This window comes from Vipera berus (assembly GCF_964194415.1).
Source record: "Vipera berus genome assembly, chromosome: W".
NCBI classification, from domain to species: domain Eukaryota; kingdom Metazoa; phylum Chordata; class Lepidosauria; order Squamata; family Viperidae; genus Vipera; species Vipera berus.
This window is the reverse complement of record NC_138210.1, coordinates 72507785-72649243: the sequence shown is the minus strand read 5'-3', so window position 1 is coordinate 72649243 and position 141459 is coordinate 72507785. Positions and strand designations below refer to the sequence as shown.

Here is a 141459-nt window from a genome sequence, read left to right as displayed (position 1 = left end):
GATAGATAGATAGATAGATATTGTCCATTCAATAGTAGGTTAAAACTAACCCAGCACTTTCAAATGTGGAATCAATTCTTGCAAACTTCATGGGACTCTCATCCCCATGTGTCCCAGCTCACCTGGCCCAAAGACTGTGGATACTGGGAACTAGAGTCCACTAATCCAGGGAGAGCCACTTTCAGGCCTTGCCACACCAAACCAGGGTTCAGATAACCTCTTAGCCACAAACCTTGGCTGGTTGATCTTAGAATTGGTCTTTCCAGGCCTGGCCTACTTGTCAGGTCTTCCTCCCACCCCCCAGCCCAAGATATAATAAATAATAATAATAATAATAATAATAATAATAATAATAATAATAATAATAATAATAATAATAATAATAATAATATGATGATGATGATGATGATGACGATGATGATGATGATGGTGGTGGTGGTGGAATGGTGGGAAAAATTGATGGCTGGCTATCAGATTCACAGGCCAGGCTACCCCACAGGCTCCAACTTCAAAGCAAGCCCATAAAGCAAATTTTTTCAACCTTGTCAGCTTGAAGAGGTCTGGACTTCAACTCCCAGAATTCCCCAGCCAACACAGCGGAATTCTGGGACCTGGAGTCCAGACCTCTTCGAACTGTTGAGAAAGTTTGAGAGATAACAGCCATAAAAATCAATCAATCAATCAAGATATAATTATTTTTGGCTTGCTAGCCATGCATCCTAGCAAAGTCCAGCATATTTAGGAATAGCCAACAGGGGTGTCTTTCGGGAATTAAAATCCCTGGATTTTCACCCCGTTCTTTTCATTAGCCCCCTCCCCAATTCCTTTGCTCCCCTCCCTCTTGCTCTGTCGAATCCCCCGGTGGAATTTGACATACAGGGGGAAAGAAAAGGAAAAAAAAGATGGAAAGGGGAAACAGAGGCAGGGGCAGAGAAATTACATGCAGAAAAAAAATGGCAGGCAGGTGGAAAAATGGAGAGGAGGAATAAAAAAGGAGGATGGGGAGGAAAAGAGGGGAGAGGGCTGGTTAGGGGCTGCAGCGAGGGAGACACGTCGCGGCGCTGAATGGCGGCGCCAAATTAATTTGAGGAGTGGGAGGCTGCGTGGTCGGAATGAAAATGAGGAGGGGGAGAGCGGAGGAATCGGGGTGCAGGGAGCCCCCTGCAGGCCGAGATGGATAAACGCACAAAAGATGGTGGCTGGAAGTAATTCGACCCCCCCACCCCAAAAAAATGCAGATGGACTCAGGAGGGCGGGTGGGAGGTCAATCTTAAGACCCCTCCCCTTTCTCCAGGTGAGTCTGCCCTTCAGACTCCCATCAAAATAGGATCCTTGTCCTGACACCTGGGCTCTGGCACCACCAACCCCATCATCCCCTCCCGTTTCTCCTTAGGAGCGAATTCCGCCGCTTGGGCACGTTTCGAGGAGCTTTTGTCTGCTTTTGCAGCCAGTGGAAGGATTCTACAAGCGGTTATCGCCCGGGAGCCGAGTTCAGATCCTGCTTCGGCCACAGCAACCGACAGGACGACTGGTTTTTTTTTTGTTGCTGTTGATTTTTATCCAACTTTTGTTCCCCCCCCCCACAAGTCAAGGCAGGTTGTCTGTGAGGTGGGTTGGGCTGAGAGGGAGGGGTTGGCCCAAAATCATCCAGCTGGCTTTCATGCTTAAGGCAGGACTAGAACTCACTACCTGCTGGTGATTCGCCCAAAGTTACCCAGCCAGCTTTCATGCCTAAGGCGGCACTAGAACTCACCGTCTCCTGGTGATTGGCTCAGTCACCCAGCCGGCTTTCATGTCTTAAGGCAGGACTAGAACTCACTGTCTCCTGGTGATTGGCCCAAAGCCACCCACTTGGTGTTCATGCCTAACGCGGGACTAGAACTCACCGTCTCCTGGTGATTGGGCCAAAGTCACCCAGCTGGCTTTCCTCATTAAGGAAATTATGAGTTCTAGTTCCACTTTAGGCCCAAAAGCTGGCTGGATGAATTTGGAATAATCACTAGGTGATGGTGAGTTCTAGTCCCACCTTAGGCCTGAAAGCCGGCTAGGTGACTTTGGGCCAATGACCGGGAGACTGGAAATTCTAGTCCCACCTTAGGCACAAAAGCTGGCAGGGTGTTTTGGGGCCACGCCCTCTCCCTCAGACCCACCCACCTCACAGGGTTGTTGTTCTCGAGAAAACGCAGAGGAGGAAGGTGCGTTGGATATGTTCACCGCCTTTATTTATAAAAATAATTAAACACGGGACCCAAATAAATAACATTAAACTAAACCATCTGGCCGGGGGGGTGGGTGGGTAGGAAGAGTGGAGAAGCCCTGTTGGGGGCACTTTTTCACCCCATCCAGACAACGCCCCCCAAAATTAAAAAAAACAAAAAACCCCAACAACTCCCTGCAATCTGGTGCTCTTTCTCCATTTCTATCTTCGTGGTTTTGTTTTTTTCCCCTTTTGCCCGCTGCTCCCCCCCTTCCCCGATTCCTCGAGCGTGTTAAGCCATCGATTCCCTCCTCGTGTTTATCGGATTCCACTTAGCCCGATCAGAGTTTAAAACAGGCGAGGATTCCCTTCCGAGCTCCGTCGCGGCCTCCCCTCAGCCTGAGCTTGGATCAATGCCATTGATTTTGCCAGTCACTTTAAAGGCAGACGAGGGGGGTGGGGGGGCGGGAGAGAGAAAGAGACGGAAACGTAGGGATTCCCACATTAAGGAGGTCAATCGCAAAAAAAAGGAAGGAAGGAAGGAAGGAAGGAAGGAAGGAGCGAGGGAAAGAAGGAAGGGAATAGGAAAGGAAGGAAGGAAGGAAGGAAGGAAGGAAGGAAGGAAGGAAGGAAGGAAGGAAGGAAGGAAAAGGAGGGAGGGGGAAGGAAAAGAAGGAAAGGGAGAGAAGGAAGGGGGGAAGAAGGAAGGAATAGGATAGAAGGAAGAAAAGGAAGAAAGGAAGGAAGGAGAGGGAAGGAAGGAGGGAAGGAAAAGGAAAGAAAGAAAAGGAGGGAGGGAGGGAGGGAGGGAGGGAAGGAAGGAAGGGAGGGAAAAAAGGAAGGGAATAGGAAAGGAAGGAAGGAAGGAAGGAAGGAAGAGAGGGAAAAAAGGAAGGAAGGAAGGAAGGAAGAGAGGGAAAAAAGGAAGGGAATAGGAAAGGAAGGAAGGAAGGAAGGGAGGGAGGGAGGGAGGGAAAAAAGGAAGGAAGGAAGGAGCGAGGGAAAGAAGGAAGGGAATAGGAAAGGAACGAAGGAAGGAAGAGAGGGAAGGAAGGAAGGAAGGAAGGAAGGGAATAGGAAGGGAAAGAAGGGAATAGGAAGGGAAGGAAGGAAGGAAGGAAGGAGCGAGGGAAAGAAGGAAGGGAGGGAAGGAAGGAAGGAGCGAGGGAAAGAAGGAAGGGAATAGGAAAGGAAGGAAGGAAGGAAGGAAGGAAGGAAGGAAGGAAGGGAGGGAAAAAAGGAAGGGAATAGGAAAGGAGGGAAGGAAAGAAGGGAATAGGAAAGGAAGGAAGGAAGGAAGGAAGGAAGGAAGGAAGGGAGGGAAAAAAGGAAGGGAATAGGAAAGGAAGGAAGGAAGGAAGGAAGAGAGGGAAAAAAGGAAGGAAGGAAGGAAGGAAGAGAGGGAAAAAAGGAAGGGAATAGGAAAGGAAGGAAGGAAGGAAGGGAGGGAGGGAGGGAGGGAAAAAAGGAAGGAAGGAAGGAGCGAGGGAAAGAAGGAAGGGAATAGGAAAGGAACGAAGGAAGGAAGAGAGGGAAGGAAGGAAGGAAGGAAGGAAGGGAATAGGAAGGGAAGGAAGGAAGGAAGGAAGGAGCGAGGGAAAGAAGGAAGGGAGGGAAGGAAGGAAGGAAGGAAGGAAGGAAGGAAGGAGCGAGGGAAAGAAGGAAGGGAATAGGAAAGGAAGGAAGGAAGGAAGGAAGGAAGGAAGGAAGGAGCGAGGGAAAGAAGGAAGGGAATAGGAAAGGAAGGAAGGAAGGAAGGAAGGAAGGAAGGGAGGGAGGGAAAAAAGGAAGGAAGGAGCGAGGGAAAGAAGGAAGGGAATAGGAAAGGAAGGAAGGAAAGAAGGGAATAGGAAAGGAAGGAAGGAAGGAAGGAAGGAAGGAAGGAAGAGAGGGAAAAAAGGAAGGGAATAGGAAAGGAAGGAAGGAAGGAAGAGAGGGAAAAAAGGAAGGAAGGAAGGAAGGAAGAGAGGGAAAAAAGGAAGGGAATAGGAAAGGAAGGAAGGAAGGAAGGGAGGGAGGGAGGGAGGGAAAAAAGGAAGGAAGGAAGGAGCGAGGGAAAGGAAGGGAATAGGAAAGGAACGAAGGAAGGAAGAGAGGGAAGGAAGGAAGGAAGGAAGGAAGGGAATAGGAAGGGAAAGAAGGGAATAGGAAGGGAAGGAAGGAAGGAGCGAGGGAAAGAAGGGAGGGAAGGAAGGAAGGAAGGAAGGAGCGAGGGAAAGAAGGGAATAGGAAAGGAAGGAAGGAAGGAAGGAAGGAGCGAGGGAAAGAAGGAAGGGAATAGGAAAGGAAGGAAGGAAGGAAGGAAGGAAGGAAGGAAGGAGAGAAGGAAGGGAATAGGAAGGGAAGGAAGGAAGGAAGGAGCGAGGGAAAGAAGGAAGAGAGGAAAGGAAGGAAGGTAAAAGGAAGGGAATGGGGAGGAAGCAAGGAAGGAAGGAAAGAGGGAGGGATGGAGAAAGAGAGGGAGGCAGGGAGGAAGAAGAAAGGAAAAAAGGGAAGAAACGAAGGAGGAAAAGAAGGAAAGGAATAGGGAGAAGGGGAAGGGAGGAAGGAAAGAAGAAAGGAAGGAAAAAGGAAGAAAGGAAAGGGAATAGAGAGGAAGGAAGGAGGGAAAGAAGGGAATAGGGAGAAAAGGAAGGTAAAAAGAAAAGGAAGGGAATGGGGGAAGGAAGCAAGGAAGGAAGGGAGGAAAGAGGGAAGAGAAAGAAAGAAGAAAGAAAGAAAGAAAGAAAGAAAGAAAGAAAGAAAGAAAGAAAGAAAGAAAGAAAGAAAGAAAAACAGCTCGAAGCACATGTTTTGCGTTTCCCCCGCAAAGGGTAAGTCCTCAAGTCACGACCGTAAGGGAGCCTACCCATCATGGCCATCAGTCAGGACGGTGGCAAAGCAAGTTGGTTCTGTGACTGACCCATTTGAACACCCAATTTGGGGAAGGGGGGGCAGTCATCAAGCGAAGGTCAGGGTTGTTAAGCAAAACAAGGGTTTTGCCGAAATCGGAAGCGAAAGCCGTTTTTCCCCCCCAGAAAAACGGTCTTAAAATGAGGTCACGTCACTGTGGGAATGAGGTAAACAAGTGATAAATGTAGCCGGATTTTTGAGTGCCCAAAGTTTGGTCAAGTGACCGTTGGGCGGGATGGCATTGGACATTCAAATCCAGGGTGTACGTACAGGTCGTCCTCGACTTAACGACCACAACGGAGCCCACCTTTTTTGTGGCCAAACGAGACGTTAAGTGAATTTTGCCCCACTTTACGACCTTTCTCGCCACAGTTGTTAAGTGAATCATGGCAGCTGTTAACTTAGTAACACGGTTGTTGAGTGAATCTGGCTTCCCCGTTGACTTTTACTTGTCAGAAGGTCGCAAAAAGGGGATCACAGGGAAACTGCAACCGTCATAAATATGAGTCAGTTGCCAGGCGTCTGAATTTTGATCACGTGACCGTGGGGAACGCTGCAACGGTCGTTAAGTGTGAAAAATGGTCATAAGCCACTTTGGTCAGTGCCGTTATAAGCTTGAACGGTCACTAAATGAACTGTGGTAACCCGAGGACTGTCTGTACTTGAAAGATAGATTGGTCAGAACTTTGAACAGTCGCTAAGCAACAGGCCATTAAGTCGAGGATTACCTGTATGCCCAAAACATGCTATCCCAGGGGTCTTCAAACTTGGCCCTTTGATGACTTGTGGACTTCAACTCCCAGAATTCCTCAGCCAGCGTGCCTAGCTGAGGAATTCTGGCAGTTGAGGCCTACAAGCAGGGGCCTTCAAACTTGGGCCTTTGATGACTTGTGGACTTCAACTCCCAGAATTCCTCAGCCAGCATGCCTAGCTGAGGAATTCTGGCAGTTGAGGCCTACAAGCAGGGGCCTTCAAACTTGGGCCTTTTATGACTTGTGGACTTCAACTCCCAGAATTCCTCAGCCAGCGTGCCTAGCTGAGGAATTCTGGCAGTTGAGGCCTACAAGCAGGGGCCTTCAAACTTGGGCCTTTTATGACTTGTGGACTTCAACTCCCAGAATTCCTCAGCCAGCGTGCCTGGCTGAGGAATTCTGGCAGTTGAAGTCTACAAGCAGGGGCCTTCAATCTTGGGCCTTTGATGACTTGTGGACTTCAACTCCCAGAATTCCTCAGCCAGCGTGCCTAGCTGAGGAATTCTGGCAGTTGAGGCCTACAAGCAGGGGTCTTCAAACTTGGCCCTTTGATGACTTGTGGACTTCAACTCCCAGAATTCCTCAGCCAGCGTGCCTAGCTGAGGAATTCTGGCAGTTGAGGCCTACAAGCAGGGGCCTTCAAACTTGGGCCTTTGATGACTTGTGGACTTCAACTCCCAGAATTCCTCAGCCAGCGTGCCTAGCTGACGAATTCTGGCAGTTGAGGCCTACAAGCAGGGGCCTTCAAACTTGGGCCTTTTATGACTTGTGGACTTCAACTCCCAGAATTCCTCAGCCAGCGTGCCTAGCTGACGAATTCTGGCAGTTGAGGCCTACAAGCAGGGGCCTTCAATGACTTGTGGACTTCAACTCCCAGAATTCCTCAGCCAGGCAAGCAGGCTGAGGAATTCTGGGAGTTGACGTCCACAAGCCATCAAAGGCCCAAGTTTCAAGACCCCTGTGCTATGCTTTCAGAAAGCAACCTGAGATGGGGGGGTGAATTGCAGAAACGGTGAAGAAAAATTGAGAAAGGGACAAACCCTGATCGCCCGTCGGGAACCGGTTTAATTAACTATGTTAAACTTTGAATGCTTTGATATTTTTTTTCTCACCCCCCCTCCAGCTGACGTCACAGGAAAGTTAAAAAAAAAAAAGCAAACCAGAGTTTAAAGAGGAAAAGATGGCCCTTCAGCTTTATTATTAATAATGAATAACTGTTAATTGTTACAGGATAAATCGAGGTGTCGTTCCCAGCTATTGGGGATCTGCAGACCTCGATCCCAATTAGGGAGGTTTATCGTCTCTTGCGGAAACCTGGAGGGTGAGGGAGGGAAAAGAAAGGAAGAAAGAAAGGAAGGAAGGGAATGAATTTAGTGCAGAAAAAAAATGTAGCTTCGGGTAGGAAGAGGTTGGCTTTCTATCAAGAGGCTAGACCTCAGTAAGGACCACAATGGAGCCGAAAATTTCTGTCGCTAAGCGAGACTTTAGCTAAGAGAGATCTGCCCCATTTGACCACCTTTCTTGTCACAAGGTGTTAAATAAATAACTACAGTAGTTAACCCGGTTGGTTAAGGGAATCTGGCTTCTCCCCATTGCCTTGGTCACACACCCCGGGACCGTCATATGTGACCATCATAAATTTGAACCAGTCGCCAAGTGTCTGAATTTTGATCACGTGACCACGGAGATGCTGCAACGCTTGTGTGAAAAATGATCCTAAATCCCTTTTTTTTCCCAGTTCCGTTGTAACTTCAAACGATCACTAAACAAATTGCCGTAAGTCGAGGACTTTACCTGTGCTTTACAGCAAATTTAGAGGGGGAAAAAAATAGCCTAGTAACTATTTGGGACTTTCGATTTTTGGGGCTTCCTTGCTTTGCACAAGTCCAGATTTTAATCTTTTCACAAGGGAAGAATTTGAACTGAGGTTTTGCCCTTCGCTTCCTAAACCGCCACCGGAGTCAGCCGGAATTTGGGGTGGCAGGCAGGAAGTTTGCTAAACTTCCTAATTTTCTGATTTGAAGGGGTAGGAGGAGGAGGGGGGGGGTAGAAAGAGATCGCCCACTTTGAATTCAGCACTTACCTTTTTTCTTGCCCCGTTTCGTGCTGATCTTCTTCCTTCTCTTTTTGGGCGGATTCAAGTCCTGTAAAGGAGGAAGCGAGAGAAGAAAAAATGGAGATCAGAGGAAAGAGAAGATCAGAACGCAGAGGGGAATCTAAGGATGGAGAAGGGAATTCCGCACTTCAGGAGATAGTCCTCAATTAAGGACGGCAACAGAGCCTGGAATTTTGGTCGTAAATCATTGCAATTGTTCAGCAGATCACCACGGGACCCGATTCCATTTTACAACCGTTTAGTGAGTCACTCCCACAATTCCCCAGCCAATACGGCTGTTAGGAGCCTTAGTAAATTGAAGATGGGTGGACTTCAACTCCCAGAATACCCCAGCCAATATGGCTGTTAGCAACCTTAATAAATTGATGATAGGTGGACTTCCAACTCCCAGAATTCCCCAGCCAGCATGGGAGTTAGCAACCATTGTAATTTTTAAAATGGGTGGACTTCAACTCCCAGAATTCCATAACCAGCATGGGAGTTAACAACCATTACAATTTTTAAGATGGGTGGACTTCAACTCCCAGAATACCCCAGCCAATATGGCTCTTAGCAACCTTACTAATTTTAAGATGGTGGACTTCAACTCCCAGAATTCCTCAGCTAACATTGCTCATCTTAAAGTTGCTGAGGTTGAAAAACACCACCCCAGAAGCCACAGACAAGAAAAGTTCTGATGATCCCCTCCATGGCTAAGGGGATCCACTCCCAGTTTGCAAACCATGGTAAGTAGGAAGATCAGCTACTCCAAGGACCTAAGGATAGAAAGCAGGAGATTACAAGTTCAAGTCCTGCCTTAGCATGAAAGGTGGCTAGGTGACTTTGGGCCAATCACCAGGAGACAGTGAGGTCTAGTCCCATCTTGGGCACCAAAGCCAACTGGGTGACTTTAGGCCAATCACCAGGAGACGGTGAGTTCTAGTCCCACCTTACACATGAAAGCCAGCTGGGTGACTTTAGGCCAATCACCAGGAGACGGTGAGTTCTAGTCCCACCTTACATATGAAAACCAGCTGGGTGACTTTGGGCAAATCACCAGGAGACGGTGAGTTCTAGTCCCACCTTACACATGAAAGCCAGCTGGGTGACTTTGGGCAAATCACCAGGAGACAGTGAGTTCTAGTCCCGCTTTAGGCATAAAAGCTAGTTGAGTGACTCTGGGCCCATTAACCTGGAGACAGCGAGTTCTAGTTCCATCTTAGGCACCAAAGCCAGCTAACTGACTGTGAGCCAGTCACCAGGAGACAGGGAGTTATAGTCCCGCCTTAAAAATGAAAGCCGGCTGGGTGACTTTGAGCCAATCATCAGAAGATGGTGAGTTCTAGCCCCACCTTAGCCCAAAAGCCAGCTGGGTGATTTTGGCCCAATCACCAGGAGACAGTGAGTTCTAGTCCTGACTCAGGCAATAAAGCTAACTAAGTGACTTTGAGCCAGTCACCAGGAGTTCTAGACCCGCCTTAGGAATGAAAGCCAGCTGGACGACTCTAGCCCAATCACCAGGAGACAGGGAACTCTAGTCCTGTCTGAGTCCAAAAGCCAGCTGGGTGGTTTTGGCCCAATCACCAGGAGACGGTGAGTTCTAGTCCCTCCTTAGGCATGAAAGCCAGCTGCGTGACTTTGGGCCAGCCCCTTCCTGTCAGCCCAACCCACCTCGCAGGGTTGTGGGGGAAAGAGGAGGAGAAAGGTTTGCCGGATACGTCCACCCCCTTGAGCGAGTATAATTTTAAAAAAACTAAATTTCTCCAATAACCAAGAGGAGACCAGGCCCCCAAGGAGCCTCCGGTGCACAGGATTTATGCATCCCATAATGTTTCACAAAAATGGGCCCCCTTCCCCTCATCCCTGCAAGACGTGGCTCACTCGCGTCGAGCTACCTTTCCTATTTCCTGCCGGTCGCCAGCCCCCGCCAACCCCTTCCCGTCTCAACGATAAGGCAGACCCTGTAAACTCACTTCTCCCAGAGCTGGGGTGGCCCCCGTCAGGGCGCTGATGTCCCGGAAGTGGGTGAGGGAGCTGAGTTGGGAGCCGAGGACCCCCCCTCGTCTACGACGGGCTTTCTCCTTCCGGCTCACGTTGAGACGGACCATCATGCTCTCCTCGTAGTTGGTCCTGCCACAAGAAGATGGGGAGACGTTTGGAAAGCAGAGGTGAAAGGCGGCAGCCTGGCGGATGGTGTGCCAAGGTAGGTTGTGTCTGCCTCTGGAGGCTCCACCCTGTACAACTGAGGCTCCTGCTTCAAGGTCTGGTGAGGCCTCTCCTTTGGGTCCTTCCACCGTGCTCTCCCTTATCAGAGCCTGGGCCCCCACCCCATACACCTTCTAATTGGGGGGGGAGAGGGGTTGGAGTAGATGACCTACCAGATCCCTTCCAACTGCTATTCTATTCTATTCTATTCTATTCTATTCTATTCTATTCTATTCTATTCTATTCTATTCTATTCTATTCTATTCCTTATTCTATTCTATTCTATTCCTTATTCTATTCTATTCTATTCTATTCCTTATTCTATTCTATTCTATTCCTTATTCTATTCTATTCCTTATTCTATTCTATTCCTTATTCTATTATTCTATTCTATTCTATTCTATTCTATTCTATTCTATTCTATTCTATTCTATTCTATTCTATTCTATTCTATTCTATTCTATTCTATTCTATTCTATTCTACTCTAGTCTACTCTATTCTTTATTTCTATTCTATTCTATTTTATTTTTCCAATCTTGCCAGAAAAATTGAGATCCCCCCATTCCTTCTCTCAAGTCCAAATATATTTTGGAAACTTTAACACTGGATGTTTTCATTGCACGCCTGGAGATGCACTGTAGAGTATTTTAAGTTAAGGAAGTTTGGCGCACCAACCCTCCTGGAAGCCAGTTGGGTCTAGTGGTGAAGGCACGGGGCTAGAAAGCAGGAGACGGTGAGTTCTAATCCAGCCTTAGCCATGAAAGTCGGCTGAATGACTTTAAGCCAATCACCAGGAGACAAAAGAATTCTAGTTCCATCTTGGGCATTAAAGCTGGCTGGTAACCTTGGGTAAATCACCAGGAGGCGGCGAGTTCTAGTCCGGCCTTAGGCATGAAAGCCAGCTGGGTGACTTTGAGCCAATCACCAGGAGACGGTGAGTTCTAGTCCGGCCTTAGGCATGAAAGCCAGCTGGGTGACTTTGAGCCAATCACCAGGAGGCGGCGAGTTCTAGTCCGGCCTTAGGCATGAAAGCCAGCTGGGTGACTTTGAGCCAATCACCAGGAGACGGTGAGTTCTAGTCCCACCTTAGCACAAAAGCCAGCTGGGTGATTTTGGCCCAATCACCAGGAGACGGTGAGTTCTAGTCCCGCTTGCGGCATGGAAAGCTGACTGGGTCAATTGCTCTCTCTCTCTTCAATCCAGCCCACCTCACAGGGTTGTTATTGTGAGGAAGCTGGGAGGATGAAAGTGTATTTTTGTCTGGAATTATTTGTAAAAAAAAAATGACACAGGCCGGATCCAATAAATAAATGAATACGTAAAGTAAATAAAAATAAATAAAAAAGGAAAGAAAGAAAGAGAACGAAGGAAAGAAGAAAGGAAGGAAGGAAAAAAAGAAAGAAGGAAGGGAGAGAAAGAAAGAAAGAGAAAGGAAGGAAGGAGAAAGAAGGAAGGAAAGAAACAAAAAAAGAAGGAAGGAAGGAAAGAGGAAGGAAGGAAGGAAGGAAGGAAGGAAGGAAGGAAGGAAGGAAGGAAGGGAAAGAGAAAGGAAGGAAAAAGAAGGAAGAGGAAGAGAAAGGAAGGAAGGAAGGAAGGAAGGAAGGGAAAGAGAAAGGAAGGAAGGAAAAAGAAGGAAGAGGAAGAGAAAGGAAGAAAGGAAGGAAGGAAGGAAGGAAGGAAGGAAGGAAGGTCTGACCCTTCCCTCCTTCCTCACTAACCGGTGCTCATCCTCCCGGTTCTGCCGGGCCGTGTGGGCGTGATGCCCTTCCCGGATCTCTTCCGGAGCGTCGGAATACTGCTCCTTCAGCTCCCGGATGATGGAGCTACTAAGCGCTCGCTTTTTGGCTTGTTCGGCCATCTTCTTCTCTCTCTCCATCTCGGTTTCATCTGCGAGAGACAGACAGAGACGTTTGTGCCGGATATGGCAACCCGGTTTGTTCTTCCTTACGCCGCGACGCCAAACTCTGCCCTTCCCTTTGCTCAAACCAGGTTGCCTTCTTACTGTAATGCACGGGGACCAGGCGAGGTGGGACGTATTTCCGGATGCCTCCTTTGGAGACATCTTTCCCAGGAGTCTTGGCGGCACCCCCGACATCCTCTTCCTCTTCTCCGTCTTCCGAGTCACTGAGCTGGGAACGGGACAAGAAAATCGGGCGGGGGGGGGGGGGTTGGACTAGATGACCTACAAGGTCCCTTCCAACTCTGTTAATTCTAATTGCAAGGGATTGGTTGAATTTAGGAGTAGAGCAATGTTTCTTAAGTCTGGGTAATTTCATGAGGTGGGGACCTCAATTCCCAGAATTCCCCAGCCAGTGGGTAGATCGCAGCCAGCATTTGTGGATTTCAACTCCCTCACTTTGGGCCAATCACCAGGAGACAGTGAGTTCTAGTCCCGCCTTAAGCATGAAAGCCAGCTAGGTGACTTTGGGCCAATCGCCAGGAGACGGTGAGTTCTAGTCCCGCCTTAAGCATGAAAGCCAGCTAGGTGACTTTCAGTCAATCACTAGGAGACGGTGAGTTCTAGTCCCACCTTAGGCATGAAAACCATCTGGGTGACTTTCAGCCAATCACTAGGAGACAGTGAGTTCTAGTCCCACCTTAAACATGAAAGCCAGCTAGGTGACTTTGGGCCAATCACCAGTAGATGGTGAGTTCTAGTCCCACCTTAGGCATGAAAACCACCTGGGTGACTTTCAGCCAATCACTAGGAGGTAGTGAGTTCTAGTCCCGCCTTAGGCACAAAAACCGGCTGGATGACGTTGGGCCAATAGCCAGGAGACGGTGAGTTCTAGTCCAGCCTTAGTCACGACAGCTGGCCTGGTGATTCCGGGACATTCATGAGAAGATAAATAAAGATAAAAGGAAGATAAAAAACATTTTTGGAAGGACAGAAAACTTTCTCCTAAGCACCACCATGACTTTTTCTCAAGTCACAAGGGCCGAACTGCCATTATTAGGCCAACATCTCCTTTTCTCCTAGCAATGATCAAACCATCTTCCAAGCTGGCTTAAAACTGGTTTCAGCTCAACCTCAATCAAAAGGTAAGATGATTAATATTAAGCCCCTGGTTATTTTCCAGAGCAGGGGTAGGCAACCTTGGCTCTTTTAGGACTCGTGGACTTCAACTCCCAGAATTCCTCAGCTAGCCATGCTGGCTGAGGAATTCTGGGAGTTGAAGTCCACGAGTCCTAAAAGAGCCAAGGTTGCCTACCCATTCCAGAGTATCTCTTTCCAAACAGCAGTTCTACCTCATCAAAGAAAGACAGAAGAAGGGACCTATTCGCACATTCCCAGATGTATGCAAAATATCCCCGTCTATTTTAAATCTTCCGGAAATGTTCCTTTTTCTCAAAACGTGCCGGTTTTTTTTTTTTAGAGTCGGACGTTTCCATAAATGAACCGTCTGCAGCCTTCCTACCGAATTCGAAGACCGAAAAAGCGGAGACAAGAAACAAAAGATCGAGAAAAACTCCGGAAGTCACAACAAGCGCAAAAATACATTTTGCAAATTTGATTTGAAAATAAAAATTAACTTTCTCCAATCTTAGACATCACCCACATCCACTGCTCTGGGGGCTGTCACACAGTCTGCGGACGTTTGACCCCAATTCATTTTTGCTCTGGAGCCCCAGCCAGGCTATAAGGAGCCCTCAGTTTACGACCGTTTGTTGAGTGACTGTTGGAAGTCACATTGGCGCGCTGAAAAAGGGACTTTATGACCGGTCCTCACACTTATGACTGTCAAAGCGTCCCCACTCTCACGTGAATAAAATTTGGGCGCTTGGTAAAATTTGTCGCAGCCAGCTTCAGACAAGCCAAGTCAGTGGGGAAAGCCAGATTCCCTTAATGACCGTCTGATTCGTTTAACAACTGCAGGGATTTGCTTCCCAACCGTGTCAAAAAAAAAAAAAGGTCGTAAAATAAGCACAGCTCATTTAATAAACCGCCATGCTTCACAATGGCAATATTGGGGCCAAATGCGGTCGTAGGTCCAGGACCCCTCTCCCACAACTCATTTTTGCTCGACTTACAGCCGCAATTGGACCCAAAATGGCCGTTCGAGCTAGTCCTCGACTTACGACCCCAATCGAGCCCCCAAAGTTTTGTCGTTAAAGTGAGACGTTTCTAAAAGGGGTGCTGTCCCACTTTACGACCTTTCCCGCCACAGTTGTTAAGCGAGTCACTGCCGTTAACTGAGCAACACGGTCATGAGGTACATCGGGCTTCCCCGTCGACTTTGCCTGTCAGAAGGTTGCAAAAGGTGGTCCCGTGACCCCAGGGTCCCGCAACGGACGTAAATATGAGTCACTTGCCAAGCGTCTTGTTTTTGCTGATATGATCGTGGGCAGGGGTAGACAACCTTGGCTCTTTCAGGACTCGTGGACTTCAACTCCCAGAATTCCTGAGCCAGCATGGCTGGCTCAAGAATTCTGGGAGTTGAAGTCCACGAGTCCTGAAAGAGCCAAGGTTGCCTACCCCTGATCATGGGGATGCCACCACAGTCCTAAGTGTGACAAATGCTCCTAAGTCACATTTTTCAAATGGTCACTAAACAAACTGCTGTAAATTGAGGACTACCTGTGTTCCAGTCTTTCTCTTTTCCTACCTTACTGATCAAGTTATCCGGATTCGGTTTGAATTTCAAGGGATCGTTTTCATCTGAAAGGAAAGAAGCCGGTTTAAGATGGCTCTACTTAAAAGGGTCCAATTTGCACCATTTTTCCCCCCAACACACCCTTCCAAACCCCTCGTGACTTACCCAGTCCCCCAGTAACAGCTGCCTTCACAAGTTTGTCTACCTGGTATTTCAATTTCTGCTCAATCGGACGCATCTTCTCCAGCACCTATGCCCCCCACCCCCAAAAAATATTTATTTAATTTAAATATATCAGTCTTTCTCAACCGTAGCAGCTTTAAGATGGGAGGACTTCGACTCCCAGAATTTCAAAGCCAGCAATGTTAGGTAGGGAATTCTGGGAGTTGACGTCCATCCATCTTAAAATTACCGAGGTTGCTAACAGACTTGCTGGCTGTGGAATTCTGGGAGATGAAGTCCACCCCTCTTCAATTTATTAAGGTTTCTAATAGCCATATTGGCTGGGGAATTCTGGGAATTGAAGTCCACCCATCTTAAAGCAGCCACGCTTGAGAAACTGATTCATGTCATCATGAGATTCTGAGTGACTTATCAATATAAAACATCTCCAATTTTAGCTTTAGCCTTAAATCACACCTAACAGCTCAGAATGTTATTATTTTGATGATTTATTAGATTGTTATTCAGGAATTCAAGGCAGCCTACACAGCTTCACCTCCCCGCTCCCATTTTCCACCACAATGATCACCCTGCAAGGTAGGCAGGTCCAAATAAGGGTGATTGGCTCACAATGTTTGGGAAAAAACAGGAAGGGAGCAATAAAAATTATTTTGGAAGCTGCTTAAGATCTGATTGTGGTCGTAAGTTGAGGACTACCTGTAGTCTCTTAGCCATCCTACCTTGCAGGGCTGTGGTGAGGCTGGAAAGGCTTGGTTTGCTATATAAAATGGAGGATTAACCTCTAGCAAATATATAAGCACATATAAATATTTTTTTAAAAAATAACAAACATGCATTCAAGATTTTTATTTTTGAAAAATATCTTATTCCTTGAGAAGAGCTGTGCCAGCCAATTGCAATCACACAACTTTCCAATATCTGGACTTCAACTGCCAGAATTCCCTAGCCAGCAGGAAATTCCCAGAATCCTCCTCCTGAACTGGCTGGGGAATTCTGGGAATTGAAGTCCACCTATCTAATGGACCAGATCTCCCTGCAAGAAGTCCAGGATGGCTCATACCGTCCTCGTTTCCACCAGCCGCAGTAAGGCAGGGTGATTGGCCACAGACCGTCCCGAGGTCTTCTCCAACATCAAGTGTGAGAGATCTTGAAGGTAGAGGAGAAGGAGATGGTCCTTGACTTCCAGGAAACTGAGGCCCTGATAAGAAGAGAAAAGGAGGTTGGTGAACCACGGGGAAGATTTGGGACTTTGAGGGGAGACTCTGGGAACAGAAGTCAGGTATGAAATGCCACCACAGAAGGAGGCACTGGAATGGACCCAGTGTGGGGAGAGAATGGAATGGAATGGAATGGAAATAAGGAATAGAATAGAAATAAGGAATGGAATAGAATAGAATATATGGAATGGAATGGAATGGAATGGAATGTAGAATAGAATAGAATGGAATGGAATAGAAAAAAAAGAAACAAGGAAATAGAATAGAATAGAAAAGAAAAGAAAATATGGAATGGAATGGAATAGAATGGAATAGAAATAAGGAATAGAATAGAATAGAATAGAATAGAATAGAATAGAATAGAATAGAATAGAATAGAATAGAATAGAATAGAATAGAATAGAATAGAATAGAATAGAATAGAATCAAAAATATGGAATGCAGTAGAGTAGAATCGAATCGAAAATATGGAATGGAATAGAAATAAGGAATAGAATAGAGTAGAGTAGAGTAGAATAGAAAATATGGAATGGAATGGAATAGAATAGAATAGAATAAGGAATAGAATAGAATAGAATAGAATAGAATAGAATAGAATAGAATAGAATAGAATAGAATAGAATAGAATAGAATAGAATAGAATAGAATAGAATAGAATAGAATAGAATAGAATAGAATAGAATAGAATAGAATAGAATAGAATAGAATAGAATAGAAAATATGGAATGGAATAGAATAGTATAGAAATAAGGAATAGAATAGAAAATGGAATGGAATAGAATAGAACAGAACAGAATTAAGAATAGAATAGAAATAAGAATAGAATAGAAATAAGAACAGAACAGAATATAGGAAATATGGAATAGAATAGAATATCTTTACTGTCATTGTATAACTCACAACAAAATTGCCGCCCACAGTGCACACTACACACAAGTAAAAACCACAAATAAGAACACACATTATATACACACATATCCTTCACTGCTTTATAAAACCCTAGCGAGGCCACACCTGGAATACTGCAGCCAATTTTGGTCACCATCTCACAAAAAAGATATGGAGAGTTTGGGAAAAGTTCAGAGTAGAGCAAGTAAGAGGATCCAAGGCCTGGGGAAAACATACGAAGAATGGCTGCAGGACTTGGGTTTGGCCAGTCTATAGAAAAAAAAGAAATAGGGGAGACATGATAGCAGCATTCCAGTATCTGAGGGGCTGCCACAAGGCAGAAGGGACCAGGTTGTTCACCAAAACACAAGAGGGAAGGACAAGAAACAACGGATGGAAGAGAGAAACAACCTGGAATTAAGGAGAAACTTCCTGACAGTGAGGACAGTTAACCAGTGGAACAGCTTGCCACTAGAAGTTGTGGGCGCTCCATCGCTGAAGAAGAGACTAGACATTCATCTGTCTGTTGACGGTATAGGTTCTCCTGCTTGAGCGGGGGGGCTGGACTAGAAGACCTCCAAGGTCCCTTCCAACTCTATTCTATTCTATTCCTCCTACATTCTACTATAAGCTCTGGTCTTAGTCATGTCAATTGGCTGCGGAGACCTTGCAGATAATTAAAAGTTCACAGTAGAAGCACTACAGATAGTCCTCGACTGACAACAGTACGTTTAGTGACTGTTTAAAGTTACGACAACACTGGAAAAAAGTGACTTACGACCTTTTTTTAACACAACCGTTGCAGCATCTACATAGTCACGTGATCAAAATTCAGACCCTGGGCAACTGACTCACATTTATGACGGCTGCAGTGTCCCGGGGTCATGTGGATCCCCCTTTTGCAACCTTCTGACTAGCAAAGTTCACGGGGAAGCCAATTTCGCTGAACCAGCAACCGTGTCACTCAACAGCCACGGAAAGAAAAGTAGTAAAATGGGGCTATAGCTCACTTAACAACTGTCTCGCTTAGCAACGGAAATTTTGAGCTCAATTGTGGCTGTAAGCCAAGGATTACCTGTAGCTTCCATATTTACCTGTAGTTTCCATATTCCTTCCAGAAGCTTACCTTCTCGGTGGGGTACTCTCCTGCTCGTACCTTCTGCACTAAACGTTGTACATGATGGGTAACTGCAACCACCTACATCCCCACCAAGGAAGGAAGGCAGAAGAAAAATCAAATTTTAGGAAGGCAAAGAAGAAACACTGCCAGCTGCAAAAAAAAAAAAAGCTAGGAAACGGGGCAGAACAACAATTCAGGTAACAGTAAAAATTAAAAGCTTTATCTCACCTGTTCTTGGAGAGATTTGAAGAGGGTTAGGGCTGCAGGTAAGTCAGCTTCCACAATATCCTAAAACCGGGAAGAAAATAAGGGGTGGGGGGGAATCAATTTCTGTGTTCCAGAATTGTTCCATCTTATTACCACCTTCCATATTACTCCAGGTGAATGGACTCCAGGTAATCTACAATTTCTGCCTGCAGTGATAGAGGTCTTTTTCCCCCTCTCTGTTTAATCATGTCAATCAGTAACGCAATAAATTTCCTTCGTCAATTTACCTGAAATGGTATAAGGCAGGGGTAGGCAACCTCGGCTCTTTTATGACTCATGGACTTCAACTCCCAGAATTCCTGAGCCAGCCAAGCTAGCTCAGGAATTCTGGGAGTTTATTGAGATTTAAGATTTATTGAGATTTTTATACCGCCCTTCTCCCAAAGGGACTCAGGGCGGTTCACAGGGCATAAATATAAACAACAGTACAGACATTAAAAGATAATTAAATTAATGCCCAAGTTAAAACCAGAATAATAAAACAAACCTATAAAAAACCCAAGTACCCCCATCAGGCCAGACCCGCTAGTTCGAATAAATGGGTCTTCAACCCGCGACGGAAGGATCGGAGGTCTGATGCCATCCGGAGCTCAACCGGCAGTTGGTTCCATAACGCCGGAGCACCCACAGAGAAGGCCCTCCCCCTGGGGGCCACCAGTCGGCATTCCCTGACAGGAGGCACCCTGAGGAGGCCCTCTCTGTGGGCGCGCACAGGGCGGAGGGGAGTCGACGCCGGCAGCAGGTGGTCCTCGAGGTATCGCGGACCCATGCCATGTAGGGACTTAAAGATCATAACCAAAACCTTGAACCTTACCCGGAAGACAACTGGTAACCAATGCAGCTCACGGAGCAAAGGTGTAACATGGGAGTACCGGGAAACTCCCAAGACAACTCTCGCGGCCGCATTCTGTACCAGTTGGAGCCTCCGAGTAGTCTTCAAGGGAAGTCCCATGTAGAGAGCGTTACAGTAGTCTAGGCGAGAGGTCACGCCTAGTGAAGTTGAAGTCCATGAGTCATAAAAGAGCCGAGGTTGCCTACCCCTGGTATAAGGGATTGGACTATATGACCAATAGGGTCCCTTCCAACATTTATTACTATATTATTATTACTATTATTACTACTACTACTACTACTATTATTATTATTATTATTATTATTATTATTATTATTATTATTACTATTATTATTATTCTTAGAGGAAATAAGAGTGGAAGAACACACACACATAACACATACACACAGCTCATAGACACGCACCTACGCATACATACAAAAACACAAATACATTACAATGCACAAATACATTAATATATTTAATTGCATTAAATATATTAAATTAAATAAACTCAGTTCTGCCCTGATCACACACTCAGGACAAAGAGGATCTGTTCAGACAAAAGGCATTGTCGACCCGTGTTCAACACGTGTGCGTGCGCCTCTCCTCCCTCCCAGGCCCCTTGCTCACACGCGAGTCCATCAATTCACACGGCGGAGGCAGCCGCTCCGCCATCGCTCCGATTCCCACGTGTGGAAAAGCCGCGTTAGTTCCTGCTGGGAGAAATCCCGCCTTCTTCAATCGAGTTGTCCAATCCGAGGTGACGCCCGCCTCAGTGGCACAGACCTCTAGCCAATGGTTGAGCGACGCGGAAGCCTCTCAGCCAATCACGCCGAAGTCTAACGAGGTTTTTTTTTTAAAGGAGCACACGGAAGTTTTAAAAGCGGACCTCTCCGCTTCTTTGACGAAGGTAAATAGCCAATAGCACTTAAGAGCCCACCTCCTGCGGAATAGATGTGGCCAATGAGAGGAGGAGGCGGGGCCTCCCCTTTGGAACGTTGACCAATCCAAAACTTTAAAAGGGTTATAAACAGGTTCTTGCTGAAGCCCCGCCTCGTCGGATCCAACAGCCTTTCAGAATTTGAACCTGAACCATCCGCGAAACTTTTGGTCCAATCAATGAGCTCCTCTTAACAATTTTCATTCATAAAATTTTTCACTACACCGTCCTTTATAATTGATTATATTATAGAGAGCCTGGGTTTTTTCCCCATTTCTAATTAGTAGATATCATACAGACCATCCAAAGGCTTCTTTTGTATCTCCTATTATCACCAGCCAGGATGATAGGCATTGTAATCCAACGATCTGGAGACTTTAGGTTGAAAAGGGTTTTTGAAAAAAAATATACTCTAAACCGGTTTTGTTTCAACTTTGGCAACTTTAGCATGACTGGGGAATTCTGGGAGTTGAAGTCCACAAATGGTGCCTGGGGAATTCTGGGAGTGGAAATTCAGGCATTTTAAAAGTGGCTAAGATTGAGAAACACTGCTGTGGGGATTGCAGCAGAATGCCTAAATATATGCCAGTGGCCAAGCCCCCAAATTTTGATCATATGACCATGGGGAACGCTGCAGCGGTCATAAGAGCAAGGACTGGTCGTAAGTCACTTTTTCAGTGCTGATTTAACTTCGAACATTCGTTAAAGAAGGGTATGCTGGAACGGACTCAAGATGGCTGTTCTTGCCTTACTCTACATCAGGGTCTTGAAACTTGGCCCTTTTATGACTTGTGGACTTCAACTCCCAGAATTCCTCAGCCAGGATGCCTTCCATTTCTTCCCCATTTATTTGCCAGGAATTGAGAGGGCCGGATGCCATGATTTTGGTTTTCTTAATGTTAAGTTTCAACCCAAGTTTTGCACTCTCCTTCTTCACCCGCAACAAGAGGCTCTTTAGTTCCTCTTCACTTTCTGCCATTAGAGTGGTATCATCTGCAATAAAAATTTAGACGCAGGTAAATATAGGAGTCCAGCTGAGAATGTGTTGGACAGCAGGGATTCCCTGTGTGTGTCAGGAAGGATTCCCGCAATTTGGCTGGGCTTCCACCTGCCTTTGGAATCTGGCTCTCTATTGTTCCAAACATTAGCTTTGAGTAAAAGAATTTTACTCTATTGTTGCTCTTCCTGACTGCTGCCTCAGCTCTCCTCCTGCAGCTCATTTCTGGCTGACTCAGCATCATAGAACAGGTAGTCCTTGATGGACGACCGACTTCGAAGTTACAACAGCACGGTTTCCCCACTTAGCACGCTTGCAAGCATTCCCATGGATATGGGCTTTACATTCGGAGGCTTGGCAACTGACTCACACGGTGTTGCCGTTGTCACCAGGGTCACAGGATCCCCTTTTGCCAGCTTTTCTGCTCAGCAAAGTCAATGGGGGAGCCAGATTCACTTAACAATAATGTCACAAACTTAACCACTACAGTGATTCGTTTAACGAGCATGGCAAAAAAAGTCACACAATCGTGTATGGTCACAGAATGCCTGCCTTGATTATTATGATTATCCTTGTTCTATGATGATGGTGGTGATGATGATGATGATTTCTTTGTTGTTTTGCAACTACAATGAGAGCTTATGAACCAGATTCCTTGTGTATTTAATGAGAGTCCCTGTCATAAGGTTTTTTGTATGTTTTTTTGATCCCATTTATATCCCGCCCTTCTCTGAAGACTCAGGGCGGCTTACAATTTAAAGCACAAATCAATGTGCTTAGCAATAGCCTTCATTCTATGTATATGCCTGCTTATTAGGGCTTTCACACACCCCCAAGCGGCATTATTACAAAGTCAGCTTAATTGCCCCCAACAATCTGGCTCCTCATTTTACCTACCTCGGAAGGATGGAAGGCTGAGTCAACCTTGAGCCTGGTGGGATGCGAACCTGCACTAATTGCAGGCAGCTGGTGTTACTTAAGCAGGCATTAGCCCACTGCTCCACCAAGGTAGTTGAGCACTACCTGTACTTCATTTGTGCTATTAATATTTGGACTGTTACTCGTAAAGCATCAGCTTTGTGATGACCACGCTGAACGGTCAACAGCCTGGAGCATTGTGTTTGCAGAGAAATGTCGCCTCTACCTCCAGGAAACACGTAACAATAAATCAGGGGCCGTTTTGAAACTCGGCTGTTCTCCAACAATGCGCAGCTCGGCTACTCGGAGTCGGCAACAATAGCTGGAGCACGCCAGGGAAGGCAGCCAAAAAGCGGGTGGCATCCCTTTGTCTTATTCAAAGTTTCCTCTTTCTAATCCAGGGATGCCATTTTCACCTGCCTATTGTTACTAAAAACCCAGGGCGGATAATGGCCGGCACATTCCTCCTCTTTAAAGTTGGACTCCTTCAGCACTTTCTCTTTCTCTCTCTCTCTCTCTCTCTCTTGTTTCCTGCCTCTTCCTTTTTTAATTGTGCCAATTACATGCCCAGCCGGACTTCGAAGGCACCAATCCTACCACAGGTGCTCCTCGACTTAATAACCACTCGTTTAGTGACCGTTCAAAGTGACAACGGCGCTGAAAAAAGTGACTTACGAGTGTTTTCCACACTTTAGAAACCGATGTCGCATCTCCAAGGTGACGGGATGAGAATGTGGACGCTGGGCAAATGACTTGTATTGATGACCAGTTGCACTATTCCAGGGTCACGTGATTTTTTTTTTAAAAAAATAATTTATTATTATTTTTGCTTCCTGTTCCTTTTTTATTTTTATGTTGTGTGTTTGAGTATATATGTTTGAATATATTCAACACAATGTACATAGTGACATTGATAAGGATACTACATTTGCAACATTCTACATAATAATTCTTTATCAAAATGACATACGTACTAAAAGAGTACTTAGAAAGAGTACAAAGAAGAGCAACAAAGATGATTAGGGGACTGGAGGCCAAAACATATAAGGAACGGTTGCTGGAATTGGGGATGTCTCTAGTTTAATGAAGAGAAGGACGAGGGGTGACATGATAGCAGTCTTCCAGTATCTCAGGGGCTGCCCCAAAGAAGAAGGAGTCAAGCTCTTCTCCAAAGCGCCTGAAGGCAGGAGAAGAAGCAATGGATGGAAACTCATCAAGGAGAGAAGCAACCTAGAACGAAGGAGGAACTTCCTGGCAGTGAGAACAATTAACCAATGGAACAGCCTGCCTCCAGAAGCGGTGAATGCTCCAACACTGGAAGTTTTTAAGAAGAGACTGGACAGCCATTTGTCTGAAATGGTATAGGGTTTCCTGCCTGAGCAGGGGTTTGGACTAGATGACCTCCAAGGTCCCTTGCAACATTATGATGATGATGATGATGTATGACAGAAAGGAATGGCAAATACAGTCTTTTCCTTAAGTACTCTATATTATAATTTCTTCTTTAATTATATAAGATGCAGAGCTATATTGTGACTGTTGTGTCACACTTAACGGCCGTCGTAGCATCCCCATAGTCATGTGACCAAAATTCGAGCACTTGGCACCTGCATGCATTTACGACAGTTGTGCTGTCCCCGGGGGTCATGTGATCCCTATTTGCGGCCTTCCCACCTGGCTTCTGACAAGCAACGGGGGAAGCTGGGTTCACTTAACAACCGCATGGCTCCTTTAACAACCGCAGGGATTCGCTTAACAACTGTGGCAAAGAAAGGTTGTAAAGTGGGACAAATGGAAATGTGGGAGCTCCATTGTGGACTACCTGTGTTAGCCTTGCTCAGGGCTAGGCCACCTTGGCTCTTTTATGACTCGTGGACTTCAACTCCCAGAATTCCTGAGCCAGCCACGCTGAGGGGAAAGGGAGAGGTTTCCAAGCTGAGCCATGCTGGCTGAGGAATTCTGGGAGTTGAAGTCCACGAGTCATAAAAGAGCCCACGTGGCCTACCCCTGGCCTAGCTGGAATGTGGTTGTCATGGAAACGCCTGCTGTGCCCACCAGGCAGAGGAATAAAGAGCTGGTTAGGGCTAGCTAGGAGAGAGCAGAGGGAGTTATGGGTGGTGGAAATGAAGTGCCAAATTGAGGGAACCATGAGGACTAGTGGCTTGACTGGAATTGGCTGGGGAATTCTGGGAGTCGCAGTCCACCCATCTTCAAGTGGCTGAGGTCGAGAAATACTGTCCCAAAGGTGCTTTTTTTCAGGAGGCAGCTGGACTTTTCTTGTTTTTCTTCGGAGGCGTTTCGCTTCTTATACAAAGAAGCTTCTTCACCTCTGACTGGATGGTCAGTAGCTCCTTGGAGGAGGAGAAGCGTAACGTCTTCAAAAAATAAAAATAAAAATGAGAAGGTCCAGTTGCCTTCTGAAAAAGTAACTTTGGGACAACCAGGGCCTTTTTTGTCATTGAACACTCAGAACGGAGTTCCGGCACCTTTTTTGGATGGAACCTTGTAGGGTAGGCAAGGCGGGTTGTATGAAATGTGAGAGTTCCGGCACCTTTTTCTTTTACAAAAAAAGCACTGGGGACAACCATGACCAGGATGACTGAGCATAGACATTGAGAAATACTGAGATTTGGGGAAGGAATGGGGCTGAACGGGTGGAACGAAAGGGGGAGAAACGATATGGGGGGCCGTGTTTGAGATGCAATCTAGTGAGGAAAGGATTGGATCAAGGATCACGGTGTAGGCAGGAGGGTTACGGAGATCCAAATTCAAAATAAGGAGGATTTTCCTGTCTCAAGAGAGCTACGGCATTGGAGAACAGCTTCCCCCAAGAATCATGAGGTTCTGTCACGGGAGATTTTGAAGCAAAGAGGTTGTTTGGGATCATCTGAGGATCCCTGCCTTGGGAAGCGGGAGGATCTCTAGAGCCCCTCCCAACTGTAAGGTTCCAGGAATGTGAGCAGTGGGCGCTTCTTGCCTTGGGAAGAGGGTTGGACTAGAGGACCTCTAAGGCCCCTTCCAACTCTATGGTTCCAAGAATATGAACAGTGGGCACTTCCTTTCTTGGGAAGAGGGCTGGGCTAGAGGACCTCTAAGGTCCCTTCCAACTCTATGGTTCCAAGAATATGAACAGTGGGCACTTCCTGCCTTGGGAAGAGGGCTGGGCTAGAGGACCTCTAAGGTTCCTTCCAACTCTATGGTTCCAAGAATATGAACAGTGGGCACTTCCTGCCTTGGGAAGAGAGTTGGGCTAGAGGACCTCTAAGGCGCCTTCCAACTCTATGGTTCCAAGAATATGAACAGTGGGCACTTCCTGCCTTGGGAAGAGGGCTGGACTAGAGGACCTCTAAGGTCCCTTCCAACTCTATGGTTCCAAGAATATGAACAGTGGGCACTTCCTGCCTTGGGAAGAGGGTTGGGCTAGAGGACCTCTAAGGTCCCTTCCAACTCTATGGTTCCAAGAATATGAACAGTGGTCACTTCCTGCCTTGGGAAGAGGGTTGGCAACCCACTCACATTTATGACGGTCGCAGCGTCCCGAGGTCACGTGATCCCCCTTTTGCGACCTTCTGACAAGCAGAGTCAACAGGGACGTCCACTTAGCAACCGCACCACTAACTTAACAACTGCAGTGATTCCCTTAACAATTGTGGCAAGGAAAGTTCGTAAAGCGGGACAAAGCTCGCTTAACTGCCCTGTTAGGCTCATATTTACGATGGTGACAGTGTCCCGGGGGTGTGTGTGTCATGCGATTCCCCCCAAGTCAATGCGGAAGCCAGATTCACTTAACAACCGGGTTAGTAACTTATCCACTGCAGTGACTCACTTAAAACAGCCGAGGCCAGAAAGGTCACAGAATGGGACAAAACTCACTCAACACATTTTCTGCTTAGCAACATCGGTTCCGCTGTGGTCGTAAGTGGAAGATTAGTTGTATTCCCGCACCTTTCTCCTCCTGTTCTTTTTTTCTTCTTCATCCCTTCCTTTGGCGCCTGGCCTTTCCTCGCCCATCATGACAACGGCCCTTGTCCCTGGTGGCATTTCCCACCCCAAATGTCAGCTTCTCCCCTCAAAACCCCCCCCTCGAAAGAAAAAAAAACCCTAGCCATCCGCCTGGGCAGTGTCACCCGATCCGGCCTTTGACGTGTTTGTCACTCGGGCCCGAACAAAAGGCCAAAAAAAAAAAAAATTGCAGAAGGAGAACGGGGCGACCTTGCTGGCCGACTCCGGTCCTTATATAGCAACGCTGCCTCTACACAAAGACGTCTTATTTTAGCCACAATGGGCTGACCGGCCCTTGCAAAAGCGCCTGGAATAGACCCCAGGCATCTCGGGCGCCCGGTTGACACTGTGGCACACCCGGTCAAACAGCAAGATCAGCTTGCAAAGAGGAAAAACAAAAAAACAGATTTTCTGGGGTTGAATTTTGAGCATTCGGAAAGGAGAAAAAAAACGGGATGGGGGTGGGTGGGCTTTCTCTTTTGGGGGTACCCACTGGGAGGTGTTTTGGGGGTTGAGGGTTTGCCCGGATAAACATGGTTTTAGGTTTAATATCCTCCTGCACGCTCACCCTGGGGACAAAATTAGGGAGGATCAAACAGGATCCGTAGGAGATTTTCTCGGAATTAAAGCCTCATCCAGAACACGCAAAGGGCCAATGTAGAAATGGGATTTTTCCTCCTGCTCGACAATTGAGACCAAAATTTCCGTTGTTAAGCCAGATAGTTGTTAAGTGAGTTTTGCTCCATTTTGCGACCTTTCTTAATAGAAATAGAATAGAATTAGAAATTAGAATAGAATAGAATAGAATAGAATTAGAAATTAGAATAGAATAGAATAGAATTAGAAATTAGAATAGAATAGAATAGAATAGAATTAGAAATTAGAATAGAATAGAATAGAATAGAATTAGAAATTAGAATAGAATAGAATTAGAAATAAGAATAGAATAGAATTAGAAATTAGAATAGAATAGAATAGAATTAAAAATTAGAATACAGTAGAATTAGAAATAAGAATAGAATAGAATAGAATTAGAAATTAGAATAGAATAGAAATAGAAATAAGAATAGAATAGAATAGAAATAGAAATAAGAATAGAATAGAATAGAATAGAATAGAATAGAATAGAATAGAATAGAATAGAATAGAATAATAGAGTTGGAAGGGACCTTGGAGGTCATCTAGTCCAACCCCCTGCTTGCCACAGTTATTAAAGGAATCCCTGCAGTTGTTAAGTTAGTAGCACAGGTTATCAAATGAACCCGGCTTCCCCATTGAGTCTGCTTGTCAGAAGGTCACAAAAGGGGATTGTGTGACACCACCACCACCACCCCGGGACACTGCGACCGTCACAAACATGAGTCAGTTGCCCACTGTCAGAATTTTGATCACGTGACTGTGAGGATGTTGCAGCGGTTGTTAAGTGTGAAAAACCGGTCATAAGTCACTCTTCCCGGTGCCGTTGTAACTTCAAGTGGTCGCTAAACGAACGGTTGTAAATCAAGGATCGCCTGAACTCATTCCAAGCTGAAAGAAGGCCATTTTGCCCTAGCTTTCCCATTTTTGAAAAAAAAAACAATTAGAAGAGAGAATATAAAAGTCACTTCGGGTTGTTCCCTTCTACTAATGGCTCACTTATGCAACATCAAGTCTTTTTTTTATCTCCCAACTCACCTCGTACCTCTCGGATCTCCTCATGGTCTCCCATCCAAAACTAAATCTCAGCTTGCTTAGCCCGGAAGCCCAGCCTGGAAGAATACGACAGGGTAATTGTTCCACTTACAAACACTGCCGAGGCCTCCATTTCTGCACCGCGGCAAATCGAACGGAATGAGTTGGACCAGATTTTACAGCTTGCTTTTTTTTTTTTAAACCGGTGAAGCCCTATCGCTGAAGTTGTTAAAGGAATCACAGCGTTGTTAAGAGGATCCGGCTTTCCTCACTGACACGGTTTGCCAGGAACCAGCTGGGAAAGTCACGATCATGTTAACCCTGGGAGGCTGCAACCGTGGGAAATACATGCCCATTGCCAAGCACCCAAATTTTGGTCACCTGGCTGTGGGGATAACAAGAAGAATAGAGCTGGAAGGGACCTTGGAGGTCATCTAGTCCAACCCCCTGCTCAGGCAGGAAACCCTACACCATTCCAGACAAGTGGCTTTCCAGTCTCTTCTTAAAAACCCCCAGTGATGGAACACCTACAACCTCTGCAGGATGCTGCGACGGTCGTAAGTGTGAGGACTGGTCGCAAACCACTTTTTTATCCCGTGCTGACGTAACTTTGACCGCTAAGTGGGTGTTTGTAGGTCGAGGATTCCCAGCATATATCATCCCAGCTCGTTTCTGCCAGAGTCAGCAAGTTTCCCCCCTTTTGAAATCAAGACAATCGCTTGCTAAAGAAGTGGGGGGGGGGAAAGCCTTACCAGATAAGCTTTGCTTTTCATTATCGGCGAAACGACAATACTCATTACAGATACGGTGTGTTGTTTTGCAAGCTTTGGCACCGCACAAAACTAGTCCTTCCCCCCCCCCCCGCTACTAACTCCAAAATGCCAGAGGGGGTTTTGCGGTGCATGTAACACCAAGAATATATTTTTGCCCCGTTTCAGAGGCTATCCCGCTTGTGTCTAACTTCTTCTGAATTTCGCAAAAGATTTATGGAGTAAAATCGGACGGAGAAAGATGCATTAAAAAAAAAGATTGCATTTTCAGAAAGAAAGAAAAAACCCAAGCAAGTTTATTAGTCCAGATTATCGTTTTATTTTCACGGACTCTAGCAAACCATTTCTCAGCTTTAACTTCCCAGTTTGCAGGGACCACAACTGAGTCCAAAGTTTAGGTCGCTAAGCGAGACAGCCAGTTTTGCCCCATTTTGCTAACTATCTTGCCGGGGTCGTTAAGCGAATCACTGCACTAGTTAAGTCAGCCAGGCGGTTCTTAAGTGAATCCGGCCTTCCCCATTGACTTTGGCTCGTCAGGAAGGCCGCCGAAGGGGATTCCCCTGACACCCCCGAGGGACGCTACGACCGTCGTAAATACGAGTCAGCTGCCGAGCATCTGAATTTGGAGCGCCTGGCCTGGGGAGACGCTGCAAAAGTCGTAAGTGTGTGTGTGTGTGTGTGTGTGTGTGGGAAAAACGGTCATAACTCGCTTTTTTTTTCCGGGCCGTTGCAATTTCGGTCACTTAAAAGGTCGGTTGTAAGTTGAGGCGTAGCTGTAACAAGAACAACACCTAGTACTGCTTGCTCTAAATCCGAGGGAGGTCATTTGGATCACAGATGCGGGATCACAAGAGATATTGTTAAACTGTCATCACATACCACTTCCTATTTTAGAAGCCCTTCCAGGTTGCTATTATTGGTTCCTGGGGGTGGGGGGGTGGGGAAGGTATTTCTATCAGACCAGGCCCCCCCTCCCCCCCACACATACCCTTCGTGGGGATTTAAGCTGGGGAATGCCAAGTGGAAATCTGAAACAATTAAGATTTGTAACTCTGCCGGAATTGGGACTCCCTTGCAGTTTAGATCTAAGAAAGTTGCAAATAACTCTTAATTAACGGTGTAAAAAAACCCGGGAACAATAGGATAATATGAGATACAGACCCATAGCAAACGTAGAGAGATTGAAAACGAAGAAATAACGATCTGTTAGGTGGTAGTCCTTGATTTACGACCGCAATTGACCCCAAATTTTCTGTTGCTAACCAAAACACTCGTTAAGTGAGTTTTGTCCCATTGTACGACCTTCTCTTGCCACCGTTGTTAAGTGAATCACTGCAGTTGCTCAGTTAGTAACACGGTTGTTAAGCGGCTTCCCCTTGCTTGTCAGAAGGTCGCCGAAGGGGATCACGTGACCCTGGGACACGGCAACCGTCATAGGTACGTGCCAGTTGCCGAGCATCTGAATTTTGATCATGTGACCGCAGGGAGGCTGCAACGGTCGCTAAGTGTGAAAAAACAGGCATGTCACTTTTTAAAAAGGTCACAAAGCAAATCGTTGTCAGTCGAGGATTACCTGCATTGCAGGTCAAGTCCAACAAGAATAGGATATTTAAAATGAAAGCACCAATTCTGGAGCATTGGAACCCCATCGGCGTTGACAAATTCAGAATCTGTCAGTTGCAGAAGGCAGCTCTGTTTGGAACGGCTGACATCCTGGGATGTTATTTGTAACACCATCAGTCAACCACATCTGCCTCTTCTCAATAGGTGTACCAAAATGCCAATTTCGGTCCAAACATCTGGCTGACGGTGCAACGAAAAATAATATAATACGACGGTTAAACGGGATGATGCTCTTCAATATTTTTTCCTCTTCTTTTCCCGTTGTTTTACTCTGAAGAAGAATGGGAGGGTTAGTTTCAGCTTAAAGCTCTTCACAACATCCAGTTCTCTCATTTGGAAAGCAACCCTTAAAAATGATAGTATTAATTTCTACGCCCAAGTGACATCAGGGGTCCAAATTTATATAACTGGAATAACATAAATACAGAGAGGATGATGTATAACTAGGCCGCAATGCTCCCCGTGTCCAGAAGGGGGCAGTATGAAACAGATGTCTGCTGCCATCTAATGGGCATCTGGAGCAATGATGTTGGATTTTAAATTCCAGAACTGGGAGAGTATCTGTAATAATCAAGTTGTGTTTTTTTTAGCTCGGGTGAACAAACAAAACATCGGGACTCAACTTCAGTTTCCATCAAGAATGTTGTAGGTGTTTCAAAGACCTTTTAATTCACTATACAAATAGGGATAATATGACTGTGAAAATTTATGATGCTCTTGAGGTGTTTTCCCCCCTATTTTCTTAGTTTTTTACACCCAAGAAACACCGGAGGTTAGTTTCAACTTGATGGGAATGGAACTCTCCACATTATCTGAAACTCTTCACATTATCCAGTTCTGTCATTTAAAAGCACTCCCTAAAAAATGCTACTATTCATTTCTATGTTCAAGTGGCATCAGTGCTCCGAATTTATAACGAGAATAATATAAAGATAGAGAGAATGATGTACAGCTAGGCTGCAATGTTCCTCATGACCATGAGAGGGCAGTATAAAGCACTATCTGCAGCCCTCTAGTGGCCAACTGGAGCTTTGCAACCCAGATTTGATACCTTCAATGTAACTAATTCTTTTCGCTTTAGATAACTTGCAAAAAGGGACACAGTGGCTCAGTGGGTTAGGACGCTGAGCTTGTTGATCGGAAGATCGGCAGTTTGCCGGGTCGAATCCTGAGTGCCGCGTAGCAGAGTGAGCGCCTGTTACTCGTCCCAGCTTCTGCCAACCTAGCAGTTAGAAAGCACGTAAAAATGCAAGTAGAAAAATAGGGACCACTCCGGTGGGAAGGTAACAGCGTTCCGTGCGCCTTTGGCGTCTAGTCATGCTGGCCACATGACCACGGAGACGTCCTCGGACAAGCGCTGGCTCTTCGGCTTTCAAACGGAGACGAGCACCGGCCCCTAGAGTCGGAAACGACTAGCACGCATGTGCGGGGGAACCTTTACCTTTACCTAACTTGCAACTACAAGGGTTGCATGCAAGGAGAGGATTCTGTAGCAAAGCCAACAAATTTATATAACTGGAATAATATAAATATAGAGAGGAAAATGTATAATTAGGCTGCCATACTTTTCATGTCCACGAGAGGTCAGTACAAAGCATCGTCTGCAGCTCCTCTGATGGGCCTCTGGAGCTTTGCAGTTTTGGTACCCGCAATGTAACTTAACTCTTTTCGTTTTGTATCAATCGCAACGGCAATCTTGGCGCGAGGTGACAACGTAAAGGGAAGATTCTGTAGGTCAAGCCAACGAGCCATCGGAGCTGCAGATTGATATAACTGGAATCATATAAATATAGAGAGAGGAAGGTGTAGAACTTGTTCTGAGTCCTGATGTCAAATATGTGTCCACTAATTCTCATGTTCCTAGTTTGTCCCATTTGTCCTACACAGAACCCAGAGGGTCATTGCTGAAGATGATGGCATACATCACATTAGACGAAGAGCACGTGAAAGCATGTCTGATCTTTTCTATGTACTTATTGGGGCCTGTTATGATACTGTTGATGTGGATGTGGGAGCAAGACATCTAGGTTGCTGCAGGTCTGGCTCCCACCAGGCTCAAGGTTGACTCAGCCTTCCATCCTCCCGAGGTAGGTAAAATGAGGACCCAGATTGTTGGGGGCAATAAGCTGACTTTGTAATAATGCCACTTGGGTGTGTGTGTGAAAGCCCTAACAAGCAGGCATATACATAGAATGAAGGCTACTGCTAAGCTTGTAAGCTGCCCTGAGTCTTTGGAGAAGGGCGGGATATAAATGTAATAAAATAAATAAATAAATAAATAAATAAACAAACTAGGCTGTCCTACTCCAGGCGTCCAGGAGAGGGCGGTTACTTTAAAGCATCATCTGCGGCCCTCTAGTGGCTATCTGGAGCTTTGCAGTTCCGGTACCTGCAATGTAAGCTGCTGATAAATCTGCAACTGCAGTCTCGGTGTGAGCTTGCATTCTCTTACGAAGCCAATGAGCCGTTGGGGGTAGCCATTGCACGAATTCTCTCCCCATGTCTCGCCCTCCCGGGACCCCCCTGCTCTCCTTCTCCCCCTCCCTCTGGAATCTCAGCCCTGTTGTTCCAAGATATTTGGATGTCTCTCTTGCCCCCCCTCCCCTGAACCTGTTCCTATTCTTCATACCACGACAATGACGAGAGATTCCAATTGTTCGGGGCCAGGCTGGAGATGTGTGGGGAGAGGGGGTGGGGTGGGGGGTGGTGGATGGGTCTGCCTGTCCATATGAGGCTGGCCAGGAGGAGGGGGCGGGGGGGGATCGGGGATTTATAACCAGGGTCCTGAGCCAGGCACTCTGCTTAGAACCCCACCCCTTCTGTGCTGGTCTCAGGTAAGACACACACGCACACACACACACCGGTTGCAGCCCTCCAGCCCCCCAAAGTGTGGGGTGAGAAATATCCCAATGCACGCTTCAGGCAAAGGGCGATGCTTTGGGCGTAAGGAGTTATAAACGCGGGTCTGACTGGGGGTTGTGGGAATGGGAAGCGTTTCTTGAAGACCAGGTTGCACAGGGGTGGGGTGGGTGGCCGATGCGAGGTCTACGTGCATCGCCCCCCCCCCTGAATTTTAGGGAGGAGGGAGGAAGTGGCTCTCAGGGGTAATTTGGTAATAGCCGCCTCCGCTGGGGGGGGGGGTCTCTGGCACCTGCTGGGGTTAGGGATGTTGCCACCTGTAAGGCAGCCGGTATCCTTCGTTTCTCCAGCCGAAGCTTTCCCCCAGCTGGGGAGAATGGGAGATGTAGTCCAGTTCAGCTGGAGGAGCCAGGCAGGGGAAGGATGATTTAGCAGCACGCTTTTTGCAAAGAGGAGAATTCTCCTCTTGAAAACACTCACTTTTTGCCAGGAATATTCTACATTTTCACACCCTAGCCTAGCTTTTAATTCAGAAATATCTTTCTTTTCCTTTCCTTTCCTTTCCTTTCCTTTCCTTTCCTTTCCTTTCCTTTCCTTTCCTTTCCTTTCCTTCTTTTCATTGCAATCTCCTTTCCTCTTTCCTTCCTTCCTTCCACCCTCCTTCCTTCCCCTCCCTCCCTCCTTCCTTCCTTCCTTCCTTCCTTCCTTCCTTCCTTTCTTTCTTTCTTTCTTTCTTTCTTTCTTTCTTTCTTTCTTTCTTTCTTTCTTTCTTTCTTCCTTCCTTCCTTCCTTCCTTCCCTCCCTCCCTCCCTCCCTCCCTCCCTCCCTCCCTCCCTCCCTCCCTCCCTCCTTTCTTTCTTTCTTTCTTTCTTTCTTTCTTTCTTTCTTTCTTTCTTTCTTTCTTTCTTTCTTTCTTCCTTCTTTCTTCTTTCTTTCTTTCTTTTCTTTCTTTCTTTCTCTTTTTTTCCTTCCTTCCTTCCTTCCTCCCTCCCTCCCTCCCTCCCTCATCCCTTTAATAAAATTGTCAGAAAAGGCACTCCGAGACCTCTTCTTTTGCTCCCAGATAGTTGGGAGTAAAACTCCCATCTCTTTGAGATACTGTCTGAAGAACATGGTCTTCGTAATCCTTGGGAACAAATGGCGGTCATGCTTGACATGTCTGACTGGGGGGAAAAAACCACTTTTGCGAGGATTTAGCTCTTTCCTTAGGGAAAGCGTACATTGAGGAAATATACCTTAGAGGCTGATCTTTCATAACATATTTGAAAATCTATATATTGCAGCTTCTCTCCTCCCGATAGTTTTTTCCCCTCCTTAAAATAAAATATAGCGGATTCATCCTGGCAGGAACCATACCTGGGGAAAGGATTGGGGTGTATTTTATACTAACACGGCCCTTTTCCATGACAGGAGTCCGACCTGAGGTGTCCCAGTTCTTCTCCTCAGCAATCCTCTAAAAACAAAGGTAACTATCATAAGTATCTATTTCTGACTAAGAGAACAATCTATATCTAGTAGTATATCTATTTACACTTCAGCTGCAGCTGTTCTGGGTGCATCCTTGCCTAAAGCTGGTTTCTAAAGGGTGCACTTCTGATAACACCCAGCGGGGGGCAGCATATATGCACTGGAAGGAGAGGGATTAAATAAGGTGCCATTCCAGTGTTGTACACCAGGGGGAGGGGGGAAGCAGCACTATTCAAACCTTGGCCTAGCTCAGGGCCCCCTCTGGTGGATCCCTTCTGAACGACACGATGCAGATTCCCTCGCTTTAGCACACTCATAGTAGCCCTGATGACGTTGCCTAGTTGGGCTGTGAAACGTCTGCAAGAAAAGCACCGAGCTCAGAGAGCACCCTCGTTAAAACTTTCCCCAAGGCTGCGGGTGTGAATCATGCCCACCGGGAGAGCATCACAGCCTGTAGAGATGACATTGGACCTGGTTTCGTTGCAGCTCCCACCATGGAAGCCGAGGTATCTGATTTCGGGGCCGCCGCCCCTTTCTTGCGCATGTCGGAAAAGAGCCGCATCGAAGCTCAGACGCGGCCGTTCGACTTGAAGAAGGATGTTTTTGTCCCGGATGACAAGGAGGAATTTGTGAGAGCCAAGATCATTTCCAAAGAAGGTGGCAAAGTCACCGCGGAAACGGAAAGCGGCAAGGTAGGCATCATTCGAAGTCAGATCTTCAGACTGCAAAAATACAGAATAACAGAGCTGGAAGGGACCCTGGAGGTCTTCTAGTCCAACCCCCTGCTCAAGCAGGAGACGCTATACCAGCGGTCTTCAAACCTGGCCCTTTTATGACTTGTGGACTTCAGCTCCCAGAATTCCTCAGCCAGGCACGCTGGCTGTGGAATTCTGGGAGTTGCAGTCCACAAGTCATAAAAGGGGCACTTTAGAAGACCCCTGCTTGTGGACTTCAGCTCCCAGAATTCCTCAGCCAGGCACGCTGGCTGTGGAATTCTGGGAGTTGAAGTCCACAAGTCATAAAAGGGCCAAGTTTGAAGACACCCCCCCCCCCGGCCCTATACCTTTCCAGACAAATGGCTGCAACCATTCCTCCAGATCTGAAAGATCTAAATTCTTGGCATCGTCCCTCCAGGTGTGCTGTAAAGCGGGTCTTCGTAGTGCTGGCTGAGGATGATGGGGCTTAAAGTCCAAACTGTCTGAACTATACCAATCAGAGAAGGGTAGAGAAGCCGAGAAGAAATAATAGTAGAGGGCACAGAGCAACTTTACTCAACTGTGGCCATTTTAAGAGGTGCGGACTTCAACTCCCAGAATTCCCCAGCCAGCTATGCTGGCTGGGGAATTCTGGGAGTTGAAGTCCGCACCTCTTAAAATGGCTGTGGTTGACAAACACTGGACAACAGGAACAGCTGCTACCAAAACAATGGTTAGATAAGGGGGGGGGGGGATTTGAGCCCTGGCCAAGAAAATGAGGACATATTTCAGACAAGCCCCTCCCCAATTCGCATAAAGGGAAAGGAGGGGAAGGGGACATCTTCAGGCTGTTAGGGCCATTACTATAGCTATTACAATATTACATTTATATGGTAATATTGTAATGCTGACCTAAACATGGTATGGGCCTTCTTAATCCGGTCTAGCCTGTTGGGAGGACAGTGATAAATCTTCCAGGGGGTCAAGCACCGTTGTTCTCTTTAGAGTGTGTGTGTGTGTGTGTGTGTGTGTGTGTGTATGTTAATGTGTGTGGATTCCTGGCAGCTGCCTGGACAAGTCCCTGGAGTTTTCCTGCAAACATTTCGGAAGTGGTGTGCCATTGCTTGCTTCCTAGGGCTGGGAGAGAGGGACTGGCCCAAAGTCACCCAGCCGGCTTTCATGCCAAAGGCGGGACTTGAACACTCCGTCTCCTGGTGATTGGACCAAAGTCAGCCAGCCGGCTTTCATGAGGCGGGACTAGAACTCTCCGTCACTCAAAGTCACCTAGCTGGCTTTTGTGCCTGAGGCAGGACTACAACTCTCTGTCTCCCGGTGATTGGCCCAAAGTCACCCAGCCGGCTTTCATGCCTGAGGCGGGACTAGAACTCTCCATCTCCTGGTGATTGGCCCAAAGTCAACCAGCCAACTTTCATGAGGCGGGACTAGATCTCTCCGTCGCCCAAAGTCACCCAGCCGGCTTTCGTGCCTGAGGCAGGACTAGAACTCTCCGTCTCCTGGTGATTGGCCCAAAGTCAACCAGCCGGCTTTCATGAGGCGGGACTAGATCTCTCCGTCACCCAAAGTCACCTAGCTGGCTTTTGTGCCTGAGGCAGGACTACAACTCTCTGTCTCCCGGTGATTGGCCCAAAGTCACCCAGCTGGCTTTCATGCCTGAGGCGGGACTAGAACTCTCCGTCTCCTGGTGATTGGCCCAAAGTCACCCAGCCGGCTTTCATGCCTGAGGCGGGACTAGAACTCTCCGTCTCCTGGTGATTGGCCCAAAGTCACCCAGCCGGCTTTCATGCCTGAGGCGGGACTAGATCTCTCCGTCGCCCAAAGTCACCCAGCCGGCTTTCGTGCCTGAGGCAGGACTAGAACTCTCCGTCTCCTGGTGATTGGCCCAAAGTCACCCAGCCGGCTTTCATGCCTGAGGCGGGACTAGAACTCTCCGTCTCCTGGTGATTGGCCCAAAGTCAACCAGCCGGCTTTCATGCCTGAGGCGGGACTAGAACTCTCCGTCTCCCGGTGATTGGCCCAAAGTCACCCAGCCGGCTTTCATGCCTGAGGCGGGACTAGAACTCTCCGTCTCCCGGTGATTGGCCCAAAGTCACCCAGCCGGCTTTCATGCCTGAGGCGGGACTAGAACTCTCCGTCTCCTGGTGATTGGCCCAAAGTCAACCAGCCGGCTTTCATGAGGCGGGACTAGATCTCTCCGTCGCCCAAAGTCACCCAGCCGGCTTTCGTGCCTGAGGCAGGACTAGAACTCTCCGTCTCCTGGTGATTGGCCCAATGTCAACCAGCCGGCTTTCATGAGGCGGGACTAGATCTCTCCGTCACCCAAAGTCACCTAGCTGGCTTTTGTGCCTGAGGCAGGACTACAACTCTCTGTCTCCCGGTGATTGGCCCAAATTCACCCAGCTGGCTTTCATGCCTGAGGCGGGACTAGAACTCTCCGTCTCCTGGTGATTGGCCCAAAGTCACCCAGCCGGCTTTCATGCCTGAGGCGGGACTAGAACTCTCCGTCTCCTGGTGATTGGCCCAAAGTCACCCAGCTGGCTTTCATGCCTGAGGCGGGACTAGAACTCTCCGTCTCCTGGTGATTGGCCCAAAGTCAACCAGCCGGCTTTCATGCCTGAGGCGGGACTAGAACTCTCCGTCTCCCGGTGATTGGCCCAAAGTCAACCAGCCGGCTTTCATGAGGCGGGACTAGATCTCTCCGTCGCCCAAAGTCACCCAGCCGGCTTTCGTGCCTGAGGCAGGACTAGAACTCTCCGTCTCCCGGTGATTGGCCCAAAGTCACCCAGCCGGCTTTCATGCCTGTGGCGGGACTCAAAGCATCATGGGCCAGGGATGGGTTCAGCAAAGGGAGCCCCATTCTTGTGGTGAGGCCTACCAGACCTCAAGATCCGATTCCATCTCGTTGGCAGACGGTGACGGTCAAAGAAGATCAAATCATGCAGCAGAATCCGCCCAAGTTCGACAAGATTGAGGATATGGCCATGCTGACTTTCCTGCATGAACCGGCCGTGCTCTACAACCTGAAGGACCGCTATGCCGCCTGGATGATCTACGTAAGCCCAAAGGAATGGGGAGAGAAGACTTTGCACGGAGGACCTGATTCTTACCCCGCAGATATCTGGGGGTGATGAGCAAAACAGAATCAGAATCTGAATAGAAGCTGGAAGGGACCTTGGAGGTCTTCTAGTCCAGCCCCCTGCTCAAGCAGGAGACCCTAGGCCAGGGGTAGGCAACCTCGGCTCTTTTATGACTCGTGGACTTCAACTCCCAGAATTCTGAGCCAGCCATGCTGGCTGAGGAATTCTGGGAGTTGAAGTCCACGAGTCATAAAAGAGCCAAGGTTGCCTACCCCTGGCCTAGACCATTCTAGACAAGTGGCTGTATAGTAGTCTCTTCTTAAAAATCTCCAGCGATGGAGCACCTGTGTCTTCTGGTGGCAAGCCGTTCCACTGTTTAATTGTCCTCACTGTTAGGAAATTCCTCCTTAATTCCAGGTTGCTTCTCTCCTTGATTAGTTTCATCCGTTGCTTCTTGTAGTAGTAGTAGTAGTAGTAGTAGTAGTAGTAGTAGTAGTAGTAGTAATAATAATAATAATAATAATAATAATAATAATAATAATAATAATAATAGTAATAATAATAATAAAGTTGGAAGGGACCTTGGAGGTCATCTAGTCCAACCCTCTGCTCAGGCAGGAAACCCATTTCAGGCAAATGGCTGTCCAGTCTCTTCTTAAAAAACTTCCAGTGTTGGAGCATTCACAGCTTCTGGAGCAGGTTGTTCCACTGGTTCATTGTTAATCTCCTTAGTTCCAGGTTGCTTCTCTCCTTGATTAGTTTCATCTGTTGCTTGTAGTAGTAGTAGCAGCAGCAGTAGTAGTAGTAGTAGTAGTAATAATAATAATAATAATAATAATAATAATAATAATAATAATAATAATAATAATAAAAAGTTGGAAGGGACCTTGGAGGTCATCTAGTCCAACCCCCTGCTCAGGGAGGAAACCCTATACCATTTCAGGCAAATGGCTGTCCAGTCTCTTCTTAAAAACTTCCCGTGTTGGAGCATTCACCACCTCTGGAGGCAGGTTGTTCCACTGGTTAGTTGTTCTAACTGTCAGGAAGTTTCTCCTTAGTTCTAGGTTGCTTCTCTCCTTGACTAGTTTCCATCCGTTGCTTCTTGTCCTGCCTTCGGGCGCTTTGGAGAATAGCTTGACTGCCTCTTCTTTGGGGCAGCCCCTGAGATACTGGATCACTGCTATCATGTCTCCCCTCGTCCTTCTCTTTATTAAACTGGACATCCCCAATTCCAGCAACCGTGCCTTGCATGTTTTGGCCTCCAGTCTCCTGATCATCTCTGTTGCTCTTCTCTGCACTCTTTCTAGAGTCTCAACATCTTTTTGACATCGTGGTGACCAAAACTGCCTTCGGGTGCTTTGGAAAAGAAAGGTTGACCCCCCCCTTCTTTGTGGCAGCCCCTCAAATACCAGAATGCCGCTATCATGTCCCCCCCTAAGTCCTTCTTTTCTCCAGACTAGCCAAACCCAAGTCCTGCAACCGTTCTTCCTATGTTTTAGTCTCCAGGCCTTTTAATCATATTAGTTGCTCTTCTCTGCACTTTTTCCCCAAAAGTCTCCACATCTTTTTTGTGTGTGTGTGTGTGAGACCAAAACTGGACGCAGTATTCCAGGTGTGGCCTTAAAACACAAGGTGTGTGTGGGGGGAGGTTGTGTGTTCAGAAGTCATCTCCAGGGCTTTTTTTCCTCATAGAACGCTCAGAACGGAGTTCCGGCACCTTTTTTGGATGGAACCTTGTAGGGTAGGCAAGGCGGGTTGTATGACGTGTGTGAGTTCCGGCACCTTTTTCTTTTACAAAAAAATGCACTGGTCATCCCAGTTACGGGAAGCATCACAGGTGGTCCTCAACTGACAAGCATCTCCCAGCGTCGTTGGCCCCGGGGGAATTCTGGGAGTTGAAGTCCAGGGTCTTCAAATTCCCAAGGTTGAGAAAAGACTTCTCCAGAAGAGGAGGTGGGCGTTCCTGTGGTGAAGAAGTCAACTGTCCTCTTTCTAGGGCTTTGAGGTTCCTCCACGGACCAGGATGGACCTTCGGAAGTTCACTTCTCCTCCCTCTCTTCTTCTCTAGACCTACTCAGGGCTGTTCTGTGTGACGGTCAACCCCTACAAGTGGTTGCCGGTCTACAACGCTGAAGTGGTGGGCGCTTACCGAGGGAAGAAGCGGAGTGAAGCCCCTCCTCATATCTTCTCCATCTCCGACAACGCCTATCAGTACATGTTGACAGGTAAAAGGACCTTGCAGGTCAAGGAAGACGTGGGGATCCAGAAGAGGGGGGATCCTGGTAGCCATGAGAGAAGAAGAGATGTTGAAGGCTTCAGGAACCCCACTGGGGCTTCTCCTTTTACCCTTCTTCCTCTTCCTCTTTGTCGTCTTCTTCTTGTCTTCCTCCTTGTCTATCATCTCCTCCTCGTCCTCCTCCTCCTTGTCTATCTTCTTCTCTTCTTCCTCTTCCTCGTCTATCTTCCTCTTTTCCTCCTTGTGTATTTTCTCCTTCTTGTCTTTCGCCTCTTCTTCGTTGTCAATCTTCTTCTTCTTCTTCTTCTTCTTCTTCTTCTTCTTCTTCCTCCTCCTCCTCCTCCTCCTTGTCCATCTTCTCCTCCTCCTTCTCTTCTTCCTCCTTGTCCATCATCCCCTTTTCCTCCTCTTCCTCCTTGACTATCTTCTCCTTTTTCTCCTCATCTATTTTCTGCTTCTCCTTCTTCTCTTCCTCCTTGTCTATCTTCTACATCTTCTTCCTCTTCCTCCTTGCCTATCTTCTCCTTCTTTTCCTCCCCTTCCTCCTTGTCTATCTTCTTCCTCCCTCCCTCCCCTTCATCCTTGTCTATCTTCTCCATCTTCTTCCTCTTCCTCCTTGTCTATCTTCTCCAACTTCTTCCTTTTCCTCCTTGTCTATCTTCTCCATCTTCTTCCTCTTCCTCCTTGTCTATCTTCTCCTTCTTTTCCTCCCCTTCCTCCTTGTCTATCTTCTTCCTCCCTCCCTCCCCTTCCTCCTTGTCTATCTTCTCCATCTTCTTCCTCTTCCTCCTTGTCTATCTTCTCCATCTTCTTCCTCTTCCTCCTTGTCTATCTTCTTCTTCCCTTCCTTCTTGTCCATTTTCTCCTTCTCTTCCTCCTTCTCTTATTTCCTCCTCCTTTCTCATCTTTCTCCTTCTCCTCTTCCCTTCTCTTCCTCCTTGTCTATCTTCTTCCTCCCTTCCTCCCCTCCCTTCTTGTCCATTTTCTCCTCCTCCTCCTCCTCCTCCTTGTCTTATCTACTCCTCCTCCTTTTCTTTCTCGTCCATACTCTCCTTCTCACGTCCCCTTCTTTCTCTTTCTCCTTCTCTACCTCCTTCTCCTTCCGCTCTTCCTCCCTTGCTTTCATGTCTCTCCCTTTCTTTTCAAATCTTCTTTTTTCCCCCTTCTCTTTTCTAGATCGGGAGAACCAGTCCATTCTCATCACGTAAGTTCCAACTCTTGCCTTGACCTTTCAAACTACTATTTTGTTATCAAAATACTCTTTAGTTATCTTACCAACCCCCCTGGAACTTCTGTTCCATTTTGATTGGGGGATTGTCTCCTTCTCATAGTGAAACTAAAGTGGTTTTTCTTCAGTCTTTGACCTAGCAGGAAGCTATAGGGACACAACATGGGATAGGATAGGATAGGATAGGATGGGATGGGACGGGACGGGACGGAACGGAACAGAACAGAACAGAACAGAACAGAATAGGAATTGGAATGGAATGGAATGGAAGAGAAGAGAAGAGAAGAGAAGAGAAGAGAAGAGAAGAGAAGAGAAGAGAAGAGAAGAGAAGAGAAGAGAAGAGGAATTGGAATAGAATAGAATAGAATAGAACGGAACGGAAAGGAACAGAATAGAATAAAATAATATTACAATGGAACAGAACAGAACAGAACAGAACAGAACAGAACAGGAATAGAATAGAATGGAATGGAATGGAATGGAATGGAATAGAATAGAATAGAATAGAATAGAATAGAATAGAATAGAATAGAATAGAATAGAATAGAATAGAATAGAATAGAATAGAATAGAATAGAATAGAATAGAATAGAATAGAATAGAATAGAATAATATTAGAATGGAACAGAAGAGAACAGAAGAATAGAACAGAACAGAACAGAACAGAACAGGAATAGAATAGAATAGAATAGAATAGAATAGAATAGAATAGAATAGAATAGAATAGAATAGAATAGAATAGAATAGAATAGAATAGAATAGAATAGAATAGAATAGAATAGAATAGAATCTGGAAGGGACCTTGGAGGTCTTCTAGTCCAGCCCCCTGTCCAGCAGGAGAACCTACACCATCTCAGACAAGTGACTGCCCAGGTTAAGCCCACATAAAAGAGAAGAATTGGTAGGATCAACTTAAGACCACAGTTGACCCTCCAACCTTCTGTTATTAAGTGAATTTTGCCTCAAGTATTAAGTGAATCGCTGCGGTTGTTAAGTGGGTCACACTGTCGTTAAGTGAATCCGGCTGCCCCCACCCTGCCCAGATCAAGTTTGCTTGTCAGGAAGCTGCCTAGGCAGGTCGCCACTGGTGATCTGATTTACGTCCATGCAAAAGCTGTCCCATAAATCAGGCATTAATTAAGATTGTGTTGGTTTTTTTCCCCTCCCTGTAGCGGAGAATCCGGTGCTGGGAAGACTGTGAATACCAAGCGGGTCATTCAATATTTTGCAGTCATCGCTGCGATTGGTGATCGTAGCAAGAAAGAACAAGCGGCCGCAACGGGGAAGGTGAGCATCCAATTGGGCGGCGTTATGTTAACCTTGAGAAGTTTAAGACAGACGGCTGGACTTCAGCTCCCAGAATTCCCCATCCAGCATGGCGGGATGCCCAGGTTGGACACCCCTAGTTCAATAATTCAGACGATTGGATCCTAAACCTGGGCAACTTGAAGAGTTAAGTCTTGTGGACTTCAACTCCCAGAATTCCCCAGCCAGCCATGCTGGCTGGGGAATTCTGGGAGTTGAAGTCCACCTGAAAAACACTGCTATACAGTTACATATTTAAAGCTGGGCTACATGTTACACCACTTGTAATCAACCAGATGCTACTTCTATTAATCCTAAGCAGATAGCCCAGTAGTAAGGGCTATTAATTAATAATTAATTAATTAATTGGTATTAATCAGAGCAATTAATTGGTATTAATCAGAGCAATCACTTAATCAGTATTAATCAGAGCAATTAATTGATATTAATCAGAGCAATCACTTAATTGGTATTAATTAGAACAATTAATTAGTATTAATTTGAACAATTAATTAGTATTAATTAGAACAATTAATTAGTATTAATTAGAACAATTAATTAGTATTAATTAGAACAATTAATTAGTATTAATTAGAACAGTGGTGGCCTCTGGTTATCTTGCACTAAGACTTCCAACCCTCCTTAGAATATATAGAACAGGGGGTCTTCCAACTTGGCCCTTTTATGACTTGTGGACCAACTCCCAGAATTCTTGAGGCAGGGCACGCTGGCTGAGGAATTCTGGGAGTTGTATTCCAAAAGTCATAAAAGGGCCAAGTTTGAAGACCCCCTGATACAAAATAGCAAAGTTGGAAGGGACCTTGGAGGTCTTCTAGTCCAACCTGCTATACCATTCCAGACAAATGGTTGTCCAATCTCTTCTTCAAAACTTCCAGTGTTGGAGCACCCACAACTTCTGGAGGCAGGTTGTTCCACTGGTTAATTGTTCTCACACTCAGGAAGTTCCTCCTTAGTTCTAGGTTGCTTCTCTCCTTGACTAGTTTCCATCCGTTGCTTCTTGTCCTGCCCTCAGGCGCTTTGGAGAATAGCTTGACTGCCTCTTCTTTGGGGAAGCCCCTGAGATACTGGAACACTGCTATCCTGTCCCACCTCGTCCTTCTCTTCATTAAACTGGACACACCCAATTCCAGCAACGGTTCTTCATATGTTTTAGCCTCCAGTCCCCTGATCCTCTTCGTTGCTCTTCTCTGCACCCTTTCCAGAGTCTCAACACCTTTTTTTTAATCTTTATCTTGTTCTAATGCAGGGGTCTTCAGTCTTGGCCCTTTTTATATTGACTTGTGGACTTCAACTCCCAGAATTCCTGAGGCAGGCACGCTGGCTGAGGAATTCTGGGAGTTGAAGTCCACAAGTCACAAAAGGGCCAAGACTTGAAGACCCCTGGTCTAATCCTTCCACCCCACCCATCCACAGGGCACCTTGGAAGATCAAGTCATCCAAGCCAACCCAGCTCTGGAGGCCTTCGGCAACGCCAAGACTCTAAGGAACGACAACTCCTCTCGCTTTGTAAGTATGGATGCAAGGAGAAGGTGTGTCCTTCTTGGGATACCACCACGTCTAACCTTTGCAAACCTTCTACCTGCTCTCAGTCCATTTCTCCTTTCTTCTTCAGGGTAAATTCATCCGCATCCATTTTGGGGCGACAGGCAAGCTGGCGTCCGCCGACATTGAAACCTGTGAGTGTCGAGTTTCCAGAATTCTCAAATCTTTGATGGATTCTTTGCAAGTTCTTGGATTGTTCTTCTGGACTTTTCCCGCTTGTTCACCCTCTCGGCATCTTTGTCGTTCTCCGCTTTTCCATCTTCTTTTCAGATCTCCTGGAAAAGTCCAGGGTCATCTGCCAGCTGAAGTCGGAGAGGAATTATCACATCTATTACCAGATCTTGTCCAACAAGAAGCCGGAGCTACTGGGTGAGTTTTGCTCCATGAATTATCCCACCAAAGCTTCCTTCGGACCAGTCCCAAATTTTGGTGCATTGTTTTCGAGGTTCAGATGAACCTGTCCCAAAACGGGTTCAGATAAACTACATCTCTCCCACCTTGACCTTGTACAGGTCTGAAGGGTTCATATATTTGAAGTCAGGAAGGCTTCGTTGAGCCCAGGTTGGCGAATAATAATAATAATAATAATAATAATAATAATAATAATAATAATAATAATAATAATAATAATAATAATAATAATAATAATAATAATAATAGAAGAAGAAGAAGAAGAAGAAGAAGAAGAAGAAGAAGAAGAAGAAGAAGAAGAAGAAGAAGAAGAAGAAGAAGTAGTAGTTGGAAGGGACCTTGGAGGTCATCTAGTCCAATCCCCTGCTAAGGCAGGAAACCCTCTACCATTTCAGACAAATGCCTGTCCAGTCTCTTCTTAAAAACTTCCAGTGTTGGAGCATTCACCGCTTCTGGAGGCAGGTTGTTCCACTGGTTAGTTGTTCTAACTGTCAGGAAGTTTCTCCTTAGTTCTAGGTTGCTTCTCTCCTTGACTAGTTTCCATCCGTTGCTTCTTGTCCTGCCTTCAGGGGCTTTGGAGAATAGCTTGACTGCCTCTTCTTTGGGGCAGCCCCTGAGATATTGGTACACTGCTATCATGTCCCCCCTCACCCTTCTCTTCGTTAAAGTAGACATACCCAATTCCAGCAACCGTTCCTTATATTTCTTTTAGCCTCCAGTCCCCCAATCATCTTTGTTGCTCTTCTCTGTGCTCTTTCTAGAGTCTTGGTCTCGTTGAGTTGGCCCTTCTTCTTCTAGTTACTATTAATCAGATTTTCTTGAGCTGAATTGTGTCGCTCTTCACTAGTTCCACTTGATTGTGCTGGGACTTTCCCATCCTTATTAAGACCAAAGAAGACTTGATCGGACTACTGCTTGATGCCTTGATCCACTTAGTCTGAAGTTCATCTTTGTCTCCAACGTCGAAGACCCGGTTGATAACGGGAGATTCTCCTTTACATCCAAAGAATTGAGAATACCGTACCTGATCTTGTGGGCTCCTGGATGCTCTCTGAGTGTGGTTGTAAGAGAGCAAAAACAACAACAACAACAACAACCCCTCCCTTCTAGCAGTGATGAGGATACCTGGTGGGATCATGAGATGTCTGCCAGAAAACAGCCAAGCTCAGAGGAGACTCCACAGTCCTCCTCCTCCCCCCTTCGCGTCCTTCTCCTCTTCCTCCTCCCCCCTCCTCCCCCTTCTCTCCTCCACTCCACAAACCCCACTCCTTTCTAGCACTGATGATGTTACCCAGCTGGGTCATGAAACATCTGCAAGGAAACAAGCAAGCTCAGAGGATTCCACAGTCCTCCTCCTCCTCCTCCTCCCCTTCTCCTCCTCCTCCTCCCCTTCTCCTTCTTATCCTTCTCTTCTTCCCACTCCTCTCTTTTTCTCCTCCACTCCACAAACCCCTCCTCCCTTCCAACACTGATGAAGTTACCTAGTTGGGTCATGAAACATCTGCAAGGAAACAGGCAAGCTCAGAGGATTCCACAGTCGTCGTCGTCGTCCTCCTCCTCCTCCTCCTCCTCCTCCTCGTCCTCCTCCTCCTCCTCCTCCTCCTCGTCCTCGTCCTCCTCCTCCTTCTCCTTGTCATCATCATCGTCCTCCTCCTCCTCCCTTCTTTTCATCCTTCTCTTCCTCCCACTCCTCTCTTTTTCTCCTCCACTCCACAAACCCCACTCCCTTCTAGCTCTGATGATGTTAGCTAGTTGGGCCACGAAACGTCTACCAGAAAACAACCAAGCTCAGAGAGCACCAAACCCAGGCTACAGATTATTATTCTCTCCTCTCCATACCTGGTCTCCTCTGTGGTGACGCTTGTATTCCAAAACAGCCTCTTCCTGTGAAACGCAAGTGGTGGCCATGATTGTTGAAGAGCTCTCTCCGAGAACGTAGGACAGCTTGTTCTGATTGCACGAGAGGGTTTTTCATTGTTCGATCGTCAGCTCTTTTGAGATTTACGGCAGGGCTTTTCAACCTTTTTACCCACTGGACCACTTTTAGGATATGGCAACGTCCGAGGACCACCAGTCGACTAGCAAGGGGTCAAAAACTTGATGACCAAAAAAAAAAAGGAAAAAAGTGATGAAGTACAGGTAGTCCTCGACTTACAACAGTTGGCTTAGTGACCGTTTGAAGTTACAATGGCCCTGAATAAAGGGCCCCCCAAGCCACAGCCGAGCAAGACATCTGCCTGCCCGCCCGGTGCCACTCTTCCTCCTGTCCGAGGTTTTCATGGTTGTGAGCATTTCTGTTGAGGATTGGCAGCGGGGGTGGGTGGGTGAGGTCGGTTTTTTATTCCCCCTCCCTCTGTTGGGTGGTTGCCGCAGGTTTTGGTCACTTCACATGACCCTGGGACACTGTGACCGTCATCAATATGAATCAGTTGCCAAGCATCTGAATGTAAATCACAAGACCCTGGAGATGCTGCAACATTCCAGCTGATCGGCGCTTCTTCTGGGCTCAGCAGAAACACCGGGATCAGTGCCGAGCTCCAAATGGATCCTGGCGCTGATCCTGGCACTTCCACTGAGCCCCGACAGCCCTGCAGCTCCAGCCGTCTCTCGCTCAGGCTTGTGCGGTGCTGCCACCGGTTCAGCTCCTTCCCCTCCCCTGCTACCACTTTTCTAGGATGGTCACGTACCACCTGCCAGATGCCAATGTACCACAGGTGGTACCCGTACCGCCGGTTGAAAAGCCCTGATTTACAGCATTGGGAAAGTGCCATTTGCATTTCAGAGCCGTCCTTTTGACCTCTTCTGGTGATGGAAGAACCACTGAAGAAGAGAAGATTTGGCCATGTTGTGTCAATGCCTGGCTTCTACCATCTTCTACTAGTAATGGTGTTCAAAGCCCTACATGGCATGGGTCCGGAGTACCTTAGGGAGCACCTGCGGCCGGCGTCAACTTCCCTCCGCCCTGTGCGCTCCCACAGAGAGGGCCTCCTCAGGGTGCCATCGGTCAGAGAATGCCGATTGGTGGCCCCCAGGGGGAGATCCTTCTCTGTGGGCGCCCCGGTGCTATGGAATCAGTTACCGGTTGAGCTCCGGATGGCGCCCGATGTTCGCTTCTTTCGCTGCGATCTAAAAACATATTTGTTTGAACAAGCCGGCCTGGCCTAATGGGGGATTGGTGGGGTTTTTATTGTATTTCATTGGGGTCTTTTTTAACTATGTATTAATTGTTTTTAATGGGCATTTATTTAATTATTTTTTAACTTTTGTAATTCTGTTTTTTATTCTTGCCCTGTTCACCGCCCTGAGTCCTTCGGGAGAAGGGCGGTATAGAAATATTAATAAATTAAATTAAATCTCTTTCTCTTTCCAGATATGCTGTTGGTCACCAACAATCCTTACGACTACGTCTTTATCTCCCAAGGAGAGACCACGGTGCCCTCGATCGATGATGCAGAGGAACTGTTAGCAACTGATGTGAGTTGTTGAGGGCAGAGTAATATTCTACGCGTTCTCCAGCTTGGCTACTAGATCAGGGGTCTCCAACCTTGCCAACTTGAAGACCTGTGGACTTCAAATCCCAGAATTCCCCATCGAGCACGGCTAGATGCCCAGACTGGACACCTCTAGTTCAATAATTCAGACTATTGGACCCCTGAACCTGGGCAACGTGAAGACCTGAGACTTATGGACTTCAGCTCCCAGAATTCTCCAGCCAGCATGGCTGGCTGGGGAATTCTAGGAGTTGAAGTCCACAAGTCTTCAAATTGCCAAAGTTGGACGCCCTTAGTTCAAGATATTTTGGACTATTGAACCCTGAACCCATGGGACTTGTAGTCCAACCTACATCTGAGAAGCCCGAGACTGGAGATCAATTTGCTGGAATTGAATAGCTGGCTTTTGGTTGAGCTTGGGGAGATACTCGTCAACTATTTTTTGTTCCCTCCAAACCCAGAATGCCTTCGACATCTTGGGCTTCACGCAGGAGGAGAAGAACTCCATCTACAAGTTGACGGGGGCCATCATGCACTACGGCAACATGAAATTCAAGCAGAAGCAGCGGGAAGAACAGGCTGAGCCTGATGGCACGGAAGGTCAGGCGAAGAAATGACCATGCCCACCCAATTATCCATAGGAGAAATAATCTTGCAAAGATTTATTAATACACGGTTAACGATAAAACGGACGCCGGCAATCCTCCACTTAACGAGACAGTTAAGTGAGTGGCGTCCCATTTGACGACCTTCTTTGCCACAGCCGTTCAGCGAATCTGGCGTTCCCCCCCCACCCCTTGACGTTGCAGGCCAGAAGGTCACAAAAGGGGATTATATGACCCCAGGAACGCTGCAACCGCTGCAACCGTCATAAATGCATATGGGCAGGAAATTACTCCTTTCTAGGTTGATTACTCTCCATCCATTGCTTCTCATGCTCTTCTCCATCCCTCCATTCCTCACCCAAGACCCCAGGAACCCCTCAAGCAATGTTTCTCAACCTTGGCAACTTGAAGATGGGTGGACTTCCAACCTGGGTGACGTGAAGATGGGTGGACTTCAACTCCCAGGGTTCCCCAGCCAGCTAAGCTGGCTGGGGAACCCTGGGAGTTGAAGTCCACCCATCTTCACGTCACCCAGCTTGAGGAACACTGCTCTAAAGTAAGGAACTGTGATAACTCCCAGCTAGTATTTTGCAAAATGTCTACTTCGGATCTTGGGAAGCAAGAATTGGAAACGCCAAAGTTTCCGCGTCTACGTTCTCCTCTCCTCTGTGGTTTTAAAGATGTCCAGGTGGAGATCTTCAGGCAGGCAACTCCATGTTTCGGTCCTCCAAAACGTGTGTCAAAAAACCCCAGAACATTCAGCCCACTTTCTGTTGACAAGCACGTTTTTTTTTACGGATTGGGTCTTGCAACTACAACAAGCTGGCAATCAACCACTCGAGTCCCCTTTCCAACCGGTCCACCCTATGCAATAGCGGTGGATATCTGTAGCTTAAGATACAGGAGGATCTGGACAGACTCGAACACTGGGCGCTATCTAACAAAATGAAATTCAGTGGTGAAAAAAGTAAGGTTCTACATTTAGACAGGAAAAATCAAACGCACAGGTATAGTATAGGTGGTACCTTGCTCGATAGTAGTAACTGTGAGAGGGATCTCGGAGTCCTAGTGGACAATCCCTTAAATAGGAGCCAGCCGTGTGCTGCAGCTGCCAAAAAAGCCAACACAGTGCTAGGCTGCATTAACGGAGGGATAGAATCAAGATCAGGTGAGGTGTTACTACCACTTTACAATGCCTTGGTAAGGCCACACCTGGAATACGGCATCCAGTTTTGGTCACCACGATGTAAAAAAGATGTTGAGACTCTGGAAAGAGTACAGAGAAGAGCAACAAAGATGATCGGGGGACTGGAGGCTAAAACATATAAGGAACGATTGCTGGAATTGGATATATCTAATTTAATGAAGAGAAGGACGTGGGGGGGGGGACAGGATAGCAGTATTCCAATATCTCAGGGGCTGCCCCAAAGAAAAGGGAGTCAAGCTATTCTCCAAAGCACCAGAAGGCAGGACAAGAAGCAATGGATGGAAACTCATCAAGGAGAGAAGCAACCTAGAACTAAGGAGAAACTTCCTGACAGTTAGAACAATTAACCAGTGGAACCACCTGCCTCCAGAAGCTGTGAATGCTCCAACACTGGAGGTTTTAAGAAGAGACTGGACAGCCATTTGTCTGAAATGGTGGAGGGTTTCCTGCCTGAGCAGGGGGTTGGACTAGATGACCTCCAAGGTCCCTTCCAACTTTATTATTATGATTATGATTATTATGGGGGTGAAGTTTTGTCCTCCGAGCTTGTGGGTTGGTTTCCCGAATGGTTCGTTAACCAGGGTAGGCAGACGTTTACGGGACGTCCGTATCAGTGTGCTTCTGTTTATAAGGGCCTGAGGTGTGGGTGTGTCAAGTGAGGCTCTTGTCCAAAACAAGAACGTTAGGGTTTTAATGGGTTTTATATTGTGATTGTTTTAATTGGGCAATTATTTAATCCTTTTTTAACTTTTGTATTTCTATTTATATGCCCTGTTCACCGCCCTGAGTCCTCCAGGAGAAGGGCGGTATATAAATTTAATAAATAAATAAATAAATAAATAAATAAATAAATAAATAAATAAATAAATAAACCGCACAGTCAGGCAGAGACAGCACGGACCCTCACCATCTTGGGCAATCCCCTCCCCGTCTCCCACCAGTTCAGCTCCCAATGACCCCATCGCAAGACCCATCACAAGCCTCTCACTGACGTCTCGCACCTGACCCATTACCTCTCTTGACACACCCACACCTGAAGCCCTTATAAACAGAAGAACGTCGACATTGACATCCCCTAAAAACTCCGCTGAAGACGTTTTCTAGCCCGGTAACGCAACGTTCGGAAGCCGACCCACAAATCGGACGGTGAACCTTCACCCCATCTTCTTTAACCCAAGAGATGGGCTTCTGCTGAAAATCCCCATCCTGGCTCTTGCAGAAGCTGACAAGTCGGCGTACCTGATGGGACTGAACTGCGCAGACCTCCTCAAGGGACTTTGTCACCCGAGGGTCAAAGTGGGGAACGAGTACGTCACCAAAGGGCAAAATGTCCAACAGGTAAGAATTCCACCTGTCGAGAGAACGGGGGGGGGGGGGCGGGGAAACAAACCCCAAAGTCTTGGTCCAAACTCTCAGAAGAAAAATAAAGAAGGACCCAGTTGTCAAATTTGGGCTCAGCCTGGACATATAATTTCTTTGATTTCTTTCTTTCTTTCTTTTTTTTAAATGTGGCGAGATGTTCTTATGCACACGTCCCCAGGCAGGCTCAGATTGTCTTCTTGGGTGTCTAATTCAAATTCCTTGTGCGTCTAATCATACTTGGCCAATTAAGTATTCTATTCTATTCTATTCTATTCTATTCTATTCTATTCTATTCTATTCTATTCTATTCTATTCTATTCTATTCTATTCTATTCTATTCTATTCCTTATTTTTATTCTATTCTATTCCTTATTTTACTATTCTATTCTATTCTATTCTATTCTATTCTATTCTACTCTACTCTACTCTACTCTACTCTACTCTACTCTACTCTACTCTACTCTACTCTACTCTATTCTATTCTATTCTATTCTATTCTATTCTATTCTATTCTATTCTATTCTATTCTTATTCTTATTCTTCTATTCCATTCCGTTCCAATTCCTATTCTATTCTATTCTATTCTATTCTATTCTATTCTATTCTATTCTATTCTATTCTATTCTATTCTATTCTATTCTATTCTATTCTATTCTATTCTTATTCTTATTCTTCTATTCCATTCCGTTCCAATTCCTATTCTATTCTATTCTATTCTATTCTATTCTATTCTATTCTATTCTATTCTATTCTATTCTATTCTATTCTATTCTATTCTATTCTATTCTATTCTATTCCATTCCTTATTTTATTATTTTACTCTATTCTATTCTATTCTATTCCATTCCTTATCATTTCATTCCATATATTCTATTCTATTCTATTCTATTCTATTCTATTCTATTCTATTCTATTCTATTCTATTCTATTCTATTCTATTCTATTCTATTCTATTCTATTCTATTCTATTCTATTCTATTCTATTCTTGTTGAGCTTTGCCAAAGAATTTAGGAAGGGAACAAGCTTTGTCTCCCCATAACTTCCATTTCCTCCATAGGTGTGCTACTCCACTGGTGCTCTGTCCAAGGCTGTCTATGAGAGGATGTTCATCTGGATGGTCATGAGAATCAACTGCACCCTGGAAACTAAGCTGCCCCGACAGTATTTCATTGGGGTGTTGGATATTGCTGGCTTTGAGATCTTTGATGTGAGTCATTCCTTCTTGAGTCGTGGGTTTGTTTTGTTTACTTGATGTATCAACCTTCTCCAAGTTGCTTCTCCAATGTGTTGGGACTGCAGTGCTCGGAGTTTCCCAGGCAGCAACTGGGTAGAAGTTGAGATAGATGGATGGATGGATGGATGGATGGTGCCCCCATCTTGGTTTTTGGACCAAAGGCCATCTTGTTGAGCTTTTACCATTCACCCATCCATCCATCTTTCCATTCTTCTAACCCCCCCAGCCATTCCCCCATCTATTCATTCATCCATTCCTCCCTGACTTCGTCCCATCCATCCATCCATCCATCCATCTTTCCACCCTCCATCCATCCTTCCCTCCATCCATCTCTCCTTCCTTCCTTCCTTCCTTCCTTCCTTCCTTCCTTCCTTCCTTCCTTCCTTCCTTCCTTCCTTCCTTCCTTCCTCCTTCCCTTCCTCCTTTCCTCCTTCCCTTCCTTCCTTCCATTCACCCTTCTTTCCTTCCTTCCTGCCTTCCACTCACCCACCCATCTTTCCACCCACCCACCCACCCACCCATCCTTCCCTCCATCCATCTCTCCACCCTTCCTTCCTTTTCCTTCCTTCCTTCCTCCTTCCCTTCCTTCCTTCCACTCACCCTTCTTTCCTCCCTTCCTCCCTCCCTCCCTTCCTTCCACTCATTCACTTACCCATCCATCCATCCATCCTTCCTTTTCCTTTCTTCCACTTACCCAACCGTCCATCCATCTATCCATCATCCTCCCTTCCTCCCTCCCTCCCTCCCTTCCTTCCACCCACCCACCCACCCACCTATCCATCTTTCCATTATTCATCCCTCCCTCCCTCCCTCCATCTACCCACCCTTCCTTCCTCCCTCCCTAATTTCCTGGAGCCTTGACCTAACTGTAGTGGTCCCTGCTGAAAAAAAGAAAAAAAAAGTCTGATCTTCTGGAGATGCTCACCTGCACGAAGGTCCATAACTTCCTTTCCCCTCCCCCCCCTCCAGTTCAACAGCTTTGAGCAGCTCTGCATCAACTTCACCAACGAGAAGCTCCAGCAGTTCTTCAACCACCACATGTTTGTGCTGGAACAAGAGGAGTACAAGAAGGAGGGCATTGAATGGGTCTTCATTGACTTCGGCATGGACCTCCAGGCCTGCATTGACCTCATTGAGAAGGTACCTCAGTCTTCTCCATGCGCCTTCCTTAAAATACCAACTTTCCTCATTCGTCCCTGATTCTGGCCAGTGGGTGGTGGCCCCCTCCAGAGCCAGGAGGAAATCTTATTGAAGGAGTTCACAGTTCCATATTGAAGTGATAAGATGGATCGCAAGTTGGGCTAGTAGTTCTCAAACGTTTTTAGGGTCAACATCAAGCTACTCATCTGAATAACGTCTTCGGTCAAAATGAAAATTTTTAGTAAGGCATAGAGTCAAAGAGTCAGAGCAATGTATGAACTCTTGCAGGGGTTTCTCCCCAGAATGAGAGGTCTCCGTTTAATAAACTTTGGTCCAGTGGCCATGATTTAACTTAAACGAGATTGGCTGGAGCCATTTCCCCTTCGTTTTCGGTTGCCACAGAATTGGGAGGAGTGTTTTAACTTAGACATAACAATAAATTGTTCTGTGGGAACCAAGGTCATCGCTAGCTGCATTTTGATGGGCTGTATATTTTGTTAGAAAGACCGGGCAAGTAATTAATTGGTCTCATCTATCGGAACCATGACGTTAACCTTTTTACACATCTTGTTAACAGAATAACAGAATTGGAAGGGACTTTGGAGGTCTTCTAGTCCAGCCCACTGCCAAAGCAGAAAACTCTATACCATTTCAGACAAAAGTTTGTTCAATTTCTTCGTAAAAGCCTCCAGTGTTGGAGCACCCACAACTTCTGAAGGCAAGCCGTTCCACTGGTTAATCATTCTCGCTGTTAGAAATTTTTCCCTTAGTTCCAGGTTGTTTCTCTCCTCGATTAGTTTCCATCTTGTCCTGCCTTCAGGTCTTTTGGAGAATAGCTTGAGTCACTCTTCTTTGCGGCAGCCCCTAAAACACTGGACCATTGTTATAATGTCACCCCTAGTCCTTCTTTTCATACCTAATTCCCGCAACTGTTCTTCATAGGTTTTAGCCTCCAGCCCCTTAATCATCTTTGTTGCTCTCCTCTCCACTCTTTCCAAAATCTCAGCATCTTTTTTTATAGCGTGGTGACCAAAACTGGATGCAGTGTTCCAAGTGTGGCCTTACCAGGGCATTACAGAGCGCTATTAACACTTCACATGAGATTTCTTAACTGGGAGAACAATTAACCAGTGGCACAGAAGTTCTGGGTGCTCCATCAGTGGAGGCTTTTAAGAAGAGATTGGACAGCCACGTGTCCGAAATCGTATATGGTCTCCTGCTCAAGGAGCTTCCAGCTCTGCTCTGACGTGATCTTGATTCTGTCCCTCTGTTAGCGCTGCTCACGTTAACCCTTGGTGAGATATTGAAGGACAGACCTTCTCCGTCATAATACCTTGGTCTTCTTCTTCTCCAGCCCATGGGCATCATGTCCATCCTTGAAGAGGAGTGCATGTTCCCCAAGGCCACCGACATGACCTTCAAGGCCAAGCTGTACGATAACCACCTGGGCAAGTCGGCCAATTTTTGCAAAGCACGGGCCATCAAAGGGAAACCCGAGGCACACTTTGCCTTGATGCACTACGCCGGCACCGTGGACTACAATATCATTGGCTGGCTCCAGAAGAACAAGGACCCTCTCAACGAAACGGTGGTGGGCCTCTACCAGAAGTCAGCTCTGAAGCTCCTGGCCAACCTGTTTGCCAACTACGCTGGAGCCGATGCACGTAAGAAATAACCCTTTGAGATTTTTAGAAATAGTCAGACTCCGCTTTGGATCAAGGCTGAGGCTCTGGAGGTGGTCAACGGTGTTAAGTATCTGGGGAGGGGTGTGTGTATGTGTGTGTGTGTGTGTGTGTGTGTGTGTGCATGCAGATCACTAACAATCTGACTTGTTCTCTTTGTACGTTGGCCTTAGTGAAGGGTGCAAGCCAGCGTTGGCATTTGCTGCATCGGGTGAGGAGAGCACCTTTCTCCTTCTGTCCTCGCCATTTTTTACAGAGGTGCGATTGAGAGCGTTGTAGCCAACTGCATCACGGTTTGGTTTGGGGGGTAGCAGAGCCTCAGATGGAAGGTCCGTGCAAAGAGTGGTGAGGACAGCTGAAAAGTTTATAGGAAGTTCACTTCCCCTTATTCAGGATACGGCTGATAAGCGCTACGTACTTAGAGCTCGGAGCATTGTTAGAGACCCCACTCACCGCCACTTCACAGTCTGTTTCTGTTGCTGCCCTCTACGAGGAGGTCTCAAAGTATTTATAGCAGGACTGTGATATTCTGCAACAGCTTTGTTCCCTATGCCATCCGTCTGGTGACGTCGCACGATTCGTTTTTCTCGCCATGTACAGTATATGTATACATCTAAACAAACTCTGTTGTTTCTCTGGGCCATATCAGAATCAGGATAACAGAGTTGGAAGGGATCTTGTAGGTCATCTAGTCCAACCCCACCCCCAAACAGGAGATCCTACACTATTTCTGACAGATGGCAGTCTTTTCTTGAAAGCTCCCAGTGATGAAGCTCCCACAACTTCAGAAGGCAGCCTGTTCCACTGGTTGATTGTTCTCACTGTCAGGAAATTTCTCCTTATTTCTAGGTTGAATCTCTCCTTGATCGGTGTGTGTGTGTGTGTGTGTGTGTGTGTGTGTGTGTGTACAGGTATAAGCATAATTATTGTAATTATTTTTGTCTTGTTTATGCAGTGTGCATGGGAGGTGGTGACAATAAAGTTATTATTATTCTAAACAAAAACAAATATGGGCATAGGGAGAAACAGAGAGGAGTTCCTGATGCCTTCAAACCACTTCCTGGTTTAGGAGATGAAGGCCAAGCCGAATTACCACAACTCAAGATCACGTGAAGTGTTAATACCACTTTATAAGGCCTCGGTAAGGCCACACTTGGAATACGGCGTCCAGTTTTGGTCACCATGATATAAAAAAGATGTTGAGACTCTAGAAAGAGTACAGAGAAGAGCAACAAATGTGTTTAGGGGACTGGAGGCTAAAACATATAAAGAACGTTTGCTGGAATTGGGAATGTCTGGTTTAATGAAGAGAAGGATGAGGGGGTGACATGATAGCAATCTTCCAGTATCTCAGGGGCTGCCCCAAAGAAGAGGGAGTCAAGCTATTCTCCAAAGCACCTGAAAGCAGGACAAGAAGCAATGGATGGAAACTAATCAAGGAGAGAAGCAACCTAGAACTAAGGAGAAACTTCCTGACAGTGAGAACAATTAACCAGTGGAACAACCTGCCTCCAGAACTTGTGAATGCTCCAACACTGGAAGTTTTTAAGAAGAGACTAGACAGCCATTTGTCTGAAACGGTATAGGGTTTCTTGCCTGAGCAGGAGGTTGGACTAGATGACCTCTAAGGTCCCTTCCAACTTTATTATTATTATTATTATTATTATTATTATTATTATTATTATTATTATTATTATTATTATTATTATTATTATTATTATTTATTATTATTATTATCACCATCATCATCATCCGCCCTCAGAGTAGGGAGTGTGGTAGCCAGTGTGACTCTATGGAACGTGGGATGGGTCCTGACCAGGGGATAGGCAACCTTGGCTCTTTTATGACTCGTGGACTTCAACTCCCAGAATTCCTGAGCCAGCCACGCTGAGGGGAACGGGAGAGGTTTCCAAGCTGAGCCATGGCTGGCTCAGGAATTCTGGGAGTTGAAGTCCATGAGTCATGAAGGGGCCAAAGTTTCCCTCATGCTAGCTGAGGAATTCTGGGAGTTGAAATCCACGAGTCATGAAGGAGCCAAAGTTTCCCTCATGCTGGCTCAGGAATTCTGGGAGCTGAAGTCCACGAGTCATGAAGGAGCCAAAGTTTCCCTCATGCTGGCTCAGGAATTCTGGGAGCTGAAGTCCACGAGTCATGAAGGAGCCAAAGTTTCCCTCATGCTGACTCAGGAATTCTGGGAGTTGAAGTCCACGAGTCATGAAGGGGCCAAAGTTTCCCTCACGCTGGCTGAGGAATTGTGGGAGTTGAAGTCCACAAGTCATAAAAGAGCCCAGGTTACCAACCCCTGGTCTAGATTAAAGAGAGAGATGGGTTCAGATTCTGGATAAAGCACACTCGTTGCCCTTAGGAGAGCAGCGTGGCCTACCTCGCAGGGAGGGCTCTGATGAGGTTAACGGGAAGTGGTGACTTCCAGAGGTGTTTTTCCCAAAAGGCAACTGGATTTCCTTTCGCTTTCCATCCAAGCAGCTCCTTCGGTTCTGACTGGATGGTGGGGAACGGAAGGATTTATATTCTTTGCCAAATAGAATTATCTTTTCCTTCTATTCGTTTGGAAAAGCACCAGGTTAAAAAAAAAGTAAAATGAGGCAAGACTCACTTAGCAAGCTTCTCACTTAGCAACATACATTTCAGCCTCGGTTGTCGTCGAAGAGACTAGACAGCCATTTGCCTGAAATGGTATAGGGTTTCCTGCCTGAGCAAGGGGTTGGACTAGATGACCTCCAAGGTCCCTTCCAACTACTTCTTCTTCTTCTTCTTCTTCTTCTTCTTCTTCTTCTTCTTCTTCTTCTTCTTCTTCTTCTTCTTCTTCTTCTTCTTATTATTATTATTATTATTATTATTATTATTATTATTATTATTATTATTATTATTATTATTATTATTATTATTATTATTATTATTATCATTAGCTGAACACGCTGGGTGCCCAGGGCCCAAATTCTGATCACGTGACCGCAGGGAGGATGCGACGGCCATAAAAGCGAGGACTGTCCAGAAGTCCCTGTTACCCAGCCTCCTCGAAACTTTGAGCAGTCACTAAATGAAGGGTCCTAAGTTGAGGACCGCACGTTCAGCTAACGTAGGCCGAATGTCAGACCGTTGCCTCTGTCTTCTGGATTAAGTGGGTGGCTTTGCTTTTACCAATCCGTAAAAATATAACTTCGCCTTCCCTAGCAGTGGGTCCTCCAGATGTGGGGAATTCCACCCCACGTCTTCTCCAGCCAGCCCACCTTTGGGCCGGCTTTGAGATGATGGGAGTCGTAGTCCGAGAGTCAGCTTGCCAATAGCTGGAATCCACCGGGCTCCGAAGTTGCTCTTCAGCTAGATCCTTCTGCCTTTCTCTCCTCGCAGCGCTGGAGACCACCAAGGGGAAGACGATGCACAAGAAAAAGGGGTCTTCCTTCCAGACGGTGTCGGCCTTGCACAGGGTAAGGGGAGTCCAAAGGTTGGGGGGGGAAAGGGTCTTTCAAGGACCCTTCTCGGAGGGCGGGGGGTCATCTCGCTTTTACTGTTCCCTGTTTGCTCTGGACCGTGGACTTCCGTCCAGGCAGGCGTCGTCTGATCTCTTGTCAGCTGCGCCCAGGAGGAAACAAGGGGGCTGGGAGAAGGATGTCCCCCCCCTCTGGGGGTGGGGGGGCTGGGCAAAATCTAGGTGGCCCTTTCAATGGGGTCTCGGCCCATGCTGGTTCCTGCGGAGTTTGACTTCAGTGGGGATTATTGAAAAGATTCACACAAGGATTCTTTGCGGCGCCCGCCTTCCTTCCTTTCCTTCTTTCCTTCCTTCCTCCCTCCCTCCCCTCTTCTCCTTCCTTCCTTCCTTCCTCCCCTCTTCTCCTTCCTTCCTTCCTTCTTTCCTTCCTTCCTCTCTCCCTTCCTTCCTTCCTCCCTCCCCTCTTCTCCTTCCTTCCTTCCTCTCTCCCTCTCCTTTCCTCCCCTCCCTCTTCTTTCTTTCTTTCTTTCTTTCCTTCCTCCCTTCCGCCCTCTCCCCTCCTCTTCTTCCTTCCTCCCTCGTTCTCCTCTCCTCCCCTTCCCCTCCCCTCTTCTCCTTCCTTCCTTCCTTCCTCCCTTCCGCCCTCCTCTCCCGTCCTCTCCTTCCTTCCTCCCTCGTTCTCCTCCCCTTCCCCTCCCCTCTTCTCCTTCCTTCCTCCCTCCCTCCCTCCCTGTCCTTTCCTCCCCTCTTCTTCTTTTTTCCTTCCTTCCTCCCTCTCTTCCCCCTCCTCTACCCTCCTCTCTTCCTCCCTCCCTCCTTCTCCTCTCCTCCCCTCCCCTCTTCTCCTTCTCTTCCCTTCCCTTATCCATCCACCCCATCTGTTTATCTCCCTTCTTGCTTGCCTAATTGAATTTCTCCCCACCAACCTCTATACCAGGGGTCCCCAACCCGCCCCCCCTCCAGTCCATGCCAGCAACTGGTCCGCACAAGCAAGCAAAGCCCCATCCACAGGATGCAGGCAGCACACGAAACCAGACCCCATCCGGTCCGTGGAAAAACCTGTCTCCACAGAACTGGGTCCCTGATGCCCAAAAGCTTGGGGGGGGGCTTTGCTCTACACCACCTATTTTCATATTCCTTCCCTTTTCTCCTCCACCCTTCCTCTGCCCTTCCTCCGTTTTCTCCCCCAACCCATTAATCCTCTTTTCCCTCCAAACTGAAAACTCCCAACTTCTTCTTCTTCACCAGGAGAACCTCAACAAACTGATGACCAACCTCCGTTGCACCCACCCCCACTTTGTCCGTTGCATCATCCCCAACGAGACCAAGACCCCAGGTGAGACACACACCCCACACACACATCCCACCCTCGAGGGCCACCCGATTTATTGGTTACGTCCTCCTCTCACGGCCGCCCATTTTAATTTGGTAACGCTGGGCGGCCAACAATACATAAATCTAAGATACTGTAAGTACAGTCGTGAGGCATTGCAGTCGAGGATCCTAAAAAAAGAAAACCTGTTTCAGAGCTAAGGGCCGATCCCTTAAATAGGAGCCAGCCGTGTGCTGCAGCTGCCGAAAGAGCCAATGCAATCCTAGGCTGCATGAAGAGAGGGATAGCCTCAAGGTCACGTGAAGTTCAAGGACCGCTTTCTATTGAATTGGTAAGCCTTACGGGTAGCATCAGATTAGGAAAATGTCCTGGTTCCGACAGATGAAACTCTTCAACAGAACTTCGAGGCATCGTTTACCTTAAAGGATCTTTTATTCGAGTCGCCTAATATTGGCACTTACATAATCGAAGCCAAAAACTGAATTCCACATAGTATCCAAGCACAATTCCCTCCTCCAATTAACAGTCATAAATCACATTCCCCAATCAGCTTGAAGCGCGGACTTCCTCTCCAGCTCTCCAGCCTGCCAATTCTTTATCAGCTCTGGGCTCAGTAACCTTGATTCTCACCCTAAGTTTTGTGTTGTTATGTCTAGCTAGACTCTCATTCATATTCCCCCCCCTCCCAGCTTCATCTACAGGGAAAAAGATGGCTACATTTCCATCTGTTGTCAATGCAAAAACATCCGAGGTTAGCAGCATTGACAGAAAGCTCACCTCACCATCTTCCGATACTTCCTCAACGAGGACTAGCTTCTTAACTTTTGTACATGCCGGCTTTTTCTCCCTCTTCCCCAGGGATGATAGACAATCGCTTGGTCATGCACCAGCTGCGTTGTAACGGAGTGCTGGAAGGGATCCGGATCTGCCGGAAAGGATTCCCTAACCGGATCGTCTACGGGGATTTCCGGCAAAGGTAGGCCTGAACTTCACGAGTTTGGGGAGGGGCTTTCAAGACCCTTGGAAAAGTCAGACACCCCCCCCTCTCAAAAAAATAAAGAGAAAAAAACCACAATGACTTTTGTTTCTACTTGGAAACCACAACTGGACTTTGGGCTCGAGGGGGGAGGAAAACTGAAACTTTGATTTTGGGTTTTACCGATTAGATAGTTTGTTGTTATGGAAATGGCTACCTTAGCTCTTTTATGACTCGTGGACTTCAACTCCCAGAATTCCTGAGCCAGCCATGCTGAGGGGAAAGGGAGAGGTTTCCAAGCTGAGCCAGGCCGGCTGAGGAATTCTGGGAGTTGAAGTCCACAAGTCATGAAGGGGCCAAAGCTTCCTTCAGGCTGGCTCAGGAATTCTGGGAGTTGAAGTCCATGAGTCATAAAAGAGCCCAGGTTGCCTACCCCTGGTATTGGCAATCCTCAACTTATGACCACAATCGAGCCCCCCAATTTTTGTCACTAAGACATTTGTTAAGTGAATTTTGCCCCATTTTACGACCTTTCTTGTCACAGTGGTTAAATGAATCACTGCAGTGGTTAAATTAGCAACACAGTGATTAAGTGGATCTGGCTTCTTCCCCATTGACTCTGCTTGTCAGAAGGTCGCAAAAGAGGATCACGTAATCCCAGGACACTGTGACAGTCATAAATGTGAGTCAGTTGTCAAGCATCTGAATTTGGATCATGTGACCAGGCGGATGCTGCAACGCTCGTAAGTGTGAGAAATGGTTGTGAGTCCCTTTCGTCAGGGCTGTTGTAATGTTGAATGATCCCTAAGTGAAGGTTGTAAGTCGAGGACTACCTGCATTTGACACTGGATGAGAAGAGGAACTGACAGCCTTTCCTTCTTTTCCTTTTGAGGTACCGCATCCTAAACCCTGCGGCCATTCCGGAGGGTCAGTTCATCGACAGCCGGAAAGGGGCAGAGAAGCTTTTGACCTCTCTGGACATTGACCACAGCCAGTACAAATTTGGACACACCAAGGTGAGAGAAAACAGAACAGAACAGAACAGAATAGAATAGAATAGAGTAGAGTAATAAAATAAGGAATAGAATAGAATAGAATAGAATAGAATAGAATAGAATAGAATAGAATAGAATAGAATAGAATAGAATAGAATAGAATAGAATAGAATAGAATAGAATAGAATAGAATAGAATAGAATAGAATAGAACATTGACCACAGCCAGTACAAATCTGGAACACCAAGGTGAGAGAAAATAGAACAGAACAGAATAGAATAGAATAATAAAATAAGGAATGGAATGGAATGGAATGGAATGGAATGGAATGGAATGGAATGGAATGGAATGGAATGGAATGGAATAGAATAGAATAGAGTAAGGAATGGAATAGAATAAGAATAGAGCAGAACAGAACAGAACAGAACAGAACAGAAGAATAGAATAGAATAGAATAGAACAGAACATTGACCACAGCCAGTACAAATTTGGACACACCAAGGTGAGAGAAAACAGAACAGAACAGAACAGAACAGAATAGAATAGAACAATAAAATAAGGAATAGAATGGAATAGAATGGAATGGAATGGAATAGAATAGAATAGAATAGAGTAATAAAATAAGGAATAGAATAGAATAGAATAGAATAGAATAGAATAGAATAGAATAGAATAGAATAGAATAGAATAGAATAGAATAGAATAGAATAGAATAGAATAGAATAGAATAGAATAGAATAGAACATTGACCACAGCCAGTACAAATCTGGACACACCAAGGTGAGAGAAAATAGAACAGAACAGAACAGAATAGAATAATAAAATAAGGAATGGAATGGAATGGAATAGAATAGAATAGAATAGAATAGAATAGAGTAAGGAATGGAATAGAATAAGAATAGAGCAGAACAGAACAGAACAGAACAGAACAGAACAGAACAGAACAGAACAGAATAGAATAGAATAGAATAGAATAGAATAGAATAGAATAGAACAGAACATTGACCACAGCCAGTACAAATTTGGACACACCAATGTGAGAGAAAACAGAACAGAACAGAACAGAACAGAACAGAACAGAATAGAATAGAATAGAATAATAAAATAAGGAATGGAATGGAATAGAATAGAATAGAAGAGAAGAGAAGAGAAGAGAAGAGAAGAGAAGAGAAGAGAAGAGAAGAGAAGAGAAGAGAAGAGAACAGAACAGAACAGAACAGAATAGAATAGAATAGAATAGAATAGAATAGAATAGAATCTGGAAGGGACCTTGGAGGTCTTCTAGTCCACCCCCCTGTCCAGCAGGAGAACCTACACCATCTCAGACAAGTGACTGCCCAGGTTAAGCCCACATAAAAGAGAAGAATTGGTAGGATCAACTTAAGACCACAACTGACCCTCAAGCCTTCTGTTATTAAGTGAATTTTGCCTCAAGTATTAAGTGAATCGCTGCAGTTGTTAAGGGGATCGCGTGGTCGTTAAGTGAATCCGGCTGCCCCCCCACCCTGCCCGGATCATGTTTGCTTGTCGGGAAGCTGCCGAGGCAGGTCGCCAATGCAATCCTAGGCTGCATGAAGAGAGGGATAGCCACAAGGTCAGGTGAAGTTCAAGGACCGCTTTCTATTGAATTGGTAAGCCTTACGGGTAGCATCAGATTACGAAAATGTCCTGGTTCCAACAAATGAAACTCTTCAACAGAACTTCGAGGCATCGTTTACCTCAAAGGATCTTCTATTCGAGTCGCCTCATATCGGCACTTACATAATCGAAGCCAAAAACTGCATTCCACATAGTATCCAAGCGCAACGTCCAGTCTCTTCTTAAAAAACCTCCAGTGATGGAGCGCCCACAATTTCTGGAGGCAAGCCGTCCCACTGGTTAATTGTCCTCACTCCAGGGCCTGGAAAAGGACGATGGGCTTTATTCGCTGAGCTCCCATTGAGCACAGCGGCCATTTTAAGAGGAATCTTAAGAATATCTTGCTGAGACTCTAAAAAAAAGAGTGCAGAGAAGAGCAACAAAGATGATTTGTGGGCTGGAGGCTAAAACATATGAAGAACAACTGCAGGAATTGGGTGTGTCTAACAAAGCAGAGGACTACCGGTGACGCAATAGCAGTCTTTCAATATTTGAGGGGCTGCCACAAAGAAAAGGGGTGGGGTGGGGGTCAACCTGTTCTCCAAAGCACCAGAAGGCAGGTCAAGAAGCAACGGATGGAAACTAATCAAGGAGAGAAACGAGGTAAAACTACGGAGAAATTTCCTCACAGTGAGAACAATTTTAATCCGTGGAACGGCTTCTTTCAGAAGTTGCGGATGCTCCATCACCGGAGGTTTTTAAGAAGAGACTGGACAGCCATTTGTCTGAAATGGTATAGGGGTAGGCAGTGCTTTTTTTGTAAAAGAAAAAGGTGCCGGAACTCACACATGTCATACAACCCGCCTTGCCTACCCTACAAGGTTCCATCCCAAAAAGGTGCCGGAACTCCATTCTGAGCATTCTATGACAAAAAAAGCCCTGGGGGTAGGCAACCTTGGCTCTTTTATGACTCGTGGACTTCAACTCCCAGAATCCCTGAGCCAGCAGGAATTCTGGGAGTTGAAGTCCACGAGTCATAAAAGAGCCAAGGTTGCCTAGCCCTGGCCTAGACAATCTCTAAAGTCCCCACCAACCCTATTATTCAATGTTTGATGTTCTATGTTCTCATCTGCTTCCATCCAGGTGTTCTTCAAGGCTGGTCTCCTGGGTCTGCTGGAGGAAATGAGAGACGAACGCCTCTCTCTGATCATCACTCGTATCCAAGCCCAATCCCGTGGTGTGTTGGCCAGGATCGAATTCAACAAGATCATGGAACGGAAGTAGGTCCATTGGTGGCTCCTCCCGGCTTTGCTCTTTCATCTGGAGGAGGCCCTTTTTGGCAGTATCTTCCTTCAAAGGCCTCCTGTGACCTTTCCGAGGTCCCCCTCACCCATCTTGGGTCAAACCTAGACCCTCTTCTGCTGCTGCGGGTTGAATTTCTGATCGTCGTGGCCTCATCACGGTTTGGAGAACGTATGGGGTGATGGGAGGGCTCCCGCCACCAACTTCTGTCCCCTTCCCAATTATTGAGGAGACTACAAGAATGAAGGAGATACTCCTTGTTTTGAAGTCGTTTCCGGGCTTAGAAGTAAGAAAGAGGGGCAACCAGATTTGACGGCGTGAAGTAACTTCTCGTCCACCTAGATTAGACACCTATCGCGTTTGTGGAACAAAGAAGTTCTCAGACTTGATGTCTATGGAGGGTCTCGCTCATCCAGGTCATGGTTGTCCCAAAGATGCTTTTTCAGGAGGCAGCTGGACTTTCTTGTTTTTCTTTGAAGAACTTTCACTTCCCATCCCAGAAGCTTCTTCAGGTTCTGACTGGATGGTGGGGGAGTGGAAGGATTTATACTCCTTTGCAGTCATCTGGTCATTTGCATTCTTTTAGAGGATTGTGGAGGCCACTTGGAGGTTTATCTTGTGTCCTCAGGGTCACCTGAGTGGTGCAAATGGGTGTGAACCCTTCTTGGAACTGCTGAATGGACCGTGTGGTAGACTGGAGATAGAGGATGTTGTGTCCCTCCCCCTCTGTTGAGAGAGGGCTGTTCAGTTTGGACATTGATGGCCTCTTTGACCCTTCTTTCAAACCAGCGGTCCTTTCGGTCCAAAATGTGGACTTTGCTGTCTTCAAAAGGCAGACGGACTGCTGAATCTTGTCCTGATGGGTTTGTTCTCCTATGTTGCTGTACCTGGAGGGCACAGATAAACCTCCAAGTGGCCTCAACGGCTCCCCAAAAGAATGTAAATGACCAGCGGTCTGCAAGGAGGACCATTCCTTCTGTTCTCCACTGTCCAGTCAGAGCTGAAGAAGCTTCTTGGATGAGGTGAAATGTCTTCAAAGAAAAACAAGGAAGTCCAGTTGCCTTGTGAAAAAGCACCTTAGAGATCCTCAGACTTGAGAATATCTGTAGCTTAGCTAGAATTATTGAATTCTTGGTATTCTCCAAGCTTGGTTGTTTTCTTGCAGACGTCTCATTACCATACCAGTAACATCATCAGCGTGTGGGAAAGTCTATGAAACCGAGAGTGGCCTGAGCTCCAATCCTCTACTTATTTCGCAGGGAATCTCTGCTGGTGATCCAGTACAACATCCGGGCTTTCATGGTGGTGAAGAACTGGCCCTGGATGAAGTTGTACTTCAAGATCAAGCCACTGTTGAAGAGCGCAGAGACAGAGAAAGAGTTGGTGGCCCTGAAGGACGAGTTGGCCAAGTTGAAAGAGGCCTTGGAGAAGTCGGAAGGCCGTCGGAAGGAGCTGGAGGAGAAGATGGTGTCCTTATTGCAGGAGAAGAATGACCTACAATTGCAAGTTCAGGCCGTAAGTCATGGAAGTCCCTCCTCATGTCTAGGTTGGTCATGTTAAGTCAAGAACAATGTTGTCTCCATATTAAAATCAAAGCACGAAAGTAGGTGTTTTTCAACTTCAGCAACTTTAAGGTGGGTGGACTTCAACTCCCAGAATTCTCCAGCCAGCGTAGAATTCTGGGAGTTGAAGTCCGCTCGTCTTAAAGTTGCCGAGGTTGAGAAATTCCATACTCAGGTGTGGTCTTCACCTCTTTTTCTTCCCCTCTTTAGGAGCAAGACAATCTTGCAGATGCCGAGGAGCGCTGTGACCAGCTGATCAAGAACAAGATCCAGCTGGAAGCCAAAGTGAAAGAGGTGACCGAACGGCTTGAAGACGAAGAGGAGATGAACGCGGAACTGACCGCCAAGAAGCGGAAGCTGGAAGACGAGTGTTCTGAACTCAAGAAGGACATTGATGACCTGGAGTTGACTTTGGCTAAGGTGGAGAAGGAGAAACATGCCACAGAGAACAAGGTATGGATGGATTTCACCTGGCATGGAATCCAAAATCGATCAGGTAGCCAAGGAGATATCAGAAATATTGGTTGGGGGTCATCATTCATGGAAACATTGATCTTGCGGGAGATGCACTTTCCTTGGGGGGAAGGAGGAGGAGAAGGAGGAGGAAGAAGGAGGAGAGGAGGAGGAGGAGGAGGAATATGGGGTCCTTGCTGGTCTCTGAGCTTGGTTGTTTTCCTCCAGACATTTCGTGACCAAATTAGGGTTAGGGTAATATTACCTAGTTGGGTCATTAAATGCCTGTGGGAAAACAACCAAGCTTAGTGAGCACCAAAGATCCCACAATCAGGAATATCTGCAAGTGTGCACGCTCTCTCTCTCTCTCTCTCTCTCTCTCACACACACACACACACACACACACACACAAATACCTACCTTACATCACATTTGGCCATTAGTTCCCTGATGCGGTATTATTTATTCCAGCTGATGACAAAAGAGGTGTCTTGTGATCTGCCACTTAGACAACTTACCAACTTGAATGCCTTGGCTTTAAGCAGCAACATACCAAGGCCTCATTCTTCCCTTAAGAGCTTCAGATTGTGAGAGAAACAAGCAACCAACGTGAAACCTCCACTGTTAGATGTGACTTGGATAATAACTAAGTCGCCAGGTCTTCAGGTATCCACCAAGGATGAATTTTGATAGCTCCAGGCAGCTGATATGGTACGTTATGCTATGACCACAGGTGAAGAACCTCACAGAAGAAATGGCTGGTCTGGATGAGATCATCATCAAGCTCACCAAAGAGAAGAAGGCTCTCCAAGAGGCCCACCAGCAAGCTTTGGATGACCTTCAAGCTGAAGAAGACAAGGTCAACACATTGACCAAAGCCAAGGTCAAACTGGAACAACAGGTGGATGACGTAAGTATACCGACTTTGAGGTGCCCAAAATGGTGTGTGGTCCGTATTTCCCCAGAGAAAATTTCCTGGAAAGAAGGTGCTAGAACAAAGAACATGGAACCATGGGGCTGGAAGGGACCTCAAAGGTCTTCTAGTCCAACCCTCCTGTTCCTGTAGATTTGACCTAGCTAATTTGGTTTTTCTTGGCCTGACAGCTGGAAGGCTCCTTGGAACAGGAGAAGAAGATCCGTATGGACCTTGAACGGGCCAAGAGGAAGCTGGAAGGAGACTTGAAGCTGACCCAAGAAAGCATCATGGATTTGGAGAATGACAAGCAACAACTTGATGAAAAGCTGAAAAAGTAGGTGTCTGTTTTGATACATAGTTATGGAGATGGAAGCTGCTCTCCATCTCTTTACCGCTGGATCCAACCTGGTTCTCCTTCCCAATTCTCAGGAAAGATTTTGAGTTGAGCGCCTTGAATGCTAGAATTGAAGATGAGCAATCCTTGGCTATCCAGTTACAGAAGAAACTCAAAGAGTTACAGGTACAAAGTCCAAGTCTACACTGATGTGGTTTCTCTTAAAAAAAAACAACCCACCCAAATCTAGATCAAAACTAGAAAACAGCATTTTTGGATAAGGTCTGGAATGTCCAACATGGTGTCCACAAGTACCAAGGATCTCACTGGTACCACTCTTTGTTTCCACTAATCCAGGAATAGGCAACCTTGGCTCTTTTATGACTCGTGGACTTCAACTCCCAGCTCAGGAATTCTGGGAGTTGAAGTCCACGAGTCATAAAAGAGTCAAGGTTGCCTACCCCTGCACTAATCCATAGCCATAATCCAAAAATCATAATGTTCTCATTGGCTGAAGTAGTTGAGAACCTCTAATCAAATTGGGTTCTATCTGTCAACTGTCCAGTTGGCATTTCCAGAAACAGAAACTCCTGGGACGTAGTTTTACCAAGCGTATAATACCTTTACTGAAAATTGACATTGGCACAGTAGAAGGCAAAACCAGCTCTGGTTTTCCCATGCAAAAGCGTACTTAATTAAACAATAGATTCTCTTTCCCCCACCCACCGGCTGTTCACATTGTAACGTTGTTGTTATGGAAACCATCCACTTCTCCTTCGTGGAGCAGTGTTCGTGGTCTTGACTCTTGGTTTGGCCATCTGGAGATTTCAGATTGAATCTAAACTACCGTAATTCAGATTAAGTCAGATAAAGTCCCCTTTTCTACACGGCAGGCACGGATCGAGGAACTGGAGGAAGAATTGGAGGCGGAGCGCGCGGCCCGGGCCAAGGTGGAAAAACAGCGTTCTGAACTTTCGCGAGAACTGGAGGAGATCAGCGAACGTCTGGAGGAGGCCGGAGGGGCCACCACGGTGCAGATCGAGATGAACAAGAAACGGGAGGCTGAGTTCCAGAAGATGCGACGTGACCTGGAAGAGTCCACGCTGCAGCACGAGGCCACGGCGGCCACCTTGCGCAAGAAGCACGCGGATTCCGTGGCCGAGCTGGGCGAGCAGATCGACAACCTGCAGCGGGTGAAGCAGAAGCTGGAGAAAGAGAAGAGCGAGCTGAAACTGGAAGTGGACGACGTGGCCTCCAACATGGAGCAGCTCATAAAAGCCAAGGTCCTCCATGAATGAAGAGGTGGTGGGGCTCCATTGGAGGCTGGGTGGAGGGAATCCAGATGTGTGGACAAGGTTGGGCTTTGGAGATGAATCTGGAGATACGGTAACAATTAATTTGGACGGAGGGAAGGACCCAAGAGATAAGGAGAACATGAATTGTTCCTACATCTGAACGGAATCTGCTTCTCAGTGTTTTGGTTCCTAAAGATTTGAATTTTACTCGTCCTTCCTTCTGTTTTCTTTTTCTTCTTCTTATAACTTCCATCATCCTCAGCCAGCACTACCATGTTTGCCAGGATGAGAGGAGTTGTTGTTCAATAAATGTCAAAACAAAATGACTTGTTTCTCCATCCATCCATCCATCCATCCATCCATCCATCCTTCATTCATTCAATCCATCCATCCATCATTCCATCCATCCATCCATCGATCCATCCATCCATTCAATCTATCCATCCATCCCTCCATCCATTCAATCCATCCATCCTTTCTTCCTTCCTTCCTTCCTTCCTTCATTCCATCCATCCATCCATCCATCCATCATTCATTCCATTCATCCATCCATCCATCCATTCAATCTATCCATCCATCCCTCCATCCATTCAATCCATCCTTCCTTCCTTCCTTCCTTCCTTCCTTCCTTCCTTCCTTCCTTCCTTCATTCCATCCATCCATCCATCCAACCAACCAACCAACCAACCATTCATCCACCCTTCCTTCCATCGTTTCATCTATCCATCTTTCCATCCTCCTGTCCATCCATCCATTCATTCCATCCATACTTCCTCCCTTTCTTCCTTCTACCCATTCACTCACCCAACCCTTCCTTCCATCCATCCATCCATCCTTATTTAAATCTATTTCTCTATTTTTTTTTCACCATTTCTTCTCCTTCTGGAAATCTAGGCCAACCTGGAGAAGATGTGTAGGACGTTTGAAGACCAAATGAATGAGCACCGGGCCAAGTCCGAAGAGTCTCAGCGTATGGTCCATGACCTCACCACACAGCGAGCCAAGCTCCAGACCGAGAATGGTAAGCCACACATTTATCCTTAAGAACTTTGATTATTCTCTTGGTCTTCTTTTTTCCAATATTGTCTACTTTGTTCATCAACTCATCCCAATTTTTCTTGGAGATACTAAACCCGCTGAACAATTTATCTGAATACAGATGGTTCTCAACTTACTACCAGTTGTTCAGCAACTATTCAAAGCTCTGACGTACCTACCTTGGGGTTACCTATGACTTGGATTTGAAGTTCCAACGGTCAGCCCCCCCATGTGGTCACATGACCACATGGATACTCAACAACCATGTTGCATTTACATCTGTTTGCACTGTCCCATGATTATGTGAACATGTTTTATGACAATTTTGTCAAAAATCAACATCCCAAATCACTGGTTCATTGAATGATTTTGGTTTCTGCTTAATGACCATGGATTCACTCAGTGACCATAGTGTTTCACAGCAACATCCCAAATCACTGGTTCATTGAATGATTTTGGTATCTGCTTAATGACCATGGATTCACTCAGTGACCATAGTGTTTCACAGCAACATCCCAAATCACTGGTTCATTGAATGATTTTGGTATCTGCTTAATGACCATGGATTCACTCAATGACCATAGTGTTTCACAGCAACATCCCAAATCACTGGTTCATTGAATGATTTTGGTATCTGCTTAATGACTATGGATTCACTCAATGACCATAGTGTTTCACAGCAACAAACAATCATAAAGTCAAGTCAGAGAAGTGACCTACCTGTTTTACGACCGTTATGACTTTCTGCCATGATAGGCAGGCCCCATTATGGTCATACCCTGAGGTCTACCACTAAGTGAGTCTTCTGGCGAGAACTTAGGGAGAACTTAGGGAGAACTCATTCTCCCTTGCCTGTTTTTTTTTAATCCAGGTGAATTGTCCCGTCAGTTGGATGAGAAGGAAGCTTTGGTCAACCAGTTGACCCGAGGGAAGTTGACCTACACCCAACAGCTAGAAGATCTGAAGAGGCAACTTGAGGAAGAAGTGAAGGCATGGGACACATGGAGGCTGAGGGTCACAAGAGAGAAATTGAGAGAGATGGAGCTAGCTAGGCCAAGAATGAGACACTGAAATTATATCTCTCTTCTTCTCCCCCTCTAGGCCAAGAATGCTTTGGCCCACGTGCTCCAGTCGGCCCGCCATGACTGTGACCTTCTGAGGGAACAGTACGAAGAGGAAACGGAGGCCAAAGCTGAGCTTCAGCGTTCACTCTCCAAGGCCAACTCTGAGGTGGCCCAGTGGAGAACCAAGTATGAAACCGACGCCATTCAGAGAACGGAGGAACTAGAAGAGGCAAAGTGAGTAGCTCCATCATCATCATCCATGTCCCAGATAAGATCCATCATGCCCATTTTCCTTCTCATCCCTCTTCAACACATTTTGTCCCTCAGCATGACTTCCTTCCACCCCATCCTGACTTCCTCTGACTCCATCTTCCTCACTTTCACTTTCACTTTCCCTCAGAAGCTGGAGGACTCACGATTAGCTTTGAGTTGACCCGTCAACGGAAAAAAAATGGTGGTCCTACCTCCCGCTTCAGCCTTGGTGTCCCATCCCAGATGGCCTCTTCATGGCTTTGGGGAGGGGCTGACTCATTGGGACATCTTCTCACCTATCAGGAAGAAGCTGGCTCAGCGGCTTCAGGATGCCGAGGAAGCGGTGGAGGCGGTGAACGCCAAGTGCTCGTCGCTGGAGAAGACCAAACACCGCCTGCAGAACGAGATTGAAGATCTCATGGTGGACGTGGAACGCTCGAACGCGGCCGCAGCTGCCCTGGACAAGAAGCAAAGGAACTTCGACAAAGTATGTTAAGGCAACATGTTCCAAATATGCTTTTTTGTGAGGCAACTGGACTTTCTTATTTTGAAGACATCTTTGAAGACATTTTTACCTCTCATCCAAGAAGCTTCTTTAGTTCTGACTGGATGGTGCAGAATGGAAGGATTTATACTCCTTGCAGACAGCTGGTCATTTGCAATCTTTCAGAGAGTCGTTGAGGCCACCTGGGTGCCACCTCTATGTCAAAATTGAACAGCCCTCTTTCAACAAAGGGGGAGGGAATACGACACCATCTGTCTCCAGTCTACCACACACAGTCCTTTCAGCAGTTCCAAGAAGGCTCCACACCCGTTTGCACCGCTCAGGTGACCCTGAGCATTCAGGTAAACCTCCAAGTGGCCTCAACAATCCTCTAAAAGAAGGCAAACGACCAGATGACTGCAAAGGAGTATAAATCCTCTCATTCCCCACCATCCAGTCAAAGCTGAAGAAGCTTCTGGGATGAGAAGCGAAACCTCTTCAAAGAAAAACAAGGACGTCCAGTTGCCTCCTGGAAAAGCAACTTCACCAACTTCTTCTTCTCCGTCTCCATCCCCTCCTCCTCTTTCTCTTCCTCACCTCCTCTTTCTTCTCCTCCTCTTGTCCTCCTCTTCTCTTCCATCTTCTTCTCCTTCTCCTCTTCCTCCTCCTCCTCCTTCTCCTCTTCCATCCTCCTCCTCCTCCTCCTCCTCCTCCCACCCCAGATCTTGTCGGAGTGGAAGCAAAAGTTTGAGGAGTCCCAAACAGAGCTGGAGTCATCTCAGAAAGAGGCCAGGTCCCTCAGCACGGAGCTCTTCAAGCTGAAGAACGCCTACGAGGAATCTCTGGAACATCTGGAGACCTTCAAGAGGGAGAACAAGAACTTGCAAGGTGGGCCCGTCTCCTTAACAGTCGGAGCCTCCTTATTTCTAGGTCCTGCTTCCTCTGGAGAACTAACGTTTTCTTCTCTTTTCGTACAGAGGAGATTTCGGATCTCACTGAGCAGCTGGGGAGCACAGGCAAGACCATCCATGAACTTGAGAAAACCCGGAAAAGTCTGGAGGCTGAGAAGATGGAGCTGCAGGCCGCTCTCGAGGAAGCTGAGGTGAGAAGTCCCCTTGGCTGTGAAAAACCAGAGCCCTCAACTCAAGTTCTCCACCATTTTGTTTTGAAATCCTCCTGGGCTTCAGGAGGACCTTCAGTGCATAGGTAAAGAAGTCAAAATGGCGGCCAAACTCAGTTTTTGAGCTTTCTAAGCTTCATTTCTCCTCTTCTTCAAAAACATGAAGGGGGTTGGACTAGAAGACCTCCAGGATCCCTTCCACACTCTGTTATTCTGTATGACCTATCAACCTTCAACTAATGGGAGAACAAAAGAGGTCCAGAAAGTCCAGATGGCAGCCACATCCCTGCCACTAAAGCCCAACGTTACAGATACAAATAAAAAAAGAATCGGACCATGGGGTCTTCACCGCCATCTTGACTTTTTTGACCTTGGGGAAATTCCAGCTTCTTAAGAGCAAAGTATTCTCTCTTTTTGGGGGGGAAAATGGCTCATTTGCACAAATTTGAATAAGCTTTTGAATTATTATTATTATTTTTTTGTAAATATAGGTGGCTCTCAACTTATCCCTGGTCACTTAGTGTCCATTTGGGGTTACAACTGACCTCTCTGTGGTCCTGGATTTGAAGTTACAACGGTTGCCCCCCTCGGCACTTCAAGACATTTGCAGCGTCCCGCAATCACGTGGTTGCATTTTACAACAGTTTTGCTAAAACCAGAAATTCATACTGTTTTTCCCCCAAATCCGTGCTGATAGCAAACCGTCGGCTTGCTTAACGAGCGCAACGTTTGCTTAACAAGCACCACAAAAAAAAGGTCATGAAATTGGCTTGATCGTGTGTGTGATTCAATTTATGACCATTATGTTTAGAAGCATGGTAGGCAAGCTCCATTATGGTCATAACTCAAGGCCTATGAAGTCTTGGACGCAAATGCACATCATGGTTCCTTCCAACTGACAGAAATTTTTTTGAAGGTCACAGTTGCAGATAATATTCCTGAGGTAAATTTGTAGCTCTCGTAAATTCCTCAAAAGATGATGTAGGTATTTGCACGTATGAGCAAACTTTGATCCAGTTGCCATGATTTAATCTTTCTTAGATACTTTTGGCCTGGATGATTGAGTCTCCATTTACATATTTGCACGAAGTAAATATTTTCTTTCATCATTCTTGAGGGGAATTCCTTGGACGTCCATGTTTTCTTCTTTTGTCACTTAGTCAAGGACTAGAAGCTTAGCAGGCATTAAACAATTGTGTTTATGGTTGTTAAAAAAAACTCGCCACAACACAGATATCCACACCTGAGATCCATTCATAGCTTATAGGCAGTCCTTGACTTACGGCCAAAATTGAGCCCGTTTCTGTTGCTAAGGGAGACATTTGTTAAGTGAGTTTTGTCCCATTTTACAACCTTTCATGCCACAGTTGTTCAATGAATCCCTGCAGTTGTTAAGTGGGTAACATGGTTGTTAAGTGAATCTGGCTCCTCCATTGACTTTGCTTCTCAGAAGGTCGTAAAAGGGGATCATGTGGCCACAGGGATGCTGCAACGGTCATAAATGTGAAAAATGGTCATAAGTCACTTTTTCCAGTGCCGTTGTAACTTTGAACAGTCACTAAACAAACTTTTGTAAGTTGAGGAATACCTGAATTTTAGTTTCTTCATTGGAAATAGGGGTAGCAATATTTTGGGCCATTGGAAACCTTGAGAACTTGGTCGGTGCAGACAAAATGGCCGTTGTGAAAGAATTGTCTTCTCTCAAAATGGCGGCCATGATGATCCAGAAGATATGTGGAGCTTTCTGGAGGCACCAAATTGGTGTCTGAGATCCAGTTGGTACCATGGGCTCCACATTGGTTACCCATGAACTAAGGAGTCTCTCGTTCTCTCTCTCCATCCAACCTTACCCCAAACCTCTAGGCTTCTCTGGAACATGAAGAAGGCAAGATCCTCCGAGCCCAGCTGGAATTCAACCAATTCAAGGCCGAAATTGAGCGCAAGTTGGCTGAGAAGGACGAGGAGATGGAGCAGGCCAAGCGGAATCACCTGAGGACGGTGGACTCGCTTCAGGCTTCCCTGGATGCCGAGACTCGGAGCCGCAACGAGGCCCTGAGGGTCAAGAAGAAGATGGAGGGCGATCTCAATGAGATGGAGATCCAGCTCAGCCATGCCAACCGCATAGCAGCTGAAGCTCAGAAGCAAGTGAAAACTTTGCAAGGCTACCTGAAGGTACAGCCTGCAAGTTGGTCTGAAGGACCTTCCTTCCTTCCTTCCTTCCTTCCTTCCTTCCTTCCTTCCTTCCTTCCTTCCTTCCTTCCTTCCATTCTCCTTCCTTCCTTCCTTCCTTCCCATCCATTCAACCATCTACTGTTCTTTCCATTCCTTCATCTATCCATCCATCTATCCATCCTTACACCCGTCCATTAATCCAACCATCTACCCTTCCTTCCTTCCTTCCTTCCTCCCTTCCTCCTTTCTTCCTTCCTTCCCATCCATTCAACCATCTACTGTTCTTTCCATTCCTTCATCCATCCATCCATCCTTACACCCATCCATTCATCCAACCATCTACTCTTCCTTCTTCCTTCCTTCCCATCCATCCATCCATCCATCCATCCATCCATCCATCCATCCATCCTTTCTACCATCCTTCCCTCTTTCCTTCCATCCATCCATCTACCCTTCCTTCCCATCCATGCAACCATCTATCCTTCCATCCTTCCCTCTATCCATCCATCCATCCATCCATCCATCTTCCCTTTCTTTCTTCCTTCCCCTCCATCCAGCCATCTACTGTTCCTTCCTTCCTTCATCCATCCATCCATCCATCCATCCATCCACCCTACCCTTCCTTCCCATCCATGCAACCATCTATCCTTCCATCCTTCCCTCTATCCATCCATCCATCCATCCATCCATCCATCCATCCATCCATCCTTCCTTTCTTCCTTCCTTCCTTTCATCCTTCATCCACCCATCCATCTACCCATCCATCCATCCACCCATCCATCTACCCTTCCTTCCTTCCTTCCTTCCTTCCTTCCTTCCCATCCATTCAACCATCTACTGTTCTTTCCATTCCTTCATCTATCCATCCATCTATCCATCCTTACACCCGTCCATTAATCCAACCATCTACCCTTCCTTCCTTCCTTCCTTCCTTCCTTCCCATCCATTCAACCATCTACTGTTCTTTCCATTCCTTCATCTATCCATCCATCTATCCATCCTTACACCCGTCCATTAATCCAACCATCTACCCTTCCTTCCTTCCTTCCTTCCTCCCTTCCTCCTTTCTTCCTTCCTTCCCATCCATTCAACCATCTACTGTTCTTTCCATTCCTTCATCCATCCATCCATCCTTACACCCATCCATTCATCCAACCATCTACTCTTCCTTCTTCCTTCCTTCCCATCCATCCATCCATCCATCCATCCATCCATCCATCCTTTCTACCATCCTTCCCTCTTTCCTTCCATCCATCCATCTACCCTTCCTTCCCATCCATGCAACCATCTATCCTTCCATCCTTCCCTCTATCCATCCATCCATCCATCCATCCATCTTCCCTTTCTTTCTTCCTTCCCCTCCATCCAGCCATCTACTGTTCCTTCCTTCCTTCATCCATCCATCCATCCATCCATCCATCCATCCATCCACCCTACCCTTCCTTCCCATCCATGCAACCATCTATCCTTCCATCCTTCCCTCTATCCATCCATCCATCCATCCATCCATCCTTCCTTTCTTCCTTCCTTCCTTCCCATCCATCCATCTACTGTTCCTTCCTTCATCCATCCATCCATCCACCCATCTACCCTTCCTTCCTTTCATCCTTCATCCACCCATCCATCTACCCATCCATCCATCCACCCATCCATCTACCCTTCCTTCCTTCCTTCCTTCCTTCCTTCCTTCCTTCCTTCCTTCCTTCCTTCCTTCCTTCCTTCCTTCCTTCCATCTCCACCAGGGTTCCATTTCAGCTTCCCTTTACTCACACCTCCATTCCACCTGTCCTCCTCCTCCTTCTAGGACACTCAGATACAGTTGGATGACGCAATCCGACTCAATGAGGACCTCAAGGAAAACATTGCCATTGTGGAGCGAAGGAACAACCTGCTCCAGGCTGAGCTGGAGGAGTTGCGGTCCGTGGTGGAGCAGACAGAGCGGGCCCGGAAACTGGCGGAACAGGAACTCATTGAAACCAGTGAAAGAGTCCAGCTCCTTCACACCCAGGTAAGGGGGATCTGAAAGCAATATGTTCTTAAACCTCATGGATTGTCAGCAGCTAAGAACGATGCTGTGGTTCTGCTTTCATGAAATTATTTCCACTGTCTCGTCTTTGAAAAATTAAAGAATTCACTGTCTCTTCTCTTCTCTTCTCTTCTCTTCTCTTCTCTTCTCTTCTCTTCTCTTCTCTTCTCTTCTCTTCTCTTCTCTTCTCTTCTCTGCTCTTCTCTTCTCTTCTCTTCTCTTCTCCTCTCCTCTCCTCTCCTCTCCTCTCTCCTCTCCTCTCCTCTCCTCTCCTCTCCTCTCCTCTCCTCTCCTCTCTTCTCTTCTCCTTTCCTCTCCTCTCCTCTCCTCTCCTCTTCTCTTTTCTACTCTCCTCTCCTCTCCTCTCCTCTCCTCTCCTCTCCTCTCCTCTCCTCTCCTCTCCTCTCCTCTCCTCTCCTCTCCTCTCTTCTTCTCTTCTCTTCTCTTCTCTTCTCTCCTCTCCTCTCCTCTCCTCTCCTCTCCTCTCCTCTCCTCTCTTCTCTTCTCTTCTCCTCTCCTCCTCTCTTCTTCTCTTCTCTTCTCTTCTCTTCTCTTCTCTTCTCTTCTCTTCTCTTCTCTTCTCTTCTCTTCTCTTCTCTACTCTACTCTACTCTCTCCTCCCTTTCTTCCTTGTTTCCTTCCTTCTCTTTCCTTCCTCCTTTTTCTCTTCTTCTCTCTTTACTTCCTTCTTCCTCTCCTCTCCTCTCCTCTCCTCTCCTCTCCTCTCCTCTCCTCTCCTCTCCTCTCTTCTCTTCTCTTCTCTTCTCCTCTCCTCTCCTCTCTTCTTCTCTTCTCTTCTCTTCTCTACTCTACTCTACTCTACTCTCTCCTCCCTTTCTTCCTTGTTTCCTTCCTTCTCTTTCCTTCCTCCTTTCTTTCTCTTCTTCTCTCTTTACTTCCTTCTTCCTCCTCTCCTCTCCTCTCCTCCTTGTTTCCTTCCTTCTCTTTCCCGCCTCCCTCCTTTCCTTCTCTTCTTCTCTCTCTCCTTCCTTCTTCCTCCTCTCTCTCCTCTCCTTCCTTTTTTCCTTGTCTCCTCCCTTCCTCCCTTCTCTCCTTCTCTTTACCTCCCTCCTCTCCTCTCTCCAGAATACCAGCCTCATCAATCAGAAAAAGAAGATGGAATCTGACCTCTCCCAGCTGCAAACAGAGGTGGAAGATGCCATTCAGGAATGCAGAAATGCTGAAGAGAAAGCTAAGAAAGCCATCACAGACGTGAGTGAAATTTTAGCACGTCCACTTCTACTTTTCCAAGAAAGCACTAATTCCAACGAGTGGCTAGTAAGAAAGCATTGTTTCTGGTTCATACATTGCTTATACCCAATCTGGGCCACGACTATCCAAGCAACCAGCAGGTGGCAGCAAAGGGAAACTTCTTTGTCTATCTTTACTGCCATCTTCTGGTCACTTCAGTGCTCACAGCCTCTATTTGGTATCGGATAATAGAAACCCCAGTAGTTAATTTGGAACAGATGCCTTCATTGTGCACAGGGGTATATTATTACTAAATAAACACCCTGCTATTTTTGACAGCTATCGTTAATTCAGAAAGGATGGTAGGTCCTGTTTTGAGATCAACCCACAAGACAGCCCTTTCTTGGATGGCCAAGAATAGTTTACGAGTTACCGACGAACTTGAGATAAAATCTTTGCTTTTTGGTGAAAAGACAAGAGCTAATAAGATGGAATTCAATTCTACACCGGAGGAAAGGTGTATGGGTAGTGCTCTCCCTCTTTCCCACATACCTTCCAGCGCACCTCTTTTCCTCACACCCACAAAGCTGGTTCAGAAGACCCTGTGAGGAAGGATGAGGGTGAATATTATACGTGAAAGAAAATAAGGCTGACCATGGGGTCTCTATGGGGCAGGATCTCCATAACAACCCTGTGAGGCCAAAATAGCTCCTCCTCCTCCTGTTTTTAATAAGATCCATGAATTGAGACACATCAACAGGATCTCCTTTGCTTGGGTCCACCAACCCATCGGTGGACACTCTCATCCCGGGTCAAAAGAGGACCCCAACCATAATCATCACGAGAATACGGAGTCTAGGATCAATTCTTGGAAGGAGTAAACACACGGGAGGTCTCCCCAAACCAAAGTCATCTCCTTTTGCCAGGTGGACCTGTTTTTCCATTGTCCTCTTGAACGGGGAAGCTGGCCATGATGGCAGAGGAGCTGAAAAATTGATCCACAACCATAATGAGGAACGATCATAATTCTGGGCTCAATTATGGCCACAGGCCGTGGAGATCTAAAGTCTAAAACAAGATCTCCATGTTCTCCTCTGCTTTGGTCCACCAGAAGCATCAAAAAAAAGGACCCGTAATCTTGACATGAATAATTAGCCTGGGAGTTTAGGATTAATTTCCCCCTTAATGCAAAGAGTAAGTTCCGGTGGACGTCTTTCTCCCTTGTCCTCTTCAACGGGGCAGGCGGCCATGATGGCGGAGGAGCTGAAGAAGGAGCAGGACACCAGCGCCCACCTGGAGAGGATGAAGAAGAACATGGAGCAGACCATCAAGGACCTCCAGATGCGTCTGGACGAGGCGGAGCAGCTGGCCCTCAAGGGCGGCAAGAAGCAGCTTCAGAAACTGGAGGCCCGAGTGCGGGAGTTGGAGAACGAGCTGGAAGGGGAGCAGAAACGCAACGTGGAGAACGTCAAGGGCATGCGCAAGTGCGAGAGACGCATCAAGGAGCTCACCTACCAGGTGAGGAGACACAGGTTGACCTGACAGGAGACAACCTGGGTTTTGGAGCCAAGCGTTCAATATGGACGGGTGGATTGATTGCGGTGGCTTCAACAGGATTTGGCCCACGCCTCTAAAACAGGTTGGGTGAGGAATTTGCAGGTGGTGGTGGATAGATTGAACCCTACTTTTTCCCGGAATCTTATAAAAGATGCCATTTTGTACGTCCAAAGCAAATTCCATGTGGCAAACAAACAAACCCTAGATTAGTGTTTCTCAACCTTGGCTACTTTAAGATGGGTGGACTTTAACTCCCTGAATTCCCCAGCCAGCAATGCTGGCTGAGGAATTCTGGGAGTTGTAGTCCACCCTTCTTAAAGTGGCCCAGTTTGAGAAACGCTGCTCTAGATTTGGAACGTGCCAATATTTCCACATCTAAGCTACAATGTAACCATGGTTTAGAGAAGGATTTCCTAAACAACACCATTTTTGTTTTTCAATTTCACAAATGCCTCCACATAATTAAGAGCTCCTGATGCAAGCCAGGAGGTGATCTTATTTAAACTCAGTGGTACAAGCCGACTTTTTGCTGCAGCCAAGTAAACCCTGATCTCTCTGTCGCATTCTTTTCCGGTTCCTCGGCCCTGTAGACGGAGGAGGATCGTAAGAACTTGATCCGCCTCCAAGACCTGGTTGACAAGCTTCAGCTGAAGGTTAAAGCTTACAAGAGACAAGCCGAGGAGGCGGTGAGTAGCACCCATCTTTCTGTTCTTCTTGGAATAATCCTGGCTTGTCACTCATCCTAGTTTAGCGCATCTCAGGATGCTGAGCTGGAGAACCCGGATGGTCACCTCAGTCATGGTGAGACCAGTTGGGACCAATTGGGGTCCACAAGTCATAAAAGGGCCACGTTTGAAGACCCCCGGCTTAGAGTGTGCCAAACATTTTGAATGGGAATTGGATCCTGGCTGGAGGACATACCGGTAGTAGTGGTTCCTCACCAGAGGCGAGAGCTCTCCGTAATTTTCAAGGCCTCCCTTCTCGGTTCTCCTCAGGAGGAACAAGCCAACAGCAACTTGGGCAAATTCCGGAAGGTTCAGCACGAGTTGGACGAAGCCGAGGAGCGGGCGGACATCGCTGAGTCCCAGGTCAACAAGTTGAGGGCCAAAAGTCGTGATATTGGGGTGAAGGTGAGGAGCTGCCCTTAAGCCTAACCCTAACTCTATGCCTATCCTTATTCCTGCCCCTTACCTTAACTCCTAACTTTAACCCTAACCCTATCCATTACTCTACCCCTAAACCTACCCCTACCCCTATCTCTCCCTCGACCCCTACCCCACCTCTAACCTTAATCCTACTCCTAACTGCACCCCTACGCCTAACTTGAACCCTGTTCCTACCCCTACCCCTACCCTTAACCCTACTCCTACCCCTATGCCTACGGCTACCCCTAATCTTAACCCTATTCCCTACTCTATCCCTTACCTTAACCCTATTCCTATACCTAACTCTAACTCTACCCCTACCTCTACCTTTAACCCTACTCCTATCCTTACCCCTACTCCTACCCCTAAACTTAACCCTACTTTTAACTCTACCTCTACCCCTACCCTTAACCCTACACCTACCCCTAACTCTATCCCTACCCTGAACCCTACTCCTAACTTTAAGCATAACCCTACTCATAACTCTAAACCTAGCCCTATTCCTATCCTCTACCGCTATGCATAACCCTAGCCCTGATCCTACTAGCTTTTACCATAACCCACCCTTCCTCTTCCTCTTCTCCTTCCCCTACCCCAGGGGTAGGCAACCTCGGCTCTTTTATGACTCATGGACTTCAACTCCCAGAATTCCTGAGCTATGCTGACTCAGGAATTCTGGGAGTTGAAGTCCATGAGTCATAAAAGAGCCGAGGTTGCCTACCCCTGCCCTACCCCTACCCCTACCCCAACCCAGATGCTTCCTTCTTTCCTTTCTCACTTTTGTTCTTTTCTTCCCCAGCCGAAAGGTTTGTACGAGGAGTAACTCCTTCGAAGACCGGATGCCCTGCACTCCGAGATCCCCCCCACCCCCGTGCACCTACCCCCAGACCTAAAAGGCCCTGGGAAGATCTCTCCCCCATCCCCTGCGCTCTGTATATCAGCATTGCCCTCTTCTCAAAGGTAGAATAAAAATGATGAAACAGCTGTTGGTTGATTTAATTTTGTGCCTAAGGCGGGACTAGAACTCACCGTCTCCTGGTGATTGGCCCAAAGTCACTCAGCTGGCTTTCATGTTTAAGGCGGGACTAGAATTCACCATCAACTGGTGATTGGCCCAAAGTCACTCAGCCAGCTTTCATGCCTAAGGCGGGACTAGAACTCACCATCAACTGGTGATTGGCCCAAAGTCACTCAGCTGGCTTTCATGCTTAAGGCGGGACTAGAACTCACCATCAACTGGTGATTGGCCCAAACTCACTCAGCCGGCTTTCATGCTTAAGGCGGGACTAGAACTCAGCATCAACTGATGATTGGCCCAAAGCAAATCCAGTTGGCTATCATGCCTAAGGCGGGACTAGAACTCACCATCAACTGGTGATTGGCCCAAGGTCACTCAGCCGGCTTTCAAGCTTAAGGCGGGACTAGAACTCACCATCTCCTTGTGATTGGCCCCAAATCACCCAGCTGGCTTTCATGTGTAAGGTGGGACTAGAACTCACCGTCTCCTGGTGATTGGCCCAAAATCACTCAGCTGGCTTTCGTGCCTAAGGCGGGACTAGAACTTGGATCACATGATCGTGGGGATGCTGTAACGGTCGTTAAGTGTGAACAATGGTCATAAGTCACTTTTTTCAGTACCGTTGTAACTTTGAACCGTCACTAAATGAACTGTTGAAAGTCAAGGACTAGCTGCACATTGGAAAAAGGAGAACCCTCTCCTCTACTACATACAGGTATTCATCGACTTAGAAATTTTCATTTAGTGACTTTTCAAAGTTACAAACGGCACTGACAAAAGTGACTTATGACCATTTTTCACACTTAACGACCATTGCAGCCTCCCCATGGTGACATGATCAAAATTCAGACACTTGGCAACAGACTCCTATTTACGACCGTCGCAGCATCCCGGGGTCACGTGATGTCCTTTTGCGACCTTCTGACCAGCAAAGTCCACAGGGAATTCAGATTCACTTAACGACCGTCTTACCGATTTAACAACGGCAGAGATTCGCTTAACAACTTTGGCAAGGAAGGTCGTAAAACGGGATAAAACGTCCTGGTAAACCCAGATTCACTTAACAACCGTGTTACTAAGTTATAACAACTGCAGCGATTCATTTAACATCTGTGGCAAGAAAAGACGTAACATGGGGCAAAACTCCCTTAACAAATGTTTCACTTAGCAACAGAAATTTTGGCCTCAATTGTGGTCATAAGTCGAGGACTGCCTGGATAAAAGTTGACCCCTGGCAATAAATTCAATGGGATTTGTTGGTAGCAAATTCTGAACAGACAAAAAAAAACTTGCAACCTCTTTTTATGAGTTTACAGAGGGTTCAGACTCAAATTTCTCTTCATGAGGTGTGGACTACAGCTCCCAGAATTCCCCAGCAGCCATTTTTTTTTCTGTAAAAGACAGAAACGCGAATTTTGCTTTTTTTCTCTCTGTCCGTTTAGCCAATCTTATAAATTCAATGGGATTTATTGGTAGCAAATTCTACACAGCCAGAAAAAAAAAAGAAACTTGCAACCTCTTTTTATGAGTTTACAGAGGGTTCAGACTCAAATTTCTCTTCATGAGGTGTGGACTACAGCTCCCAGAATTCCCCAGCAGCCATTTTTTTTCCTGTAAAAGACAGAAACGCGAATTCTGCTTTTTTCTCTCTGTCTGTTTAGCGGCCAATCTTATACATTCAATGGGATTGTATGGTAGCAAATTCCGAAAAGACCAAAAAAAAAAAGAAACTTGCAACCTCTTTTTATGAGTTTACAGAGGGTTCAGACTCAAATTTCCCTTTATGAGGTGTCGACTTCAACTCAGCAGGGATACTTCAACGCAGCAGCCATTTTTTTTCCGTTAAAGAAAGAAACGCAAATTCTGCTTGTTTTGTTTTTCGCCTCTCTGTTCGTTTTGCTAAAATTTGGGTGGGCACCAGGTTGGGGAAGAAAGGCCTGCAAATTGGCTGCCAGGCCGCATTTGCAGATGGAGACAGGCGTGTTGCCTGCTAAGCAGACCGCGGCTTAAAATATGCATATGTGCAAATGAGATTAGAGCAACCTGATTAGGGATCACAAAGCATTAAGTCTCTATACACAAGGAGATTAAGGAGAGATGAAAGCACACGCCGAGGTCCAGATTAGACTGTCTGATGCTGGATTTCCTGATTAAGCTGATTTAATAGGTCGCTGCTATTAAAACGGACTTAGGAGAGGGGGAGAGCCGAGGGGCTATTGATAGACGTGTTTAATTAAAAGGAAAAAGAAAAATCGAACGGGCCTTTTTCTGAACAGATCCCCTGACTGAGTCAAGTAATTCAGCCTGGGATATTTAAGGCTGAGGGGAAAAAAAAGTGAGTTAAGGTCCTTTCCTCCTTGAAGAGTTTTGCTACAATGCTGGGCTCTTCTGGTCCTGGGTTACGAGAAAGAGCCGCGCAGCTCGAGCAAGTGAGTCAAGCTGCAGCTTGCATGAGAAGGCAAATATCACCTGTAGGGTAGTTTACCATTGCAATTTCCCTCTCTTTTTCCTCCTATCTCTTCCACCACATAGGAAGAGAGAGAGAGAGAGAGAGAGAGAGAGAGAGAGAGAGAGAGAGAGAACAGTGCATATATTTCTCTGAAATGGTCTCCTGCTTGCGTAGCGGGTTGGACTAGAAGACCTCCAAGGTCCCTTTCAAGTCTGTTATTCTCCTCCTTCTCCTTTTTAAGAAGACATTGGACAAACATTTATCTGGAATGGTCTAGGGGTCTCCTGCTTGTGTAGAGGGGTTGGACTAGAAGACCTCCAAGGTCCCTTCCGCTCGGTTATTCTGTTATTCATTCCGACCCTAAACTAAGTTTGAAAGACAGTTTAAAAGACTTCCTGAAAACGTGGGGAGATGGAAAAAAGATTTGAACTCGGGACTCCCTCGACTGTGATGTACTCTGCCCGCTCCATTTCATTCTTCCTGCTCCTGCAAACTGAAATTCACTTTTTTTTCTTCGCATTATCCGTCCTTGCTTCCAAGAGAGAGCTGGAAGGGGCCTTGGAGATATTCTCTCCTTCCACATCCCAGAAGGCGATTTATCCAATGCAGGAATTGTCAGAATCCATTTATATCACATTCATAACTATATGTTTAAAACATTATCCCGCCCCCGCCCCCCTATGGATTCTGCCATCTCCCGAGGAAGGAGGAGCGGATGTGGATTCAGCCTGCCTTGGGTTATTTCCAGCGCATTTTTTTGTAAAAGAAAAAGGTGCCGGAACTCACACATGTCATACAACCCGCCTTGCCTACCCTACAAGGTTCCATCCAAAAAAGGTGCCGGAACTCCGTTCTGAGCGTTCTATGAGAAAAAAAGCCCTGGTTATTTCAAAGACCAAGGGAAACCTTTTGAACTGGGGGGGGGGATCAAAAAGGGAGGGTTAGAGAAGAAGGCATTTGGCTTGTGTCTTCTTTTAATTATTATTATTATTAATTTATTATTATTATTATTATTATTATTATTATTATTATTATTATTATTATTATTATTAATTTTTTATTATTATTATTATTATTATTATTACTATTATTATTATTATTATTATTATTATTATTAATTTGTATACCGCCCTTCTCCCGAAGGACTCAGGGCGGTGAACAGGGCAATACATAATAAAAACAAGATACAAGATAATTCTGGAGAGGAAGAAGGCAATAACCGTAAAGATTCGAAGTGCCTTTTTTTCCCCACGAAAGGGATGACACGAAGTAAAATGATGGGGGGCTGACCAAATGAGGTTGAGGGAAGGGGGGCGGGGTTGAACCGGGAACCCTTTATAAAGTTTCAATTTGTAAAACAATACCACGTCCTGTCTTGTATTCCCACAACCAAGCATGTCCTAGTAAAGATTCCTTTTGGACTAGAACTGACTCCAGGAGTTTTTGTCTTCCTAAGACGTGGACTGGGGTGGGTCCTGACAGGAATTGTCACAAAATTACCTGGTTCTCACCCCGCATTGGACCTCTACTCTGCTTGTCCTTGCGGACAATGATGGAGGAGGAGGAGGAGGAGGAAGAGGAGGAGGAGTAAGGAGAAAGAGGTGGAGGAGAAGGTAGAAGAGGAGAGAAGAGGAGGAGGAGGAGGAGAAAGAGGCAGAGGAGAAGGAGGAGAGAAGAAGAGGAAGAAGAGGAAGAGGAGGAGGAGGAAAGAAGAAGAGATGGAGGAGGAGGAAGAGGAAGAGAAGGATGGGCAAGGAAGGAAGGAAGGAAGGAAGGAAGGAAGGAAGGAAGGAAGGAAGGAAGGAAGGAAGGAAGAAAGGAAGGAAGGAAGGAAGGAAGGAAGGAAGGAACGAAGGAAGGAAGGAAGGAAGGAAGGCAGGAAGGCAGAGCAGTAGCAATAGACTTATATACCGCTTCACAGTGCTTTACAGCCCGCTCTGAGCGGTTTACAGACTCAGCCTCTTGCCCTCAACAATCTGGGTCCTCGTTTTACCGATCTCGGAAGGATGGAAGGCCGCGTCAACCTTGAGCCGGTCAGGATCGAACTCCCGGCAGTGGGCAGAGTCAGCCTGCGATACTGCCTGCTAACCACTGCGGGCCCCCAGCTTAGGTAATGCCCCAAAGAGAGAAGGCTGGCGTGCCTTCCCTGATTAAGCCGTGGGGTGTGATCTTCCAAGAAGGAATACAGGTAGACCTTGACGTACGATCAGACATTTAAGTGACCATTCAGAGTTACAACAGTGTTGAAAAAAAAGGCAACTTATAACCAGTCCTTGCGCTTACGACCATCACAGCATTCCCCCCCCCCGGTCTGACGATGACCATTTATTTATATGTATGTACAAGGGTTGAGTATCCCAGAGTCATGTGATCGCCATCTGCAACCTTCCCCCTAGCCATTGGAGGGGGGGGGATTGGATTCGCTTAACGACCACGGTGATTCTCTTAATGACCGTGGCAAAAAAAAAAAAACATGATCACCATCTGCTTCCAACAAGCAAAGTCATTGTGGGGGGGGGGGAGAGAGAGAGAGAGAGAGAAACTGCATTTGCTTAATGACCGTGGTGATTTGCTTAATGACCGTGGCAAAAAAAAAGGTTGTAAAAATCAGGTCTGGTCACATGGTGGCTTACTTAATGACCGTCTCGCTTAGTGACAAATTCTCATTGTATGTTGGAGGAATACCAGTAGGCGGAAAAAAGATGAGACGAGGTTAAGGTCCCTGCCTACAAAAACCCAGAACTGGAACCCGGAGTGTCATTTTTTTAAACTGGGTAAGCTCTGCCACTCACAGCTAGCCTGGCCCCACTGCAGGGTCACTTAACGTCGTGTGGAAGGTGCGGCAGAGAGGTGGGGGGCCATTAAAAGAGGATCCCAGTGAAGCTTTGAAACGGGGTGGGGGTGGGGGTGGGGGGACTCAACAAGCCACTTTCAGAAGCTCAGTCTCTATCCATCCAGCTGTCTAAGCCATCTGAGCACCAGCCGGCATCGAATTAACCATGTTAGGAGAGGCTTTGGGTCCAGCAGGTGCACCAAATCAGGGGGGCGGGATGGAGAGAAAAATAACCTGGTTAAACTGATGGTGGGGGGCCATAGCAGCAGAGAGGCGAGAGGCAACGGCATCCAACTCAGGGCCCACCGTGGCATCGTGCAAGCCGTGCGTTGGGTGAGAAGAAGAAGAAAAGGTGGGGGGGCAGGGGTTTCAATGCAAGATTGCAGGCCCTCCATCTTGACCTTTTTGACCTCCTTGCAGATGCTCCCGCATGGATGGATGGGCAAATCTGAAGTGAAGCGTTAAGTACCGCTTTGGGTAAGGCCACACTTGCAATATGGCGTCCAGTTTTGGTCGCCACGTTGTAAAATAATAATAATAATAATAATAATAATAATAATAATAATTATTATTATTATTATTATTATTATTATTATTATTATTATTTTAAAAAAGTTGTGGAGACTCTGGAAAGAGTGCAGAGAAGAGCAACAAAGGTGATTGGGAGACTGGAGGCTGAAACATACAAAGGATGGTTGCAGGAATTGGGTATGTTTAGTTTAATGAAAAGAAGGAACAGCAATCTTCCAATATTTAATTTTAATCTTCATTCATTCTACTGGGGCTATTCATTTAATTTCTTTTTAACTTTTGTATTATTGTATTTTATTGTTGTTAGCCGCCCTGAGTCCTTCGGGAGATAAGGCGGCATATAAGTCCCAAAAATAAATAAATAAATAAATAAATAAATAAATAAATAAATAAATAAATAAATAAATAAATAAATAAATAAATAAATAAATAAATAAATAAATAAATAAATACATACATACATACATACATACATACATACATACATACATACATACATTTATGGGGCTGCCCCAAAGAAGAGGCAGTCAAGCTATTCCCCAAAGCCCCCGAAGGCAGGACAAGAAGCAACGGATGGAAACTCATCAAGGAGAGAAGCAGCCTGGAATTAAGGAGAAATTTCCTGACAGTGAGAACAATTAACCAGTGGAACTCCTTGCCTCCAGAAGTGATGAATGCTCCAACACTGGAAGTTTTTAAGAAGAGACTGGACAGCTATTTGTCTGAAATGGTACAGGGTGTCCTCCTTCAGCAGGGGGGGTTGACCCCTCTTTCTTATGGCAGCTCCTCAAATGTTGGAAGACTGCTGTCATGTCACCCCTAATCTTTCTTGTCATTAAACTAGACATAAAATTAAGAGTAGGGCAACTAAGGTGATCCAAGGCCTGGAGACTAAAACATACGAAGAACGGCTGCGGGACTTGGGGTCTGGCTAGTCCGAAGAAAAGAAGAAATAGGGAAGATAATGATAGCAGCGTTCCAGTATCTGAGGGGCTGCCACAAGGCAGAGGGGGGGGCCAGGTTGTTCACCAAAGCACCACAGGGAAGGACGAGAAACGATGGTTGGAAACTGATCAAAGAGGGAAACAACCTGGATTGAGGAGAAACTTCCTGACAGTGAGGACAATTAACCAGTGGAACAGCTTGCCACCAGAAATCGTGGGGGCGCCATCGCTGAAGAAGAGACTAGATTCTTCTGTCTGTGACGGTATAGGTTCTCCTGCTTGAGCGGGGGGCTGGACTAGAAGATCTCCAAGGTCCCTTCCAGCTTTATTCTATTCTATTCTGTTCTGTTCTGTTCTAATCCTAATTCCTATTCCTATTCCTATTCCTATTCCTATTCCTATTCCTATTCCTATTCCGTTCTGTTCTGTTCTGTTCCTTGTTTCTTTTCTTTTCTATTCTATTCTATTCTATTCTATTCTATTCTATTCTATTCTATTCTATTCTATTCTATTCTATTCTATTCTATTCTATTCTATTCTATTCTGTTCCTTATTTCTATTCTGTTCTGTTCCTTATTTCTATTCTATTCTATTCTATTCTGTTCTGTTCTGTTCTGTTCCTTATTTCTATTATATTCTATTCTATTCTGTCTTGTTCTGTTCTGTTCTGTTCCTTATTTCTATTCCATTCTGTTTTGTTGTGTTCTGTTCCTTATTTCTATTCTATTCTATTCTATTCTATTCTATTCTATTCTATTCTATTCTATTCTATTCTATTCTATTCTATTCTATTCTATTCTATTCTATTCTATTCTATTCTATTCTATTCTATTCTATTCTGTTCTGTTCCCACTTCCTGCAACCGTTCTTCATATGTTTTTGTCTCCAGCCACCTAAGCATCTTTCTTGCTCTTCTCTGCACTCTTTCCAGAATCCCAGTGTCTTTTTTGATATTGTGACGACCAAAACTGGACACCATATTCCAAGTGTGGGCTCACCAAGGCCTTATCAGGTGGTACTAAGCCTTCTCATGATCTTGACTCAAAGTAGGAACGATTCCCCCTTAGAATGGGGATTCAAGTCAAGCTGCTCCGATTCTATTCTCCGAAGCCCCCGAAGGCAGGACAAGAAGCAAAGGATGGAAACTAACCAAGGAGAGAAGCAAGCTTAGAACTAAGGAGAAATTTCCTGACAGTGAGAACAATTAATTCATGGAACGGCTTGCCTTCAGAAGTTGCGGGTGCTCCAACACTGGAAGTTTCCGAGAAGAGATTGGACAACCACTTGTCTGAAATAATACAGGGTCTCCTGCTTGAAAAGGGGGCTGGACTAGAAGACCTCCAAGTTCCCTTCCAACTCCGTTCGCCCTTCTCTGCGTCAGATTAGACCCACCCAGTGCCTGCGTCCCTTCCTCGTATGTTTTAGCCTCCAATCGCCCGATCATTTTTGCTGCTTTTCTCTGCACTTTTTTTGTTTTTAGAGTCTCAACATCTTTGTTATATCGTGGTGGTGACCGAAAGTGGACACAATATTCCAGCGGCGGCTTTACCAAGGCATCATAAAGTGGTACTTAACCCTTCTCACGATCTTAATTCAGAGTAAGGAGTCCTGATCCCCCTGAAATGGGGGTTCAAGTCAAACCCCTCTGATTCTATTGCATATCTCTTCTCCAAGGCACCCGAAGGCAGGACAAGAAGCGACCGATGGAAACTCATCGAGAAACAACCTGGAATTAAGGAGAAGTATCCTAACAGTAAGGACAATTAACCAGTGGAACAGCTGGCCACCAGAAGCTGTGGGTGCTCCAACAATGGAAGTTTTTAAGATGAGACTGGACAGCCCTTTGTCTGAAATGGGATAGGGTTCTCCTGCCTGAGCAAGGGGGTTGGACTAGAAGACCTCCAGAGGTCCCTTCCGACTCTGTGATTCTGTTATTCGGTCACGTTGCGCAGGCTCACTATTCCACATGTACACAGTCCCACACGCGCGCGTCTCCGCAGACCACGGGAATGTCTCACCTCTTTCAGGATAACAGTTGTTTCAATATCCACTTTATACTGACTAAGTGGACTTTATGTTCGAGAAAGCGAGCCAACTTTTATTTCCATCGACCAGCGTCTCCTACCCGGTTAGTTTCAGGCTGAGGAAAAGCAACCAGCTGCCAGATCTTTAATTGCCATCACCCTCACCACCCGCTACCCCCCCTCCCCCCCCCGGCTCCTGCTGTTTCTTAATTCCTTTTGTCTCAATATAGTAAGGATGAGATTCCAGGACAGCCGCCAAAAGTCGAGAGCTGTCAGCAACAGCTGAGCGTCAAGACAGATATTTCCCAGTGCCGGAGAATGTCACATTCCCACATTCCAAACTTGGGGTGGTCCTGTTCCTCAAACTCATCCGAGACCCCAGACATTGTCCTGGGGAATTTTCCAGCCCGGCAAAGATGGGGCTAGCCTTTACGGGGTGGACCAATTTGCAGCCCCCTCCCCAACTTGAGTTATTCAACCACAAGGTGTAGAGGTTTAATTTAGCCCGTGTTCGGAGACGCCCTTGTTTCCTTGTAGTAAGGCCACACTTAGAATACGGCATCTGCTTTTAGTCACCCCATTATGGGGGGAAAAGAAGAAAAAAAGATGTTGAGACTCTGGAAAGAGCGCAGAGAAGAGCAAGAAAGAGGATCAGGGGACTGGAGGCTAAAACATACAAAGAACGGTTGCAGGAACTGGGGATGTTTAGTTTAATGAAGAGAAGGACGAGGGGGGACAGGATAGCAGTCTTCCAATATTTTGGGGGCTGCTGAAGGCAGGACAAGAAGCACCTGAAGGCAGGACAAGAAGCAACGGATGGAAACTAATTGAGGAGAAAAGCAACCTAGAACTAAGGAGGAATTTCCGGATGGTGAGAACAATCAACCAGTTGCCTCCAGAAATTGTGGGTGCTCCATCACTGGAGGTTTTTAATGAAGAGATTGGACAGCCATTGATCTGAAATGGTATAGGGACTCCTGCTTGAGCAGGGGGCTGGACTAGATGACCTCCAAGGTCCCTTCCAACTTATTATTATTATTATTATTATTATTATTAATAATAATAATAATAATAATAATAATAATAATAATAATAATAATAATAATAATGTTGGAAGGGACTTTAGAGGTCATCTAGACTAACCCTCTGCTCAGGCAGGAAACCTTATACCAGTGCTGGTGAACCTTTTAGACACCAAGTGCCCAGAAAACTGCCACCCCCCTGCCCTGCCCCGTGCCATAGGTTCGCCACCACTGCCCTACACCATTTCAGACAAATGGCTGTCCAGTCTCTTCTTAAAAACTTCCAGTGCTGGAGCACCCACAACTTCTGGTGGCAAGCTGTTCCACCGGTTAATTGTTCTAACTGTCAGGAAATTCCTCCTTAGTTCCAGGTTGTTTCTCTCCTTGATTAATTTCCATCTGTTGCTTCTTGTCCTGCCTTCGGGTGCTTTGGAGAAGAGATATGCGATAGGGGTTTGACCTGAACGCCTGTTTTAGGGGGAATCATGACTCCTACTCTGAATTAAGATCATGAGAAGGGTTAGGTACCACTTTATGATGCCTTGGTAAAGCCACCCCTGGAATATTGTGTCGAAGTTTTGGTCACCACCATGATATAGCAAAAATGTTGAGACTCTTTTAAAAAAAGTGCAGAGAAAAGCAGTAAAAATGATCAGGCGATTGGAGGCTAAAACATATGAGGAAGGAATGAAGAACCTCTAGACTTCATCCTTCTGGTTTGAGTAGATACCTCTGGGGTGAGGAATTGAGGACCACGTTTGGAGAACCTCTAGACTTCATCCTTCTGGTTTGAGAAGATACTTCTGAGGAATATAGAAAGACGTTTGGAGTACATGTAGACTTTGTCCTTGTTGCTTGAGAAGGCAGTTCTGATGTGGGGAATTCGGGCCCACGTTTGGAGAACATCTAGATTTCTGAGGAGATATTTCTGATTTTTCAGAAGGGCTACATGTTGGCCTAGGCCCTAGGCAACAAACCACAACTACGAATACATTTGAGAGCAAGAGGCAGGAGAGCTTTGGCGCCATCAATCATGGGTCTTGATCTAAAGCAGGGGTCTTCAAACTTGGCCCTTTGATGACTGGTGGACTTCGACTCCCAGAATTCCTCAGCCAGGCACGCTGGCTGAGGAATTCTGGGAGTCGAAGTCCACCAGTCATCAAAAGGCCAAGTTTGAAGACCCCTGATCTAAAGCTATTGTCCATGTTCTTCTTAATGAGAGCTTTTTTCCTCTTTTTTTATGGACCAGAGTTTGCTGCAATAAAATAAAATAAAATTGTCCATTGGGGCCTCCAATCACTTCCACAAGTATTTCTCAATCTTGGCAACTTTAAGATATGTGGATTTAAAATCCCAGGATTCCCCAACCAGCATCGGGGATTTATTTATTTTTTTGTATTTATATTGGGTAGCAGCAAGCATTTTTAATTTCTTATCCCTTAGTTTTGATGGCAACAGCAAGCAAGAACACACCATTACCACAAACGCTTCCTTGGCTAATGCATTAGCTGGATTCGCACAACGTATTGACCTCATTGTGCAACTCCCTCTTATTCTGCGTGTGCACAACCACGTTGCCATAAACCAGATTTGCAAAGGACGGGATGGGCAAAACGATGCAAAGTCGTGCAACGATCCAACAATCCTAGCCAAGCTAATTTAAATTTTAACCCTGTGATGCAAATCCAACTCACCTAGTTAAGCAGGCTGGGTGAAGCAGGATCCCCTCCGCAATGAGGACTAGAAGCTTGTCCTTTTTGCACAAAGGAAGCCGGCGTCCTCTAGACTCACAGTGGCAGAGGCCCACAACACGCGAAGCACCGTTGCCGTGTGAAGGCTCTTAACGTTTGTCCTTAAAAAAATAAATAAATCACAGCCTCTCATTTTTCCCCACCAATCCATCTGTTTCTTTCCCTGTCATCCCTACCACAAAAGGGAGAATGTGTAACAGCCTAGTGTAACAAACAAAGGAGGTGTTAATCTCTAAACATTGCCAAACCTTCAGGCCTGCCCTTCCAGCCACCATTTTAATTCCACCCCTGGGTTAATCCCAGCTACCCACACCTGTCTCATTCTCTATTCCTCCATTCCTCCCTCGGTGGTCAACAAACACAGCTGAGAATCAACACCAGATCCAAGAACCACGGGAGGTGAGGTGCAGAGTTTCAAGGCTGAGGTAATCCCAGCGGCCTGTTGCCCATCTTAGCCTGCCCTTGCTAGACCCTGTCCCCTCAAACAACCTGCTTTGCTTCGCTCCTCTGCAACCTGCTGAGCTGCCCAAGGTCAGACGTAAGGAATAGGGTGAGGCCTACCGCTTGACCACAGCCAACGACAGATCTGGAGACGGGGAAGAAGGTGAAACCAGCTGGTTGATCATAGCCAGCTCCAAGGTAAAAGATGGGCAAGAGGGAAATGCCATCTGGTTGAGCCCAGACAGGCTCCAGGTTGGAGATGGGGAAGAAAGTGGGGTCAACTGGTTGACCGTAGCCAGCTCCCAGGTCAAAGGTGGAGAATAGGGAGAAGCCAACTGGCCCCAAGGTCAAAGATGAGGCAGAGAGTAAGGCCGACTGGTTGACCACAGCCACCTCAAGGTCAAAGATAGGAAGAGGGTGAAGCCAACTGGTTGACCACAGCCATCCCCAAGGTCAGAGTTGGGGAAGAGAATGAGGCCATTTGGTTGACCACAGCCATCCCCAAGGTCAATCAATCAGAATAGAGCTGAAAGGGAGTTTAGAGGTCTTCTATGGTCCAACCCCCTACTCAAGCAGGAGACCTTACACGAGTTGAGACAAGTGGCTGTCCAGCCTCTTCTTAAAAACCTCCAGTGATGGAGCACCCACAACTTCTGGTGGCAAGCTGTTCCACTGGTTAATTGTCTTGACTGTTAGGAAGTTTCTCCTTAATTCTAGTTTGTTTCTCTCCCTGATTAGTTTCCATCCGTTGCTTCTTGTCCTGCCTTCAGTTGCTTTGGAGAATAGGTTGACCTCCATCCTCTTTGTGGCAGCCCCTCAAACGCTGGAGGACAGATATCGTGTGAAATAGCGCTTCCATGCTAAACACTGTTATCAGGTCAAAGGGGGGGGGGAAGAGAGTGAGGCCAGCTGGTGGACCATAGACCTCTTCAGCCTTTGGCACCCAGAGTTTTCTATTTTTATTGATGCAAGCTGTCCCCATATTTCTTCGAATAGAGAAAAATATAGCCTCTTTTTTCAAAAGATGGGCAGTCGAGAAGATACGTTTTGCCCCAGCGTCTTGTTGGAGGGTGGGAAAACTTGCAAGCAGAAAAATGCGTCATAAACACCCTGCGTAGCTCCTTACCCCACCAAACCCCCTTTGGTAAGGGTCAAAACACTCCTACTCATAAGTGTAATCAAGCAAGCAAGCAAATAGAGCTGGAAGGGACCTTGGAGGTCATCTAGTCCATCCCCCTGCTCAAGCAGGAGTCCCTACACCATTTCCGACAAGTGGCTGTCCAGTCTCTTGTTAAAAACCTCCAGTGCCCGCAGCTTCTGGTGGCAAGCCGTTCCACTGGTTAATTGTTCTCAGTGTTAGGAAGTTTCTCCTTAATTCCAACTTGCTTCTCTCCTTGATGAGTTTCTATCCATTGTTTCTTGTCCTGCCTTCAGGTTCTTTGGGAAATCAGTTGACCCCCTCTTCTTTGTGGTAGCCCCTTAAATACTGGAAGACTGCTATCATGTCCCCCATGGTCCTTCTTTTCTCTAGATTGGCCATACCCAATTCCTGCAACCGTTCTTCCTAGGTTTTAGTCTCCAGGCCTTTAAATCATCTTAGTTGCTCTTCTCTGCACTTTTTCCAAAATCTCAACATCTTTTTTTGTGATGTGGTGACCAAAACTGGATGCAGGATTCCAAGGTGAGGCCTTACTGAGGCTTTATGAAGCAGTACTAACACTTCACGTGATTTTGATTCTGTGCCTCTGTTTATACAACCAGGGATTGTAAATGAGTAGAAAGTAAATCTGCGTAAGGTAGTTCTACCATTGACTGAAAAAGCTATAAGTAGTACTTAGTAGTTGTAATACTATTTAGATTTGGTCTACATGTCCTCCGAGGCACTTTTTTAAAAAAAACAACAACGTGGTACAAGATGGAATGCTTGTGGATGCCATTTTGACTTTTTTGGCACATGCACCTTGGGGGTCGTCCCTGGAGTTGGAAGTTTTTTTAAAAAAGATTATTCCAAACAAGCCAAATTAGAATGGAATGGAATGGAATGGAATGGAATAGAATAGAATAGAATAGAATAGAATAGAATAGAATAGAATAGAATAGAATAGAATAGAATAGAATAGAATAGAATAGAATAGAATAGAATAGAATAGAATAGAATAGAATAGAATAGTAAAATAAGGAATAGAATAGAATAAAAATAAGGAATAGAATAGAATAGAATAGAATAGAATAGAATAGAATAGAATAGAATAGAATAGAATAGAATAGAATAGAATAGAATAGAATAGAATAGAATAGAATAGAATAGAAAAATAAGGAATAGAATAGAATAAAAATAAGGAATAGAATAGAGTAGAATAGAATAGAATAGAATAGAATAGAATAAAAATAAGGAATAGAATAGAATAGAATAGAATAGAATAGAATAGAATAGAATAGAACAGAACAGAACAGAACAGAACAGAACAGAACAGAATAGAATAGAATAGTAAAATAAGGAATAGAATAGAATAAAAATAAGGAATAGAATAGAATAGAATAGAATAGAATAGAATAGAATAGAATAGAATAGAATAGAATAGAATAGAATAGAATAGAATAGAATAGAATAGTAAAATAAGGAATAGAATAGAATAAAAATAAGGAATAGAATAGAATAGAATAGAATAGAATAGAATAGAATAGAATAGAATAGAATAGAATAAAAATAAGGAATAGAATAGAATAGAATAGAATAGAATAGAATAGAATAGAATAGAATAGAATAGAATAGAATAGAATAACAGAAGGGACGTTGGAGGTCTTCTAGTCCAACCCCCTGCTCGGGCAGGAAACCATACTACACTAAATGAATTCTAAATCCAAGCATCAGCCTGTAAGATCATCTTTACTGAAACAGCATCTGGTCTTCTCCATGGTGCGGGGCGCAGGACACGGGCTTTGTAATTTGTTAGCAAACATATTTATTTTGTATTTTACTTTGCATTTTAAACCTAGTTACTTTGCATTTTGATGTGACTTCCTTTTCTCTCTTTTAAAATGGTGATAAGGATATATATATATATATATATATATATATATATATATATATATATATATATATATATATATATATATATATATATATATATATATATATGTCACATCCCTAGATAAAGTTACAGAAGGACGGCTGGAGACTATCTCCTGATAAGAAAAATTCTCTTAAGAGTCAGCTGGCATTTGGTTATCTAACTTCAAACAACCTTTGTGGTTGATTTCGTGTGCAAAGGAAGGATTACTTTTATCTTGTCCAACCATTTTTTTTCTTGGACACGGTTAAATAGAAAAGGGGATGCGAGCTAAGGATCGGGGCTCCGTCTTTGAATGAGAGGAATCCCTTTTTATCTGAATATTCTGATAAATTGTAATAAAATGATCTTCCTGTCTCGGTCCGTCTGGCAGGAAAATATGCACGGCAAGGCATGAGCCTAAAAAAGAGCCTTATTTAGCCTTCAGAGGGCACAAGGAGAATGAAAAGACAATTAAAACCATAATTAGCTGCCACCCACTTGGTTTTATCTCTGAAAGTCCAGCCTCTAACAAACAAGGGAAGGGAGGAATATTATTCTTATTATTCAACGTTTCTTAATTTTAAGAACTTTAAGATGGATGGACTTCAACTCCCAGAATTCCCCAGCCAGCACAGCTGGCTGGGGAATTCTGGGAGTTCAAGTCCAATCATCTTAAAGTTCCAAAATTGTGTTTACTAATTCTATTTTTTGGACTATTTATCTCACTGCACGTCTTGGAATATCTCAAGTGGTGGGTGAAACTCCAAAACAGAGCAAAATATTTATTATTATTATTATTATTATTATTATTATTATTATTATTATTATTATTATTATTAGTATACCGCCCTTCTCCCAAAGACTCAGCAAGTGACTCAGGGGGAAAGGGCAATACATAAACAAAATGCCCACGAATAAATTAAAACACATTAAAAAGTAGGTTAAAACAGATTAATAAAACCCAAGCCCATCCCATCAGGCCAGGCCAGCTTGTTCGAAAAGGTAGGTTTTGAGATCGCGCCGGAAGGAGCGGAGGTCAGGCGCCATCCGGAGCTCGACCGGAAGATGGTTCCATAAATCCGGCGCGCCCACAGAGAACGCCCTCCCCCTGGGGGCCACCAGTCGGCATTCTTTGACCGGTGGCACCCTGAGGAGGGCCTCTCTGTGGGAGCGTACTGGGCGGAGGGAAGTTGACGCCGGCCGCAGGTGCTCCCCAAGGTATTCCGGACCCATGCCATGTAGGGCTTTGTAGGTCATTACCAACACCTTGAATCTCAACTGGAAGCCAATGCAGCAGTACTCAATGGGGCAGTACTCAAAATGACTCCACTTAAGAAGAGGCTAGACAGTCACTTCTAATGGTAGAAAGTGAAGAAGAACTAAAGAGCCTCTTGTTGCGGGTGAAGAAGGAGAGTGCAAAACTTGGGTTGAAACTTAACATTTAGAAAACCAAGATCATGGCATCCGGCCATCTCAATTCCTGGCAAATAGATGGGGAAGAAATGGAGGTAGTGACAGATTTTATTTTCCTGGGCTCCACGATCACCGCAGACGGGGACTGCAGCCAAGAAATTAAAAGACGCTTGCTCCTCAGGAGGAAAGCCATGGCAAATCTAGACAGCACACTAAAAAGCAGAGACATCAACCTGCCAACAAAAGTGCGTATAGTCAAGGCCGTGGTCTTCCCAGTTGCAATGTATGGCAGTGAAAGTTGGGCCATAAGAAAGGCTGAGCGCCAAAGAATTGAGGCCTTTGAACTGTGGTGCTGGAGAAGACTCCGGCGAGTCCCTTGGACTGCAAGGCGATCAAACCGGTCAGTCCTAGAGGAGATCCACCCTGACTGCTCTTTAGAAGGCCAGATCCTGAAGCTAAAACTCAAATACTTTGGCCACCTAATGAGAAGGAAGGACTCACTGGAGAAGAGCCTCATGCTGGGAAAGATCGAGGGCAAGAGAAGAAGGGGACGACAGAGAATGAGGTGGCTGGATGGAGTCCCTGAAGCAGGAGGCATGAGCTTAAATGGACTCCAGATGGTAGAGGACAGGAAGGCCTGGAGGAACGTTGTCCAAGGGGTCGCGATGGGTCGGACACGACTTCGCAGCTAACAACAAGACAGTCACTTGTCTGAGATGGTATAGGACAGGTTCTCCTGCTTAGGCGGGGGGGGGGGGCTGGACTAGAAGACCTCCAAGGTCCCTTCCAGCTCTATTCTATTATTATTATTATTAAACCATGTCAAAAAACCAACAACAACCCCTCAGCAGATAGTCAAACAAAACTCGGGAGGTGAGTCGATATTTCGGTACTTTTTTTTTAACCCTGACATTTTCAGTCCAAGGCTGGCATTGTCTTTATTCCAGTGTTCCTCAACCTAGGGAATTCTGGGAACTGAAGTCTCCTCCCCCCCCCATCTTAAAGTTGTCAAATCGGACAAACCCTGATCTAAGGCTGGTGCTTTTAGACCTCTTCGAGCAAGTAATCATGATTAAGCAGCACGCCATCCGCACCTTGGGGAAAAGGAAAGTGTTTCTTTCTGTTAGTCCTCTATTCCCCCACCCCTAAATTTGGCTATCTAAATGGTGGAAAACCCCCCCCCAAAAAAATATCCTGTGTTATTTCTCTACCTCAGTATCATCCATATGGGGTAAAATCCCCATGGGGCAGCGAAGCATAATCGCAGTTCTGTCCCTTTAAAAAGTGGGACGAACATTTAAAAAGGGGCGGGGCTTCACACCTTAAGGTGTGACTCCAGTTTGACTTTTTTGACAAAAACCCCCTCCCCCACACTTGGGCATACCTGTGCATTTTAAAATAATATTTATTGAACATGTCCTTAACGTAATTACAAACTGAAAGGGGGGGGGTGAGGAAAAAAAACACACAAAGATGACTTCCGACTTGACTGAAAAAATTGGAAAAAAAAACAGGTCAGGTTTGAGATGAGTGCAAATTCTGACACTCTCACAATTTGTGAGTTTTGAATCCTTCGAAATTCTTTTCAGGGACGCGGTGGCTCAGTGGGTTAGGACGCTGAGCTTGTCGATCAGAAGGTCGGCAGTTTGGCGGGTCGAATCCCGAGTGCCGCGTAACAGAGTGAGCGCCTGTTACTCGTCCCAGCTTCTGCCAACCTAGCAGTTCGAAAGCACGTAAAAATGCAAGTAGAAAAATAGGGACCACTATGGTGGGACGGTAACAGCGTTCCGCGCGCCTTTGGCGTCTAGTCGTGCTGGCCACATGACCACGGAGACGTCCTCGGACAAGCGCTGGCTCTTCGGCTTTGAAATGGAGATGAGCACCGGCCCCTAGAGTCGGAAACGACTAGCACGCATGTGCGGGGGAACCTTTACCTTTACTAAATTCTTTTCTTGATTCCAGTGTTCCTCAACCTGGGGAATTCTGGGAGTTGTAGTCCACGCACCCTAGCTGGGGAATTCTGGGAGCTGAAGCCCGACCATCTTAAAGCGGTCCAGTTCTCATCTAAGGCTTGTAGTTTTAAACCTCTTCAAGCCAGTAATCCTAACTGAGCGAGGCTGGCTGGGGAATTCTGGGAGTTGTAGTCCACACACCCTAGCTGGGGAATTCTGGGAGCTGAAGTCCACCCGTCTTAAAGCTGTCAAATCAGACCCAACCCTGATTTAAGGCTTGTAGTTTTAAACCTCTTCAAGCCAGTAATCCTAACTGAGCGAGGCTGGCTGGGGAATTCTGGGAGTTGTAGTCCACACACCCTAGCTGGGGAATTCTGGGAGCTGAAGTCCACCCATCTTAAAGCTGTCAAATCGGACCCAACCCCAATTTAAGGCTTGTACTTTTAAACCTCTTCAAGCCAGTAATCCTAACTGAGCGTGGGCTGGCTGGGGAATTCTGGGAGTTGAAGTCCACGCTTCTTAAAAGTTGCCCAGTTCCAGAAACACTAAAGAATATGGTGTGTGTTTGGCCCCAAACATCTTACACCCACCTTGATTTTTGCACAAGTCCTTAATGCACAATCTCCAACAAACAGCATGCGGTGGAGGGGGGGGGGAAGAGAAGAATTTAAGGATATATCCATTATCTTCTTCCTTGCCCCCCCCAAAAAATTAAAAAAATAAATAAATTCTGGCTGAGAATGTCTCCTCTTCCAGTTTTCATCTCTACAGAGTCTTGAACAGAAGCTTCTGCTCGCTTATCAGCCGCCCGTCACCACCTGTGCCCTACACCAGTGTGTATGTGTACACGCATGTGTTCCTCCTCCATCACCCCTCCCACCTCCATCCTCTGGAATGTTATTTCTCCTCAGAGCATCAAAGGATGAGGGAAGGAGGAGGAGAAAGGCAGCCGATGAGGAGCTTAAAAAGCAGCACCATTCATGGTCAGACATGGCCTCTTGTAGGACCACTTCCTTGTCAACATGTCACTCACAGCTGAAAGGGCCCTCAGGGAGGGGGGGCAGAGGGGGGTGGGGAGCAGCTGATGCTATTTTGGAAGGCCGGATATAAAGAAAGAGGCCACCATCAAAGCCTCAAATCTTGCTGGGACTCCAGAGCGGCACATCTCCAGGGAGTAAGTATGAACTTCTTACGAACGGAATGGTTGAATTGTGCCAGGAAGATCTAGTCAGGAATGAACCCAGACTCTTGAACCCGTGTTCCAACCCGGAGCTCTTTTCATACAACCTTACCAACTTGGGCTGGAAAAGAACAAACTTAGTAGAAGAAGCTGTTTTCTCCATGCCTCCATCAGAGGAGTGGATGGAAGCCTATCTTTGCAAGGTGGACCTCTTAGTGTGTGTGTGGGGGGGGGGCTTCTTGGAAGACGTGAATGGATGGAGGAGTTGGGTTCGGATCAAAAGAGAGGGTGTGCACACATGGATTGTGAGGATGGAGGCACAGCACGGTTAGAAGAACCACAGTTGAGGAGCATCTACAGAGCTTCTCATCCAATGTGGGTGATCACAAATAAGGACAGCATCGATGAAAGATCTGGATGGCTATGCAGGGTTTCTCAAGCTTAGCTGCTTGAAGATGTCTGGACTTCAGCTCCCAGAATTCTGGGAGTTGAAGTCCAGATATCTTAAAGTGGCCAAACCTGAGAAACACTAATAGGACAGGACAACCCGTGGCAGGTACAACAGCCAGAAATCTTGCTGCAATTAAGAAGAGATTGAACAACCACTTGTCTGAAATGGTATGGGGTCTCCTGCCTGAGCAGGGGGTTGGACTAGATGGCCTTCAAGGTCCCTTCCAACTCCGTTATTCTCCTCCTCCTCCTCCTCTTCCTCCTTTTTAAGAAGAGACTGGACAGCCATTTATCTGAAATGGTATGGGGTCTCCTGCCTGAGCAGGGGGTTGGACTAGATGGCCTCCAAGGTCCCTTCCAACTCCGTTATTCTCCTCCTCCTCCTCCTCTTCCTCCTCCTCCTCCTTTTTAAGAAGAGACTGGACAGCCATTTGTCTGAAATGGTATGGGGTCTCCTGCCTGAGCAGGGGGTTGGACTAGAAGACCTCCAAGGTCCCTTCCAACGCTGTTACGCTGAATCCCCTGAGTCGGCCCTGGAGGTTGGCAACCAACAAGAGAAGCTTTGCAGAAAATTTAGCAGAAGCCGTAGGCTCAGCGGGTGCAATGGCCAGGAAGACGAGAAGAACGCAGGGATGGTTAAATAAAGATTAACCATAAGCCAGCAGGAGAAGAAGGGAAGGTCACTTGTAAACCATATCAACTAGTTGAAGGTGCTGGTGTAAAACAGTTCACAGACAGGTGGCAGAGCAGAAGCCGGGGAGAGAGAGAGAGAGAGAAAGAGATAAAGATTGCAGAGAGGATGAAATCTGGAGAAGAAATATTGGCCACTGAGATGCAAGCAGGACAAGAAGCAACGGATGAAAACTAATCAAGGAGAGAAGCAATCTAGAACGAAGGAGAAATTTCCTGACGGTGAGGACAACTACTCAAAAGGATGGCTTCATGCCTTCAGGAGTTGTGGGTGCTCCAACACTGGAGGTTTTTAAGAAGAGATTGGACCGCCGTTTGTCTGAAGTGGGATTTGTCTGAAATTGAGTAGCGGGTTGGACTAGAAGACCTCCAAGGTCCCTCCCAGCTCTGTTCTTCTGTTCTTCCCTCCTCCTGTTCTTCAGTCAAAATCCTCGTAAATAAAAGTTAGGATAGAATTTGCCTCTGTAATCTCTTCTCCTCTGGCACGTCTGCACCCCCCCCAAAAAACCCCAAATTATCCAAGGTTTGCAAACGGTCCCCCCCTCCCTCCATCATGTATCACAACTTTTCGAGGGCAGCTGTCCACCCCCTCTGACATCCGAGTCCAGCTGCACCCGGAAATATCAAAATATCAACCTCAGATTCCCAAATGGGCCTAATCCTCCATGCTTCAAGTCTGGCCTCTTTTTAGATCTTCACTCTTTTCTCCATTTCTTTTTCTTCCCTCCCCACTCCAGCCTCGAATTCCTTTTTTTGTTCCTTCGTTGTCTCCTTGCAAGCTTCTTAAAGGTAAGACTTTTATTTTATTTTATTTTTCTAATTTTTGGCCACCCGTTAAGGCGCCAACACTGGAGGTTTTTAAGAAGAGACGGGACAGCCATTTTGTCTGAAATGGTATAGGGTTTCCTGCCTGAGCAGGGGGTTGGACTAGATGACCTCCAAGGTCCCTTCCAACATGGTGATGATGATGATGATCTCCCTTTCTTCTGAAGGGGTAAACACCGTGGGTGGGTTAAGCCAGGGGTAGGCAACCTTGGCTCTTTTATGACTCGTGGACTTCAACTCCCAGAATTCCTGAGCCAGCCACGCTGAGGGGAAAGGGAGAGGTTTCCAAGCTGAGCCAGGCTGGCTCAGGAATTCTGGGAGTTGAAGTTCACGAGTCACAAAAGAGCCCCAAGGTGGCCTACCCCTGGGTTAAGCAAGGAGATCTTGGGTGAAGGAAGGCCCTCAAAAACCAACTTTTGATGCCTGGTGCATCTGAGCAGGTTTTTAGGAAGTGATGCAAAAAGGGGGTTCTTGACTGCATTTTTCGGCACTGTGTTCCTGGTCAAGCCACCAGCACGGATAAAATTCCTTTTTTAAAAAAAGGTAATCATATGTCTTTATTTCATTTATTGATTTGGTATCCTACCTTCATTATTTTTACAAATAACTTAAGGGTGGTGAACATTTCCAAAACACTTAATATTTTCCCCACAACAACAATCCTGTGAGGTAGGCTGGCTTGAGAGAGAGAGGGACAGGCCCACAGTCCCCCAGACAGCCAGTAATTTAGGACCAATCACCAGGAGACTTTGAGTTCCAGTCCCGCCTTAGGCATAAAAGCCGTCAAGGTGACTTGGGCCAATTACCAGGCGACTGTGAGTTCTAGTCCCGCCTTAAGCAGGAAAGCCAGCTGGGTGTCTTTGAGCCAATCACCAGGAGACTGTGAGTTCTAGTCCCGCCTTAGGCATAAAAGCCATCCAGGTGACTTGGGCTAATTACCAGGTGACTGTGAATTCTACTCCCACCTTAAGCAGGAAAGCCAGCTGGGTGTCTCTGAGCCAATCACCAGGTGGCTGTGAGTTCTAGTTCCACATTAGGCATAAAAGCTGTCGAGGTGACTTTGAGCCAATCCCCAAGAAATGGTGAGTTCTAGACCCGCCTTAGGCACGAAAGCCATCAGGGTGACTTAGGGCTAATCACCAGGTGACTGTGAGTTCTAGTCCTGCCTTAGACATGAAAGGTGACTGGGTGAGCTTTGGTCGGTCCCTCTCTCTCTCGTCCTAACCCACCTCACAAGGTTGTTGCTGTTTTGGGGAAAATAGGAGGAAGAAGAAGTATTAGCTAAGTTCTCCGCCTTGAGTGGTTTATAATGGTGGGATATAAATCAATCAATTTATAGTCCCTCCCCCAAACTTAACCATCACCAATAGAATAGCAAATTTCACCCTTGTATAACATATGTACTACATAGGGTCTCCTGCTTGAGCAGGGGGTTGGACTGGATGACCTCCAGGGTCCCTTCCAACCCTGTTTTATTCTATGTTTTATCTTTATCTGCCAGCTCATAGATGTGTGGAGAGCTCATTTCTTTCAAAGGTGGAGAAATGGAAGTTATGAAAGGCAAACATTTGGAAAATCTGGCGGCTTTTTATCAGCTTTTATATAAGCGTTTCGATGGAGATCACTCAGGGCTGGCATTTCAGTCCAATAAGAGAGCGCAAACACCTCACAAATATTTTTGAAAATGTTGGAGGGGTGCCAAGAGAAGGGATTTTTTTCCCCCCAGAGATGGGTAAATGAAAAAACGATGCCTTTCTGGGAGAAAATATTCCAAGAAGTAAGGGTTAGAACTAAATTCGGCCCTCAAATTGGGATGATTTTATATTTTTGAGGTGGTTAATACTAAATTATCTGACAAGGAACTGCTCTGCGTGTTTATCGATGGCAGCTAAATTAATAATGGCTTGGACAGCAGAATTTTTTTATATAATTTATCCTTTGAGAAAGGCTAATGGGTAGTCAATTGCTCTTCTTGAAAAACCTATTGATAAAATTCAAACGCTAAATTCTCTGTGGGATGAATTGCATTTTTATTGAGCCGGAAAAGATGATAAATAACAGTCACGTTATCCGTGAGGCTCATGTTCTTGAATCCCATCCCTGTGGAAACAAAAATCAGGATTATTGAAGCATTTGATCTTAGGGAAATTCCGTGATTTGTTCCATACACAGAGTTTTTAACAGAATAAAAATGACAGCAAAAATAAGAACGAACTTTCCCACAGCGTAGATTGTAGATTATTTTTCCGTTCTTTGCATGGTTACATATAAGCTACATGGAGAATCCATGTTTCAGGAAAATTTTATGACCATAATAAAGATTTCATTGAATGCTTGCATTACACCGTTATAGAAATGTAAAAAGATCCGTATCTCTCAAGCTTGGCAACTTTAAGATATGTGGACTTCAATTCCCAGAAATCACCAGTCAGCAAGCCTGGTTGGGGAATTCTGGGAGTTGAAATCCACCCCTCATAAATTATGACTGGCTGGGGAATTATGTTATGTTATGTTATGTTATGTTATGTTATGTTATGTTATGTTATGTTATGTTATGTTATGTTATGTTATGTTATGTTATGTTATGTTATGTTATGTTATGTTATGTTATGTTATGTTATGTTATGTTATGTTATGTTATGTTATGTTATGTTATGTTATGTTATGTTATGTTATGTTATGTTATGTTATGTTATGTATTCAGGTCTTTTCCTATGTAGGATTGAGGGTGTCTTGGAGACGTTTTGACGAGGTCCCACTCGTCATCTTCAGGCTGGTGTCTTCGGTTTCATGCTTGTGCGAGCGAAGCGAGTGGAACCTCGTCAAAACGTCGCCAAGACACCCTCAATCCTACACGGGAAAAGACCCAAATACGCCAAGACCTACATACACACACACACACACATACACATACACATACATATACATATACATATACATGTACATGTACATATACATATACATATACATATACATATACATATACATATACATATACATATACACATACATACATACATACATACATACATACATACATACATATTGCTAAGCACATTGGTTTGTGCTTAAATTGTAAGCCGCCCTGAGTCTTCGGAGAAGGGCGGGATATAAATGGGATTAAAATTAAAAATAAAAAAATTATAGATAGATAGATAGATAGATAGATAGATAGATAGATAGATAGATAGATAGATAGATATAGATATAGATATAGATATAGATATAGATATAGATATAGATATAGATATAGATATAGATATAGATATAGATATAGATAGATATAGATATAGATATAGATATAGATATAGATATAGATATAGATATAGATATAGATATAGATATAGATATAGATATAGATATAGATATAGATATAGATATAGATATAGATATAGATATAGATATAGATATAATATTTGTTTAAGGTTGAAGAATACAATTGGGAGAAGGGAAGGTCAAAGAAATATAATACTAATTAATATACTAATTATGCAATTATAAAGATCAGTCATTACTGACTATTAATTAATTATTATTGTTGCTGTTTTTTCAAATATTTAAACCAAGAAAACACACTGTACACCAGGCACTGGAGATTGTTATTTTAAAGAAAACCCAATAAAATATTTTTTTAAAAAAAGTTGCTCAAGCTTTTAGGACCACAAAAGTGCAAGGGCCACTGTCCAACACTCACTCCGTGTTTGTGTGGGATTGTGCATCCCTTTCTCTTCAATCTCCCTCTTGGCCTGCTCTCCCTTCCTTTCCTCCGGCGATGTAGAATGGGTGATGCAGCAATGGCTGACTTCGGAGCCGCGGCTCCTTACCTTCGCAAGTCAGACAAGGAGCGCCTGGAAGCCCAGACTCGGCCCTTCGACAGCCGCAACGAGTGTTTTGTGCCCGACGAGAAAGAGGAATTTGTCAAGGGCAAAGTGATGAGCCGGGAAGGAGCCATGATCACCGTGCAGACGGAGAGCGGCAAGGTGGGCGGAGAAAGTGGCGGTGGAAAAGCTGGGTTCCAGAAGGAAGGTGGCAACAAAGGGGAGATGGTTGGGATGGCCTCCAAGGTGGACAAGTGGAAATTTGGGGGTGAAGGGGGGTTCTGAAGGAAGGGGGCAATGGAGGGGAGATGGTTGGGATGGTCTCCAAGGTGGACAAGTGGGAATTTCTGGAGGGGTTCCAGAAGGAAGGGGACAACGGAGGGGAGATGGTTGGGATGGTCTCCAAGGTGGACAAGTGGGAATTTGGGGGTGAAGGTGGATTCCAGAAGGAAGGAGGCAATGGAGGGGAGATGGTTGGGATGGTCTCCAAGGTGGACTGGTGGGAATTTCTGTGGGGGTTCCAGAAGGAAGGGGACAACGGAGGGGAGATGGTTGGGATGGTCTCCAAGGTGGACAAGTGAGAACTTTTGGGAAAGATGGGTTCCAGAAGGAACATGACAACGGGGGTGGTGGGGGTGGGGAGATGGTTGAGATGATGGTCCAAGATGGGCTGGTGAGAATCGTGATTCACAACATTTGAAAAGGTGTGGAGTCAAGAGCAAGGAAGGAGATTCTATGGTGGAATCTCGACCGAGAGTGAAGGATGAATATCAAGGCCTTCAAAGAATTGAGAGGAGCTAGTATCTTTCCAGGGATGCCAGATGGATAGTCCCACTTTCCAAAGTTTCCTTCTGGGGTCTTGAGAAGAGTTTCGGCGTCAGCCCTTTGAGGTAGTCCACCAAGAAGCACAAACCACGATTACTAATGTTACATTTACATGGTGTCTTTTCCAGTCTGAAAGCACCTCTCTCCTGCTTTTCTTGGGCCAAAAGGATTTGGGGTGACATGATAGCAATCTTCCAGTATTTGTGGGTCTGCCACAGAGAAGTGTGTGTGTGGGGGGGTTTCCACCTATTCTCCAAAGCACCTGAAGGCAGGACAAGAAGCAACGGATGGAAACTAGTCAAGGAGAGAAGCAACCTTAGAACTAAGGAGAAATTTCCTGACAGTGAGAACAATTAACCAGTGGAACAGCTTGCCACCAGAAGTTGTGGGTGCTCCATCACTGGAGGTTCTTAAGTAGAGATCGGGCAACCATTTGTCTGAAACAACATAGGGTCTCCTGCTTGAGCAGGGGATTGGACTAGAAGATCTTTAAGGTTCCTTCCGACTCCGTGGTTGTGTTACTTTCCAGAAAACTAGGGGGGGGGGGAGAGGGGAAACTTCCGGTATGCTTCCCATTCCCCTTTTCCTTCCATGGGTTGAGTTGTCCCTGATCTGATTGCTGCCTTGCCTGCAGCTTTTCCTCCTGTCTCCCAAGGACATTGTCGCGGGCCCTTACACCCGGCCAACCCCTGTTCCTTCTTCCTGACCCTTTTCAGACAGTGACGGTGAGGGAGGCCGACATCCACCAGCAGAATCCGCCCAAGTTCGACAAGATCGAGGATATGGCCATGCTGACGTTTCTGCACGAACCGGCCGTGCTCTACAACCTGAAGGAACGCTACGCCTCCTGGATGATCTATGTGAGTGAAAACATGTCCGTTGTTGGTTGCTGCACTCCAAACAAGGGTTTATTTTCTCCCCGAAGCACTCCTGGTCAGAGCATGCACAGTCTTATTGAGCTGAGGTAAGCCGGGAGTAAATACAGTAAACAGTGGCCCATATTAAGTGGTGGTTTATATGGCGCTATTTACAAAAGAGGGACGCAGTGGCTCAGTGGGTTAGGACGCTGAGCTTGTCGATCGGAAGATCGGAAGTTTGGCGGGTCGAATCCCGAGTGCCGCATAGCAGAGTGAGCACCTGTTACTCATCCCAGCTTCTGCCAACCTAGCAGTTCAAAAGCACGTAAAAAATGCAAGTAGAAAAATAGGGACCACTCCGGTGGGAAGGTAACAGCGTTCCGTGCGCCTTTGGCGTCTAGTCATGCCGGCCACATGACCACGGAGACGTCCTCGGACAAGCGCTGGCTCTTTGGCTTTGAAACGGAGATGAGCACTGGCCCCTAGAGTTGGAAACGACTAGTACGCATGTGCGGGGGAACCTTTACCTTTACCTATCTACAAATATAGAAACAAAATGCGTAACGTGGTGAAACAGCAAACTCCAATGCACAGCAGTAACAGCAGTCAAACGGACGAGAGAAAAAGACTCCAGCAAAAAGCTTCCCTTTTATACTCAAGACTCTTAAAGGGATACACACACCTGCTGAGTCATTCCTATTATTGCATCATCTGCCTTACACCACATCATTAACATGAGCGGTTTAGCCTTTACATCATTATCCTGACAACTCCCACATAGCTGAGGATCTCGGCTGATGTCCCGTTACAGGTGTCTATGGAGATTCACCATCATCCAGCTGATGGTGTGGTCCCAAAGGTGCTTTTTCAAAAGGCAACTAGACTTTGTTTTTCCTTGAAGACGTTTTGCTTCTCACCCAAGAAGCTTTTTCAGTTCAGACTGAAATGGTGGAGGACGGAAGGATTTACGTTCCTTTGCAGTCACCTGGTCATTAGTACTCCCTCTGAGAATCGTTGGAGGTTTATCTTGGGTAAACACAGTCCTTTCGAGAGTTCCAAGAAGGTTGCACACCCATTTGCACTCTGGTTCAGGGGACCCCGAAGGCACAAATAAACCTCTAAGTGGCCTCAACGACTCTCAGAGGGAGTACTAACGACCAGATGACTGTAAAGGAATAGAAATCCTTCCGTTCTCCACCATTCAGTCAGAACTGAAGAAGCTTCCTGGATGAGGAGCGAAACGATTTCAAGGCAAAACAAAGTCCAGTTGCCTTTTGAAATAAACACCTTTGGGTCCCCACACAGGGGTGTTGGAAGGAAGAGAGGTCAAAAAAGTCAAGATGTTGGCCACAATCATGCATTCAAAGTCCATTTTTTTGCAAAATTGCATTGCACTGTACATAAATGCACGGTATGTAGATTGCACCCCAGGGTCACATGATCAAAATTTGGGCCCTTGGCAACCGGCATGGTTGCATTGTCCCAGGGCTCACCCGATCGCCATTTGCGACCTTCCCAGCAAAGCCGGATTCACTTAACAACTGCACATTTCACTGAACAGCAGCAGTGATTCGCTTAACAACGCTGAAGAAGGTCGTGAAATGAGGCACAACTCACAACTGTCTCGTTTAGCAAGGGAAATTTGGGGCTCAGCTGTCATCATACGTCGAGGACGTATATGGTCATATGTCAAGGGCTATCTGTAGCTTGCCAATGATCAGACGCAGGTGAGCAGACTGGAAAGTATTTTCAGGCAGCCATTTGTCTGAAATGGTCTGGGTCTTCAAACTTGGCCCTTTTATAACTTATGGACTTCAACTCCCAGAATTCCTCAGCCAGCGTGCCTGGCTAAGGAATTCTGGGAGTTGAAGTCCACAAGCAGGCATCTTCAAATGTGGCCCTTTTATGGCTTGTGGACTTCAACTCCCAGAATTCCTCAGTTGGCCATATTGATGAAACCGCGGGCTTGGATCCAGACCAGGGGTCTTCCAACGTGTCCCTTTTGTGACTTGTGGACTTCAACTCCCAGAATTCCTCAGTCAGCCATTTTGATGAAACCGCGGGCTTGGATCCAGACCAGGGGTCTTCAAACTTGGCCCTTTTGTGACTCACGCCTGGCTGAGGAATTCTGGGAGTTGAAGTCCACGAGTCACACAAGGGCCAAGTTTGAAGACCCCTGGTATAGGCTCTCCTGCCTGTGCAGGGGGTTGGACTAGAAGACCTCAAAGGTCCCTCCCAGCTCTATTCTGATTCTGTTTCTGATGTTCACAAGACCCTGCTCCTTAAACTGGTCCAATACCACATTTGCAATTTTGATAATACCAAGAGACAGGTCAGCCTAAGTCAAGAGGCTTTGCTAGGATTGAATTTTACAAGCCCTTCAAATCTTTTTTTTTTAATCCGTTGGTCTTAGAAATCTAATCAATTCTTATTTATATTCTTCGTATTTATATATCATCCAAGGAAAAATGAAAAGGACACGTCATTTTTTTAAAAAATAAATGGCAAACTGTACACATGGTACAGTGACCTTTTAGGAGAGCAAAATGTGTTTCCGGTTGGGTATCAACACAAATGTCACAACTGCTTTTTTTAAAAAAAAAATTGCTTTTTTTATGAATTAGGAAGAAAAAGATCTCTTTACCGGTGTATTTTGTGGAACCTGTTTCTTTCTTGCCAAATACAGCTAGTCCTTAACTTACAACTTTTCGTTTAGTGACCAAAGTTACAATGGCGCTGAAAAATGTGACTTATGACCGTTTTTCACAGTTAACGACCTTTGCAGCCTCCCCCCGTGGTCCCGTGATCAAAATTCAGGTGCTTGGCAACTGGTTTGTATTTGCAAGGGTCGCAGCGTTCCCCCAGGATCACGTGATCCCCTTTTGTGGCCTTCTGGCCAGCAAAGTCAGCGGGGGAAAGCCAGATTGACTTAACAATTGCATTACTAACTTAACAACTGCGCTGATTCACTTTACAACTGTGGCAAGAAAGGTCATAAAAATGGGGCAAAACTCCCTTCACAAATGTCTCACTTCGCCAGAGAAGTTCTGGGGTCAACTATGGTCGTAAGTCGAGGACTACCTGTGTGGAACTGTTCTCCAACGCCACCTCCAGGTTGCCCTTACAGGTCCCTGCACCAAATAATTCCTTGAGCCAAACTTCTCCGGATGTTTGGACTTCAACTCCCAGAATTCCTCAGTGAGCGTGGCCATGGCTGAGAATCGTGGAAGACAGAGTTCACCCAGTGTGAAGAACACCAGGTGGGAGGAATAATCCGGAAGAAGACAGCCATTTTGTCTGAAATGGTATAGGGCAGGGGTAGGCAACCTCGGCTCTTTTATGACTCATGGACTTCAACTCCCAGAATTCCTGAGTCAGCATAGCTGACTCAGGAATTCTGGGAGTTGAAGTCCATGAGTCATAAAAGAGCCGAGGTTGCCTACCCCTGGTATAAGATTTCCTGCCTGAGCAGGGGATTGGATTAGATGACCTCCAAGGTCCCTTCCAACTTTATTATTATTATTATTATTATTATTATTATTATTATTATTATTATTATTATTATTATTATTATTATTATTATTATTATTATTATTATTCATCGCATAGTCAGCCAGACGTTCAGACTGGATTTGGCATTTTTGTCTACCTATTGAGTCATTTCGATCATGACGATGATGATGACGACGACGATGATGATGAAGAAGATTATAATTATGCTTCAAATCATGCAATTTTGGGTCATTTTTTAAAAAAAATTCTTTTTGCTATTTCCTCCTCCCCACCCCACCCCACCCCTGCAGACGTATTCAGGCCTCTTCTGCGTGACGGTCAACCCGTACAAATGGCTCCCGGTTTACAACGCTGAGGTTGTGGCTGCCTACAGGGGAAAAAAAAGGAGCGAAGCCCCTCCCCATATTTTCTCCATCTCCGACAACGCGTATCAATACATGTTGACAGGTAGGAGGAGGAGGAGGAGGAGGAGGAGGAGGAGAACTGTGGGGTCCTTGGTGCTCTCTGAGCTTGGTTGTTTTCTTGCAGCTGTCTCACTGCCAAGCTGGGGAACATCATCAGTGCTAGAAGGGAGGGGGATTTGCAGAAAGAAGGAGGAGGAGGAGGAGGAGGAGGAGGAGGAGGAGGAGGAGGAGGAGGAGGAGGAGGCCTGTGGGGTCCTTGGTTGCTTTCTTGCAGACATCTCATTACCAAACTAGGGAACATCATCAGTGCTAGAAGAGAGGGGGGTTTGCAGAGAGGAGGAAGAGGAGGGGGAGGGGGCCTGCGGGGTCTTTGGGGCTCTCTGCGCTTGGCTGTCTTCTTGCAGACATTTCATGGCCCAACGAGGTAACCTCATGCACTGTGGAAGAGAGTGGGGTCTGCTCTCTTTGTATATACTAGTGGCCTGCCCTGTGGGTGTGGTTGGGAGTGGTTCCTCGATTAGGCTGTTAGTAACTTCCCAAGACATGGACAGACTTAACATAGTTTCAATTGGGAAAGTGTGAGCCTCCTAGGCCAGGGGTAGGCAACCTTGGCTCTTGTATGACTCGTGGACTTCAACTCCCAGAATTCCTGAGCCAGCATGGCTCAGCTTGGAAACCTCTCCCTTTCCCCTCACCGTGGCTGGCTCAGGAATTCTGGGAGTTGAAGTCCACGAGTCATGAAAGAGCCAAGGTTGCCTACCCCTGTGACCAAGCCAAGTCCAAAAAAGCTAGAGAATTCCTGGAAGCCTGGCACTCAGACAAATCAGCCATCAACAGGCACACAGAGATAAGCAACAACTACATACCTTTGAAAAGTCAGAATCAGAAAAGCCAGAAAGGAAACCAAAAGACCCCCCCAAACCTCCTCACCAGCAATCAACACCCAGAGTTTAACACCTAGATCAGGGGTCTTCAAACTTGGCTCTTTTATGACTTGTGGACTTCAAGTCCCAGAATTCCTCAGCCAGGCGTGCCTGGCTGAGGAATTCTGGGAGTTGAAGTCCACAAGTCATAAAAGGGCCAGGTTTGAAGACCCCTGACCTAGATCAACAATCAAGAGGTAAACCACACCCCAATCGAGAAAGTACCAACTCAGACAAACAAGCTAACAGTGAACAACAACCTAACCTAGGAACTGTCACCAAATCAGTCCTAAAATTGGGAACAATCCACTTAGCAACCTACCTCTGGATGGTGTCGGCTCGCCATTCATTGTCGAAGATGCATTAACGGGTTTAAATTCAGCTCCACTCCGATCCCAACACTATCTTGACAATTGCCGTTTTCTTTCAGATCGAGAAAATCAATCTATCCTCATCACGTGAGTATCAAAGTGCACGTTCGAACTACAGCTTTACAAGCTGGAGGAGTTCGTTTTTTTAAAAAACGGGACGGCTTAAGAAGTCATAAATCAAAGATACCCCCTTCCCCGCCCCCCTTATTCTGTCTCCTTTTCAGTGGAGAATCCGGTGCAGGGAAGACGGTCAACACGAAACGAGTCATCCAGTATTTTGCCAGCATCGCTGCCATCGGGGACCGCAAGAAAGAGGCCACCACCTCCCCCAAGGTAGTTTTTCTTAAGGTTTGGGGGTTTCAGGAGTCTTCCCCAATCTGGTTCCCTCCAGATGTGCTTAGCTATGGGTGATGAGGCTAGTAGCCTAACATCTGAAGAACATCAACCTGGAGAAGCTTCTTTCTTAGCATGTTCCTGACAAGATGTTCCTGACGTTTTGTGGAGAACATCAACCTGGAGAAGCTGGGGAACATCAAACTGGGGAAGCTTCTTTCATAACATGTTCCTGACAAGATGTTCCTGGCGTTTTCTGGAGAACATCAACCTGGAGAAGCTGGAGAACATCAAACTGGGGAAGCTTCTTTCTTAGCATGTTCCTGACAAGATTTTCCTGGCGTTTTCTGGAGAACATCAACCTGCAGAAGCTGGAGAACATCAACCTGGGAAAGCTTCTTTCATAGCATGTTCCTGACAAGATGTTCCTAGCATTTTCTGGAGAACATCAACCTGGAGAAGCTGGAGAACATCAAACTGGGGAAGCTTCTTTCTTAGCATGTTCCTGACAAGATGTTCCTGGCGTTTTCTGGAGAACATCAACCTGGAGAAGCTGGAGAGCATCAAACTGGGAAGCTTCTTTCATAACATGCTCCTGACAAGATGTTCCTGGCATTTTCTGGAGAACATCAACCCGGAGAAGCTGGAGAACATCAAACTGGGGAAGCTTCTTTCTTAGCATGCTCCTGACAAGATGTTCCTAGCATTTTCTGGAGAACATCAACCTGGAGAAGCTGGAGAACATCAACCTGGGAAAGCTTCTTTCATAGCAGCTTTAAACAGGGTGGACTTCAATTCCCAGAATTCCCCAGCCAGGAAAGGGGAATTCTGGGAGTTGAAGTCCACCCAGCTTCAAGTTGTCAAGGTTGAGGAACACTGTTGTACTGCCTCATTCATGAATAGGGGAACCGTTTCTACGGAAACATGGGATGAAAACGCAAATTATCTTTCTCCTCATCTGGATTTTTTTTTCCTTTTTTGTCTGTTTGGTTCCTCTTTAGGGGACCTTGGAAGATCAAATCATCCAGGCCAATCCTGCCTTAGAAGCCTTCGGCAACGCCAAAACTTTGAGGAACGACAATTCTTCCCGTTTTGTGAGTGTTCCGAGTCTAAAGTTGGACTTAAATAAGAAAAGATCTCCAGAGGTTCCTCCAGATCAGGGGTAGGCAACCTGGGCTCTTTTATGACTTGTGGACTTCAACTCCCAGAATTCCTCAGCCAGCATGACTCAGCTTGGTAACCTCTCCCTTTTCCCCTCCAGCGTGGCTGGCTCAGGAATTCTGGGAGTTGAAGTCCACGAGTCATAAAAGAGCCAAGGTTGCCTGCCCCTGGGCTAGATTAATCATGGTGGGAGGGCATTAAGGAGGAAAATATCTCATTTCTCTTCCTACTCCACAAGGTTAGGTAGACCTTGAAGAAGCTGCCATCTTACAGAAGCCATCAGTCAGTTCCATAGTACATGCGGTTCTCGACTTACGGCAGTTCATTTAGTGACGTTCCAAGCTACAACAGCGCTAAAAAAAGGGACTGACAACCATTTTTCACACGGACAAGGGATGCGGCATCCTGGTGGTTACACGATCAAAATTCAGACACTTGGCGACCGACTCATATTTATGACAGTTGCAGCGTTCCAGGGTCACGTGATCCCCTTATGCGACCAAAGTCAAGGGGGAAGCCGGACTCACTTCCCTAAACTTGACAACTGCAGTGATTCACTTAACAACGCTCTCACCTAGCCACAGAAATGTTGGGTCCGATTTTGGTCATAGGTTGAGGATGACCTTTAGAATTAGCCCTCGACTTACGACCGCACTTCGGATCACCGTTCCCATTGCTAAGCGAAGTGATTTTTAAGGGAGTCACAACTGCTTTTACGACCTGTTTGCCACAGTTTTATTTTTATTTTTTTATTTTAATTCCATTTATATCCCGCCCTTCTCCGAAGACTCAGGGCGGCTTACAAGCTTAGCAGTAGCCTTCATTCTATGTATATGCCTGCTTATTAGGGCTTTCACACCCCCTCCCAAGCGGCATTATTACAAAGTCAGCTTAATTGCCCCCAACAATCTGGGTCCTCATTTTACCTACCTCGGAAGGATGGAAGGCTGAGTCAACCTTGAGCCTGGTGGGACTCGAACCTGCACTAATTGCAGGCAGCTGGTGTTACTTAAGGAGGCATTAGCCCACTGCTCCACCAAGGCTCTTGGTGTTGAATCCTTGCAGTTGTTAAAGTTGAATCCTTGCGGTTGTTAAATTAGTGACACGGTTGTTAAGTGAACCCAGCAAATCACTGCGGTTGTTAAGTGAATTGCATGGTCGTTATATGAATCCGGCTTCTCCCTTTGGCTTTGCTTGTCGGGAGATTGCAAATGGGGATCAGGTGACCCCGGAATTCAGCAACTGTCATAAATATGAGTCAGTTGCAAGCATCCCAATTTTGATCATGTGACCGCGAGGGAGGCTGCAACGGTTGTAAGTGCGAGGACTAGACCTAAGTCACTTTTTTCAGTGTCATAACTTTGAACGGTCACTAAACAAATGGTTATAAGTTGAGGACTGGAAGATCTGATTCAAACCTATTTATACTCGTATTTCTACCTAGGGTAAATTCATCCGAATTCATTTCGGAGCAACAGGCAAGTTGGCATCCGCTGATATTGAGACATGTAAGTCACCCTGGTTAATAAAACTTTTATTTTATTTTATTTTATTTTAAGAAGAGACTGGACAGCCATTTGTCTGAAATGGTAGGGTTTCCTGCCTGAGCAGGGGGTTGGACTAGATGACCTCCAAGGTCCCTTCCAACTTCCTCTTCTTCTTCTTCTTCTTCTTCTTCTTCTTCTTCTTCTTCTTCTTCTTCTTCTTCTTCTTCTTCTTCTTCTTCTTCTTCTTCTTCTTCTTCTATTATTATTATTATTATTATTATTATTATTATTATTATTATTATTATTATTATTATTATTATGTCCATCTTCGTTCCCTGGCCCACGTCCAGCCTAAGGGCCTCCTAACCAGTAAGGTCCTGAGCCCTAGAGATGGAAAGGCCTGGAAAAAAAACTGGAAAAATTGGGGAAATTTTTTTTGTTGTTTTTTTCCAAAACCATTTGGGAGGGAAAATGGGGGGGGAAACTATTTTCCCCCCAATTTTTTCAGTTTTTTCCCCCCAGGCTTTCCCATCTCTAATCCTGACCCACCAATACTGGCTGAGAATTTTAGCAGTTCCAGCTGAGGAAAATGGTTTATATAGAAAATGGAAAGACTCAGAAGTGGAAAGACAGCAGATAAGATGGATGAATGAGGTCAAAGCGGTGACTGAAAGGGCTATAAATTATTCCCAGCCACGATCAAGTTGAGTTTCAAACATGAATCACCTTGAACTCAATAAGACCTAATTGATTGCGCCTCTGTCTGTATTTCCACCCAACCTTTAGCTTCCCTTTCAAAAAATTTTATCTATCCATCGGGCGCTTCTTGACAGACACTTTTTTTCAATCAAGCACTTCTTCGTATCTCATTTCAAATTCGTTCATCTTTTTGTCTCTTCGTTTTTTTTTTCTTTTCTTCTTCTCATTTTTACCTAGCCTCTGTTATATTTTTCTTTCTCTCTCTCTCTCGTTTTTAGATCTCTTAGAGAAGTCCCGGGTGATATTTCAGCTCAAATCTGAGAGAAATTACCACATCTTCTATCAAATCCTGTCCAATAAGAAGCCGGAACTTCTGGGCAAGTTTATCTATCTATCTATCTATCTATCTATCTATCTATCTATCTATCTATCTATCTATCTATCTATCTATCCATATCCATCTCTCTCTCTCTCTCTCTCTCTCTCTCTCTCTCTCTCTCTCTCTCTCAATTTGTCTGTAATTTACAACTTTTCATTTAGTGACGGTTCAAAGTTACAACAACACTGAAAAAGGTGACTTATGATCATTTTTCACGGTTACGACCTTTACCGCATCCCCATAATCAGGTGATCTAAACTCAGATGTTTGGTAACTGGCTCGTATTTATGACTGTTGCTGTGCTCCAATGCCATGCAATCCCCTTTTGTGACCTCCTTTCAAGCAAAGTCAGTGGGGAAGCCAGTGGGAAGTCAAATATGGTCCTTGCTTAGCCATGTGACTAACTTAACAGCCGCAGTGATTCACTTAGCAACTGCGGCAAGAAAGATCGTAAGATTTCCCTTAACAAATGTCTCATTTAATGACAGAAATCTGGGGCTCCATCGTGGCCGTAAATCCAGGACCACCTGTTTTATGAATAAACCAGTGGTAGGATTCAGCCGGTTCGTACCACTTTGGCAGAACCGGTAGCTAATTTTTTTGTTCCCCAGGCCCAGAACGGACGTCCGGAAGTGGCATCCACACAGAGAATAGGTTGTTCACATATTTGAATCCCACCACTGGAATAAGCTCATTTCATAATTTTACCTTTTCCTCCCATCCTCTCCTACCAGATCTCCTCCTGGTCACGAATAACCCTTACGACTATCATTACGTCTCCCAAGGAGAAGTAACTGTGGCCTCCATCGATGACTCCGAAGAGCTAATGGCCACCGACGTAAGTTGACTTTGGGTTGAGGTTCACCAACCTTTCAGGAATGGGTAGCAAGCTGGACAACCTACGTCCTCCTCTTCACTTTTCATGGACATTGATTCTTCCTGCTCCCTCACCTCTTTCCCACTCAGAGTGCCTTTGACGTCCTGGGCTTCACACCTGAGGAAAAAGTGGGTGTCTACAAGTTGACGGGCGCCATCATGCACTATGGGAACATGAAGTACAAGCAGAAGCAACGGGAAGAACAGGCTGAGCCTGATGGGACAGAGGGTGAGTGTTGGAATTGATATGTTGGAATGCATTTCCATGCAACAACCATAGTGATATTCAGCTAGTAGATGGCAGTGTTCACAAGTTTGGATCTATATACTCTATAGTGGAATTGTCCTCCAATGGGATTTTCCCATGTATTTTACCAGGAAACATAGATAGGGCAGCCTAGAAAAGTAAGTGCCCTCCTAACCATACCCAAGCACTCCAAATTTGTTGGCGATGTCCATTTTGCTCTTCGAGTTCATGGTGACCTAACCCTAAGTGGAATTCTCCTCCAATGGGATTTTCCCATGTATTTTACCAGGAAACATAGAGAGGGCAGCCTAGAAAAGTCAGTGCCCTCCTAACCATACCCAAGCACTCCGACTGTGTTGGCGATGTCCATTTTGCTCTCCGGCTTCATGGTGACATAACCCTAGCCCTATGCTCTTTTTTTCTAAGAAGAGTTTCCTGTTACAGTTAAACAGTGAAAGCAGTAAAGCACATGGTGACAGTGCTCTTTGTTTGCTATGTGTTGCTACCTAGAAAAACAGAATTTCTAACAGTGAGAAAGCAATGGACCTTAGGATAAAGGAAAAAGGGCTGGAGCAGTTGTAGATGGTACGAAAAGGTCTTCCTCAAAAGCCTTCTCCAGTTGTGTTGCTCCACTGGATGCAGGGACACATTTTGGGAGGAAGAAAGATAGAGGAGGTCTTCTCGGAGTGTCATAAGAAGCAGAAGACTTGTAATGGAAGGAAGAGGACATCAGAAAAGGATATATTTCACCTTTCTTGTTTTATGTTCCCATGAAATTTGCCGGAACCGTTTCTTTTATTCTCCAGAGGCAGATAAATCTGCCTACTTGATGGGTCTCAACTCAGCCGACTTGGTCAAAGGGCTGTGCCACCCCCGGGTGAAGGTTGGCAACGAATATGTCACCAAAGGGCAAAATGTCCAACAGGTAAGGATGCTTCCTCTTCCTAGGCTGGGTCGGAGTTGTCCAACAGGGAAGTCTTTGGGTTTGGCTGAACTTTCCCTGGAGCTACACAACTGAGAAAACAGCATCTGTTGAACTACTGCCTTCCAATTCTTAAAGGGCCCGTTTCCTCAGTGCAAAGGAGGGCGAATTCAGTGCAGGCAGTCCTCGATATACGACCACAATTGAGCCCAACGTTTCTGCGGTTAAGCGAGACATTCGTCAAGCGGGTTTACGACCTTTCTTTCCACTGTTGTGCTAAGTGAATCAATGCAGTTGTTAAGTTAGTAATGCAATTGTTAAGTCCGTCTGGCTTCCCCCCATTGGCTTTGCTTGTCTGAAGGTCGCAAAAGGGGATCACATGACTCTGGGACAGGGAGGAACCGTCATAAACATGAGTCAGTGGCCAAGCGTCCGAATTTTGAAACACGTGACCACGGGGGATGCTGCAAAAGTCGTAACTATGAAAAACGTTCATAAGTCACATTTTTCAGTGCTGTTGTAACTTTGAACGGTCACTAAACAAGCTTATTCGTAAGTCGAGGAGAACACTGCTATCATGTCACCCCCTAGTCCTTCTTTTCATTAAACTAGGCCAAGGGTTAAACTAGGCCTTGGCTCTTTTATGACTCGTGGACTGTAAATCCCAGAACTCCTGAGCCAGCATGGGGGAACTATGGCCCCTTCATGACTTGTGGACTTCAACTCCCAGAATTCCTGAGCCAACATGGGGGAACTATGGCCCCTTCATGATTTGTGGACTTCAACTCCCAGAATTCCTGAGCCAACATGGGGGAACTATGGCCCCTTCATGACTTGTGGACTTCAACTTCCAGAATTCCTGAGCCAGCATGAGGGAAACTTTGGCCCCTTCATGACTTGTGGACTTAAACTCCCAGAATTCCTGAGCTAACATGGGGGAACTATGGCCCCTTCATGATTTGTGGACTTCAACTCCCAGAATTCCTGAGCCAACATGGGGGAACTATGGCCCCTTCATGACTTGTGGACTTCAACTTCCAGAATTCCTGAGCCAGCATGGGGGAACTATGGCCCCTTCATGACTTGTGGACTTCAACTTCCAGAATTCCTGAGCCAGCATGGGGGAACTATGGCCCCTTCATGACTTGTGGACTTCAACTTCCAGAATTCCTGAGCCAACATGGGGGAACTATGGCCCCTTCATGACTTGTGGACTTCAACTCCCAGAATTCCTGAGCCAACATGGGGGAACTTTGGCCCCTTCATGATTTGTGGACTTCAACTTCCAGAATTCCTGAGCCAGCATGGGGGAACTATGGCCCCTTCATGACTTGTGGACTTCAACTTCCAGAATTCCTGAGCCAGCATGGGGGAACTATGGCCCCTTCATGACTTGTGGACTTCAACTTCCAGAATTCCTGAGCCAACATGGGGGAACTATGGCCCCTTCATGATTTGTGGACTTCAACTCCCAGAATTCCTGAGCCAACATGGGGGAACTATGGCCCCTTCATGACTTGTGGACTTCAACTCCCAGAATTCCTGAGCCAACATGGGGGAACTATGGCCCCTTCATGATTTGTGGACTTCAACTTCCAGAATTCCTGAGCCAACATGGGGGAACTATGGCCCCTTCATGACTTGTGGACTTCAACTCCCAGAATTCCTGAGCCAACATGGGGGAACTATGGCCCCTTCATGACTTGTGGACTTCAACTCCCAGAATTCCTGAGCCAACATGGGGGAACTATGGCCCCTTCATGACTTGTGGACTTCAACTTCCAGAATTCCTGAGCCAGCATGGGGGAACTATGGCCCCTTCATGACTTGTGGACTTCAACTTCCAGAATTCCTGAGCCAGCATGGGGGAACTATGGCCCCTTCATGACTTGTGGACTTCAACTTCCAGAATTCCTGAGCCAGCATGGGGGAACTATGGCCCCTTCATGACTTGTGGACTTCAACTTCCAGAATTCCTGAGCCAACATGGGGGAACTATGGCCCCTTCATGACTTGTGGACTTCAACTTCCAGAATTCCTGAGCCAGCATGGGGGAACTATGGCCCCTTCATGACTTGTGGACTTCAACTTCCAGAATTCCTGAGCCAGCATGGGGGAACTATGGCCCCTTCATGACTTGTGGACTTCAACTCCCAGAATTCCTGAGCCAGCCACGCTGAGGGGAAAGGGAGAGATTTCCAAGCTGAGCTATGCTGGCTCAGGAATTCTGGGAGTTGAAGTCCGCGAGTCATAAAAGAGCCAAGGTGGCCTACCCCCTGCACTAGACATACCCAATTCGAGCAGGCCTGAAACTATGGATTTGGGGGGAGCCGGGCTCAGCAAACACCTGTCCCACCCACGGCCTTCAACTATGTCCCTGACAGCTGGATCCCAAAACACAAAGGAAGCCACAAATACACAACAGCTTGCAAATCCTGGCTGACAGCTTGATCTCCTTCTAAGGCATGGCATCATCGGCTAGAAACTGAGAAACGGGTCTCTTGGCGAGATATTTCTTCTTTTGAACACTGGAAACTGGAGAAAAATGGCTATAAATAACATCCGAGCTATTATAGATAGTCCTCAACTTACAACAGTTCTTTTAGTGATCGTTCAAAGTTACAACGGCACTAAAAAAAGTGACTTACAACTGTTTTTCACACTTACGACTGTTGCATCACACACACACACACACACGATGGTCACGTGATCGAAATTCAGACACTTGGCAACTGGCTCCTATTTACGACGGTCGCAGCGTCCCACGGGTGTCACGTGATCCTCTTTTGCGACCTTCTGACACGCAAAGTGAGGCCACTTAACAACCGCGTTACTAACTTAACAACTGCGGAGGTTCACTTAACAGCTGTGGCGAGAAAAATCGTAAAAATGAGACAAAGCTCTCTTAACAACTGTCTCATTTAGCAACAGAAAATTTGGGCTCAATTGTGGTCATACGTTGAGGACTACCTGTATTTTGAAGCACTCTTTGATTAAGCAAAAATACCAGTGGCTACAGCAGCATCTTTGGTGCAGGGTTTTAAAAGAAGGGTTAGCCTCGAATTCGTGATTCCTTGGATCGCAGGTGATCCCAGCTGAGATTTATGTCTTTTTATTTATTTATAAAAAAAGGGACGCGGTGGCTCAGTGGGTTAGGACGCTGAGTTTGTCAATCAGAAGGTCGGCAGTTTGGCTGGTCGAATCCCGAGTGCCGCGTAGCAGAGTGAGCGCCTGTTACTCGTCCCAGCTTCTGCCAACCTAGCAGTTCGAAAGCACGTAACAATGCGAGTAGAAAAATAGGGACCACTCCGGTGGGAAGGTAACAGCGTTCCGTGCGCCTTTGGCGTCTAGTCATGCCAGCCACATGACCACGGAGACGTCCTCGGACAAGTGCTGGCTCTTCGGCTTTGAAACGGAGATGAGCACCGGCCCCTAGAGTCGGAAACGACTAGCACGCATGCGCGGGGGAACCTTTACCTTTACCTTTATTTATTTATATCCCGTCTAAAAATCTTGATAGATTTGATTGCTCTTCTGTTGGGTTTAGATCAGGGGTCTTCAAACATGGCCCTTTTATGACTTGTGGACTTCAACTCCCAGAATTCCTCAGCCAGCGTGCCTGGCTGGGGAATTCTGGGAATTGAAGTCCCCAAGTCATAAAAGGGCCAAGTTTGAAAACCCCTGCTTGTGGACTTCAACTCCCAGAATTCCTCAGCCAGGCACGCTGGCTGAGGAATTCTGGGAATTGAAGTCCACAAGTCATAAAAGGGCCAAGTTTGAAGACCCCTGGTTTAGATCAAGGTATCAATCAACTGAGGTATGCTTGCAGGATTAAGGGAAGTTTGCTATTCTCAAATCCTGATTATTGGCTTTAAGGAGGCGACTGTCCGGCTGTTGTGGAGCTAAACCAACATTGGTTTGATCCAGTCTGGCTTTTGTGTGCTTTCAGAAGATAAAGAAGGAAGAGAAATGCCAAAAGAATTTTTAAACCGAGGCCACTTGAGGACTTGAAAGGGCTTAAGGGAGATGGAGGTTGCCTTTATCGGGTCCCACGATGCTCCTGGTAGACCAGAGTCCCGTGGCATTGTGGGAAATTAAAAGTTGGGAGGGGTCCTTGGTGCTCATTGAGCCTGGTTGTTGTTTGCAGATGTTTCATTATCCACTGGAACCTAATTAGCACAGATGATGTTACCTGGTTGGGTCATGAAACATCTGCAAGAAAACAAGCAATCTCAGAGAGCACCAAGGACCCCACAATCGTAATCCTCCTCCTCCTCCTCCTCCTCCTCCTCCTCCTCCTCCTCCTCCTCCTCCTCCTCCCACACTCCCTTCTAGCACTGATGATGTTCCCTAGTTGGGTCATGAAACATCTGCAAGAAAGCAACCAAGCACAGAGAGCAGCACGGTGCCCTCATTTTAACCCTGAGGCATGAAAGTTCTCCTTTATCGGAGGGGTGTTGGTATGAAACAATGACTGCAGCCAGTTCCGTCACCACAATACAAAAAAGATGTTGAGACACTGGAAAAAGCGCAGAGAAGAGCAACAGGAATGATTAGGGGGCTGGAGGCTAAAAAATATAAAGCAGGGCTTTTCAACCAGTGGTACGGGTACCGTATTTTCCGGCGTATAAGATGACTTTTTAACCCATGAAAATCATCTCAAAAGTTGGGGGGTCGTCTTATACGCCCAGTCGTCTTATACGCCGGAAAATACGGTACCACCTGTGGTACGTTGGCACCTGTCAGGGGGTATGCAACCATCCTAGAAAAGTGGTAGCGGGGGAGGGGAAGGAGCTGAACCAGTGGCAGCACTGCACAAGCCTGAGCGAGAGACGGCTGGAGCTGCAGGGCTGTCAGGGCTCAGCGGAAGCACCAGGATCAGCGCCAGGCTCCGGCTGGATCTTGGCGCTGATCCCGGCGCTTCTGAGCCCAGAAGAAGCGCCGATCAGCTGGAATGTTGCAGCATCTCCAGGGTCTTGTGACTTACATTCAGATGCTTGGCAACTGATTCATATTTGTGACGGTCACAGTGTCCCAGGGTCATGTGAAGTGACCAAAACCTGCTGCAACCACCCAGCAGACGGTGGGGGGGGGAGGAATAAAAACCAAACACCCCCCCACCCCATCCCCGCTGCCAATCCTCAACAGAAATGCTCACAACCATGAAAACCTCGGACAGGAGGAAGAGCGCCGCCAGGCGGGCGGGCAGGTGTCTTGCTCGGCTGTGGCTTGGGGGGGGGGCTTTTTTCAGGGCCGTTGTAACTTCGAACAGTCACTAAGCGAACTGTTGTAAGTCGAGGACTACCTGTACTTCATCACTTTTTTCCTTTTTTTTTTTTTTTTGGTTGTCATCAAGTTTTTGACCCCTTGCTAGTCGACTGGTGGTCCTCGGATGTTGCCATATCCTAAAAGTGGTACAATGGGTGAAAAGGTTGAAAAGCCCTGATATAAAGAACGGTTGCTGCAATTGGGGATGTCTAATTCAGTGAAAAGAAGGACCAGGGGGGGACATGATAACAGTGTTCCAATATTTGAGGGGCTCCTACAAAGATGAGGGAGTCATACTAATTTCCAAAGCACCAAAAGGCAAGACGAGAAACAATGGATGGAGACTGACCAAGGAGAGAAGCAACATAGAAGTAAGGAATCATTTCCTGATGGTGAGAGCAATCAACAGCTTGTCTTCAGAAGTTGTCCATGCTCCATCGCTGGAGGCTTTCAAAAGGAGACTGGAGAACCATTTGTCTGAAATGGTATAGGACAGGGGTCTTCAAACTTGGCCCTTTGATGACTTGTGGACTTCAACTCCCAGAATTCCTCAGCCAGGCACGCCTGGCTGAGGAATTCTGGGAATTGAAGTCCACAAGTCGTCGAAGGGCCAGGTTTGAAGACCCCTGGTGTAGGATCTCCTGCCTGAGAAGGGGGTTGGACTAGAAGACCTCCAAGGTCCCTTCCAACGCTATCATTCTATGTTTCACAGTGCAAATCCCTGACCCCTCCTGTCCACCCAGGTGTATTATTCCATCGGGGCCCTGGCCAAGTCCGTGTACGAGAAGATGTTCAGCTGGATGGTGGTCAGGATCAATAACTCTTTGGAGACCAAGCAGCCTCGGCAGTATTTCATCGGCGTCTTGGACATTGCAGGGTTTGAGATCTTTGATGTAAGTCCGTCACAACAGGGTCTACAGGGAGCAGGGGGAGACCCGTGTAACCTACATTGGTGGGTTGACTTTGGGTGGTCCGTCCTTCCTTCCTTCCTTCCTTCCTTCCTTCCTTCCTTCCTTCCTTCCTCCCTCCCTCCCTCCCTTCCACTCACTCACTCACTCTCACCCACCCATGCATCCTTCCATCTTTCCTTCCTTCCTTCCTTGCTTCCTTCCTTCTTTCCTTCCTTCCTTCCTTCCTCCCTTCCTCCTTCCCTTCCACTCACTCACTCTCTCACCCACCCATGCATCCTTCCATCTTTCCTTCCTTCCTCCCTTCCTTTGTTCCTTCCTTCCTTCCTCCCTCTTCCTTCCACTCACTCACACATCCATCATCCATCTTTCCTTCCTTCCTCCCTCCCTCCTTCCCTCTTTTCCTTCCACTCATTCACTTACCCATCCTTCCTTCCTTCCTTCCTTCTTTCTTTCCTTCCTTCCTCCCTCCCTTCCACCCACCCATCTATCCATCTTTCCATTATTCATCCCTCCCTCCCTCCCTCCATCTACCCACCCTTCCTCCCTCCCTCCCTAATTTCCTGGAGCCTTGACCTAACTGTAGTGGTCCCTGCTGAAAAAAAGAAAAAAAAAGTCTGATCTTCTGGAGATGCTCACCTGCACGAAGGTCCATAACTTCCTTTCCCCTCCCCCAGTTCAACAGCTTTGAGCAGCTCTGCATCAACTTCACCAACGAGAAGCTCCAGCAGTTCTTCAACCACCACATGTTTGTGCTGGAACAAGAGGAGTACAAGAAGGAGGGCATTGAATGGGTCTTCATTGACTTCGGCATGGACCTCCAGGCCTGCATTGACCTCATTGAGAAGGTAAGTTGGGGAACCGGGGAAACCTCGTGTCGTTTCTTCCTCAAAGCGTATCTCAGAGGAACTTCCCTGAACAACAGGTGGGTTATTAGGAGCCGAACAACCCCTTGGTCATTGGAGAGCAGAAGAAAGAGGATTCAGATTCCAGGAAGATCTGATTCTTCTGGTTGAACAGAATCAGAGAGTTGGAAGGGACCTTGGAGGTCTTCTAGTCCAATCCCCAATCAGTCCAATCGGTTCTTAAGAGGAGGAAGAGGAGGAGGAGGAGGAGGAGGAGGAGGAGGAATAACAGAGCTGGAAGGGAATTGGAGGTCATCTAGTCCAACCCCCTGCTCAGGCAGGAGACCCTATACCAGTGGTAGGCAACCTCGGCTCTTTTATGACTCATGGACTTCAACTCCCAGAATTCCTGAGTCAGCTATGCTGACTCAGGAATTCTGGGAGTTGAAGTCCATGAGTCATAAAAGAGCCGAAGTTGCCTAGCCCTGACGTATACCATTTCAGACAAAATGGCTGTCCAATCTCTTCTTCAAAACCTCCAGTGTTGGAGCATTCACAGCTTCTGGTTAGACTGTGAATATAAGAAGTGGATGATAATGCCTGGGTAAGGCCACCCTTGGAATACGGCATCCAGTTTTGGTCACCACAATGTAAACAAGATGTTGAGACGCGAGAAAGAGGGCAGAGAAGAGGAACAGAGAAGGATGGAACTAATCAAGGATGAGATGCAACCTAGAACTAAGGAGAGATTTCCTGACAGTGAGAACAATTCATCAGTATAGGCAGGAAACCCTAGACCATTTCAGACAAAATGGCTGTCCAGTCTCTTCTTCAAAACTTCCAGTGTTGGAGCCTTCACAACTTCTGGAGGCAGGTTGTTCCACTGGTTAATTGTTCTAACTGTCAGGAAGTTTCTCCTTAGTTCTAGGTTGCTTCTCTCCTTGCTTAGTTTCCATCCGTCGCTTCTTGTCCTGCCTTCAGACGCTTTGGAGAATAGCTTGACTTCCTCTTCTTTGGGGCAGCCCCTGAGATACTAGAAGACAGCTATCATGTCCCCCTTTGTCCTTCTCTTCATTAAACTAGACACACCCAATTCCAGCAACCGTTCTTCGTATGTTTTAGCCTCCAGTCCCATGGTGGTGACCTAAACCTGACGCCGTATTCCAAGGGCGGCCTTACCAAGGCCTTGTAAAGCGGTATCAACACTTCACCTGATCTTGATTCCATCCCTCCGTTGATGCAGCCTAGCACCGTGTTGGCTTTTTGGGCAGCCATCCTTTCCGTCCTCACTGTTGTCCCTTTTCTCTCCATATTCTGGCTCAGCCTCTGGGCATCATGTCCATCCTGGAAGAAGAGTGCATGTTCCCCAAGGCCAGCGACATGACCTTCAAGGCCAAACTCTATGATAACCACCTGGGCAAGTCCTCCAACTTCGGAAAAGCCCGCAACACCAAGGGGAAGCCGGAGGCTCACTTTGCCCTGATGCACTACGCTGGCACCGTGGACTACAACATCAATGGGTGGCTGGAGAAGAACAAGGACCCGCTCAACGAGACGGTGGTGGCCCTCTACCAGAAGTCGGCCCTGAAGCTGCTGGCCACGCTCTTCTCCACCTACGCTGGCAACGAGGCGGGTGAGATGGGGAGGGAAGGGGGAAGAGAGAATTTTGTCACGATGGGCTTTAACCTTCTGCATCTCCAGGGTGGTCTTGATCTGAAGATGCCCCAGAAACCACCATCTCCTCTTGACCTCCTCTTGGAGAGCTGGCATTAACGCCACTCGGGGAAAATAAGAGTTGGGGTGACCGGCATTCAGGGTGAATAAGGGTGCTCTTTGCTCAATGGTTGAGGTGTCCACAGTTGAGGTCCAAAGGGCCTTATCTTCTGGGGTTGAGGGCCCTCAGCATCTTGGGAATGTCCTGGAGAAGGCAAAGAGGACAATTGGGAGAGATGAAACCCACAAAGCTATAAATCAGGAATGAGGAAGGAAGGAAGGAAGGAAGGAAGGGAGGGAGGGAGGGAGGGAGGGAGGGAGGGAGGGAGGGAGGGAGGGAGGAAAGGAAAGGAAAGGAAAGGAAAGGAAAGGAAAGGAAAGGAAAGGAAAGGAAAGGAAAGGAAAGGAAAGGAAAGGAAAGGAAAGGAAAGGAAAGGAAAGGAAAGGAAAGGAAAGAAAAAAGAAAAGAAAAGAAAAGAAAAGAAAAGAAAAGAAAAGAAAAGAAAAGAAAAGAAAAGAAAAGAAAAGAAAAGAAAAGAAAAGAAAAGAAAGGAAGAGAGAAAAAGGAAAGGAAGAGAGAAAAAGGAAAGGAAGAGAGAAAATGGAAAGGAAGAGAGAGAAAGGAAAGGGAAGAAAGGAAAAGAAGATAGAAAAAGGAAAGGAAAGGAAGATAAAAAAGGAAAGGAAGATAGAAAAAGGAAAGGAAAAGAAGATAGAAAAAGGAAAGGAAAGGAAGAGAGAAAAAGGAAAGGAAGAGGGGAAAGAAAGGAAAGGGAAAGAAAGGAAAGGAAAAGAGGAAAGGCACGGAAAGACCGTAAGCATTCCGGGGCTAGCTGTAAATCATTCCCAGGGCCGTCATAACTTTGGTCGCTAAGGAAACAGTCGTAAGTCGAGGACTCCCTGGACTTCTGCCACGGAGCAATCCTTCTGCAATGGCCCTTCTCTTCTTCCCCAGGCGGAGAGGGCGGGAAGGGCAAAGGGTCCAAGAAGAAGGGCTCCTCCTTCCAGACGGTCTCAGCGCTCCACCGGGTAGGAGACGGGACTCCCCCACCCCCTCCCGGGACCAGGAGGATGGGTCCCAGGCTTCCCAGGGGGAGGAGCGGGGGGGGGGAGCTTGGAGAGCCCACCCAGAGCCCACCTCCTTTCTGACTAGAAGCCGCAGCTGGGCCTTTGGGGACCTGGTTTACAGCGGGGGGTTGGGGTTTGGGTTCCAAACATGGCGTGCTGGCTGGGGAATTCTGGGAGTCGGGGGTCCCTACAGCTCAGGGGTGAAATACTGGTTTAGCGCTTACTGGGGTTTGCCAGGAGAAACACAATGTACATCTCTCTCTCTCTCTCCCCCTCCCTCCCTGTCCCTCTCCTCCTCTCTCTCTCTCTTTCCTTCCTTCCTTCCTTCCTTCTTTCCCTCCCTCCATCTCGCCTCTTTCTCTCTCCTTCCTTCCTTCCTCCCTCCATCCATCCCCCCACCCATTTCTCCTCTACCTTGCTTCCCTCTCCCTCTGTTGCTTCTCTTTCTCCTCCTCTCTCTCCTCCTCACTCCTTCCCTCCTTCCTCCCTCCCTCCCTCTGTCTCTACTCTACTCCTCCTTCCTTCCTTCCTTCCTTCCTTCCTTCCCCTCTTCTCTTCCCCTCTTCTCTCCCTCGGTTCCTTCTCTCTCCTCTTTTCTCTCCTTCCTTCCCTCCTTCCTCCCTCCCTCCCTCGCTCCATCTCTCTTTCCTTACTCCCTCCCTCCCTCCCTCTGTCTCTCCTCTACTCCTTCCTTCCTTCCTTCCTTTCCTTCCTTCCTTCCTATCTTCCTTCCCTCCCTCCCATCTCCTTCCTTCCTTCCTTCCTTCCTTCCTTCCTTCCTTCCTTCCTTCCTTCCTCTCTTCTCTCCCTCGGTTCCTTCTCTCTCCTCTTCTCTCTCCTTCCCTCCTCCCTCCCTCCCTCCCTCTATCTCTCTTCCCCTTCCCTCCCTTCCCCGCCCTGCTCCCCTCCCTTCCTCCTCCTCCTCCTCCTCCTCTTTTTCTTCCGGCAGGAGAACCTCAACAAGTTGATGGCCAACCTCAAAACCACCCACCCTCATTTTGTGCGGTGCATCATCCCCAACGAACGAAAGGCCCCCGGTAATCCAGTGGGATCAAAAGGGATCCGCTGACGGGGTGGGAGAGCCAGGCTTTCAGATTGGGGAAAGCTGGCTGAGGAATTCTGGGAGTTGAAGTCCACAAGTCTTAAAGTTGACGAGGTTGAGGACCCCTGTTCTAATTTCATTTCTTGAGCATTGCCTATTGCACAAACCCCTCCTGTGTGTGTGTGTGTGTATGTGTGTGTGTATGTGTGTGTGTGTTTGTGTGTGTGTTTTGTTTTTGTTATGCCCTTCGGGTTTAGTGTGGTTGTGTGAATCCAGTCAGTGGGCCCAGGATGCCTCTTTCCAAGGGGATAATCTTTTAATTTCCCCTCCTCTCTTCGCGTCTTTTTCTTTCTCAGGTGTCATGGACAACCCTTTGGTCATGCACCAGTTACGCTGCAATGGCGTCCTGGAGGGGATCCGGATCTGTCGGAAAGGATTCCCCAACCGGATCCTCTACGGGGACTTTAGGCAAAGGTGAATCCACGCCCGGGGTGGGGTTTCCACAGGGTCTTTTGGGGAGAGTCAGCTCAGCCTGCCTAATGGAAGGAGAGAATCGAGATCACGGGATGGGTTAACGCCACTTGATAAGACCTTATCAAAGAGCCAAGAAGAGACAGGAAACTTTCAGATACGGAACTTGTTTTATCAATGGCTGGAAAAACGAGGCAGAGAGTAACAACTTTTATGATGAAGCAAAAATAAAAATAAAAATCAACCCGGACGACAGGGTCTTCACTAAGCACTAACGAATTGCAATAATAGAAAATTAATAAAATACTTTTTTTTTTTAAAAAAAAGACCTTGATAAGACCACAGGTAGAGCAACTCCTGCCAGGAGACCCTAACCCTATCCCATTTCAGACAAGTGGTTGTCCAATCATTTCTTTAAAACCTCCAATGTTGGAGCACCCACAACTCCTGGTGGCAAGCCGTTCCACTGGTTAATTGTCTTCATTGTTAGGAAGTTTCTCCTCAGTTCTAGGTTGCTTCTCTCCTCGATTAGTTTCCATCCCTTGCTTCTTGTCCTGCCTTCGGGTGCTTTGGAGAATTGGTGGAAACACACACACACACACACACACACACACACACACACACCGCTCCCTTCTTTGGGGTTAAACTTAAGCAAGAAAATTCAGCCAAATTTCTCCTCTCGCACCAGATACCGCATCCTAAACCCGGCAGCCATCCCGGAGGGTCAATTTATCGACAGCCGGAAGGGGGCAGAAAAGCTTCTGAGCTCTTTGGACATTGACCACAACCAGTACAAATTTGGACACACCAAGGTGAGGCGAGGAAATTTGGAATGGGGGGGGCGGTTTCTATGCTCCCACTCCTCTGCTTTTCCCTTAAGGACCCCAGGAAAGAAACTTCATCTTTTTGAGGATAAAACCAGCAGGGCTGTGTTGACCTTGAAAAGGAGGAGATTTTAGGATCCGCATTTTGCACGCTCCTATTAAGGGCCCTTAAAAGAGACTTGGCAAATTCCTTATTAATCCGGAATGAAGTGCACGTTTATGCTGCTAAGTGAGCCTTACGGCTCATTTTGTGACTTTTCTTGCCACCGTTGTTAAGCGAATCGTTGCAGTTGTTAAGTTAGGAACACGGTTGTTAAGTGAATCTGGATTCCTCATTGACTTTTCCTGCAGAAGGGGAATCGCGTAACCCCCGGGGCAGTGCAACCGTCATAAATACCTGCCAGTTTCCAAGCGTCCGAATTTGGATCACGTGACCGCAGGGGATTCTGCAACGGTCGTTAAGTGTGTGAAAAACGGTCATAGCTCACTTTTTTTCCAGTGCCGTTGTAGCTGCGAATGGTCACTAAACGAATTGTTGTAAATCAGGGATTGCTTAAAAAACAAGATCCACTTGTCAAACGGATTTAATATAAGGCAAACACTAGCAACAGAAAACAATCCAACCAGGGTCTTAAAATTCAAAAAAGCCAATTTTAACGAACTCAGAGACAACCTTGGAAAGATCCCAGGGATGAAAATCCTAAAGGGGAAAACAATCCAGGAAGCGTGGGAAATCCTGAAAAATGCGATCATAAAAGCCCAGGCCAGCACAATACCACTGAGAAAGAAAAACAAGAAATCCAAGAAGAAACCAGCATGGCTGCACAAAGATCTCTCTGACAAACTAAAAGACAAAAAGGACAAATGCGAAATATGGAAAGAGGAGGGCACATAACCAAGGCCGATAATCATGCACAGACTTTTATATTTATGTCTATATAAAAACCATACCAAATACTCTTACATTTATATCCGAGTCTTTGTAACCTTTGGAGGAGGAGCGTCCAACCTTGGCAACTTTAAGCTTTGTGGACTTCAACTCCCAGAATTCCCCAGCCTGCAGGAGAATTCTGGGAGTTGAAGTCCATGCATCTTTAAATAGCCCACCGGGAGAAACTCTGTTTTTAAAGTCACCTCTGTGCAAATGACAACTAAAAGGGAAATCCATTTGACAAGTGGATCTTACAAACATGTTTCTGTGAAGGTCGTCCTCCACTTTACAACAGTTCATTTAGTGACCATTCCAAGTTACAGCGGCACTGAAAAAAGTTACTTATGACCATTTTTCATACTTATGGCCATTGCAAGCATCCCCACGGTCACGTGATTGACATTCAGATGCTTGACAACCAGTGGAGGGATTCAGCTGGTTCGCACCGGTTCATCAGAACCGGTAGCTAAATTTTGTTGAGTTCGGAGAACCGTCTGAACCCACGCTGCTTCCAGAAGTCCGTTCTAGGCCTCGGAGCCTAGAGGAGGCCTCCCAGGCCTAGAACAGCCCACCAGAATTGCGTGGATATCACTTCCAGAAGTCCGTTCTAGGCCTTGGAGGCCTGGAGGAGGCCTCCCACACCTAGAATGGCCCACTGGAAGTGCATGGATGTCACTTCCGGAAGTGCATTCTAGGCCTCGGAGGCCTGGAGGAGAGCTCCCACGCCTAGAACGGCCCGCAGGAAGTGCATGGATGTCACTTCCGGAAGTTCATTCTAGGCCTCGGAGGCCCAGGCCTGCATCCATGCAGAGAACTGGATGTTCAGGTATTTGAATCCCATCACTGTTGACAACTGGTTCATATTTATGATGGTCGCAGCGTCCCGGATGTGTGTGTGTGTGTGTGTGTCACATGATCCCCTTTTGTGACTTTGTCACAAGCAAAGTCAGTGGAGAAGCCAGATTCACTTAACAGCTGTGTGACTATCTTAACAACTGCGAAGCTGAGGAAGCTTCTTGGATGAGAAGCGAAACGTCTTCGAAAAAAAACAAGAAAGTCCAGTTGCCTCTTGTGAAAAAAAAAAACACCTTTGGGGCAGCCACAGTGATTCAATTAACGAATGTGCCAAGGAAAGACGTAAAACGGGACAAAACTCCCTTCACAAATGTTTCACTTAGCAACGTCAGTTGTGAGCTCAACTGTGGCCGTACGTTGAGGGCTGCTTTTATTCTTTCCTCTTTTTTTCCCCCCCTCTTGGTGAATAAAATGAACGAAACCCCAACGGGTCTTCCCATCCCACAGGTATTTTTCAAGGCTGGGCTGTTGGGCCACCTGGAAGAGTTGCGAGACGAACGGCTGTCGCGGATCATCACTCGAATCCAAGCCCGGGCGAGGGGCCAACTCATGCGCATTGAATTCCAGAAGATCATGGAGCGCAGGTAAGTCCCGGAGAAGACCGAGGTTATGGATGTTGACGTCAACTTTATAAAGTCTTTAGTAAGGCCACACCTGGAATCCCGCATTCAGTTTTGGTCACCACACTGCAAAAAAAAGATGTTGAGACTTTGGGAAAAGTGCAGAGAGGACCAACGAAGATCATTTAAAGGCCTGGAGACTAAAACATAGGAGGAACGGTTGCAGGGGTTTGGCCAGTCTAGAGAAAAGGAGGATTTGGGGGGACATGATAGCAGAGTTCCAGTATTTGGGGGGACTGCCACAAAGAAGAGTGGGGGGGCGTCAACTTATTTTTCAAAGCACCAAAAGGCAAGATGGAAACTAATCAAGGAGAGAAGCAACCTGGAAACTGAGGAGAAACTTCCTAACAGTGAAGACAATTCACCACTGGAACAGCTTGCCACCAGAAGCGGTGAGTGCTCCATCACTGGAGGTTTTTAAGAAGAGATTGGACAACCACTTGTCTGAAATGGAATGGCGTCTCCTGCCGGAGCAGGGGGTTAGACTTGATGACCTCCAAGGTCCCTTCCTGCTCTGTTCTGACTGATTAGACTTCTCCCAACTCTGGGCAGCTTAGACATGTAATGTAAAGAAGAACTCAGGTAGTCCTCGTTTAGCAACAGGGACTGGCAATTTGGCCGTTAAGCGAAGCAACCCCTAAGAGATGAGATACGACTGCTTTTTGACCTTCCTTCAGCTTTCTTTTGCTTTACAGACCCGTGAAGGTCGTAAATGTGAGGATCGGTCTGAAAATTGCTTTTTTGTCACGGTCGTGACGGTGAACGGTCACTAAACGAATCAGCCGCTAAATGACAACTACGTGTAAAAGGGCCTTTTCTTTTCTTTTTTTATTTTTCGCACACTCTGCTTAGAATTGCAACGATAGTTGGGCTGCTGTGAATTCTGAGGGTTTGTTTGAGGAGCGAATTCCTATGGGACGGAGGGTGGAGGAAGGAAAAAAGGGTTTTCTGAAAAGCTACAGTGTGGTTCTCCGTGGTCCTTTCCACCAGGGACGCCTTGCTCATTATCCAGTACAACATCCGGGCTTTCATGGGGGTGAAAAACTGGCCTTGGATGAAGCTGTTCTTCAAGATCAAGCCTTTGCTGAAGAGCGCGGAAACAGAGAAAGAAATGCAGGTGACTGCCTCCATTTGTTCATTCATTCGTTCATTCATTCATTCATTCATTCATTTTTTTCCAATTGACTATAGGCAGCAAACAACGTTCCAATAATTAAAACCGTAAAAACATAAAAGAGTTACATTTCTATTTGCACTTGGACAGGCAGTCCTTGACTTACGACCTTAGTTGACTCTGGAAATGTCGGAATTCATTGTTGGAATGCATTTCTGTGCAACAGCTCGAGTAGTATTCGGCCAGCAGACGGCAGTGTTTAAAAGTTTGGCTCTATGGGATGTACGCCATGCTCTTTACTTCTAAGCAAAGTTCCGTGTTTCCTGTTATAGTTTAAAAACAGTTGAGCAGTAAAGCACATGGTGACAGTGCTCTTTGTCTGAGCTGTGTCGGACTTTATATGAACAGAATTTAAAACAGGAAACAGTTGTGACTCACGATGGTTGTTAAGCTGGTAACAATGTGACCCTTTTTATAAGTATTTTTTGCAGGGTTCGCAAAAGGTGATCCCATGACCCCAGAGTACGGCAACCGTCACAGGTACAGGACAGCTGCCAAGTGTCCAAATGTTTGCAGGATCCAATCTGGGCCGGTCCTCTGAGCTTTAGGACTCGTGCTGGATTCCATCTTCGGAGAACTGACTAGAGACAATTTCCCTGAGGATAGTGTCCAGCAAGAGTCTGAAAACCCGGAAGTTAAAAACCTCTGGTCCCAGTTGACTGACCCAGATTGGATCCCGCGACATTATCCCGGGACACCTGTATTCGCCTTCCTTCATGTCTGAATTTTGATCACGGGACCATGGGGATGCAGCAAGAGTGGAAAACCTTCCTAAGTCCCTAAACAAATGGGTGCAAGTCAAGGACTACCTGCCCGGTTTTTTTTCCTCACCACAACCTTACAAAGAGCCACAGGTTCGAAACTGTGAGAGGGAGGGCACAGCTATCCCCGTAGTTGCCTTCCAATTTGCCAGTTATTTACCAAAGCACCTGCGGGCAGGACAAGAAAGAACGGATGGAAACTCATCAAGGAGAGAAGCCACCTGGAACGAAGGAGAAACTTCCTGAGAGTGAGGACAATTAACCAGTGGAACGGCTTGCCACCAGAAGTTGTGGGTGCTCCCAACACTGGAGGTTTTTAAGATGAGATTGGACAGCCATTTGTCCAGAGTGGTATAAGGTCTCCTGCTTGTGCGGGGGGGTTGGACTAGAAGACCTCCAGGGTCCCTTCCAGCTCTAATTCTGATTGATTGATTGATTGATTGATTGAGGTGACTCTTTTGTATCCTTCACAGACGATGAAAGAAGAATTTGGGAGGCTGAAGGAAGCTCTGGAGAAATCAGAAACTCGGAGAAAAGAGCTGGAGGAGAAGATGGTTTCATTGCTCCAGGAGAAGAATGACCTCCAGTTGCAAGTTCAAGCTGTGAGTATATTTAAGCCGCTTTGCTCTCCTTTTTAACTCAGAGGTTGGCATCCTTGCTCCTCGTCCTGGAGTTCTTTATTTACACGGAGTCCTTGGCGCTCTCTGAGCTGGGTGGCTTTCTTGCGGACGTTCCACGGTCCAGTTAGGGAACGTCGTCGGTGCTAGAAGGGAGGGGGGTTTGAGTAAACTTCTAGCACTGATGACATTCCCTAGTTGGGTCGTGGAACGTCTGCAAGAGAATTACCAAGCTCAGAGAGCACCAAGGACCCCACAGTCCTCCTTCTCCTCCTCCTCCTCCTCCTCCTTCTTTTCTTTCTCCTTCTCCTCTTCCTCCCCTTCTCCTCCTCCTTCTCCTTCTCCTCCTTCTCCTCCTCGTTCTCCTCTCCTCCTCCTTGTCGTCCTTTTTGCTTTTTCCTCTCCCTTTTCTCCCCCTCCCCCTCTTTCTCTCCTCCTCTTTCTCCTCTCCTCCTTCTCCTCTGCTTTTTCCTCTCCTCCCACTCCTCCTCTTTCTCTCCTCCTCTTTCTCCTCTCCTCCTTCTCCTCCTCCTTGACGTCCTTCGGCTTTTCCCTCTCCCTTCTCTCCCCCTCCCCCTCTTTCTCTCCTCCTCTTTCTCCTCTCCTCCTCCTCCTCCTCCTGCTCCTCCTGCTTCTCTGTCTCACCCTCCCGCCTCCTCCGCTCTGCAAACCCCATCCTCTTCTAGCACCGATGACGTTCCCTACTTGGGTCACGAGACGTCTGCGAGGAAAAAAGCACCCGGCTCGGAGAGCGCCACGCTTCAACCCCGAATTACAGATCTTCTCTTCTCTTCGTTCTTCCTTCCTCCTCCTCCTCCTCCCCCTTCCCTTCTTCCTCTCCCCAGGAGCAAGACAACCTGAACGACGCCGAGGAGCGCTGTGACCAGCTGATCAAGAACAAGATCCAGCTGGAAGCCAAAGTGAAGGAGATGACCGAACGGATCGAAGACGAAGAGGAGATGAACGCGGAACTGACCGCCAAGAAGCGGAAGCTGGAAGACGAGTGCTCTGAGCTCAAGAAGGACATTGATGACCTGGAGTTGACTTTGGCCAAGGTGGAGAAGGAGAAGCACGCCACGGAGAACAAGGTACGTGTTCTGTACCAGCCTGCTACCGGCCCTGCAGAAAAGGCAGTGACAACCCCTTTTACAAGAAGGCAAGAGGCTGGAACTAAGCCTGCCAAATTTATGGACACAAAAGCAAACAGAACAAGACACGAACCATGAAACAGGAGCTATTCAAGCGGTTGCCTTCAGCAAACCAGCCCTCCCACGCATTCCCCTTTTATACAGTTCAGGGCGTGGCTTCTCTCTGCCTCCTTCCGAGGTGCCCCATTGCCTTCCTCTGTTTACTCCTGATTGACTGCCTCCTGCGTCGGGCGTCCTTGAACAGGGCCAGCTGTGGGTCATCTTCATCCACGCTGTCAGGCTCACACCGCTGGGTCTCCGTGGTGACCAGGTGGGAGGGGCCTGGCTGAGGGCTCTCATCAGCAAGCTCTCCAACACCCCCCTCCTCCTCTGAGTCGTCCGACCCAACTGCCGAACCCACAGGCTGACCCTGAATCACAACAGTACCCTGAAAGGACGGGCGGTCCTCGAATTGACGGCCGCAAGGGGCCCCAGAGTTTCCATCGCTCAGCAAGAGAGTTGTCGTGTTTGGCTGCATTTTACGGCCTTCCTTGCCAACCGCGGTTAAGGGAATCAGTCCGATTGTCAAGCTACTCACACGGTCGTTCAAAGAGTCCAGCTTCCCCCGTTGACTGCGCTGGTTGGAAGGTCGCAAAAAGGGGGATCGCGTGACACACACACACCCCGGGACGCCGGGACCGTCGTAAATACGTTTTTAACCTTCCTTTTTAGAATTTTTTTATCATTATATTTCAAAAAACAAAAAAAGCCCTTTGAAGGCCGAGCACAAAATGCACATGTTCACACACACACAGCCTTGCATTGCTCCCTCGCAGTTGCACAACCTCAGTGCACAAGAACCCGCCAATTGTTAAAGGACATCACAGTCACACTTCAGGGGCCTGCAATCTCTGAAGCTGCTATCACATCTGTGGGACTGGCCACGCTGTCTGGTTGCCCACTGATTCTAGTACACGCTCCTCTACTCTCCTCTCTTCTCTTTTCTCCTTCCTTCCTTGCTTTCCCTCCCTCCCTCCCTCTCTCCTTCCTTCCTTCTCCTAATTTCCATTGCCTTCCTTCTCATTCCCATCTCTCTCCTTCCCTCCCTCCCTCCCTCTCTCCCTCTCTCCCTTCCTTTCTCCCTCCCGCCCTCCCTCCTTCCTTCCTTCTCCTCATTCCCATCTCCCTCCCCCTCTCTCTCCCTCTCCCTTCCTTCCTTCCTCCCTCCCTCCTTCCTCCCTTCCTCCTCATTCCAATCTCCCTTCCTCTCTCTCTCCCTCTCTCCATTCCTTCCTTCCTCCCTCCCTATCTCCCTCCCTCCTTTCTCCCTCCCTTCTCCTCATTCCCATCTCCCTCCCTCTCTCCCTTCCTCTATCTCTCCCTCTCTCCCTCCCTCCTTCCTTACTTCTCCTCATTCCCATCTCCTTCCATCTCATTCCCATCTCCCTCCCTCTCTCCCTCCCTCCCTCCCTTCCTCTCTCCCTCCCTCCCTTTCTCCCTCCCTCCCTCCTTCTCCTCATTCCCATCTCCCTCCCTCTCCCTTCCTCTCCCTCTCCTTTCCTCCCTTCCTCCCTTCCTTTCTCCCTCCCTCTCTCCCTCCTTCCTTCTCCTCATTCCCATCCCCCTCCCTCTCTCTCTCCCTTCCTCCCTCCCTTCCTTTCTCCCTCCCTCCCTCCCTCCTTCCTTCTCCTCCTTCCCATCTCCCTCCCCCTCTCTCTCCCTCCCTCCCTCCCTCTCTCCCTCCCTCCCTCATTCCCATCTCCCACTTTCTCTTCCATCCTCCCTCCCTCCTTCCCTCCCTCCCTCCCTTCCTTCCTCTTTCCTTTGTTTTTCACCTCCAGGTGAAGAACCTGA

General features: G+C 46.5%; 3 protein-coding genes across 3 annotated transcripts in view; 2 read left to right on the top strand and 1 right to left on the bottom strand.

Moving 5' to 3' along the window:
- Positions 1–7012: 7012 nt before the first annotated feature.
- Positions 7013–19930, bottom strand: LOC308676179 (neuroguidin-like). Its single transcript, XM_081341940.1, has 11 exons — positions 19878–19930; positions 18374–18433; positions 18152–18223; positions 15981–16118; positions 14903–14987; positions 14750–14802; positions 12145–12271; positions 11861–12029; positions 9910–10066; positions 7925–7985; positions 7013–7155 (listed from the first exon to the last, which is right to left on the bottom strand). Exons 1-11 carry the CDS (start codon positions 19920–19922, stop codon positions 7136–7138), a joined length of 987 nt encoding a protein of 328 aa, XP_081198066.1. The 5' UTR covers positions 19923–19930; the 3' UTR covers positions 7013–7135.
- A 13055-nt stretch (positions 19931–32985) lies between these two features.
- Positions 32986–82933, top strand: LOC308676188 (myosin-7). The gene is made up of 40 exons (XM_081341952.1): positions 32986–33002; positions 34438–34492; positions 34981–35186; positions 38117–38260; positions 40353–40509; positions 41697–41724; positions 42921–43035; positions 44488–44580; positions 44687–44750; positions 44887–44985; positions 48398–48501; positions 48980–49118; positions 51550–51668; positions 52751–52900; positions 53897–54067; positions 55422–55731; positions 59119–59195; positions 60446–60533; positions 61389–61506; positions 62399–62522; positions 65223–65359; positions 66641–66896; positions 67154–67396; positions 68130–68306; positions 68501–68646; positions 68742–68832; positions 69540–69929; positions 70836–70962; positions 71851–71969; positions 72081–72277; positions 72599–72782; positions 73502–73667; positions 73757–73881; positions 75763–76071; positions 77876–78079; positions 79184–79309; positions 80531–80806; positions 81436–81531; positions 81841–81975; positions 82790–82933. The coding sequence occupies exons 3-40, from the start codon at positions 34989–34991 to the stop codon at positions 82811–82813; spliced, it is 5826 nt and encodes a 1941-aa protein (XP_081198078.1). The 5' UTR covers positions 32986–33002; positions 34438–34492; positions 34981–34988; the 3' UTR covers positions 82814–82933.
- Positions 82934–108345: 25412 nt separating this feature from the next.
- The window catches only part of LOC308676165 (myosin-6), a gene marked incomplete at its 5' end in the record, with an annotated part of 60374 nt that continues 27260 nt past the window's right edge, over positions 108346–141459 (top strand). The window contains 23 exons of the mRNA XM_081341914.1: positions 108346–108546; positions 109926–110069; positions 113870–114026; positions 115337–115364; positions 115502–115610; positions 116612–116704; positions 118216–118279; positions 119236–119334; positions 120071–120174; positions 120303–120441; positions 121266–121384; positions 127393–127542; positions 128235–128405; positions 129726–130035; positions 131071–131144; positions 132133–132220; positions 132582–132699; positions 133385–133508; positions 135754–135890; positions 136917–137043; positions 138335–138463; positions 139324–139566; positions 141447–141459. The exon at positions 141447–141459 is cut by the window's right edge and continues 164 nt beyond it. Coding sequence (XP_081198040.1) covers positions 108346–108546; positions 109926–110069; positions 113870–114026; positions 115337–115364; positions 115502–115610; positions 116612–116704; positions 118216–118279; positions 119236–119334; positions 120071–120174; positions 120303–120441; positions 121266–121384; positions 127393–127542; positions 128235–128405; positions 129726–130035; positions 131071–131144; positions 132133–132220; positions 132582–132699; positions 133385–133508; positions 135754–135890; positions 136917–137043; positions 138335–138463; positions 139324–139566; positions 141447–141459 — 2941 coding nt within the window. The remainder of the gene's footprint in view (positions 108547–109925; positions 110070–113869; positions 114027–115336; positions 115365–115501; positions 115611–116611; positions 116705–118215; positions 118280–119235; positions 119335–120070; positions 120175–120302; positions 120442–121265; positions 121385–127392; positions 127543–128234; positions 128406–129725; positions 130036–131070; positions 131145–132132; positions 132221–132581; positions 132700–133384; positions 133509–135753; positions 135891–136916; positions 137044–138334; positions 138464–139323; positions 139567–141446) is intronic.

Excerpts from the sequence above, each read along its gene's own strand:
- LOC308676179 (XM_081341940.1), bottom strand. The coding sequence starts at position 19,922 with ATGGCGGAGCGGCTGCCTCCGCCGTGTGAATTGATGGACTCGCGT. Across the intron at positions 18,434-19,877 it reads GTGAATTGATGGACTCGCGT|GATATTGTGGAAGCTGACTT; the intron begins GTGAGCAAGGGG and ends TCCCGGTTTTAG. Across the intron at positions 12,272-14,749 it reads CGGATAACTTGATCAGTAAG|CTCAGTGACTCGGAAGACGG; the intron begins GTAGGAAAAGAG and ends TCCCGTTCCCAG.
- LOC308676188 (XM_081341952.1), top strand. The coding sequence starts at position 34,989 with ATGGAAGCCGAGGTATCTGATTTCGGGGCCGCCGCCCCTTTCTTGCGC. Across the intron at positions 35,187-38,116 it reads CGGAAACGGAAAGCGGCAAG|ACGGTGACGGTCAAAGAAGA; the intron begins GTAGGCATCATT and ends TCTCGTTGGCAG. Across the intron at positions 62,523-65,222 it reads ACAAATTTGGACACACCAAG|GTGTTCTTCAAGGCTGGTCT; the intron begins GTGAGAGAAAAC and ends GCTTCCATCCAG.